Genomic DNA, 144,179 nt, shown 5'->3' on the forward strand with positions numbered 1-144,179 from the left:
ACACACAGTCCACACTTCGCCCTACCTCCTCCACCGCTCCGATAATCCCCTCCCGATTGCGCGTGGCGGAGTTGCCATTGGTCACCACCGCCAGATCCCAGTTCGGCTCCAACCTCTCCTTCCCGACCCCACCGAACACCTGATCCTTAGTCTCTTCTTCCCCGGCCTTACCGTTACCTGCGCCACCATCTATGTCCGCTCCAACGCTCCTATTCCCTTCGACTTCCTCTCCCACGTCGATCGTACCTTTTCCTCCTACGTGATCGCCGCCGATCTCAACATCCATAGTCGTTCCGCTGCCCAGTTACGGCGATGGCATCGGTTCCTCTCCATCCTTCAAGGTGACCTCGTCCCCATCCCCCGGCATACCCGTCCTGAATCCAACTCCACTCCTGATGTTATCCTCTCCTCCCCCAACCTCCTTGGCCGCATCACGGTGGATGTCCTGGAGCCTATTGGTAGCGACCATCTCCCTGTCCTCCTCACCGTTTCAGACGGTCGTCGCCCTCGCCCCGACCCTCGTACTGACCCTCCCCCTAAGTATGTCCACGACTATTCCCGAGCCGACTGGAATGCCTACCGGGATACCCTTTCCACCCAGGTCGATAGCCACCCTCTCACCTACCACCACCCTGACGATGTCACCCATGCCGCCTCCTTTCTCCAGCGGACCTTGTCTGAGGCCGTGGAGGCCCACGTTCCTACTGTCGCCATCCACCCCCACCGTCCTCCCTTACCCCCACAGGCCGTTCTCCTCCTCCGTGAATCCCGTCGTCTCTACCGTGCCTTCCTCCGCACGCGTGACCTGGACACACTACGACGCCACCGGCAACTCCAGCGACACGTTCGTAACTTGCTCGCGGCTAAGAAACGCCGGGACTGGCGACAGACATGCACCCGTTTAAATGCCACCCTACCAATCAACTCGTCCAAGTTCTGGTCGGCCTTCCGTCGCCTTACCGGAACTAAACCCTCCCCCTATTATCCTCTTCTCCATGATGATCACCCTTTCCCTGACTCCCTTAGTAAGGCCAATCACTTTGCCTCCTACCTCTCCGATGTATTTTCCGTCCCCGATGATCCCCAGTTCGATTACTCCCTCTTCCCAGATATCCGCGATCGAACTGACACCTCTTCCCCTCCCCTCGCTCCTGGTTTCCAGTACTTGGACAACATTACACACACGGAACTCAATGCCCCTATCACTACACAGGATCTCATTGATACACTCCGCACAAAACGCAACACCGCTCCTGGTCACGATCGTGCCACCTACCGTCACCTTCGTGAAGCTCCTGTCTCTTTCCTCTCCACCCTGGCCAGGCTCTACAATGTAGTCCTGTCCACCGGTTACTACCCCGACTTGTGGAAAACCTCCCGTATCCTCATGTTCCTTAAACCTGGCAAACCGCCGTCCGCCGTCTCCTCCTACCGTCCCATCAGCCTTACCTCGGTCTTCAGTAAGGTCCTAGAATCTATCCTCACCCGCCGCATCCACCAGCATCTCCGCCAGCACCGCCTCCTTCCCGTCACCCAGTGTGGCTTTCGGCCATCCTTCTCTTCCGACGATCTTCTCCTTCACCTCACTCATCTCCTTTCCGAACAGCTTAATTCCCGTCGCTCCGCCATCTTCCTCTCACTTGACCTCGAACGCGCTTATGACCGCGTCTGGCATTCCGGTCTCCTCTTCAAGCTCCAAACCTTTGCCCTTCCCATTAACTACGTCCGTCTGATCGGTTCCTTTCTCTCCCGCCGTCCTTCCTATGTCACCATCCATAACACCGATTCCTACACCTTTTTCCCCTCCGCCGGTGTGCCCCAAGGCTCCGTCCTCTCCCCCTTCTGTACCTTTTGTACACGGCGGACATGCCGCCGCCGTCGCCCCCCGTCCACCTCCTCCAGTTTGCCGATGACACCGCCTTCCTCGCCCTTGCCCCCACCCTGCAACGCTCCCAACGCCTTCTCCAATCCCATCTTGACCGGTTCACCGCTTGGTGCAACCAGTGGTTGCTCAAGGTCAATCCCTCCAAAACCCAGGCGATCATTGTAGGCAAAACCACCCCTTCCTTCCGCCTCCTTGATTTCTATCTCACCGTCTATGGCCGTCCTATCGCCCTCACTCCCACCCTTAAGTACCTTGGCGTCACCCTCGACCGTCGCCTCTCCTGGACTCCCCATCTCCAGACAATCCAAGCCAAGGCACGTTCCCGACTCCGTCTCCTCAAGCTCCTTTCCGGCCGCACGTGGGGTCTGGACCCGTCCACAATCCTCCACACCTATAAATCCCTCATCCGCCCTATCCTTTGTTACGCCCATCCAGCCTGGATCTCCGCCCCCCCTACCTTCTATAAATCCCTCCAAATCCTTGAACGCCATGCTCTCCGCCTTGCCTATCGCATCCGTCTCCCCTCCCCCACGCGGATCCTGTATGATCTCATCCCCTTCCCCCACCTCCTCCTTTTCCTTGAAAGGATTCGTATCCTGTACACCTCACGTAAACTTGATCCTCCTCACCCGCTCGTTTCCCCGCTCCTCTCCCACCCCCGCCCGCTGCCGCGCCTGTATTCGCACGTCCCACCCGGTCTCCATCTCTCCACCCTCCATACCCTCTCTCAAGGTGGCTTCCGCCAGCTCCCTCTCCCTGATGATGTCCTCGTCCCCTCCATCTACCCCTCCTATCAACTTTGACCCTGCCCCACTCCCCACTTCCCGTGTCCTTTCCTTTCGGCACACTCCCTCCCTTCTCTTCTCTTCCCTTCTTTTTCCATCTCCCTGTCCCCTCCCTTCCCCCTCTTCCCCCGGGCTTCCTCTCCCCCTTCCTCCCTCCCCCCTATCTCCCCTGCCCGTGGCATCTCTGCTCTCCCCTCTCGCTCTCCCACTCCCCTTCCTCCTCCACCTCTCTTGGCAGGTCCCCGGACTCGCACACGTATAGTGAACATTCGCGCGCCGGAGATCGTCGCCTTTTGTGCTTCGTGTGTGTGACGTCATATAGTGTTTTTGGTGTCCGCCGTCCCACTCCTACGTTCACTTGAGCCGTCGGACTCACCAGTGTTTTGTGCGCCGTGCCAACGTGTTTTCAGTGTTGTTATCGTCACATGTGAACGACTCCGTGTTTTTTATGTCTCTGTGACCTCTCTCTTTTGCCCGTCACTTTGTTCATTGTCATTCACCATGTTTTATACTCTTGTAAAACGCTATGGCTGAAGAGCGGCGTAGTGTGCCGCTGCCAGCCTACCTGAATTGTGCAGGTTTTCAAATAACAATAAAGTAAAAAAAAAAAAAAAAAAAAGACGGCTGAGGGATCGCCTGATCAATTCCGCTCTCCCGACTAGCCGCTGGGCTAGTAACGCACCACTTCAAGTTACATAATAATTTATAGCTTCTTTTGCTGATGGCCGGAGAAGCTCTTAATTTAAACGTGCATTCAGCACGCAGGTAAGTATTGATAATAAAATTTTGACGTGGCTAAGTTAAATATTTTGAGCGAGAGAATTAATTAAATTACCCTGCACGCAGCAGATGAGCTCTGAACTGTCCCTTTTGAGATCCGCTATCGCTATAATTTTATAGGTATTAAAAAGAAACTTTACACATTTTCATAATCATAGCGGACCTCCAACCTATTTAAATCTAAACATCCTAGCCTTATTTACTAGCCTACTTAATCTATCTTGCTTCCTTCAGTTTTGAGACGTGTAACCTCCCCACCGTAATTTTGAAAGAAAAAATAAATAATACTACTTAATACAAATGGGAGCCGAGTGTAACCTCCCCACAAAAATTTGAAAGAAAGAAATATGACAATATTTAATTATGAATGCTAATGGACACTGCTCTATGCCTAACCTGCCCACAATGAAATGTACTGACAATGGCAACAAAAATGTGAAATTCGCAATCTGACTCAAATATAAATCCTTCAAAAAAATTAAAGTCTATTCAGTGATAAGAAAATTCAATTAAACCGAAATATCGGTCTTTGGCCCTGTGTAAAACAATCAGAATTAGAGTCTTACCTCAGAATAACTGGATGTCAAATTTCTGCTCTTTTTTGTGCGCACGGCTTGGAGGAACTGCATTGCAAATAATAATATTTCTTTTTTTTTGGTGATTTTACTGAAATTTTTCTTTAAAAAAAAAAGTGGAGTGAAATGGGAAGTGCAACGAAATCTTTAGTTCAATAAAAAATAAAATTTTTTGAAAAAAATGCTTTTGAAATAAAAATTATTATTGGGGCGTTTGTTGGAAATTAATTACAATAAATAAATTTTTTACATTATCTAATGATTATATTAATTAACAGTATACCTCATTCAGCATCTTGACCAGTGTTGCCGACCGCCTACATCACACAACCGCACTGGGCTGCTACTACTGACCGACCGCTCTGCATGACGACTACAGACTCCGTACTGCTCTCAACTAGACAGAGCTACAGACTCGCAACGACTACTCGACAGACTGAGCAACGACCGACTACTGACTGAGAACCGCTCGCAACACTCGCGCGGTCAAGCGCATACTCTCTGGTCACAGATGCTACAATGCCTCGCCATCGCTGCTGCGTTACATACGTGTTTCATAACCCTCCACTGGGGGGGCAAAAATTTGGCAGCGATGGTGAGTCATTTGGACTTGCCAATCGCGGCAAAATTTTTCTTTAATTAACAAAATCCTACAACTTACAGAATATTTAAATGTTGTGCACACGCACTAAGTACAAAATATTATCAGACAAAGACAAAATGTGAATACTAAACATAGTAGCAAATCAGAAAAAAGTATATACAAATTTTTTGACAGATAAAGTGCACAGGCACTGAAAAAATTCTTTAGCATATTCAGAACAAATAAACAGACTGGCAAAAAAAATATTATGTTGACAAGTGACATGAGTGTACTTAATGAACATATCAGGAAATCATAAAAGTTATACAAATCATATTGAAAGATGAGAAAAGTGCACAGGCACTGAAGTTCAGTAAAAAAACATATTAACACCTAACAGAAGTGCTCATGCACTGTAGTTCAAAAAATAAAAAATGTATATACAATATAAAAGACAAGAGTGTACATATTCTGTACTTCAGAACAAATCAAAAAATGTCTTTAGCATTTTCGCAATAAATAAACATAATGGCAAAAAAATCATGTCCAAAGTGCACATGCACTGAAAAATGTCTTTAGCATTTTCACAACAAATAAACATAATGGCAAAAAAAATCATGTCCAAAGTGCACATGCACTGAAAAATGTCTTTAGTATTTTCACAACAAATAAACATAATGGCAAACATCATGTCGACCAGTGACATAAGTGTACTCACACTGGAGTTTAGCGAATCGAAAAATGTATAACCTATGAACATAAATGATGTTACCAAAAAATTTTTTTCTTTATGTGACAAGAATCAGGATAGGAAAGGGAAGGATTGCATCATGGTTGTAGCACTTTAGATTGCACACAGCTGCTCTGAAAGTCCATATCTTTCCACAGAAGTACAACACCAAGTGACACAACTTGAAGTTCTTTTCCCATCAGAATTTATCAGTGTAGCCAAGACACTGAACTGTCGTAGTAATGTTCCATGTTTTCATTTTGGCAGTACATTACGTACACCAAACAGTGGGACCATAATAATGTCTTCATCGCTCATGGTGGTGGACAGCATGTCGTGTCAACACCACACTCTTACAAGGCACACCAACGTAGAATTAGTGCAAAAACCAAATATAGTGCTCCATGATCACTAGGATAAACAGGACAAATGGACATTGCAGCAATTCAGGGTAGTCAGCTTATGAGGTGAAGGACATCAAGTCACATAATATTGACAGTTACAGACTTAATTAGCAGTTTGTGGCATTCATAGCCCAGTTATTGAACATTTCTGTACCAAGTATGTAGTATTACAGAAAAATGTTCATTAATTGTTTTACATAGAATCAGTAGTCTTCTTTTCCTAGTTACAAAGCATTATGAAATAATCGCATTCTTTTCAGTTACAGAATAATTAATAATCATTAACCTTCTCCTAATTACAGTTAATTAATCATTTGTCATTCCAATAATCATTAGCCTTTTCCTAATTACAGTTAATTAATCATTTGTCGTTAATTGATCATTTGTCTAATTACAGTTAATTAATCATTTGTCGTTAATTAATCATTTGTCATTCTAATATAGTAAGAATCATTAGTATTCTCCTAATTACAAAGCATTACTAAACAGTACCATAGCTAATTAATTGTGTCATTCCAATGTAGTAAGAATTATTACCCTTCTCCTAATTACAAAGCATTATTAAACAGTAATTAAGATTCATTAGCCTTCTAATTACAAAACATCCTAATGACAGTTAATTAATCATTTGTCATTCCAATCTATTAAGAATCATTAGCCTTCTTCTAATTACAAAGCATTATTAAACAGTCACATTCTTTTCTGGTTACAAAGTATCAACATTGGAAACAAGAGCTAATCAATGGCATAATTAATCACAATTCGTGGAGTGACATTAATTATTGGCACTCAGTGGCCAGCAAGTATTGAATAGAATCATCATTCAGTATTATTCAGATTATTACGAAGTCATTATTAAAAATCAGTTAATTACAGTCAAATCATTAATAATCACAGGCATTATAAGTGGTATCATTACAATAAACAGTGTTCCTCCTTCAGTAGTATTCAGACCATTACAAAGTCATTATTAAAATCAGTTAATTACAGTCAAATCATTAATAATCACAGGCATTATAAGTGGTATCATTACAATAAACAGTGTTCCTCCTTCAGTAGTATTCAGACCATTACAAAGTCATTATTAAAATCAGTTAATTACAGTCAAATCATTAATAATCACAGGCATTATAAGTGGTATCATTACAATAAACAGTGTTCCTCCTTCAGTAGTATTCAGACCATTACAAAGTCATTATTAAAATCAGTTAATTACAGTCAAATCATTAATAATCACAGGCATTATAAGTGGTATCATTACAATAAACAGTGTTCCTCCTTCAGTAGTATTCAGACCATTACAAAGTCATTATTAAAATCAGTTAATTACAGTCAAATCATTAATAATCACAGGCATTGTACGTAGTATCATTACAATAAACAGTGGCAGTTATTAGCTAGTGACAAAGCATTATTTTGAATATAGTCTCATTAAGAGGTCATTACTCAAGTGACATGCTATTCAGAGTTGATCAGTATTATTCAGAATTTTCTCAAACTGGTATCACTATTTGGGACTGTTAATACATTTTATATTTTTTTTTTTTTTGTTTTTTGTTAGCAATGCATTGCGTTGGGATCGATAATTAATTGCTGAAACATAACACTATTTGCTTTTGACCTATTGCAGCAAATGAGGATAGGTAACGTCATTCGTCATGAGTCAGCTGTAGCAAGATTATGTAACAAGGCAGTACATGTGATCACATTTAGAAGTGATAAACACAAATGGGTAAAAAATAAAATGCAAGTACTAGAACAGGTATAATAACTAACAGGTTTAGTAAGCGTCATGAAAAACTTCTCCTGGAAAAAATACAAAAACGGATTATTGACCTGAAAGAAGAAACGCACACTATGCTGAAAAGTAGTGAACTTCGAATTAACAGGCAGTGAAGTGTGTATAAAAATGTATTCCATAGCTGTCCTTTCCAAAACTTTCAGTCATCCTACTATGCAATGTAACACCTGCTGTCAAAGCAAACTGCAACAAATACTTAAATAACTACGTAGCATAAATACATTACTTCAACATTATCCTCATCTGTAAAGAAAAAAAAACTTCATTATCCATATCATCATAACTTCACCATTATCATCACCTGTAAAGAAAAACTTCATTATTCATAATACCATTTCCTTCATCATTATTCATCAGTATTCACTATCATCTGCAAAAAATCACTTCATTACTCATTACATAACTATTCCTTATCTCTAGCATATTTCATCACTAAAACTAAGATGTGTAGTTCTCTCTGACAGCCTGCATCAATCACCTTGTATTCTGAAAGAAAAAATTAGTTAAGACTGCTATTCTGTGATGAGTATAGTATATTCTTGTTAATGTTTGTTAATCCTGATCCATTTACTCTTCCTCATAAAGTTATTGCATCTCCTTTCGTTTATTCCGTAGGTGAAATTCCCATTTATGTTAAATTTATTTCTTAGAATCATCATTCCTTTCTGAAATTGATGAACAAAGATTAATGTTCTGCATTTAAATCATATACCCACTAGATAATGACTGGTTTATGGTAACATAATTAACCCTACAGCATAACATGACAGAAAACGTAATATGTCAAAAACATTGACAGTGTTCAAATGCAAAAATATACACAGAATAATACAATGCAGCAGCAAAAAAAATGTGAAACAGTCAAGATGTTGAGATGTCATAAGGCAAAAAAAATGTCAAAGTCGACTGGTGTGTGTTATATCTTAACTATTTCATAGTGCATACAAACAAAACTGGAGTACAGTCATATACACAAAAAAAAGTGGAAAATGTGCACGGTCTGATGTGTAACGACAAGAAAAGCGACCTGCTAACCTTACCTTGCCGGGCACTTGCTAAGAAAAAATACGATAATCATCAATAAGTAGTCACATAAATATAATTGCAGAAATAGTCGTAAATGTGTAAATTCATCTGGAAAAATATGCACGGTCTGATGTGTAACGACAAGAAGAGCGACCTGCTAACCTTACCTTGCCGGGCACTTGCCAAGAAAAAATACGATAATCATCAGTAATTAGTCACGTGAAATAATTGCATTAGTAAATGGCATCATAGTGTGTTGAATCATACAGTGGTTTCACTCAATAAACGGTTTAATGTTTGAGATATGGTGATTGCCTTTCGATTTTCTGGTTCTCAAAGTTTCGACGTGTACAACATTGGGGTGAGGGATGCTGCGAATCCGATACGGACCTGCGTATAGAAGTTCAAATTTACTGCACTTACCTTTTAATTTGCTGGATAAATAGTGTGTACGTACTAGTATCTTCTGTCCAACGTGAAAGACGCGGCGTGTACAAACCTGTTTTTGCTGTCTTCTCCGGCGCTCTGCGGCACGTTTGATGTTGTTCAGCGCAATGTCAATTATTTCGTGGTGTCGTAGGCGACGACTTTTGGGAAATTCTATTAATTCTTTAATTTTGTTCGGTGGTTCAACGTTTTTCAGTATAACAGTCGGAGATAGCATAGTGGATTCATTTGGAATGGAATTAATTACATCTTGGAATGAGAGTATGTGTGTATCCCAATCAATATGTCTTTTGTGGCAGTATATTCGGCACAGCTTACCAATTTCCTTCATTAATCTTTCACAAGGGTTCGAAGAAGCGTGGTACTTGGATATATAGATCGGAGAAATGTTTCTGGCTCGTAACATGCGTGTCCATACGCTACTACGAAATTGAGATCCATTGTCAGAAATTACTTTCATTACATGCCCTACCTGAGATAGAAAATGTTTTACAAATGCTTTCGAAACAGTTTTAGCAGTAGCTTTGCGTAATGGAGTGAAAGTAACAAATTTTGAAGTGAGCTCAACAGCGACAAAGATGTAGCAAAAACCTCTGTTAGTTCTCGGAATCGGACCAAAAATATCTACTGCGGCCATGTGTCTTAATTTAACAGGTATAATGGGATATAATGGAGGAATATGTGAAGTGGTGTCTGATTTAGCTTTCTGGCAAATTTTACAAGACGCTAAAACTCGTCGTATACGTTTTTCCATGTTAGTAAAATAACAATTCTGTCTCAGTATAAGAAAACATTTTCGTGCTCCGTAATGTGCGTAGCTTAAATGAGTGTACCAAATTAATTTGTTAACCAGTTCGTCAGGAATGCATAATAACCAATTGTTGCTGTCAGGATGAGAGCGGCGAAACAGAATGTCATTGCGCACTGTGTAGTGGTTCCTAATCGTAACATTATTCTTATCTTGCCAAAGGTGTTTAATTTCTTTCCACACATTGTCTTTATTTTGTTCTTGCGCTATGTCCTGTAATGACGATGAAATAAAGTTTTCAAATGCAACTTGCTGAATGTACATGACACTGAAATTTGTTTTGCAGAAGTTGGTTGCTACGTCTTGCTGATTGTTGCCGAGAGAACGCGATAGTGCGTCTGCTATAACATTTTGCGTGCCGGGAATGTGAACTATTGTAAAATTAAATTCCTGTAAATATAGTTTCCATCTGCTTAACCTGTCGTGAGTGAATTTAGCCGAAAGTAAAAATTGTATCGCTCTGTGATCCGTGTAAACGGTGGTATGTCTGCCATAAAGAAAGTGCCTAAATCTCGTAAAAGCCCATACAACACATAATGTTTCTAATTCTGTAACGGAATAATTTCGCTCAGCAGGTGACAGAATGCGGCTTGCAAATGCGATGTTTTTAATTACTATAGAGCCATCTTCTTCTGTTTCCTGGAAAATGTGTACGCCTAAAGCGGTGTTGGAACTGTCGGTGGCAATGGAAAAATTTCTGGTAAGATCTGGGTGCGATAAAAGTGGAGCATTCAACAAAGCATGTTTCAAATAACATTCTCGTGAGCAAAATTCTGCGTGTCAAAAGTAATGTTTGCGTTACTGTAATATGCAATCTGTGCTGTATCTGGTTAAAATCTATCGTACGTGTTATTATTTACGGGAGAATGTTGTGGCATATCCACTATATGAACTGTTCTGTTATTTCTTCCAGACGTGTTACGCTCTGGATGGTACCTACTGTCAGGTTCATTCATGAGAATATGTTCTTGCGTATGATTTTGCTGTTGGTGAGACCGACTGTTATTATATGTACGCTGATAATTGTGCTCGTCGTTTTTACGTCTGTCGTAATAGTCATTCCTATACGGTGTATTGCGATGGGAATTGAAATACTGTCTTCTTTGTACATAGTTGTTTCTCTGCTCCCGTGCGTTACTATTTGTTGGACCAGGGACTATACGTGCACGCGGCGAAACATTAAAGCCTGGTTGACCTTGTAGACTGCATTGTTGGTTAGGTATGCTAAGCGGTTGACTTTCATGCTATTGTGGTGGAAAACGTCTATTGTTACCAAAAATATGGTTCCGACTGCTCAAAATTTTGTACTTACTGATGATTACGATTTTATCTGTTAATAAAGTTACGGCGGTAGTTGTCATTACGGGAGTGCCTGCTGAAAATTGTCACATTCGGTAAAAGATTTGTCATATCCGGTTTTCATTACTCGTTTCTTAATACTAGGTAGAGCAATAGTTAAAGAGCAGTTTTGATAGATATAAAGGATAGTAGAAGAAAAGGCAGCAGTGCAGAAAACTAAAGATGAAACAGCACTACTACAGCTCGGGGCCCTATGCTCGCTACGGCACATATTCATTAAAGCGTAATGAATCCCCTGAGGTCTTTTACGCACTGCAAATAAATTTTGGCTTTTGCGTTACAGGCAATAGCGGTAAAATTTCAAAGGCAAATTGTTGTATCCGTGCAAATTCAAATTTCTTCATTACAGGCAATGCTGTTGTAAATACAAAAATAAATTGTCGCATCTGGTTCAAAGCTAGCTTCTGCATTACAGGCAATAGTGGTGAATGTACAGAGATAAATTGTCGTATACAGTGCAAATCGTGTATCTGTGTTCTGTCATTATTAAGTTCTTTACATTTTCTTGCGGATAAAAATTGCTCGAAATCTACGTACTCGTCATTGAATTTAAAAACACGTTCGGGTTTGTGTGTGAATCTGTTTGTCTGTGTCATTTCATACTTCAAGTTACGTAACTTTTCAGATTTTAAGTCGCGTAGCTTTTCAGATTTTAATTCGCGTAGTCTCTGTAAATTGTTCACATTATACACGCTGCATGACTCTGACAAATGCTCACAACGTGGCGAATTCTGTGACGTATTGGTGACTGAAATAATTGTTAATTCTGTTACTTTAATACTTTCGTCAATCTGGTTGTTGTGTCGTGCAAATTTCTCGTCATCTTCCGTGTTCCGAGTGTGTGAAACTTCCACTGACTCTAAATTAATTTTGTCGCGAATCTGTACTGCGTTTTTAGGGCATTCTTCAGTGACTGCATTAATTTCGTGTATCACTGTTGCGTTTGCTGAACATTGTTCAGTGACTGCTTTAACTTCGTCTTTATGTAATTCTGTTGTGCTTACACGTGTGCTACTTAATTCTTGTGCAACAGTGCCAACTTTTTCATTACTGTTATTAGCACAAGTCTTAGTATCCTCACGTAATTGACTTGTATTATCACAATTTTGCGTGGCAATGGCTTTAATCTGTTCACTAATCCGTTCATTTCGTTCACTAAGTTGTTTGATTTTTTTATCAATGTTGTCTTGTTCTTCATTCGATTGTTTATACCTTTCATTAATCAGTTTGCTTTGTTTGAGATTGTTATCCAGTTTTTCATTCATTAGACGTAACATTACCAAAATTTGACCCAAGCCATTAACTACTCTAATATCTGTGCTGTTTAATTGCGTACCGACAATTGTCACGTTTTGTGCGACCATTTGGTCATTCTGTAATTTACAGAAAGGTTTATCAGTCGGATGTACATTGTCAGACACTGTTCCGGAATTAAATAAATCCGTCCTACTCTGTGTGATCTGTTCATTTTCATTAGACAAATTTGTCTGTTCGTCACGTGAATTTAGTAAATCGGTTGTGTTAGGCTGGGCAGCGCTCATTACTATAGACCGCTCCGCGTCATCAATTGTCGTCAAGTTAACAGACGAGACAATTGAGTTCGTTTGTTCATCATTAAGGTGAAAGTCATCATTAGTGGTTGTAATGCATTGATTGTTAGTGAACGCAGGAATGTCATGATTACACTGCGTGTCACATGTCCTATCGGTAAAATTGTTTAAATCGGTAGTTTCGTTCGTAATTCCTCGCGATACACTATTCATAGTCTTTCGCGGCATTTTTGCAATGGTCACAATTATTCACAAAACAAATTAGCACAATGCAAAAGCAACACACAAATACAACAAAGCAACAAATTGCCGTTGACCTGTAGAGAGAAAGTCACAAGATTAATAAAAGCGTAGCGCCAAATCCTAATTATACTTAAGCAAACAAGAGCAGATATCTGACTGTCGCTCAAAAGATTCTCAACGAAATTCGATCCTGGACTGGGTGTCGCCAAGTGTAACCTCCCCACCGTAATTTTGAAAGAAAAAATAAATAATACTACTTAATACAAATGGGAGCCGAGTGTAACCTCCCCACAAAAATTTGAAAGAAAGAAATATGACAATATTTAATTATGAATGCTAATGGACACTGCTCTATGCCTAACCTGCCCACAATGAAATGTACTGACAATGGCAACAAAAATGTGAAATTCGCAATCTGACTCAAATATAAATCCTTCAAAAAAATTAAAGTCTATTCAGTGATAAGAAAATTCAATTAAACCGAAATATCGGTCTTTGGCCCTGTGTAAAACAATCAGAATTAGAGTCTTACCTCAGAATAACTGGATGTCAAATTTCTGCTCTTTTTTGTGCGCACGGCTTGGAGGAACTGCATTGCAAATAATAATATTTCTTTTTTTTTGGTGATTTTACTGAAATTTTTCTTTAAAAAAAAAAGTGGAGTGAAATGGGAAGTGCAACGAAATCTTTAGTTCAATAAAAAATAAAATTTTTTGAAAAAAATGCTTTTGAAATAAAAATTATTATTGGGGCGTTTGTTGGAAATTAATTACAATAAATAAATTTTTTACATTATCTAATGATTATATTAATTAACAGTATACCTCATTCAGCATCTTGACCAGTGTTGCCGACCGCCTACATCACACAACCGCACTGGGCTGCTACTACTGACCGACCGCTCTGCATGACGACTACAGACTCCGTACTGCTCTCAACTAGACAGAGCTACAGACTCGCAACGACTACTCGACAGACTGAGCAACGACCGACTACTGACTGAGAACCGCTCGCAACACTCGCGCGGTCAAGCGCATACTCTCTGGTCACAGATGCTACAATGCCTCGCCATCGCTGCTGCGTTACATACGTGTTTCAGACGAAAACCAGAAAATCATGAATTTCCACTAAAGTCTCAATTTGTGAAATCCAAAGTACTATTTTTATTAAATCATTATGAAAGATGAATTTAAATATAAATTTTGAAGTCTCTAGCTCTGTTCTGTTGCGCCAATGATTTTTCCAGAAAAACGTCCAAATCTCGGAAATGGCTGAAGTTATCGAACTGATATTTAACACACATTAATTTAGTATTATTTCTGACATGCTAGAAAAGTTTTAGTTCATTTGCTTAATTTTTAAGGTATTGCGCAACATTTATGACGTCAGAGCTAGTTACAGTAGACTGGCTGGCACACAACGGAAACTGATGTGAATTTATTACAGCGTGAGTAGGCTGCTTCCCTACAACAGGTTCAGCATGACTCAAAAATTTTTCGCTGTTCGCTGTTCATCGTATCAGCGTGTCTTGAGTTGTCTTGAGCCTTGCTTCCATTATCAAATGCAATGTCAGAGTTGTCTTTCTCGTGAATTCTGTTACCCCAGGCCAAAATTTTCGTTACAGCCTTTATTTGCGATTTTATATACCTGCAAATCTATTTCAATGTACCATGTAATCATTTTTCACCTCTAAACATTTCTCGTAACATGGCAGTGGCTTTTTCAGCCCCTCTGCACAGAGGTTCTACGTCTGGGTGTTTGAAACAACCAACAACGGCCGTCTTGAGTTCCCCGTCATCTTCAAGCCTTTGTCCACCAAACCCGGACAACAGTTTCAGCGATGCTAATTTTTGATGCCACCTCGAAGTTTTGTGTGTGTTTAGCAGTACACAGCAGCTGACTGTTGACTCACATTCCATGAAACCATCAAAAGAACGACACTTTAATCACGAAGAACGGTAGCCGTCATTTTACGACTCGACGTAACCTTTTCTTTTCGACTCTGGCACAGGTGAATTGTGTCACTGCGCAGATTGTTGCGCTGCTGTACAATATCCACATCTCACTGTCGGTAACAAGGTGAGAGAAACATTTTTCACAATGCTTATCCGCTCGGCATTCTTTGCTCTTTGTGTAAAACTTTTCGGCATCCATCTTGCATAACATTTGCTATAAGCAAGTCTTGGCTGTCATGTAAATACCGGAGCGTCCAAAATCAAATTCGTGAGGCAGAACACCACTGACACATCGATCAGATCGCAGTTTCTGGTTGATTTTGAAATGATTCCATCGTTCCGGATACTGGGCCAGCCACTCTCCCTTCGTCTCTCACCACTTTTACAGCAACTTTTTAAAATATCGACAACATTTCTAGCGTTCCATTATCTTACTGTCAACTCAACATCTAATGAACTTAAGCAGATGTTAGTCGTTTTACAAACAAAAACCAAATTACGCCATACACTTCGCAAGCGACGGAATGAATAGTTGCTTAGGTCATTGACGTTTGCTTTCCCATCATCATACGCCTTCTGAACCAAAACAATAGCTATGTGGCTTCATAGGTAATCAAAAAATTGACATTGCATTCGTGCGACTTTGTTCTGAGCCGCCAAAATTTACATATGAGTAAGCAGTCCTCTCTTCTCGAATATACTTCGTATAAATGAGTTGTGGAGCATCTCTACTGACCTCATTGTCATTGATACTTCCATCGCTCCTTAAAATACTGACTGTCGTGACTACTATGAAATGATATACTAGCGTATATGGAGGAAGCAACATAAAGAAGATGAGATGCTGCTAATAGTAATTACAGTAAGAATTTTCGCTTTTACGAGGCGGACAGTTATCAAAAAGCATATACTGAAATGGTCACCGACCAGTTCGTAACAAAGTGAAACAGTAGTTTAATGCTAGACACCATCTGCTCTAAAAGAGACACACATAGTTCTTGAAAGAAAGAAGATTATTCTGCGCGTAATTTCTCTGAAAGAAGTTACGCCGTTTTGGGTTGAGTTAAAAGGCGATCAGAGCAAGGCGCTGCAGAGAAACAGTTCAGCAGATAAGAATGATTTTACACTACCACATATTCCAGCCAGTAATAAAATGAAGGCGGACATCCCATTAATAAAGTAAATTTTACATGATGTGTTAAATTTTACGCAATGGCTGTTAAATTACACTACCGGTTTAGCATCAGTAGACATACATCTTCATTAGGTGATGTATACAAAGAAAGTACATTGTGTCTCTTCGTTACGTGAAGCTCACGTCCGGGAATTTACGATAATCCAGTTTATAGTGTATTCTAATGGATAAGAAGTAGGCTTTATTCATAGTATAACAAGAATCTGTCCCAAAATGTGAAAATAGGACGCAATAATGTGCTTCATCTAGTACATCAGCTACGCTCGTCTGAATTGTAACATGGTAACGTGTCTTGTAGTAGATATCATGGGATACCTTATTATGGTAGAAGTTCTAGTAAGGCTGGTAAGCGTCTGATCTCTCAGAATTAAGTTCCAACGTCATTCGTCCCAAAGAATAATGGCATAAAACTGAGGGATAGGGAGGAGACATAGCGGAAAACTTTAAGTCACCAACTGTGTATGCATCATGTGTCATGACAGTGGCTGCAGTTATATAGGTATGGTAGTATTTCTACTTAGGTTGGTGAGTGTCTGATCTCCCCAAAATTGCCGTTAATGAGCAGACGAAGTCCTGCAGAAGTCTGCTATCCAATATTGATTGTCTACGTACATAATATTTACGCTACTCACACACTTTACTGCTGCATCCCTACAGGACACTGTTACTCTTTGTCGTTGTTCCTGTTTTCGTTAGACTTTTTTATTTACTTCCGTTCTCAATTGACGTAACTGGACATTTTTAATAAATTTTCTTATGTGTTCTTCAGTACTATGGATGCGCTATACGCTTGTTGGTTCTAAAAATAGTGCAATACAGCATACAAAAAATTCATGTTATTAGGTAATTTTTTTGAGTGTTACATTATCTTGGTGTTTTAAAGTTTTTGTTTCGAACTATGTATGTCTTATCATAGTATGAAGGCTTTCACGACCGGATGACATATCTTCTGGTAAACCTTCCGGGATGTAAGGTCGTGGTCCATGAAACTCTTCAGCTCCTAACGTTTCGTCCAGAGCTGCGCTGGACATCTTCAGAGGGGTGTTTCTCCTCCGGTGAGTCTTGCCGACTGACGGGTCGGACGTCTGAGAGCGACTTATGTATCGTAGAAAGTGGGCGTGACCAGAGTTACACGTGATATGCAGAGATAACCTTTGTCAGAGATAAAACTTAACTATCGATCGTAATCTCGTCACGGATAAAACTGTCTAGCAATTCTGTAGTGCTACTGTCCAAATATCACTAAGTTTCATGGTCTCTTCTTTCCGATTAAAATTATCCCTATGTTTATATATTTCAATTGCTTCTCTACAAAGCCGTGGGTAATAGTTCGTCGTCGTAGATATCATCAAGTGAAGTTTTCCGAAACAAAAATTTTATCTACGACGACGAACTATTACCCACGGCTTTGTAGAGAAGCAATTGAAATATATAAACATAGGGATAATTTTAATCGGAAAGAAGAGACCATGAAACTTAGTGATATTTGGACAGTAGCACTACAGAATTGCTAGACAGTTTTATCCGTGACGAGATTACGATCGATAGTTAAGTTTTATCTCTGACAAAGGTTATCTCTGCATATCACGTGTAACTCTGGTCACGCCCACTTTCTACGATACATAAGTCGCTCTCAGACGTCCGACCCGTCAGTCGGCAAGACTCACCGGAGGAGAAACACCCCTCTGAAGATGTCCAGCGCAGCTCTGGACGAAACGTTAGGAGCTGAAGAGTTTCATGGACCACGGCCTTACATCCCGGAAGGTTTACCAGAAGATATGTATGTCTTAAAAATAAAAAATCCTAATGCCTATGTAACTCGTAGTAGTGCGTAAATTAGATGCACTGTAAAGCCAGTCCCTGCCTTTTTCGTCACAAGCAGTACCAGTTCGGTCCGAGACTCGCGCTAGCACCACCTTGCACACGTGGCTCGTAATACCGACCCATCAGTGCTGGTTTCGCTGGCGCTGAGCACACTTCTATGCTATGTAGGGTGGGGTAAGACATTCGAGGCTCTACTGTACCTACCTGTCGAAGTTAAGACATGTACATAGGTGCTCAAAATTAAAGTAACAAACCACTATTTCCCCATCCTGTGTCTAATTCACGATATAATTACACAAACTGTCAACAGATATCCGTACGATCGCGTTCTCCGTGGAAGGCGGCATTCCGCTCAACAGACAATCTTACTGACGATGACGTCACCTATCAAACAGGGTAGAGTTTGCCATGTAGTCCCACATTCACAGTCACTGTCTACACAGTCACAGACGGTGCAATCTGGTACAGCGAAGACGCCTACCAGATTCTGCAGTGGAGATCCATAGGAAGATTGGCAGCAGGACAGTCGTCAACTTATGTGGCCCGAAGGTTTAATGTGAATCGTTCTGTTGTTTCTCGGATGTGGCGACAATTTATAGAAACCGAAACAGTACATCGAAGAACAGGGCAGGGCCAATCATGTGATATCAGAAAAAGAGGACCATTTTTTGTCTGCAAGAGCACGACGGTACTACGGCCTTAATACCGTACGGCTACTAGCATCTGACCTAGCAGTATCCAATGGACGTGTTGTATCGAGGCGAACGGTGCACAGAAGGCTTCGGCAGAGTGACCTTTATTGCGAGAGACCTGCCATATGGGTACCTATGATTCGTCTTCACAGAAGGGAACGTCTAGCGTGGAGTCGTCAACATGTCACCTGGATGGTCGAACAGTGGACCACTGTTCTTTTCATGGATGAGTCCCGATTTGGTCTGGAGAGAGATTCTCGACACATCCGCATCTGGAGGGAACGTGGAACACGATTTCGGGACCCAAACGAATGTGGAAAGAGACCGATATCGAGGAGGATCCCTAATGGTGTGGACAGGAATCATGTTGACCACTCGAAATTGTACGTGTGACTCGGCTAGCTTTAACTGCTCTTAGGTATCTTGATGATGTCTTAGGACCTCATGTGCGGCTGTTGCGAGGTGGTGTGGGCCCAGACTTCGTACTGATGGATGATAATGCTCGACCTCATAGGGCACGGGCGGTTGACGTTTTGCTCACTCTCCCGATTTGAATCCCTTAGGGCTGCGCGGAGTGGCCTCACGGTTAGAGGCGCCATGTCATGGACTGCGCGGCCCTCCTGCCGGAGGTTCGAGTCCTCCCTCGGGCATGGGTGTGTGTGTTTGTTGTGTGTGTGTGTGTGTGTGTGTGTGTGTGTGTGTGTGTGTGTGTGTGTTGTTCTTAGCATAAGTTAGTTTAACTTAGTGTGTAAGTCTAGGGACCAATGTCCTCTGCAGTTTGGTCCCTTACGAATTCGCACACACACACACGCACACACACGAGCACAGTAACCAGTTGTCGGAATGTGTCTGAAAACACGTTAAGTTGAAAAAAATATTATTTTGCCTACCGTCATGCATATTGCAGTTGTTTACTTTCTGTAGTATTTACTTTACTATCGCCTGCAAATACTGATTTGTGGCAAAATAATTCAACCTTGCCGAATTTTCGTTTTTTGCTTTAGTATGAGACACCAGTGTAATAGAGAAACCTAACTCTGTTGCCTATTCAGCGGCAGAAAAACTACCCATTTTAAAATTGTGGGCATTTCTCTAGGTAATAAGATTTTACCCACAGCTCCTATTTTCTCAACAACTGTTTTATATACTTCAGAATAAAATTCAGTGTGCATCAGAATACGATGTTCACACACGCATAAGAAAGTAAAATTTGAGTATGCAGTAATACGAGTACTAAAATTATGGCATGCAAATGATATGAGCTTGTCCGAGCTGAGACACACTATGTGATCAAAAGTATCCGGACACGTGGCTGAAAATGACTTACAAGTTCGAGGTGCCCTCCATCGGTAATGCTGGAATGCAACCTTGATGACAGCTTCCACTCTCGCAGGCATACGTTCAGTCAGGTGCTGGAAGGTTTCTTGGGGAATGGCAGCCCATTCTTCACGGAGTGCTGCACTGAGGGGAGGTATCGATGTCGATCGGTGAGGCCTGGCACGAAGTCGGGGTTCCAAAACATCGCAGAGGTGTTCTATAGGATTCAGGTCAGGACTCCGTGCAGGCCAGTCCATTACGGGGATGTCATTGTCATGTAACCACTCCGCCACAGGCCGTGCATTACGAATAGTTGCTTGATCGTGTTGAAAGATGCAATCGCCATCCCCGAATTGCTCTTCAACAGTGGGAAGCAAGAACGTGGTTAAAACATCAATGTAGGCCTGTAGCCGGCTGGTGTGGCCGAGCGGTTCTAGGCGCATCAGTCTGAAACCGCGCGACCGCTACGGTCGCAGGCTCGAATCCTGCCTCGGGCATGGATGTGTGTAATGTCCTTAGGTTAGTTAGGTTTAAGTATTTCTAATTTCTAGGGGACTGATGACCTCAGCAAATAAGTCCCATAGTGCTCAGAGCCATTTGAACCATTTGGAGGCCTGTACTGTGATAGTGCCACGCAAAACAACAAGGGGTGCAAGCCCCCTCCATGAAAAGTACAACACCATAACACCACTGCCTCCAAATTTTACTGTTGGCACTGCACATGCTGGCAGATGACGTTCACTGGGCATTCGCCAAACCCACAGCCTGCCATCGGGTCGCCACATTGTGTACCATGATTCGTCAGTCCACACAACGTTATTCCACTGTTCAACTATGCAATTTTTGCGTTCTATACACCAAGCGAAGCGTCGTTTGGCATTTACCCGAGTGATGTGTGGATTATGAGCAGCCGATCGACCATGAAATCCAAGTTTTCTCACCTCCCGCCTAGCTGTCATAGAACTTGCAGTGGATCCTGATGCTGTTTGGAATTCCTGCGTGATGGTCTCGGTACATGTCTGCCTATTACACATTACTAGCCTCTTCAACTGCCGGCGGTCTCTGTCAATCAACAGACGAAGTTGGCCTGTACACTTTTGTGCTGTACGTGTCCCTTCGCGTTTCCACTTCACTATCACATCGGAAACAGTGGACGTAGGGACGTTTAGGAATGTGGAAACCTCGCATACAGACTTATAACACAAGTGACACCCAATCACCTGACCACGTTCGAAGTCCGTGAGTTCCACAGAACAGCCCACTCTGATCTCTCATGATGTCTCATGAATACTGAGGTCGTTGATATGGAGTACCTGGTAGCAGGTGGTAGCACAGGGCACCTAATATGAAAAACGTATGTTTTGGGTGTGTCCGGATACTTTTGATCACATAGTGTAGTTATCAGCGATGAGACACATGAATAAATCAACAAATTCTTAAATTCCGATTGCGGAAATATGATACATCCAAAAATGACATTATCACTAAGTACCATAAATTCCTTATGTGGACGATGTAACCAAGAGGAGATTTGGTAGCGTCACGTGGGTGAAAACAGTTAAATTCTATTAAGTGATACCAGTAGCAACAGTGTTATGCACCGGTAGATGTTAGGCCCCAACACCAAAATGGGATGCAAGAGCAGTTGAGTGAATGCAATGGTGCCACGAAGGACTCTTCTTTTGAACATTAAATTCACCTTACATCTAAAATATAAAGATACAAATAAATGACCGAAGTTCAGAATAATGTAAGTTAAATGTGAATCTGAAATGTTAAATATGATGTTGAGACTGAAAGCATAGGACGTGAAGAAAGCTACAACAGCACCCGCAAACCAGAAAAGAGGTCACAGAGAAACATGTTTAAGAAAGAGCGGGTATCATCGGAAACTGTTCTTATTTTATAAACACTTGCCAGAGATGAGGTAAAATGGGAGTCTTAAAAGAAAAAGTGGCAGCCAAAGTCAGTTTATTTTTGATCAGAAGTTTATTTTAATGATTCCTTCTGTTGAGATCATTTACTCCTTGTGATCATCACTCTCACACAGCATCGGTCAGCTGACTCCGTTGGATCGGGTACATTTTCACTTGCAACTTTTTTGTATAATCGCTTAAAAATAAATGCTTTTCCTTATTTTCGTATTAGCTTTTGGTACAAATATGGGTGTTTTGCAGCGCTGGCCCTCTCATTCCATATTACCCTAAAATTAATCCGTCCTGTTATTTGAACCTTTGATAAACGCAAACAAAGTATAGTCGTTCATTATCTGTACTCGCTCAACAATGAAGAGATCGAGTAACAACAGCTCTAATCGTTCAGCCAAGGTGTTTCGCCACATGTGATTACTGAAATTAAAACGACCGTGGTAACCAATAATCTTGCCTCCCTGTCGTTTGCGATAAAAACCCACGTAACGCCACGCCTCACATCGCTAGATATGTGTCAGTGGTGTAGTGAGCATTCGAGCGTGATCGGAAGATAAAATGAATTATCGAAATTTCATAAATGGCGTACTGTCAAAGAGCTGCTGTTGTGAGTAGTATGAGGACTGCCAAAATTTATCGGGGTTTGGTTCAACATAGACGAACAGATAGTCAAATTTGATATTCCAGTGCATACTGCACTGCAGAGCAATTGGGTAAATCCCACGACAGTAGCGGCCAGAATTAATGAATTATTGGGTATCATAATTTGCAATTTCAAAATCTCCAGAGATGAAGCAATTATCTACCCTATCAGAACTTAAATAAAATCTAATTAGACTTGACGTAATATCAGCCAGCAGTAAGTTGTTAATGTAGAGAAAAGGTTAAGCTTTGCAGTTCGCGAAACGTAAAAAAGTACACTACTGGCCATCAAAATTGCTACACCAAGAAGAAATGCAGATGATAAACGGGTATTCATTGGACAAATATATTATAATAGAACTGACATGTGATTACATTTTCACGCAATTTGGGTGCATAGATCCTGAGAAATCAGTACCCAGAACAACCACCTCTGGCCGTAATAACGGCCTTGATGCGCCTGGGCATTGAGTCAAACAGAGCTTGGATGGCGTGTACAGGTACAGCTGCCCATGCAGCTTCCACACGATACCACAGTTCATCAAGAGTAGTGACTTGCGTATTGTGACGAGCCAGTTGCTCGGCCACCATTGACCAGACGTTATCAATTGGTGAGAGATCTGTAGAATGTGCTGGCCAGGGCAGCAGTCGAACAGTTTCTGTGTCCAGAAAGGTCTGTACAGGACCTGCAACATGCGGTCGTGCATTATCCTGCTGAAATGTAGGGTTTCGCAGGGATCGAATGAAGGGTAGAGCCACGCGTCGTAACACATCTGAAATGTAACGTCCACCGTTCAAAGTGCCGTCAGTGCGAGCAAGAGGTGACCGAGACGTGTAACCAGTGGCACCCCATATCATCACGCTGGGTGATAACGCCAGTATGGCGATGACGAATACACGCTTCCAATGTGCGCCAAACACGGATGCGACCATCTTGATGCTGTAAACAGAACCAGGATTCATCCGAAAAAATGACTTTTTGCCATTCGTGCACCCAGGTTCGTCGTTGAGTACACCATCGCGGGCGCTCCTGTCTGTGATGCAGCGTCAAGAGCAACCGCAGCCATGGTCTCCGAGCTGATAGTCCATGCCGCTGCAAACGTCGTCGAACTGTTCGTGCAGATGGTTGTATCTTGCAAACGTCCCCATCTGTTGACTCAGGGATCGAGACGTGTCTGCACGATCCCTTACAGCCATGCGGATAAGATGCCTGTCATCTCGGCTGCTAGTGATACGAGGCCGTTGGGATCCAGCACGGCGTTCCGTATTACCCTCCTGAACCCACCGATTCCATATTCTGCTAACAGTCATTGCATCTCGACCAACGGGAGCAGCAATGTCGCGATACGATAAACCGCAATCGCGATAGGCTACAATCCGACCTTTATCAAAGTCGGAAACGTGATAGTACGCATTTCTCCTCTTTACACGAGGCATCACAACAACGTTTCACCAGGCAACGTCGGTCAACTGCTGTTTGTGTATGAGAAATCGGTTGTAAACTTTCCTCATGTCATCACGTTGTAGGTGTCGCCACCGGCGCCAACCTTGTGTGAATGCTCAGAAAAGCTAATCATTTGCATATCACAGCATCTTCTTCCTGTCGGTTAAATTTCGCGTCTGTAGCACGTCATCTTCGTGGTGTAGCAATTTTAATGGCCAGTAGTGTAATAACATGTTACCACACAGTTATTAGGCGTCGATCAATTGATAGGATACTTGAATCGTAATTTCTAAAATCATTGGCCGAAGAGGAACCAAAATATTGGCTATTTGGGTTTGTAGGATCTATGAGTCTGGAGACATACCATCAAACTATAAGAAAAATATCATCTGCACAATCTAAAATATAGCAAGTGTAGATAAGTATGAGAAATTTCGTAAAGCCAACTTAACACCTTTAACATCCAAGTTCATGACAAGAGTGACATAAGAAGAATAGAAAAGAAAATTGAGAATCTGTTATATGATTGGCTTTTGGAAACGTAAAAACACCCAGAGAGCCATTTCTGACGTTGCGCTATTAAGAGTACTGTGCTACAATCGTAATCTTTGGTTAGCAAGTTTTAGCCCAGAGCCAGCCACTGCACGCCAAACTGCACGCATGCTCAATGTACCGGCCGCGCTTCAGCCGAAACTTGATCTGTCTCGGAAGTACTCGATACGGAGCGACATTTCATGTGGTAGTGTGATGCGGCACTGTTGCTTTCGGCATTTGAACTCGGTCCGAACAAACCTCGGAAAGTTCAACTGTACCGACCGACCGCCTTGTCATTCTCAGCCGACAGTCATCACTAGTTGCGGATAATGGGTGGGGGGGGGGGGCGGGGGAGGGGGAGGGGAGGCGGCAGGTGGTCAGCACACCGTTCTCCCAACCGTTGTCAGTGTTCGTGATCGGAGCCGCTACTCCTCGGTCAACTAGCTCCTCAATTGGCCGTACAAGGTTTGGGTGCACCCCACTTGCCAACAGCGCTCGGCAGACCCGAATGGTCACCCACACAAGTGCCAGCTATAACGATACAGCCTTCCCCAAAATTCATATCAAATGTCTGATACCACCTTTTGCCATATGTATCCGGATAGTTATCGGACAATTCAGTGCTACCTAAGGCCTTGTATGTGTGTCTTTATATATATCATTCTTTCCTCTTTGATAAAAAAAACTTCATATTCATTGCGAAGGCGTGTGGAATGTTCTGGAAGGACGTGCGTTGTCGTTGTTATCGGTGGATTGTTGTCGTTGATAAAATTATGTGCATATACTAAATTAAGGAACTAATCAAAAATTGAAGAAATAAGTCCTTAGCTATAAATAACTAAAGACTGCAGAGATGTTAGCATGAAAAATCAATGCTTCTAATTAACAAAATGGTAATCTAAAAATGCAGTAACAAAAGACCTCACTATCTTGAGAAACAGCTTAAAAGTTGTTACCAAACGATGTATTTTCATTTGTTATTTATTTTTATATCTTCTTCTGTAATTAATATTCCTTGTACTCGTAATTACATTTCTAATTAACTCCAATTGTTTACATCTCATAGTTTTCCAATTTCCAGAATGTGAGACCTTATTTGTGCATTTTATGTATGTAATCGGATAAAGCACGAGCTCTGTGCTACCATTGAATATTAGTAACCAAATCCAAACTGTAATTAATTACTTAACTAAAATAATACAATAAGACACTATTGTAAATAAAGTTCAGAATGATTTTCTTACGGAAAACTAAAGATATTACTATAAAATATTGTCAGTGAATATTGTATTTTATACCTTATTCGGCTGTAACTTCAGCTCCTTTACGTTTTGTAAATTTTAATTGTGACATCAAAATTGTAAAAAATTAATAATGCTTTATTTTGGAAGCTATTGTTAAAATTCTATATAAAGCGATGCAACGATGCTGCGACAAGTCAGTTTTGAAGTTACTTTTGGAAGTCAAAGATATCAGTGAAGTATGTCCGTGTTTTGTTTACGTGATGAGTGTGCAGTTCGGATGTCAATTAATGTGAATAAATTTTGTGAAGCATGAAAATTTCGCATTCATTTATCAATGGTCCAGGCAGATGAAACTTAAGTAACATTCAACATGAATCGTTACACAGCCAAACCCGACATTGCTTAACTTCGATGATCTTACGGGAACCCGTGTTACCATTGTGAACAGGACGTTGGCTCTTCCGGCATATGGTTCGGTATTCTTCGAAGTACCATCGCTGTGAATTTCTCGTTATTTTCTTGTAGTTTAAAGTAAGTGTAAACGAATGGTGGTTATCGCAATGGCACATACACTCAGAATGAGACAGGATAGCGATGTAATGCCACGATCATTTAAATGTGAGAGGGAATTTCAAAGAGAAATATGAAAACTCTCAATGTCTACTGCGCAGCCGCGTCGACGCCAGGCACTTTGTTTATGTTATAGAATGGCATTAAACCTCAGTGCACAGGGAATTTAAGGATTTATGAAAGACAAAACAAGTTGGAGATCTAGAAAGCCGCAAGGCTACACAGCAAGCCGATCTCAACGTAAATGAAAATCATTGTGTTTGTATTCGTGCATGTTTCTTTGTGGAAACCAATGTGTTTACAGTCCGTTCTATTGTTTCTTAGTTTTAGTCGGCAATCAACTTACAGATGGAACTGATCGATTTGTAGTGTCATTCCCGATTAAAAGACAACTTCTATTACTTTAAAACTGTCCAAGAGTCCTACGAAGATCTTCCTCGGGAAGAGTTTCGACACATCCATAATGAAGTTGCAAAAGTGATACCCATGTTTGAACCAGTCTATATTTGTGAAAGGTTTTTGTCCATAATGAAACTATATGTCACGCTTACCTGGCAGTGAGTCGATATTTAGTACCAGTTATCAGTTTTTTTGGGTCTTCAGCGAACCAAAAGTAACTAAATAATGATGAAAATTTTGTTTTGTTTCTCATATATTTTGTTGGGAGTCGAAGCCATGACACTGTCGATAAAAAAGTGCTAGGTAATATTCTTTTTTCTTTTCACATGTCGTTATGATACCTTTTTCCATCTCTAAAGGCATTCGATCGAGACCATTTGTTTTTGCATCATTTTCTATATCTCAGCTGAAATGTTGCAAGGGTCTTACATGGAACTACGTGGTTCGCACAATATTACTGACGTACTGTGGCTGCAGACTCAACTTTTTTTTTTATTTTTATGGTTACATGCTCTTTTACCAATAGTCAGGGACAGTGCATGCCAAGGGACCGCCCGCATACCTAGTTTCTGGACAGCCCTGCGGTAGCAAGTGAGGTCGCGTTTGTGACACGCGCGCCTTCCTGGGGTGTGTCATCAAAATGACCCGTTACTCGACGTGATGATAGCGTTCGACAACTTAGGAGGCGCCGTATTGATTTTTTCGTATTTCGTGTTTTTTTTATTATTATAACTTGCGTTTCGCTGCAGTGCGCCATTTCAAGGCAATGACGCGTTGAAGATTTATCACTGACAACTCACCCTTGGTACAGGGTGGGACACATAAAAGTAGCACAGAGACATCAAATGGTTCAAATGGCTCTACGCACTATGGGACTCAACATCTGAGGTCAACAGTCCCCTAGACTTCGAACTATTTAAACTTAACCAACCTAAGGACATCACACACATCCATGCCCGAGGCAGGATTCGAACCTGCGACCGTAGCGGCAGCGCGGTTTCGGACTGAAGAGCCTATAACCGCTCGGCGACAGCGGTCTGCAGACCGTAGTTCCAGGGCACAAAAACACAGTAGAGAAAAGGAAATATAGTACTAACCTGACTATAAAGTACTAAAGCACTCTGTCTTCAGGCCACAAGTGGCCCACTGGGACCATCCGCCCGCTTGTCATCCTCAGTTGAGGATGCGGATAGAAGGGGAGTGTGGTCAGTACACAGCTCTCCCTGTCGTTATGGTTTTCATTGACCGGAGCGGCTTCTATTCGGTCGATTAGTTTGCATCACGAGACTGAGTGCACCCCGAAAAATGGCAACAGCGCATGGCAGCCTGGACGGTCACCCATCCTAGTGCCGGCCATGCCCAACAGCGCTTAACTTCGGTGATCCGTCGAGAACCGGTATATGCACTGCGGCAAGGCCGTTGCCAACCTGACTATAGCAGACACTGAAATCTCCTGGCAGTTTTTGGCCCTGATCAGCAAGTTACTGAAGGCGGCTCAACCTGGACTGCTGGAAGAGCTGCACTCTCATCCGAAATCTGCTGCAATTCTTGAAGATTATGAGAGCTGTTGCGATACATCTTAGATTTGAGGGTTCCCCACACAAAAAAGTCGCGCTCTTCACATCTGATCTCTGATCCTGGGGCGCCTTGAGATTTGGATGCCCACCAGACCACACCATTTTTAATCAAATCCTAAACAAGACCAAAATATGTTCAGTAAATAAAAGGCATTTGGAGTTCGAGTCACCATATGTACGCAAAATATAAACGTAGGTATCTTCTTACCTACTATCAGGCCATGGCAGTTGTCAATGGGTGTGCTCAGAGTCTCTAGCATTTTTGTAAGACGTTGCATGAAATTTTAAAACTGTAGAATGATAAACAGTTGTCTGCCAGACGCAATTATTCTATAGGAAACGTTTTTTGGTATATGTGCCATCTGCACAGTTGTACTAAAAGTCCAGCAAAGAGCTTACGAGTGAAACTTCCTGGCAGATTAAAACTGTGTGCCGACCGAGACTTGCGCACACTCCGCTGTAGAGTGAAAATTTCATTCTAGCTTACGAGTGATTTATTAATTTGTTAACAAAAGTATTACATGCTAAACTTCCTTTCACAGAGGTTAGATATAATTATTATATAGCTTATTTTATGAATATGAATATCCAACTAGAGTCATCTAGATTAAAGCAGTGGTTTTTACCAACTGCAGACATCAAGATCACTACTACAGTCATCTAGACTTTACACGCCGCAATTAACCCCAAAAAAAGTTTTACTACGTTTTTTTCTGCTGAACACACTCAGTATGACATCGGTCTTTATCTACCTATAGTCAGCGCCTTAAAGAGGTGCACCTCACTCTCTATATGGCGGCTGTGGCGCTGAACATAAATAATAGATCTGAACAACAAATAAAGTATGTGATGATTTATTTCATAAAAGGCGTAGCAACAAGGACAATCAGTGTTAACATTATTATTGTAAAATTATGTTGTTACGATTAACTTGTTAGGCTCCAATTGAAGATACTAGCCACTGCAGGACTTCCCTTCGACTTCCATCTGAAACTTTCGGGGAATAGACGTCAGAATGGAGAAAACGCAAACAGTCCTCTCATATATGACTAGAATACGTTTAGATTCTGTTAACTTCATTTCATTCTTCGTAAAGCTCGATTAAAAGTACTCTGTAATTCATGTAATTTTTCTTTGACTTTTGTTGTTGCACGTTGAGTGAATTTAAATAGTGATTGTATTATCGTCTCTCTAAGAAGAACCGAAACCTATTATTAGATTACTGCTATCTCGAAATTTACTAGTACATACTGACAGTATCATAAATTCATGGACACTTAAAGTTCTATAATTCTTTGCAAATATTAGATTCTTTCTTTACACTGTTTCACAGCAAATTACACTTTGTTGTTCTATCGAAATACATTACAAAATGTTTAACGAAGAAGTAATGGTTTATCAAATAGCAAAATAAATACAATCTTTTTATACACTGAAAATATTTGCTTTATTGTAAACCACAATACGGAAGCCATATACAATATTCACTTGAAAATGACCATGCATTGATGATCACGGGGTACCTATCCGTTCTCTACAGCGAACCTACAGGCTACCCCGAAGAGAAAAAATTACTGTTAATGGACGCGTAGGCCATGGTCTGTTATCAAATAATCTTGGGAAAATTTTTGTTAGTGAATAGAAGTTACCCATCTGCCTCTTAGAAAATAAACCGAAGAAAATCAAAGATAGAAGACACTAAATCTCTCGCTGCATTTTTACCCAAATACCTCTCTGCCAGCTGCTTGGACAACTTTGTATTGTCTGCTTGGATGTTATTTACTTCTCTTGCTACGGTTTTTAACACCTCCTTCATGGTAGCCACTTGTGGTGATAAAAATCCCAACTCCCAGTGGTACTTGTGACACAACTGGCCATAGTTAAGAATGGAAGTTTGGTTTGTTAGTCGCTAGCAGCATTTGAGTCGCACACGTTTCGTTGCGGACACCGAGACTGCACGGCCTCAGGACCATGCTAGGCTGTGGTGGATGTGACGGCTAGCAGTTAGCGGCAGCTCACTGCGCCACATAGATGTCCAGAGGAGGTCAGGCGATCAGGCCACGTGGAACTGTCAAAATTCAAACGAATGGACGTGATGTCAGGTCCATCATTAGTGCGCATTAAGAGTGAAGTGGACTGACAAGGCAGCCAGTCCACAGTGACGGGTAGCCGATAGAAAGGCACGCGTACACACTCACGCCGACGGGCGTCAATTCTGGAACAGGATAACTATTGAATGGTAGCAAGAAAAGTACGTAGCTGCTTTATACTTAACTTTATTATTTGATGACTACAGCATTCTTCTTGAGACATTTATACTATAACTCTCAAAGTAGGTAAGGCTAATGGCGCCTTGCTAGGTCGTAGCCATGGACTTAGCAGAAGGCTATTCTAACTGGCTCTCGGCAAAGGAGAGGAAGGCTTCGTCCGTATGGTCGCTAGCCATCTCCTCGTACAACTGGGGCGAGTGCTATATCGTCTCTCGAGACCTGCCTTGTGGTGGTGCTAGGTCTGCGATCACACAGTGGCGACACACGGGTCCGACATGTACTAAATGGACCGCGGCCGATTTAAGCTACCACCTAGCAAGTGTGGTGTCTGGGGGTGACACCACAAAGAGAATTCATACATTGTTCACATTTGTGCACCTACAGTGCAAACTGTAACAGGTATAATGAAGGAAGATACGTCAAATTGTAGATTCTGCCAGTACGTAGATACGGACTGTAATCAAAATATGTGAAAAGATTCAGCACCGTCAAAGTCTTTTATAACCACAATTCAGAAAATCTTTAGTAACCTTTATATTATTTAACGCACAAAGGAGACTGAGCACTTAAATTGTAGCTCTGGTGATGCACTTCGATTGAGACACTCACGTTTCCTGACACAATTAATTAAGCTGTGAGACGAATTTTAATTGAAAATCGATATAACATCTGATGTAAAATAAATACACAAAGAGCAAGGCAGTGTGCATTAAGGACGCTGTTGCACACCATATCCAACATTTTGTTCCGGTGTAACCACAAGCGCCAGAACGAAGAGGAAGAATGCAAGACCAGAGAAGGCGGTGCGGCGACGTCAGTCAATAGCCCGCTGAAAAGTACCACGCCGCCCTACGAACGACCTCTGCAAGAACTGAATATAAGCGCTGCTTCTGCCAGCCTCAGGGCTCAGATCGGCTCAGTGTACGGACATTAGTGGAACGTATTCGCGGAGCATAGCAGAGAACCTTGCAGAGAGTGCTACGATCCATATCCATTGCCTGTTTGGATTTTATCTATAGCGACGAACATAACTTGTTTGCATGTCGCCCATCGTGTGTTGTAACGTTCTTTGGCAGCACGCATCCAAAGTGAAAGTTAAAAGAACATTTCAATGTATAATGCTCACTGTAACAAATAATTAATATGAATTTCTGTTAATTGAATTTCAAAAGGACACTTAATTTTGTGAGGAAAAAGATAATTATGAATTTTGCTATTATAAATGATTATTCAAAGAGTGTGAAATACTATCTGTGGCGGAGGATGTGAAAACCGCCACAGGAGAAACGATATGTAGTCAAAACTGACAAAGACTGTACAAGAATTAGTTAAGATATAAACAGGCAATATATTGTAATAGAATTGATTGTATTCTGCACGGACTTAATGGGAGAGGAACCCGTGACGTTGCACTAGGCTCTTAAGTAGTCTTCATTTGTCATAAGTCGATGTCGACGCCATTTGTAGCTGGAATTGTAAAAGGTGTGTAAAGATTTTAATTGTTTCTGTTAAAATATATTTATCTAGTAAAATTTATTTTTCACAATTACTGCAAAGTTCGCACCGGACATTACCCATTTTATTTAGAAATTTCAGCATTTTATTGGATATCGCTGGTGGTGCGGAGCTGCGCCGCGAGCGAGCAGTCTGCAGCAGCGGCAGATTTAAATATACGATCGCAATAACGACCACATCCTAAAAAGGGTACAGGTAGAGGTGAACGAAAATAATAAAGTGTTTCTTTTCACAGCATTTCAGACGCAGAATAAAAAGAGATAGTAGATTTTATCTTGTGCATTCACAGGTGGATACAAGCTGCGGCTTTTGTAAATTTTCATTCAAACAAGTGATGAATTCTTAACATATCGTAAAGTGTATTTAAAAATGGATAATTTTCATGAGAGCTTAGCAATATAAAAAAGAAAACATTTTCATATGGTAAAGATAGTCATGCTTCAAAGCTAGTCGGGATATATCCAGTTAAACAAAAATCCACTGCAACGTGAAAATGTTTGCTGAGTTCGATGGACAATAATATTTCCATTCTTGCACAAACAGCTTTAGTACTTGAATAAAAGTATAACATGAATAATTATTTTGGAATATTCAAAGAAATTCATTTTTATTAATCTGCGACAGAATATTTCATATGTAAAGTAATAATGACAGATGAAAAATTTATTGCAACCTTTCATTTCTCATGTCCATCCATGTATAAGTTAAGTTCAATCTCAACGGTTTCCCAATCAAATTAAACGCAAAAAGCAAAGAAAGTTTAAAACCAGACGGTCAACTAACGAATAATTAAAACAGACAGAATCGCATTAAAGTGCGACTACTCCTTGTAAATCTCCAAGTTAAGTATTGTCAAATCTGCTTTATAGAAATAAAACTACTAATGTTACTTGCTTGAATTGTTTGGACGCTGTGCCTCTGCTGAGCCAGACAACGATGGCGCGGCATTTGTACTTGTGTCAGTGCAAATGCAAGGGCAGGAATCTGCTGCTACGCACTCGGCCACTCCGCCCACGTGACGTAATGGCTCCCCTCTCACCTCAGGCGGTGCGGCCGGCAGCAAATATCAGCACATCCAGAAACTCCGAACTTGCCCTCCAGAGCATTCTTCTCTTGCCCTTCTCATACTCACCACGTGGAGAGCCGAAGGGTAACAGTCAGCAGCAGTCGTCACAGTAGAGCCTCAGCAGCTCCAGTCGCCCACGTAGGGTGGCTCTGTCGGTGATGGAGGACTCAGACCTGGGAGGCCGAGGGATCGCGCCCCGTTGCGGACGACGTCACCCAGAGATCAGAGGTTGGCCGCCCCCCTGCTCTCTGCACACGTGCAGCGCCGAGTTCCGGAACCACCTCGCCACAGTTGTGGCGCGATCGTACAGCAGAGCTTGGGGGTTGATTCAGATGGCTAGTAGGCTCTTGAAATTCATCACTAAATTGGTCGTCGCGGTTGGCCCGCAACTTATACAACCGGCATTCTCTCTGGTTCAGGATTCAGACAAAATGACGACACGACTGCTTGTCTCGAACCTCTGGGCGCCATTACTTACACTCCTTTTCTTACCTCTCTGACGTAGTCCCTTTGGAGGGGACGAGTTTAGTGTTCTTTAATAATTATAAAGTCAGCTTTTCCTAGCCTGTTTCAGCCTCCACACCGAGGTTTCTAGGCGCAACGTAAAGGTTCTTCATAGCACATTAGTGGACTTTGTTGCGCCTGATTAATCCAAACCCGTCTACACATTGCCTGAGAACAGCGTCGTAAGCCTACCTCGCAGAACCGTTTGCTTAATAATAACATTGTCAGTACCCACTGTCCGATGTGTCCATGGTACCTTTAATTTCTACCTTGCAGCCATAGCTGCGCCAAATTTTTAAACATTCCCCAAATCTGAGTTTAAAATTACTCGCGGTGCAGCACAGCCAAGCTAGTTGTAACACTCAGAAATATTTCATGCAGGTTCACTGTGGTCTTACACTGAACCACCAAAGAAACTTATATAGGTATGCGTATTCAAATACAGAGATACGTAAACAGGCAGAATACAGCGCTGCGGTCGGCAACGCTTGTATAAGACAACAAGTGTCTGGCGTAGTTGTTAATTCGGTTAATGCTGCTACAATGGCAGGTTATCAAGATTTAAGTGAGTCTGAACGTGGTGTTATAGTCGGTGCACGAGCAATGAGACACACCATCTCCGAGGTAGCGATAAAGTGGTGCGGAAACACCCTACTGGCAACATTCAGAATTCCTCTAAGAACTTCAAAGTAAAAAACTGTAGTTACCGTTCTTATGTTGTAAATATTTCAGTATTAAAAAGAAAACGGAATTTTATCTATTATGCATTACAAGATAATAACATTATTGTTCGATTATATTGCCGCAAGATATAAACGTTACTGATCGTATACAAATATCGGTTAACATGCCGCGTGTTTGATTCCTAGGTAATTCCCAATAATGTTTGCCTATTGAAGCCGTGGGCTCCAAACGATAGATATCGAATGTGCGATTCTAAATCGAGCAGCCGACCCGAGCGGACCGCTGCTCTCTGCACCTGGCGTAGCTGCCCGCCGATATCTCTTCGGAGTGGTCACTAACAAGCTGCAAGAGGCATAGCTGCCGGTGACGCTCTTCTGAGTGCCGCGAACCAGCGCAAGCCGCTTATTTAACGCTTCGGAACGCTAAGTGGCAGGAGCTTCGGCTCAACACTCCGCAACTTCGGTTGCAAACCCCCCAGCGGGACTCTTCCGTTCCTTGGTCGGGTTTTTCAGTGTCAGGGGCCCGTTCACGTATAACCCTGCGCACTGTAGGCCGCTCTTTTCTACCCGCGCTCTCTTGCGCCGCGCATTGCACTTCGCGCAGATAAATCGTAGGGACTCCCACCTTCCGTAGGATCACAATATACTGCACTCTCGCCGAAAAAAAGCCAAAGTTGTCGTTTCGAAAAGAGCAAAACCGTCGTACACCCCTCCCTAACCAAATAAAACTTCCCTATGTAGGAAAGATGTCGGATCCTTCCTGCATATCCCCACCAGTAACCCGCAGCAAAGCTGCAGCACAAAAGGCGGTGATGGCTGTTCCCGCCAGCATTTCCGTCCCAGTCTCCACCTTCCAAGAGGCAGTTGCCTCGAAGGACCAGCAGACTGCAGATCAGCAACAGCTGATCGAGCTGCTGATGGCGAGTGAACACTCACAAACACAAGACACACAAGCGCCTGCCGCAAACACGAGAGATATGCCCTCGCTCTCACTTCTGGCGGCTCAGGCACCGACGGACTCGGAGCCAGAGATGACAGAAGACCCCAACAACTCCGAAGACGGACCGTGGCAGCAGGTCGGTCCACGACGCAAACAGCCAACAAACACACAAACAAGTGAGTCCACAAACTCACGAGTCAACGGCCGAGTGCTGCTGTCAACTCCGACAACATCGCAAATTAGCAACACAGGGAACAATACAAACTACCCTGCGACTGCATCACACACAAACAAACAAGCAGCTACGCAGAACCTAGTCATTATACACCAGTCATTATACACAACTACGGAGACCTTGGTTTTCTAAACAAAGAATTTAATACGAAACATGTTGTGTCGGTAGCTGGGCCGACACCGTGAAGTTGAGATGGCTGAAAAGGCAATCTAGACTAACGCAGACGGGCGTGATGTACTGGAACAGGATACGTAATTAATGTTAGGAAGAAAAGTACGGAGCAGGATTAATACTTATCTTTAATATCATTGTGGTACATCGATCTTGACGATACACAGGAGACTTTAAGTACAATCACTGTATGGCTAATGGCGCCTTGCTAGTTCGTAGCCATTAACTTAGCTGATGGCTATTCTGTCTCTCGGCTAATGAGAGAGAAAGGCTTCGTACATCTGGTCGGTAGCTAGGTTCTCGTACAACTGGGGCGAGTGCTCTCTCGTATCACGAGACCTGCCTTGGTGGTGGCGCTAGGTCTGCGATTACACAGTGGCGACACGCGGGTCCGACATGTACTAAATGGACCGCGGCCGATTTAAGCTACCACCTAGCAAGTGTGGTGTCTGGCGGTGACACCACATTCCTCCCCCGCAAATCGGCGAACGGTTGTGTGATAAGGCTTCCGCCCGCCGTGGGGAGGACCACATGTTGACGTATGCGATGAGGTGGGGAGCCTAACAACAGGCGAGGCTGTGCCACCCGCACCCGGCCATTCGGTCCGAGGGGAGCTAGGAAACGCCTGAAAAACTAGTCCAGGGTGCACGTCAACATGCGGTGTATGCGCCCGTAAAGAGACAGGAGGGACCGAAGGATCAACCTCCATTGCGTCGGGGTAGCCGACGCGCGATGACGTCATGTGGTCCGGAACGGGCGGGTGTTCCATGGCGGAGGACAGCTGGTCACGGGAAGCGATCGGCGGCGCGTGACCCTGGGAGGCGCTTGGCGGCTGCAACGAAGCGTCGAATGCGGGCGGCGCCGGCGGGAGAACAAGCGGCGGCGGCGGCGGCTGCTGCTGCTGCTGCGGCGGCGGCGGCGCGTCGCCATGGGGCAAAATGGAAGGCATCGTCGGTAACACCTGGGGATGAGGCGAGCCAGTAGATGGGTCCCCAGGGCGCTGACCGGACGGCACCGTCGCTGAAAGCAGACGGGGAGCGGCAGAACCCGAGCGACGACAGAGGCGCAGCTGATTGAGATGCCGACGCACCTCACCAGAGGCCCCCAAAACCAAATACATCGCGCGGCCAAGGCAGCGAAGAATGCGCCCTGCGAGCCAACGCCGTGAACCTCGATAGTTGCGATAAAATACAACGTCGCCTGGAGCAAAAGCAGGAGTCTGCCGCTGCACAGGAACCTGATGCGGCGGATGCAGCAAAGACATCAAGGTGCGATGAGGACGACCGTGGAGCAACTCAGCCGGCGAGCGACCATCTCGGGGCTGAGAGCGATACGAAGACAAAAAGAGCAACAATGCGTCCTCCCGAGAAGGCGACTCTTTCAATTTCAACATCTGTGACTTGAAAGTCCGGACCAATCGTTCAGCGGCACCGTTGGACTGAGGCGAAAACGGCGCGGATGTCAGATGTTGAATACCATTGGCCTGGCAGAATGACTGAAATTCTGCGGACATGAATTGTGGGCCATTGTCGGAAACAATAGTCTGCGGAAGGTCTTCAATGCAAAAGATAGCAGACAACGCTTGGATGGTGGCGGAGGACGTCGTGGAAGACATCCGGACAACAAAAGGAAAATTACTGAAGGCGTCGACCAGAACCAACCATCGAGCATTCCAGAATGGACCAGCAAAATCAATGTGCAAGCGTTGCCAAGGGGAAGTGGCTTTTGGCCACGCAAAGACTTGCCGCGGCGGTGCGGACTGTTGTTCGGCACACGCCGGGCACGAAGAACACATATTCGTAATCGCAGCATCGATTCCGAACCAAGTACAGTGCTGACGAGCAAGTTGTTTCGTTCGCACTATACCCCAATGTCCTTGGTGAAGAAGCCGTAAAACAGAGGACTGTAACGAACGTGGGACCACTACTCTGGACTGATCATTATCAGAACGCAACAACAAAACACCACGTCGAACAAAAAGTCTCTCCTTGTGAGCAAAAAATCGGCGAACCAACGGATCCTCGATCCGAGACTTTGACAAAGGCCATTGCGTAGCAACAAAACGTAAAACAGTAGCAAGGACAGGGTCAGCAGCTGTGGCTGTAGCGACACGACGAAAATCAATCGGAAACGATTCGACCACTTCATCGGTTTCCGAATCAATGAACATGCAAGCAAGTTCGGAAGAATCGAATGCTTTATCCTCAGCAACAGGCAAACGGGACAACGCATCGGCGTTTCCGTGCTTAGCAGTGGACCGCTACAAGATATCGTAGCGGTACTGCGAGAGGAAAATAGACCAGCGAATGAATTTCTGCGCTGTACGTGGAGGTACAGGCTTGGTCGGATGAAAAAGCGATGTCAAAGGTTTGTGGTCTGTGATGATGGTAAAGTGACGACCATACAAGAAATCATGGAACTTAGTAACACCAAACACGAGAGCCAAAGCTTCTTTCTCTATCTGTGAATAATTTCTTTGCGCAGACGAGAGCAATTTGGACGCAAAGGCAATAGGGCGATCATGGGAGCCAATTTTGTGCGCAAGCACAGCACCGATCCCGAAATCCGATGCATCTACCATCAACAAAAGGGGTTTCTGGGGATCGAATGGCGTAAGGCAAGTATTAGAAAGCAACGCCGATTTCAACTGGCGAAAGGCGCGTTCGCATTCCGTCGTCCAGAGAAACGGAATACCTGTACGGCGTAAGCGATGAAGCGGAGCTGAAATGAAAGAGGCATTGCGCACATTCACTCACACCTTGTGATTCTACATTGTTCAATGTTCTTGCGACCGCCTGACGCAATGCATGGGGAACATTGCGCGCTCTGAAAAATTTCGGTTGCGCGTTTCCTTCCAGTTCCAAATGTGCTTCATAGTGTTTAGCGCAACCTAAGCCCGGTGCAAAAATGTCTGCAAATTCTTCACATACACTAGAAACACTGTCTGAAGGCACAGTTTGATTCACTGATAGCACCTGATTTACAATAGAAATGTTAAACAACTGAAACAAATCTAGACCACACAAGTTCACTGCAGAAGAAGAACGAAGAACGTAAAATGACACAAGTTTTGTTTGTCCCTTGTATGTTGCAAGAAGGCTGCACTGTCCTAACACAGGAATTTTCTGTCCGGAATATGTAGTTAGCTTAACATTTGCGGAACGCAACGGAGGTTTGCCCAGTTGTTTGTACGTCTCGTGATTGAGCAATGAAACTGCAGCTCCTGTATCGAGCTGGAACGGTATCACTTTGCCGTCAAAGTCTAAGTCCACAAAAAGTTTATTGTCCTGCTGACGACAAGAGCGACTGTTTTGTGCAATTGGAACAGACACTGGTACAGAATCACTTGCTAATTGACGTGATTTCCGGCGACGTCGACGCACAGTTTTTGTGGGACGAACACAGTTACTGTTAGAGAAAGTGTCACTGGACGAAGTGGAATTAACGACATGAATGTCCATAGGCGAAGGTCCACGAGCCTGAGTGTCCTTGGTTCGATTCCGGCGCGAAGCAAAGGGCCTGGAATGATTGTGATTGTCTGATCTGAGCTTTTTCTGGCAAACACTTTGAACATGTCCTTTCTTATTGCAGAAAAAGCAAATAGCTTGGCGTGACGGGCAATGTTCACGCGAATGTCTAGTAGCACACCGCGGGCACGATTTCACGACATTTGTGGGCTGGCGCGGCACACGTGGCTTAGCGCGCGGCGGCAGCTGTGCGGACGTGCGCGAGGCCCGGTTACCGGGCCGCGCAGCGCGTCCAGCGGGCCGGTTAATGTTACACACGGCTGGCGAAGTTTCAAAAGATTCCTGAGCACAGTCAAGTGTGTCCTGTCTATCCAATATGTCTATCACTTGTTGAAGGGAGGGATTAACTAGTTTCAAAATTTGCTCCCGTATGCGAACATCAGAAACGTTCTGTGCAATTGCATCACGCACCATTGTATCTGAATAAGAAAGACCACAGTCACATTCAAAGGCACAGTCCCTAGTAAGTCCTTGCAATGTTGCTACCCACTCCCTATTAGTTTGACCGGCCGTACGTTTTGTACGAAAGAACGTATACCGTTTTGCAACCACATTAACTGTTTCTTTGAAATAGGCATCTAATGCAGACAAAATTTCCTCGTAGGACAGAGTTGCTACGTCGCGTCGGGGAAACAATTTCACTATCACACGGTATGTGGACACACCGACACAAGAAAGCAAAAATGGCTGCCGCTCATTACCTTGAATTCTGTAGGCTGCTAGATGAAAGTTGAACTGGCGAGACCACTCGTGCCAGGTCTCATCGGCTGCCACGTATGGTCGAAAGGGAGGTGCAACAGCGTTTATTGGCAGCGGTAGCGAAGAAGCGGCGGCGGCCGCATCGGTTTGAATGGTACGTTGACCCTGGACGAGCTGTCCAAGGGCATCCAGTAACGCCTGCGTCTGCTGATTCTGCAAGCGATAAAATTCGGACAGTACATCTGGAGAATGTGGCGAAGCCATGACACAATTAAATGTAAGCAATCAGAAAGAACTCTTTTCCCTCGTCGCCAATGTTGTGTCGGTAGCTGGGCCGACACCGTGAAGTTGAGATGGCTGAAAAGGCAATCTAGACTAACGCAGACGGGCGTGATGTACTGGAACAGGATACGTAATTAATGTTAGGAAGAAAAGTACGGAGCAGGATTAATACTTATCTTTAATATCATTGTGGTACATCGATCTTGACGATACACAGGAGACTTTAAGTACAATCACTGTATGGCTAATGGCGCCTTGCTAGTTCGTAGCCATTAACTTAGCTGATGGCTATTCTGTCTCTCGGCTAATGAGAGAGAAAGGCTTCGTACATCTGGTCGGTAGCTAGGTTCTCGTACAACTGGGGCGAGTGCTCTCTCGTATCACGAGACCTGCCTTGGTGGTGGCGCTAGGTCTGCGATTACACAGTGGCGACACGCGGGTCCGACATGTACTAAATGGACCGCGGCCGATTTAAGCTACCACCTAGCAAGTGTGGTGTCTGGCGGTGACACCACAAAACACTACCTCACAACATTCGACTCAAAACTCACCCGGGACCACGCCACACTGTACGTGGCAAACAAATCAGACTACTCGAATCTGCTGGACTTTCTGAAAGAAAGAAAGGTAGAACATTTGACGTACAGGACACTCCTAGAAAAAACGCAGCAGTACGTGATCAAGGGGATAGACTCACGAACCCCAATCGAAACGGTACACGAGGAACTCACCGCCCTCGGATGGGAGTGCATTCGTGTAAACCGAATGACAGAGTTCGGCACAGCGAGATCATCTCACAACTACATGGCGGAGGTGGCCGACACGGCCAAGTCCCGCGACCTGTTGAACTTAATATTATTTCTTCACATGGTCGTCAATGTAGAAATCTACAACAGCCGCCCCCCCCCCCCCTACAATGCCACAACTGCCAGCGCTTTGCGCACGCGGGTATCCAATGCGATCTCGCTCCTCGCTGCCGCAAATGCGCTGGTGGTCGCACGACACAACAGTGGAAACTCCCCAACACAGCACCACGCAAATGCATCAACTGTGGAGCGGCCCACCCGGCCAACTACAGGGGGTGCATTGCGTATAAAGAAGCTCTGAGGCGCAAATTAGAGAAGCACAACAAAACTACTGCCATCACAGCTCCGAAACAGCCCCCGCGTCCAGTAAGAAGTGGAATATTCGTCGCTGGAGTGGTTGCTGACTGCCCCAGCAGCGCAGGACGGTCAGAGGAGCCTCAGAGCTCAGGACACGCACAACACCACCAGCACCAGACACACAACACCCAACACCACATCGGATACACCACACAACACCAACAACAACACCACCCTACCCCCAGAGATCGCGAACTGCAGCCCACCACAGGCTACAGAAGACGCACTAATACAGGGCAAACCACAACGCCAGAGAAGGAGAAGGAGAAACAGTCGGAACTGGAGGAACGCCGGCCGCTGTGGCCGAGCGGCTCTAGGCGCTTTAGTCCGGAACCGCGCTGCTGCTACGGTCGCAGGTTCTTAAAATGGTTCAAATGGCTCGAAACACTATGGGACTTAACAGCTGTGGTCATCAGTCCCCTAGAACTTAGAACTACTTAAACCTAACTAACCTAATGACATCACACACATCCATGCCCAAGGCAGGATTCCAACCTGCGACCGTGGCAGTCGCTTGGTTCCGGACTGCGCGCCTAGAACCGCGAGACCACCGCGGCCGGCGGTCGCAGGTTCTAATCCTGCCTCGGGCATGGACGTGTGTGATGTCCTTAGGTTAGTTAGGTTTAAGTAGTTCTAAGTCTAGGGGACAAATGACCTCAGATGTTAAGTCCCATAGTGCTTAGAGCCATCTGAACCGTTTTTGAACAGGAGGAACACGACCTCACCACAACAAGCACACAGACAACAGGACACCAATCCTCACGAGCACAGTTCGGACACCAACACAACGACCCACACAACACATCCAATCGTCACTGGAACAGCTGAGACACAAGCCAGCCCTCACCAGACGCCAACACAAGCCCCAGTGGCCGCCAACACACCCAACAACTCACAGGCCGACACGCCAAACATTATGGAGACATTATTCACCGGACTCACGGCGACCGAAGTAGTCATGAAGATTATGGGGTGTGTCACACAACTCTTCACGCAGTTCATGTTGGGCTCGCTCAACTGGACTAGCATCCAAGCCACTGTCATGCCGCTACGAGGTTCATTCAAGTTCTAAGGCCTCCAATTTTTTTTCTCCGGACTGGAAAGAGATAGAAACATGCGCATTGTTTTAAAATGAGGCCGCGTTCATTGTCAATACGTCCCAGAGATGGCAGCACTGTACGGCAGATGGAATTTTACGCCAGTGGCGAGAATGAGAACTGTTTTAAATACTTAAAATGGCGACGTTTTCCTTAGTTGAACAGCGTGCAATCATTCGTTTTCTGAATTTACGTGGTGTGAAACCAATTGAAATTCATCGACAGTTGAAGGAGACATGTGGTGATGGAGTTATGGATGTGTTGAAAGTGCGTTCGTGGGTGCGACAGTTTAATGAAGGCAGAACATCGTGTGACAACAAACCGAAACAACCTCGGGCTCGCACAAGCCGGTCTGACGACATGATCGAGAAAGTGGAGAGAATTGTTTTGAACAGATCGCCTCCAGAGTTGGCATTTCTGTGGGTTCTGTGCACACAGTCCTGCATGACGACCTGAAAATGCGAAAAGTGTCATCCAGGTGGGTGCCACGAATGCTGACAGACGACCACATGGCTGCCCGTGTGGCATGTTGCCAAGCAATGTTGACGCACAACGACAGCATGAATGGGACTTTCTTTTCGTCGGTAGTGACAATGGATGAGACGTGGATGTCATTTTTCAACCCAGAAACAAAGCGCCAGTCAGCTCAATGGAAGCACACAGATTCACCGCCACCAAAAAAAATTTCGGGTAACCGCCAGTGCTCAAAAAATGATGGTGTCCATGTTCTGGGACAGCGAGGGCGTAATCCTTACCCATTGCGTTCCAAAGGGCACTACGGCAACAGGTGCATCCTACGAAAATGTTTGGAAGAACAAATTCCTTCCTGCACTGCAACAAAAACGTCCGGGAAGGGCTACGCGTGTGCTGTTTCACCAAGACAACACACCCGCACATCGAGCTAACGTTACGCAACAGTTTCTTCGTGATAACAACTTTGAAGTGATTCCTCATGCTCCCTACTCACCTGACCTGGCTCCTAGTGACTTTTGGCTTTTTCCAACAACGAAAGACACTCTCCATGGCCGCACATTCACCAGCTATGCTGCTATTGCCTCAGCGATTTTCCAGTGGTCAAAACAGACTCCTAAAGAAGCCTTCGCCGCTGCCATGGAATCATGGCGTCAGCGTTGTGAAAAATGTGTACGTCTGCAGAGCGATTACGTCGAGAAGTAACGCCAGTTTCATCGATTTCGGGTGAGTAGTTAATTAGAAAAAAAATCGGAGGCCTCAGAACTTGAATGCACGTCGTATTTACACCACTACATGGATAATCACCACACCAGCCCCGAAACGCAGACGCTAATACAAACTCACAGATCCTGTTTTGGAACGCCAACGGGATCGCAAACAAAAGAGCCGAAATGGTCGCGTTCATGGAGCGAAAGGGTATCCGAATCGCCCTAATCAACGAAACACTGCTTACGCCTCGCAAACAGCTAAACATCCTAGGCTATTGCGTTTATCGTACCGACCGAGCGGATGGTAGGAAGGGAGGCGGTACAGCAATCATCATACACAAAGACCTAGAACACACGAACATCGAGCTCACTGCGCTTGAAAGACTAGAGGCCACGGCCGTCAGGGTCAAGTTCAAAGGAGCCAACACCGAACTGGTATCGCTGTACAATCCTCCTACAGACATAGTAATACGCGATATCAGCACAGTTCTCAACAAAGCTGTTTCTCAAGGAGTTCCTTGCGGGTTGGGGGAGTGGCTATGTTCGTAAAAAAGTCCATAGACGTATCACGACACTGCACTGAACAGATATTTGAATGTTGTGCAGGGGCAGCTGAATTTAGTGAAACTAAACTTCTAATTTTTGTTGTTTATAGGTCCCCTAACTCCGACTTCAGAGCGTTTCTGCTCAAGCTAGAGAGGGTTCTTGATTCACTTTGTAGGAAGTGCCAGAAATGAGTTATATGTGGTGACTTCAATATTAATTTTGTATATGATGGTGCAAGAGGAAGGGTGTTGGTAGATCTAAATTCATATGATCTGATGCAGACTGTGTTTTTTTCCAGCTAGGGTGCAGAGGAACAGTAGTACAGCCATAGAAAATGTTTTTATTCATTCTTCATTACTAGATGGTCATTCTGTGAGTAGAAGCGTTAATGGCCTTTCAGACCATGATGCACAAATTTTAACACTAAAACGCTTTTGTACTCAAACCAATGTCATATTTAATTACAAACTATGTAGGAAAGTTAATCCAACAGCAATAGAGATTTTAAACCTTGTCAAGGAACAATAGTGGCAGGATATTTATAGAGCCTATAACATAGATGATAATTGCAATGCTTTCCTTAACACATTTCTCATGCTCTTTGAGAGTTGCTTTCCATTAGAACGTTCTAAATAGGGTACTAGCAGTAATAAGCAGCCCAGGTGGCTGACTAGTGGGATAAGGATATCTTGTAGAACAAAGTGGGAATTATATCAAAATGTTAGAAGTACTCACAATCAAGCTACAGTAGCCCATTACAAACAGTACTGTAAGGTGCTTAAAAATGTTATTAGGAAGGCAAAGAGTATGTGGTATGCAAATAGAATAGCTAATTCACGGGATAAAATTAAAACCATATGGTCAGTTGTGAAGGAAGTGTCTGGTCAGCAGCACAAGGTCGACGATATAAAGTCAGTTCACAGTAAAAATATTTCTGTTACTGATAAATCAGATATATGTACAGTATTTGACAATCATTTTCTGAACATTGTTGGTGAATTAAATAAAAATTTAGTTTCTACAAGAAATCATACAACTTTCTTGCAAGTGCCTTTCCGAGATTGATGTCTGAAATATTCCTCTGTGATACAGACAAGAGGTAGACTGAGTCAATAATTAAATCACTTAAGACTAAGGACTCTCATGGTTATGATGGAGTATCTAGCGGAATATTAAAGTACTGTGCTGCCAATGTTAGCCCTGTATTTAACCATATTTGTAATTTTTCCTTTAGGAATGGTTAGTTTCCTGAGCGATTAAAGTACTCAGTAGTAAAGCCGCTTTATAAAAAGGGAGAAAGGGCTAATGTAGATAATTTTAGACCTATTTCTATGCCATTTGTGTTTGCAAAAGTTGTTGAAAAGGCTGTGTATGTAAGGATAATTGATCATTTTATATCACACGATTTGCTATCAAATGTACAGTTCGGCTTTAGAAGTCGTCGTTTGACAAATGAAAATGCTATATTCTCTTTTCTCCATGAGGTACTGGATGGGCTAAACAAAAGGTTTCGAACGCTTGGCATATTTTTTGATTTAACTAAGGCATTTGATTGTGTTGATCATAAAATATTGCTCCAGAAGTTGGACGATTACGGAATACGGGGAGTAGCTCACAATTGGTTCTTCTCTTACTTTACCAACAGGCACCAAAGGTCATTATTCACAATGTTCATAACGGCTGTGATGTGGGTCTGAGTGGTGTACTGTCAAGGGGGGGGGGGGGGGGGGTGCCCCAGGAATCAGCGTTGGGGCTTCTCCTGTTCCTTATTTATATAAATTGTATGCCCCCTAGTTTTTACGGGTAACTCTAAAATATTTCTGTTTGCTGATGACACTAGCTTGGTAGTAAAGGATGTTGTGTGCAACATTGGCTCGGTTTCAAATAGTGCAGTACATGGCCCAAGTTCATGACTTGTAGAAAATAAACTAAAGCTAAATCACTGTAAGACTCAGTTTTTACTCTTTCTAACACACAATTCAACAAAACCTGACGTTTTAATTTCACAGAACGAGCATATGATTAGTGAAACTGAACAGTTCAAATTTCTAGGTGATCAGACAGACAGTAAGTTGTTGTGGAAATCTCACGTTCAGGATCTTGTTCAAAGACGTAATACTGCCATTTTTACTATTCGAACGGTATCAGAAGTGTGTGATCGTTCGATACGAAAATTAGTCTACTTTGCTAATTTTCATTCGTTTATGTCGTATGGTATTATATTTTGGGGTAACTCTTCCCATTCTAATAGGATATTTTTGGCTCAGAAACGGGGGTTTCGGGCAATAAGTGGTGCAAGTTCACGAATCTCTTGTCGACCCCTGTTCACGAGTATGGGTATTTCGGCATTGGCCTCTCAATATATATATATTCCTTACTGCAATTTCTTGTTAACAATATTTGCTTATCACCAAGAGTAAGCAGCTTTCACTCGGTTAATACTCGGGACAAATCAAACATGCATTTGGATCGGACTTCCTTAACTCTTGTGCAAAAAGGTGTCCAGTATACTGATCCATCCATTGTCAATAAGCTACCACGCGAATTCAAAAATCTTGGCAGTATTTCACGCGCTTTCAAATCCAAACTGAAGAGTTTCCTCATGGGTCACTCCTTCTATTCTGTCGAGGCGTTTCTTGAAAAATTAAGCTGATTCTTATTGTATTGTTGATGACGTTTACTTAAACTTATGGACTGACTTTTTTCGGGTTCATAAACATTTATTTTTATCTGTTATTACTTTTATGTTGTAATTTTATGTACTGACACGTTGCATGACGTTGGAGATTTGTTCCTCAATTTGGTCCTACGGAACTTGACGTGTAAATAAATAAATAAATAGCACCGCGGGTAATCGCCGCTGGAGATCTAACCGCCACTGGAACTCACGAATACGAACCTCCAACTGCAAGACACTACAAGGACACGCACTAGGACCAAATTACAATATACTTGGGCCGGATGTCCCCACGAACGTGCCTACATAGGCCCGATACAGGCCAGACGTGCTAGACATAGCCCTCATCAAGGGCATCACCTGCACATTCAACCTTATGGTTGAAAACGATCTGAACTCAGACCACATGCCTGTAATACTGCATACGGAAGAAACACTGCAGGACACAGAACCATGCAGGATACTGAACTACAAACGCGCGAATTGGACACTGTTCAAGGAAGCGCTTGATTGTCGTATTCCTGACACCCACGAAATTAACAACACTCAACAAATCGATGAGGCTGTGGAGGCTCTTACTACTGCCGTCCATGACGCAATGACTGACACCATTCCACGTACATCACCAACACAACACTCGACGGCCCTGCCCCAGGAGATCCTGGGCCTTATCTCAACGAGAAACCGCCTCCGGAGATACTGGCAGGGTACCAGGCGTCAGTTCTATAAACTGCACGTCAACAGACTCGAGGCTATAATACGGGACAAAATACAAACATTTAGAAACGAACAATGGGGACAGAAACTCACTGGGCTAGACACCACACATCTTGGCGTGTGTAGCTAGGCAGACACTTCAGCAGGGAGCAACATTACATTCCCACTCTACAAGGACCAGACGGCCCAGTTTACTCTGCGTCGGAGAATGCAGAGCTTATGGCCACAACACTTGCAGCGTCTTTAATGCCGAATCTGGCTCCTTCAGATCCAGTATTCGCACTTGAAACGGACCAGGAGGTTACACGTCTTGTAGCCCAGTCCACGCTAGACGAAATTAGACGCACTAGCACAAATGAAATTACATGGGCTATCAAGAATACCGACGTTAGGAAAGCCCCTGGGTCTGATGGCACTCAAAACCGTGTCCTCCAGGAGTTCGCGGATAGAGCCGTAGAATACCTTATACACATAACGAATGCCATCCTAAAACACAAACACTTCCCTGACTTTTGGAAGGCGGCCAAGGTCCCGATGTTCAGGAAGCCAGGGAAAGACCACTCCCTCCCATAAAATTACCGACCCATCAGTGTGCTGTGCTCGCTCAGCAAGATTGTTGAGTAGGTAATATTAAAACGCATCTCTACGCTCTGCATCGTCAATGACACCCTAAGATGGGAGCAATTCGGCTTTAGGAATCACCACTCAACAACACAACAACTCCTCCGCGTAGTCGAACATATAACACACGGCTACAACATGAACAAAGCCTCAGGGGCCATGTTCCTGGACATCGAAAAAGCTTTCGACCGTCTTTGGCACAACGGCCTTATACGCAAACTAAGCGAAGCTGGTTTCCCAGACGGACTCGTACGTCTCATACACTCATATCTCACGAACAGATGTTTCAACACTGACGTGCAGAGCAAACAATCAATACAGCACGGTATCCAAGCTGGAATACCCCAGGGAAGCATCCTAGGGCCCATCTCGTTCAACCTGTACATTAACGACTTCCCAGCAACACAAAAAATGACGTTAGCCATCTACGCGGATGACGCAGCCATCCTTGCGCAAGATTGGAAACCGTCGAACATTAATTCACGAATACAGACGGCACTCAGAACTGCCGAGCCTTGGTTGGAACGATGGCGTATTAAAGTAAACGTCGACAAGTGCGAAGCAGTTCTGCTTACATGCAGACCGAAACTAATGCGCAAACATCAACACAGTAGACAGATAACTGTACATACACGCCCAATACGTTTCCGAGAGAAAGTCAGATATCTCAGTGTCTGGCTGGACCGGAAACTTATATGGGGGGACCACATCGAATACGTTGCCAACAGAGCGCACGCGAGGCTAAAAAACTCTACCAAATGCTCAACAGGGAAAGCACACTGAATAGGAGGGAGTCGAGGTCCATATACATGACACAGATTAGACCTCTGATGACGTACGCAGCTCCCGTCTGGGGATAAGCAGCTCCTACACGCCTGCGCCGCCTGTAGATCATACAGAACAAAGTGCTACGAATCATTAGCAATGCTCCACGCTACACACGCACTGTGGATCTGTACAATGAATACCTCCTTGAAACCCTCAAGGAAGTATTCAAAAAACACGCCACACGACTGTACAGGAACTCGAGACACTCGAACAATCCTTTCATCCTTGCTCTGGGAAACTATGATCACAACCATAGGTGGAAGCCTAAGCGGCCAAAGACACTACTAGCTAGGGCATAACCACCTATGACAAGCTACCATACACCAACAAGCGACAAACGTCGGCAAGCCCCTGCATATCATCAACGTTGACTGGATATACCAGCTACTATTAAAGACGACCAACAGGCTACAGCAGGGAAACCGAGGAGCTCGCCACTGACGCACAAACAAATCACCAACGTCACCCCACAGTGTGCATCTGATATATGATCTATCGGACACAAAACGATGGTGAAACTGTTACAGTTTGCTGATGCTGACCAAGAGATCAACACCGGAATCCAGCAGCAGCCGCCGAGTAACAGCACCGCACAACATCAAAGGTATCGACATCCATAATACCCACTACTAACAAAACCTACCCTTGCATGACCTGTCGCAGGCAGCAAGAAATCTGCTGCTGCTCTTACTACCCGACCCAACTAACCCAGAGGTTTTTTCCCCATGGCACTTGCCTTGGCACTTTTTTCCCTCTGCTCTTCAAACCGCTACCATTTATTCCACTTTCGACCCAATCTATCTGCAGATGAGCGCGTATCGATGGTTAACCATAACCAGACGTACGCAAACATCGCAATACCCACATCCTGCGACACCTCACAAACTAACCCTTATGCAGACATGGCAGTAGACCTCTTGAGATGGCCATCATGCCGGTGTGGGCGTGGAGGGGCTCCACCTCTTGTTAAAATAAATTCTAAATCGGTCACGCGACTGTGGGGGCGGGCGCTATGAGCATGTTTATCGTGGCCACTACAGCAACAACAAAGGAAGAGCGTTACTAAAATAGCTGTAATTAAAAAGGAAACGACTTACTCGCCTTCAACGTTATCGTCATGAGAAAGTCCATTTGATGTGTATGCTACGGGAAGCATTCCCTTTTTGCCGTAACTCTGCCAATGTCACGCAAAAATATGGGTGTGTCACATTTCCGCCAAAAATTCAAACTATTTTCTACATTTCATAAGCATGGAATTAGATTCTTCGACTTGAGGTAATCGGCCGAAGAAACGGTAACAATACCATACATCCCACTCACTACCGTCATAAATCGTTTGGGCTTTCCTAGCATCTCACAAATAATTTGTCACAACGCCCGCCACCACAGTCACGTAATCGATTTAGAATCGCAAGTTCGATATCTATCGTTTGGAGCCCGCGGCTTCGATAGGCAAACATTCTTGGAAATTACCCATTCCTATGTATCGATATTTCGATATATCGCTGTGTGCTCTCCTACACAAGTTTGTTTTGGTTATGGAGTTGTGTTTATACGCGTTGGATGCAGTAGGATTATTTGTTGTGTAAACGAAGTCATACGAAGACTGAGGATGTGCGTTAGTTGTTGATATGGCGTAATCACACGTTTCACTATATAAATACGTGTTTTTGTCTGAGTGCTTTCCTCAAATTATTTAAATTATGCAAGCTATGGACTCGGCAGAAAGTTCGCAGCAGTGCTCATCTGCCGAAATCGACATGAAAGAGACTACGGAAGAAAATGCCGCAAAGAACATACAGCGGAAAACTCCAGTTTGCCTGATTATCCTAGGAATGGCAGGATCAGGAAAATCAACTCTTGTGCAGAGGCTTACATTGCATTTACATGCGAAGAAGAAGCCTCCCTATGTGATCAATCTCGATCCAGCTTGTCATGAGGTTTCCTATCCAGCAAATATTGGTAAGTTCATCTCTTTACTAGTGTAACGTTGAAATGATTTGTAGTGAAATAAAACATTGCATAATTTTTTCTTCAATACGTTTACAAAGAAAAAAAGCGTTTTGTGCGATACAGTGTAGTACTAGCTAAAGTGTTTAGTTTGAAGAAATATTGATTTTTTTTCCCCCTTCAACATGCGTGAACATTCTGTGTACTAATAGGTTCTAACAGAATAAATAAATTTAAAGGGTAATGTATATCGACATTAGTGGTAGGCCTGCTTAAGCAAATCAAGTTCCATGGAAACAATTTCTACTAGTCCAGAGTAATTGAACGATATTTTTCATAACTATACGTCAGTCTAGCACCGTAAGTGTTTAACAGTGTAAAAAGAAAAAAAATGAGATTTGTGAATTTTTCATGACACATTGTCTCCATTGTTTACTTGTAGATTAAATGGTAGGCTACAGCATCATCAGGATAAGTGTTACACTCATAAGTTTGTAATTTTTCTACACCTTAAGGAGATACAACTTTTTATTACTTGGGTCGTTAGCAATCCATACAGTTTTTTGCAGATACAACCTATAAGCAAAGATAGGCTAAATGAAATTTTTTAGTCGCGGGGATGATGTCTCTTGAAAACAGTGTAAAAGTGCACTGAAACTTGTAGTCAGTAACCCACTATGGGAACTATTACAAATTATTAAATTAAAGTACTAATCAGTTTTGATCTCAAGGATTTATGGGTCATTCCATGTTAAAGAGACTTTGTGACAAAAAAATTAAAATGACAATATTACAAATATAACTTTAAAAATGCCAAGTTAAAAGTACATTTGTTCATTGCAAAATAATCATGAATATGAAAAAAATAAATTTCTACCTTCACTAAGTGTTTAAAGTGCACTGTTCTATGGCACCAAAGAGAGGTATGTTTTATGCTATTTCCAGATGAATATTAGTTGTGTTATCCATAGCTGATTGTTCTATTGTTGCAAAGAATATTGAAGTCAACATTGTTATAGCTCATAATAATTCATTTTGCTGAGGTAAGCTAATTGCATTTCTTTATTTTGTTAGTTTTATAATATATATGCAGCTTGTAACACCCGTAACAAAAAAGATACAAAAGTTTAATTTGTAATCTAGTAAATTTGTTCTGTACAATACCTTTCTGTAAAAGTGAGGTTATACCCATGTTTTACAATATCATACCATTACATGGCATTTTGAAATCTTATTTAACACTCTTAGAGCTGTTACGGGTGTTACTAATTTTTGTTTCGGGTGTTACTTAACACATGCGTAACACCCGTAACTTGAATTGGATGGTTTAATGCCACCTCAATCTTTAGTAGGCCTAGGCCCTACATTTAAATTATAACCAAATGGTATTATTATTAATGAATAAAGTTTCTTAACTATGTTTATGACATATGAAAACAGTTTTGCCAGCCGGTGTGGCTGTGCGGTTCTAGGCGCTTCAGTCTGGAACCGCTACGGTCGCAGGTTCGAATCCTGCCTCTGGCATGGATGTGTGTGATGTCCTTAGGTTAGTTCGGTTTAAGTAGTTCTAAGTTCTAGGGGACTGATGACCACAGATGTTAAGTCCCATGGTGCTCAGAGTCATTTTTGAAAACAGTTTTAAGCATGAAAACTAAAATTTTTATTCCACTGCATACATTTGTTTAAGCACTACACCTACATTATAAAAGTTAATTAGGGCATTAACCTGACTCAACTGACATCCTCCTAAAACGTTAATTAAGCCCAAAATTAGATTACATATAGTTTGTTTTCCATTCTAACTTTTCCAAGAACAACAATATTGCTAACCTCAGTTTTAAATTTTATATAGGCCCAGTAAACAGCTCATTGAGGCAGATTCTAGTCATTCATAAGAGCCTATGCTTAACAATGTCTTTTACTTTTATCTCTCTGGACAGCGTTATGTTTATACATATATATGCCTACATTATCATGATTTCTGTCTTCGAAGACCGTGGCACCAGTACCAGCAAGGGAAAGAGTGAAGAAGTACCAAGAAAAGATTAAAGATAACCATGAAAACAGAGAAGCTTACTTGAAGAAAGAACAAGACGAATTAAGAAGATTGCAGGTTAAAAAAAAAAATTGAAAAATAATCAACGTCTTAGAGATAAGAATCGAAGAAAAATAAGAGAGAGAGAGAGAGAGAAGAAAAAACTAGAACTCGCAAGATCAAAAGTTCCAAATGAATCTTCTCCTATTGGGACTTACAAGTGTAAACAGACATTTGGTAAAGCTGTGAAGAAAGTGTTGAAGGTACTTCCAAAAAGCCCCAGTAAAAAATCTGGTGTTATTAAAAAGATAGTTTCCGATATAATTGGCTCTGAAACTTTGGATTGACAGTTGAATGGAATTTTTTTGCCAGTTCACATGGTAAAGGAGCCATGGATGGCATAGGAGGTGCACTGAAGAGGAGTGTGTGGACAGCTGTTAGATCTAGGAAAGTTATTATTAACAACGCAATTGACTTTTATGACTACACTCTGAAGAATTTTTCTAAAATTAAGGTACTATGGGTTGATAAGATAACAGTGGAGCATAACATTCCTATTTTGGATGAAAGATGGAAAAATTTACAAGCAATTCCTCAAATCCAGGGCTGCCATCACTTTCGGGCTTATAACACAACTGATTTGCTGGTTTCAAAAACAGCAGAGTCATTAATGAATGACAAGGATGTCAGTATTTATTACTGAGGATGCCAAAGTTAAAACATTACATGCAAAAAGATGCATAATCTTCTATGAAATGTGCAGTTCTAATGATTCTAATCAGGAGACTGATTCACCATCTGAATCGCAAGACAATATTGGAAGTGCTTGTGAGTTAAGCCTAACTAATAAAATTGAAAAGTCTGATTTAAAATTTGGGTTATTTGTCTTGGTTGACATTCCAAGTGACAAAAAGAAGCCAACCCTATCCAAAATTCAACACCGTTACTTGGGAATCTGCCAGAGTGAGGTTGATGAAGAGGAGGATGTGAAAATAATGTTTCTGAAGTCAGTAGGAAAAAGTAAAACACTTTTTAAACTAGATGAAACTGATGTTTGTTTTGTGAAATTCAGTCAAGTACTATCTAAGGCAACAGCACCAGAAATCAAACAAGGTAACCGTTTGTACTATGAGTTTAATTTTGAATTGGATGTTGCTGGAAAAGTTTTTTAAATGAAGTTTTTAAACCTATCAATAATAAGAAAACATTTTTGTCATAAATTTATTAGGCCTACAAAACGAGGTAAATGTTAAGTAAGTAACGATATCTTGGCCTAGTTGTACTATAAAATTGTAACAAAATTTTTTGTGTAATAAATAGCTTTATCCTTCAAATATGTTCTCTTAAGTACATACTTTTATTCCAAATAAACTACAATACTTCTTTTCTTTTTATGCAATTGTAAGAGGTAGATTTATTCCTTCAAGAATCAAATCTGATGCATCTATGTAACACCCGTAACATTTAATGTAACGCCCGTAACAGCAAAAAATATATATATACGGAGTTATGATGTCCAAAAAAATAAAAATTTATATTTCAAAATAAAATTTGGGGCAATACCTCTTGACAGTTGTTTTACAAGAATAAAAGCTTCATCAAGTTTGCAGAAATTAGAGAATTCCCTAACTCATAACAGGGACTAGGTCTACTTTTGGTAACACCCGTAACACTACTTTTTTGATTAATAACCAGGAGAACAATAAAACAATTCCAGTATCAACATTTCTAACATGAAATATAATGTAAGCCTTAAAAGTTTTCAATATTAATTTCAATAAATATTTTTCCTTACATTATTTTTCCTGATTTTAAGGTGTGTACATGTAACACCCGTAACTATGGAATTGCCCTTATTAAAAATTAATACTCACGTGTCAAAATGGTAACTGGTTTCGATTTTATCAAAAATCATCTTGTGAACAGTTACCAGTGGTGTCCTCCAGCACCTAGTAATGCTCAAGCTGTTGTCTCTGTTCACCATCTGATGAGACTGGTCTGTAGTTGATTTCTGATAAAATAGAAACCAGTTACCATTTTGATGTGTTATTAATTTTTAATAAGTCTTTGCATTCAAGAGTGATTAGTATTGTAATTATCTATCATATCACTATTATTTTCCAGCAATGTTTTCAAAAGTTACTGTTATAACTTATTTCAACAATCCCCCTCCCCCTTACATTCTGTACATTTTTTGTGTGTTTTGACTTTTTGGACATTAATTCAGAGAAATCCTAGCGCCTCAAGCCATTTTTCAATGTTGTATTTAGTTTCATTCTTCATTGTATAGATTTGTTATGTTACAATGCCTGACGAAGCAGTTTCGGGTTAACTGCAGCCACTAGCTACAACTCTACAATTGAAAATTAATACTTATTCAGACAAACGTTAATTGTACCTCCTAGTGTAGGATAACGTGACAAGGATATGAGGGATATTTGAATTAGAAGAGACTGGAAATTTTTAGTGTCCTAATTAATTAGAAAATGAAAACCAGTATGAGTTTGTAAAACAATTCTGGACTTGAGTAATACATATATTACTAATGCTGTATATGTTGGAAACAGCCCATTCAAATCCAAACACTTTGTACCTTACTGGGCATTACAGAAGCATCTGATTCCACCCATCTCCTTTGACCCATGACATCATCAGTGTGGCAGAAATGGCTACTTACAGCATACGCAAAGTGACGACAATGATATCACTACATACACATGCCAACAAATGCAAACACAAATAAGAATGGCACAATAACGTCTCACTTCAAAAATAAAATGAAACTAATGGAACAACCATGGAAAATTGGGGGTTTAGGGCGGGGACAAGCTAAATAAACAACAATAAAAGAACATCACTCGACCCCGAAACAAAAAATATAAAAAAATTAATTTATAGCAGTCTGCTACACCAACAAAACCACAGGAATCTGACACTTCTCTTGACCTATATAGGTCAGGCGCAGCTGCTGATACCAAAAATCAAGACCTACAAGCCCAAAAAGTGGAATCGGAGATTTCCCTTCATGTATATAGCGCAACCGCAGCTATCGATACCAAAAAACCAACACCTACAACTCCAAAAAATGGAACCAAAGCTCCAACAACTTAAAAACCCAAATACCTCGGATTCACTACACCAATTAAAACCCAAGTGACCAACTGTAAATATATTTCACACAAAACATCACAAGTACTATAGAATGAAACCTAAATAATAATTACTTACCAATAAAAGCCTCTGGCAATACACACACACACACACACACACACACACACACACACACACATGCCCACAATGCGACATGTACATATCCAGGACCTGAGCCTCCTGCACTCTCGTGAACCTCATGTTCTTGCCACAAACATGACACCTAATAACATATTCAGCAATAAGAACAAACATCTGCAGAAAGTGTGTGACAGTCATCGTATCATCACCCATCTCAGAACTTAATGGTATACTCAGGAACTTCACTGCCATATCCATACCTAACAAAAAAGCAGTTGGCATAGTCCATATCAATTCAGGCAGGCTAGAAAAAAATCTTACCTTCATAGTGTCGGATCTTACTGAATTTAGCATACGTTAAAATGAAGGACTAAGTAAGGAAGACGATTTTTTTTGTATTCTCCACAAAAATTTCTGCTCCGAGATACAGCCTTCCAAAGATGACATTGCACATACCATTTTGAAGATGTGAATTTTGGAAAAAAAATTAAAATGCTATATCTCTGGAACAGTTCTAGGTTTGCTGTTTTTTTTAATTTGAAAGTTAATTGCTTTATGATTGATTACAAAGAAATCCTGCATTTGGACTTATCTGTCAAAGTTCTTTTACTATAGCATTGTGAACTTTTTTTGTAATTTAGGGAAAAAAATTTTTTTTTTCAAAAATGCCATTCCATAAAATTTTTATTTTTTTCTGTTCATTACTACCATATAGTTTTACATTCCCTGAAAAGGAAATCTTCCACTTTTAGGTTTTATAAACAACTGAAATTTTTACGATACATAAAAACTGTTTTATTACCACATTATCACATAACACGCTCATAAAAATCCAAACCTAGCCTTATTTAAAATAATTTTTGTTTTGAAGGATGAGTAAGAGACTCATTTTTCAAGCATTTTAAATGTTTCCAAAATGTATGTGAAAGATCCAGTGACTTAAAGGTTTCAATTTATATAACTTCTGTGCACTCTGTTTTGTACTGAAATTAGGCATTCAGTGAACTAAAAATGTGTTCCACTGCTTCAGTATTGTCCTTTGATATAGAGTGATGCCTTGTTGTTGAACCAATAGCAACTAGAGCACATACAATCTTCGAAACATTGTGTACAGGAAGTCAGTACTGATGGCGTTGTGCTGTCCTTCAGCTGGAAACCAATATCCAGTAGCTGGTCCATGTGGTAGCATAAAGTTCACCACAATTTCGTTTAACTCATAACTGGTGTCAATAATCTCTGCAGTACACCAGTCACAGTCATACACACTCACCACAAACATCCCCCTTCTCAGATTGTGTATCTGAATATTATCCTGCTGTTCTGAGGTGTTGACTGAACAAACTAAGTTTCTTCTTTCTTGCTCTTTAAAGTGCATGCAATATGAGTTCACCCATCACTTTGAGTCCAAAAATGTGTCTTCTGAATTCATTTCACAGGAGTAGCTTGTTTGGACCCTTCTTCTTTTTTCTGCTCACGGATTTCTTCAATGTCCTCTTTGGAGAAAAGAATGAGGGCTGTGGATGTGTAAGATTTCATGACTCTCGTAAAATCTTCAGCAGTCTGAATTGCAGCTGTATTTGGTCTGGAAAGATTATGTTTTGCAACATGGTGCTTCAGCAGGCCTCCTATACCATCACAAGGCCCCTTCCCGGGACCAGTAGCACTGTATACCCAGTCAGTTGGCACAAGCAACTTACTCAGTCCAAACAGCAGGTAACGATTTTTAAAATGACTAGGAGCACCATCAGAAATAATGATGATCTTCTGTGCCCCTGTTTGCAGTTGAAGAATTTTGCGCATTGCTAGCAAAGCATGTGCTGAGTCATGTCCTGTGTCATCACTTATAACTGCAACACTTGTGGTCTTGTTTTGAAAATATGTCACTCCTGTAAAAATTGAACCTGTTCATTACTCCAATGACACCCTTGTACTTCTTGTGGGAGAATTACAGACCAGTTCTCAGCAAAATCACAGTGAAGCACTGAACATAATTCTTCAGCCTTACACACCCTTTCACTTCTGCAATGTGTTGTTGCAATTTCTTCAGATGCTGGTGTGTGACTGCTTTCACTGACCATTTACCAAGTTCATCAATGAAACTGTCAAAGGCAACAGTTTTCTTAATTGGTTTATTTCCCTCCCATGTCGCATATGTAATTTCCGAAGAGTTATCTGCTACGCCTTCCAGGCCAAGTTTCTGTAAAGACAGTCCTCCCTTTCCAGGGCATTCACCACATTCTTGAAATGAACAAGTCTCTTGCTTTACATCACAGACTACTAATGACTTCACACGCCCAACTAAGGTGTCATATGTCACATGTTTCAGCAAGTTCTTCAAAGTTACCACACAAAGTTCAAAATTTACATAGTACATACATAAACAGACATCTCTAGGAGGGGTGGAACCACCCATCTAGGTCGTACAGCATAAAATTTTGATCTTCCCATATGTGAAGTTTTATAGTTGCTCTTATAAATTGCAAAAAGTTTCTTTAATACTGTGAGTTATGTACCTCTTCATATTCAGAACTTTTTGACCTTCAGCTGTTACAACTATAGTGTTTTTTTTGTTGGCACTATGGCAAGAACAGCCCCATTTATCTTCCAGAGGAATTGACTCCACTATTTGAATTGAGCTGCATCTACAGGATGACTATAATAGGGATCTGTTCTTCCAAAGACTCCTTTTACAGACCTCACATTTCTTGATGTGTCTACCATGTACTTTGATACTGATGGAATGTGGTTCAAAATTGTTTTCTTTGAATATGTCTCTGGGATAATAATTAAAACTTGCACCTTTTCACTGTAGGATGCACTATATTCAACAGCTGAACTGATATTTGTGAAAAATTCCTGGCAACAGATGCAATAATGCTTTCATTCATTTTCTTCTGAAGATGGAATTTCTATATTGAAGAGTGTGGTCAGTTTTGCTGTAGTGTATTCATCCTTATCTTCAGTAATTTCTCTGCACTTTCTTGATGCATAGAGCTTATGACTCATCTTCACTGTCCACAGTTTCTTAACAGGACTAACACCTACCTCTGTGGTTGACTGATTCAGGGTAGCCTATTTAATTCTTCCTCTATTGATGCAAAATCTGCATCATCTGCACCATAGGAGGCTTCACCTTGTTCAGATACTATCACTGTTGTTATTCTGTCAAGACATTTAGAACACAAAAGTTATCACTGGAAACATCTTCACTTTAAAACAAAGTCTGTTGTTTTGTTTGTCTTATCCAGGGTGTCCCATTTATCTTGACCACCCTAAATAACTGTTTTTCCAGATGCAAATTACAAAATGTTTCAAGCAAAGGTTCTTTAGCCATCAGGGGGACATCAATCAGCATGATTGCCTTAGATGCAACTTTGTTTTTTACAAAGATGTGAACAGCAGTATGACTTTTTTTAAACGGCACCCTGTAGTTTTTATTTGGTAATTCATTTCCTCTCCTCAAGACCTATTCGAAAATGTTTTATCAAAGTGTACCATTCACTGAAACACAATGTTATTAATTACAAAACACAACATTGACATTGATGCTCCCAGCACTTAGTGCTTGTACTCGGGGTAATGGAACACATCCACATGCTGACATTGACAGAGGACAAATGTAAACGTAAGTAGAATGCACACCCATCATTCCGTCAACCATCGTCAGTTGAAGAGCTGTGTGAGTAGAATGTACCCCAACAAAGAGAAGGTAGAAAAGCTACTCGGCTATGGGGAATGTAAGTTAGCAGAACAGTAATTACAATACTGTTTTCTTACATACAGGTACATTTAGTACAGTAGTTTAGTCCTTTTAAATACTGTTGTGTAGAGTGGGCACACAGTAAAGCCTGCCCTTCATACAAACAGCATCGACATAACGTTTCTTTTATTGTTGTTGTTGAAGGTAGGCAAAATGCTATGCAGGTAGCGGAACTGTACAGAGAGCGATATCCTGACGAGAACCCACCTTCCCGATAGATATTTTCTCGTCTTCTTGCGACGCTTCAGGAAACGGGAATTTCAACCCACGACAACGCAATCATCATGGCACTCGCACAGACGAAGCTGCCAAAGTTATTGTACTCACTTCCGTTGCTATGAATCCACATGTGAGCACGCGACAGCTTGAACATGAGATTGGCATTCCTAAAATCAGTGTATAACGTATTCTTACACGTCACCGATTCCATCCTTACCATGTACACCTACATCAAGAATTGCATCGGAATGATTTCCAGAATCGTGTACAGTTCTGTCAGTGGGCACAGCAGCAAATCCTCACCAACCCAAACTTCTTCTCCAATGTTCTATTTACCGATGAATGTTCCTTCTCAAACAAAGGACAGGTAAATACAGGGAACACGCATTATTGTTCCAGCGACAACCCACGATGACTTAGATAGGTGGAGCATCAGTGTCAATAGAGAGTTAACGTCTGGTGTGGGATGCTTGATACTACAATTGTTGGTCCTTATTTAATCAATGGTAGTCTAAATGGCACAGTGTATGCCAACTTCCTCAGACGAATTCTTCCACCTCTTTTGGATGAAGTGCCTCTAAGAACCAGATGCTTATGTGGTATCAACATGGGTGTCCAGCACATAATGCCTTGTGTGCACATCATGTTTTGAACCATAGGTATCCTGCCAGATGGATTGGTCGTGGAGGAACAGTTACTTGGCCTGCTAGGTCTCCTGATTTAAATCCTCCGGATCTTATTCTTTGCAGATGCATTAAATATGTTGTCTGTCACAATATTCCAACAACACCAGAGGACATGCAGGAACATATCGTGCTTGCTTGTAATTCTCTTCAGCAGGCGACACTGGTTGTTGTTGTTGTGGTCTTCAGTCTTGAGACTGGTTTGATGCAGCTCTCCATGCCACTCTATCCTGTGCAAGCTTTTTCATCCCCCAGTACCTACTGCAACCCACATCCTTCTGAATCTGCTTAGTGTATTCATCTCTTGGTCTCCCTCTACAATTTTTACCCTCCACGCTGCCCTCCGATACTAAATTGGTGATCCCTTGATGCCTCAGAACATGTCCTACCAACCGATCCCTTCTTCTGGTCAAGTTGCGCCACAAACTTCTCTTCTCCCCAATCCTATTCAATACTTCCTCATTAGTTATGTGATCTACCCATCTAATCTTCAGCATTCTTCTGTAGCACCACATTTCGAAAGCTTCTATTCTCTTCTTGTCCAAACTATTTATCGTCCATGTTTCACTTCCATACATGGCTACACTCCATACAAATACTTTCAGAAATGACTTCCTGACACTTAAATCAATACTGGATGTTAACAAATTTCTCTTCTTCAGAAACGCTTTCCTTGCCATTGCCAGCCTACATTTTATAGCCTCTCCACTTCGACCATCATCAGTTATTTTGCTCCCCAAATAGCAAAACTCCTTTACTACTTTAAGTGCCTCATTTCCTAAGCTAATTCCCTCAGCATCACCCGATTTAATTAGACTACATTCCATTATCCTTGTTTTGCTTTTGTTGATGTTCATCTTATATCCTCCTTTCAAGACACTGTCCATTCCATTCAACTGCTCTTCCAAGTCCTTTGCTGTCTCTGACAGAATTACAATGTCATCGGCAAACCTCAAAGTTTTTATTTCTTCTCCATGAATTTTAATACCTACTCCGAATTTTTCTTTTGTTTCCTTTACTGCTTGCTCAATATACAGATTGAACAACATCGGGGAGAGGCTACAACCCTGTCTTACTCCCTTCCCTTACACTGGTAGCAGTAAATAATTCTTTCATTCAACGAGCTCACCAGTGTATCTTTGTCCATGGTCACCACGTTGAGCACCTTTGAATGTTCTACTCCTGGGCAATGGTACAGGAGAGTCAAAGTCAATTTTTTGTTATGTTTTTACTTGGTTTTCATATGTTTTCTGACAACTCTAGCAAGTGAACAAGTTTGTGATTCCAGGCTCAAAGTCAGTGTTGCGTTATATAATTAATAACATTGTGTTTCAATGAATAGTTCATTGTGATACATTTTTGAATAGGTCTTTAGGAGAGGAAATGAATTACTGAATAAAAAATACAGGGAAAGCAAAGCTACAACGAAGGCAGTCATGCTGATTGGTGTCCCCCTGACGGCTAAAGAAAATTTGCTTGAAACATTTTGTAATTTGCATCTGGACAAACAGTTATTTAGGGTGGTGAAGATAAATGGGACACCCTGTACATCACTCTTTTATGGATATGCAAATAGTGAGCACACTTCACTCTCCAGTGGCCCCAGTCAGAAGTCATTTCAAACAGTCCTTTTCACAAAACACGCTGCTACTGTGTCAACTGGCAAATTTCTCACGAAAACACAGAACTCACTGGATGGTCTCAGATTTCTTAGAAGCCTCTTCAGTAAACAAATTAGCACTGAACAAATACAATACAGAAACCTGCAATCAACAACCACGACAAAGAAACTGACAAGAAACTACAACAAAGTTTAAGAAATATCTGCAACAATGAAAGTGAAAAGAAATAACTGCAATAAAGAAGTTGTTAAGAAATAACTGCAACAAAGACAATAAAAATAAACACTGTAACAAAGAAATTAGTAAGAAACAACTTCAGTGAAAACATACATTACCCTTGAAAGTTAAAAAAATGATTTTTTTAAAATAAAACTCTTTAACTTAAAAGTGGAAGCTCTCCTTTACAAAGAATATAGTACTACATGGTACTAATCTACTAATCAACATAAAAATATATAACTTTTCAGGATTGGTATTTTTGGGAAAAAAAAAACATTTTTTCTGTAAATTATAAAAAAAATTCGAAAGGCGACAGGAAAAGAACTTTGACAGTTATGTCAAAATGGAGGATACCATTGTAATCATAAAGAAATTATCTTTCAAATATAAATAACTCTAATAAAATATCTAGAACTGTTTTAAACAATTTTCCGAAATTCACATCTTCGAAATGGTGTTCACAGTGTCATCTTTGGCAGCCTGTATCTTGAGTCAGGAATTTTTTTGGAGAAAACAAAAAATACATGTTTCTTACGTACTCCTGAATTTTAACATATGCTAAATTCAATAACATCCGAGACTATCAATGTAAACCCCTCCCCCCACCTGCCTGAAGTAATACGGATTATGCCAGTTAAAAAAATTAGACTTCTTTCTGCACAACAAACACCAAACTAATCAGATATAACAAAAATGCCAAACACATAAACAGAAAAAACCTTATTAACTCACTGAAAACACTTCTATAACCCACTTTACCGCACCAGCTACGTATTTCAAAACCATGTTAGCATGATGACAACCAAACCCAGTACTGCACATTAAACTCAGCATGTTCACATCCACTGCCAAGGGGCACCAGCAGATACAACACAACATCTACAGGCACAACCAACTCAAAAACTTCATGCTGTAGTGATGTTGTCACACACCACAACACCGTTACCTCACAGATCTAACCAGACGGGTGGAATTGGATGCTTCTGTTGACCTCCTTACTGTACTAGGTAGTGCAGTGTTTAGGTCAGTGGGCTCTCGGTTTGATGAAATGGGAGTCAAATCCTTTGTCCAATCTTCCAGACTGCACAACATAAGCCTCCAGAAACTGTTAACAGCCTTTGAACTCCACACCTCGACTAAGGTCAGAAGGAGCAGCTTATATACTCCTTGCAGGAATATTTGAATGATGAGTATTTGACTATCCTTCTGTACATGGACATTATGGTTTAATAATATATTTCTTGCATCATTATTGTCTTCCAGATAGGCAAAAACTAATAGTCATTTCATTTGGCGGCGTCAGACATTTGGGTTCGTGGGAAAAACTTGGCCTGATAAGAATTCATAGAGTGATCTATAGTCACAATTAAGAGATTGTGTAGGCTGCTGTTTAGCATAACCCTCTCTCTTGCACATGGGTATTTGCACAAAAGACCAACATCAGCATGGTATTGTTATGTGGCAACTGCCCCCTCAAACCACCTGTGACTACACCAGGAGATCCAAGTCCATGATTTCAGTGCACCAGCAATTTTTTGTCAGATTTTCTTAGAAAATGACACTGTCTTCTAAAATGTGTCTTATTTTCAAATGAATCATGGTTCTGTAACAACAGACGTATTAGTTGCCACAATAGTAGTTATTACATTGTGTATAAGTCCTATTGAGTGTGATGAACAGATTTTCAAAAAAAGAGGGGTGTGGAATTATGGAGAATCATCCAATTTATGCTGATTTCTTTTACTGTCATCTAATTGAAACATGCAGTTTCTCCAAGAAGATCTCTCTGTTGTTGGAACATAATGCAACTCTTGGACTGATGCAGGGTGTGGTTTAATTGGGGCCTTCAGTACTGTGTATCACCCTTGACTAATTACATCATCAAAGTAGCAGACATAAACGACTCATCAGAAAGTACAGCATCTGTCATTACTCATCCACTTTACTGTGAGTTGCATGTTAATGATAGATATAGGCATCTTGTACCAGGTGGATGGGGACCAGAGAGGACTCAGGGTATTGTGCCAATCTCTCTAACCAACAAGTTTGAGGTGCTCTCTCTCAGCGAAACTGAGCCAGTGGGATTCAGTTCCCCTGTTTTGGGGAAACCTATTCCATCCAGTGTCAAGAGGAGGGAAACAAAAAAGGGTAAGGCCTATTAATCATCAGCAGTGCAAAAGTACGGCGAATGGTGGTACCTCTTAGGGAAATGGCAGCAAGGGACACGAAAGGACACCAGGTGCACTCAGAGCGTATGCCTTCAGGTCTCATTCAACATGTTGAAGAGGCTATTCCAGCAGCCATTGAGGGGACAGGGTGCAACAAAATGCAGATTGTGGCACACATTGGAACAAGTGATGCTTGTCATTTCGGCTCCAAGGTCATGCTTGGGTCATTCCGGCGACTGACAGAGGAGGTTGAGAAGACCAGCCTTGTGCATGGAGTTTCAACAATGCTCACAATTTGCTGCATTGTCCTCAGAACTGATCGTGGCCCTTGGTTCTGAGTCAAGTGCAAGGACTGAACCAGAGACTTCTAAGGTTCTGTGACAAGCTAGGCTGTGGCTTCCTGGACGTGCACATAGGGTTGAGAACTGTAAGTTCCCTCTAAATGAGTGAGGTGTGCTCTACACACCTCAGGTAGTTGACTTTGTTTGGGTTGCACACAAAGATGATTTTAGACTAGGTGACACTCCATCCAATGTGTGAGATCGAAAGAAATGCCTCCCAAGTGAGAGTATAAAAATCCTAATGGTAAACTGCCGATGTATTTGCAACAAAGTGCCAAAGTTTAAAGAGCTTGTGAAAAGCAGTGAAGCTCAAATTATACCAGGTAAAAAAATCTGGTTGAAACCTGAAATTGGTAACAGTGAGATTCATGGGAAAAATTTAAGTGTCTATCGAAAGGACAGGCAAATGGGAAATGGGGGTGGCGTATTTTCCGCAGTTGACAAGAAACTCAAATCCACCAAGATAGAAATTGTAGCTGCATGTTAGATGGTAGAAATTGAAGCTGCATGTGAGATTGTTTGGCGTGACGCATTATCAGGGATGGGCATAAAATGCTAACTGGATCCTTCTGTCGCCCACCAGACTTGTCTCCTGATGTTACCGAAAACTTTAGAGAAAATATGAACTAGTATGTAAGTTCTCCAGTCATACTGTAATCATCAGTGGTAGACTTTTATCATCCAACAATTAATTGGGAAAATTACAGTTTTGTTAGTGGTGGACATGATAAGATATTATGTGAAACTTTACAAAATGCATTCTCTGAAAACTACCGAGCACAGTTAGTTAGGAATCCCACTCACGATGGACATGTATTGGCTCAAATAGCAACAAATAGACCTGACTCTTTGAGAATGTCCATGTTGAAACTTTCATCAGTGATCATGACACGGTCGTGGCAATAATGATTACCGAAGTACAAAGGGCAACTAAACAAAGCAGAAAGGTATATGTTTTCAGTAAAGTAGATAAAAAAAATCAGTATTGTCATGTCACGGTGAGGAACTTGAAACTTTCAGCACAGGACAGGAGCACATAGAGGAACTGTGGCTCAAGTTTAAAATAATTATTGACCTCGCACTGGATAGATATGTGCCCAGTAGAAAAGTCCATAATGGGTGGGAACCTCCATGGTATACAGTCACAGTAAACAAACTTCTTAAGGAACAGAGATTGTTGCAAAATAGGTGCAAAACAAATCGTAGGGCTATAGATAGAGACTAGCTGAATGAAATGCATTTACCTGCCAAGAGAGCAATGTGTGATGTGTTCAGTGACTACTGTAGCAGGATACTATCAAATGATCTTTCACAGAAACCAAAAAAATTCTGGTCATATGTAAAGGCTGTTAGTGGCACTGAAGTTAGTGTCCAGTCCCTAGCGAATGAAACTGGAGCTGAAATTGAGGGTGTTGTTGTTGTGGCCTTCAGTCCAGAGACTGGTTTGATGCGGCCCTCCATGCTTCTCAACGCGCAAGCTTCTTCTTCTCCAAGTAACTATTGCAACCTACATCCTTCTGAATCTGCTTAGTTTATTCATCTCTTGGTCTCACTGTATGATTTTTACCCTCCACACTGCCCTCCAGTACTAAATTTGTGATCCCTTGATGCCTCAGAACATGTCCTACCAACCGATCCCTTCTTCTAGTCAAGTTATGTCACAAATTCCTCTTCTGCCCAATTCTATTCAGTACCTCCTCATTAGTTACTCGATCTACCCATCTAATCTTCAGGATTCTTCTGTAGCACCTTAGAGATTCGAGCGCGCACGGAGGCTTTCCAGCAGTTGTTCTTCCCACAAACCATACACAAGTGGAACAGGAAAGGGAGGTAATGAGAGTGGCACGTAAAGTGCCCTCGGCCACACACCGTTGGGTAGCTTGCGGAGTATAAATGTAGATGTAGATTCCAAAAGCTTCTATTCTCTTCTTGTCTGAACTAGTTATCATCCATGTTTCACTTCCATACATGGCTACACTCCATACAAATACTTTCAGAAAAGATTTTCTGATACTTGAATCTGTACTTGATGTTAACAAATTTCCCTTTTTCAAAAAGGCTTTCCTTGCCATTGCCAGTCTACATTTTATATCCTCTCTACTTCGACCATCATCAGTTATTTTGCTCCCCAAATAGCAGAACTCATCTATTACTTTAAGTGTCTCATTTTCTAATCTAATTCCCTCAGCATCACCTAATTTAATGTGACTACATTCCATCATCCTCGTTTTGCTTTTGTGGATGTTCATTTTATATCCTCCTTTCAAGACACTGTCCATTCTGTTCAACTGCTCTTCCAGGTCCTTTGCTGTCTCTGACAGAAGTACAGTGCCATCAGCAAACCTCAAGGTTTTTGTTTCTCCTCCATGGATTTTAATTCCTACTCCAGTTTTTTCTTTCGTTATCTTTACTGCTTGCTCAGTATACATACTGAATAACATTGGGGATTGGCTACAATCCTGTCTCACTCCCTTCCCAACCACTGCTTCCCTTTCATGCCCCTAGACTCTTATAAGTGCCATCTGGTTTCTGTACAAATCGTAAATAGCCTTTCGCTCCCTGTATTTGACCCTTGTCACCTTCAGAATTTGAAAGAGAGTATTCCAACCAACATTGTCGAAAGCCTTCTTTGAGTCTTCAGATGCTAGAAACATAGGTTTGTCTTTCCTTAATCTAAGATAAGTTGTAGCGTCAGTATTGCCTCACATGTTCCAACATTTCTACAGAATCCAAATTGATCTTCACTGAGTTCGGCTTCTACCAGTTTTTCCTTTCATCTGTAAAGAGTTCATGTTAGTATTTTGCAGCAGTGACATATTAAACTGATAGTTCAGTAATTTTCACATCTGTGAACACCTGCTTTCTTTGGGATTGGAATTACTATATTCTTCTTGAAGTCTGCGGGTATTTCACCTGTCTCACACATCTTGCTCACCAGGTGGTGGAGTTTTGTCAGGGCTGGCTCTCCCAAGGCTATCAGTAGCTCTGATGGAATGTTGTCTACTCCCGGGGCCTTGTTTCGACTTAGGTCTTTCAGTGCTCTGTCAAATGCTTCACACAGTTTCATATCTCCCATTTCATCTACATCCTCTTCCATTTCCATAATAGTGTCCCCAAGTACATCACCCTTATATAGACACTCTATATACTACTAACACCTTTCTGCCTTCCCTCCTTTGCTTAGAACTGGGTTTCCATCTGAGCTCTTGATATTCATACAAGTGGTTCTCTTTTCTCCAAAGGTCTCTTTAATTTTCCCGTAGGCAGTATCTATCATAGCCCTACTAATATATACCTCTACATCCTTACATTTTCCCCCTCGCCATCACTGCTTAGCCATTTTGCACTTCCTGTTGATCTCATTTTTGAGATGTTTGTATTCCTTTCTGTCTACTTCATTTACTGCATCTTTATATTTTCTCCTTTCATCAATTAAATTCAATATCTCTTCTGTTACCCAAGGATTCCTACTAAGCCGGCCGGAGTGGCCGAGCGGTTAAAGGCGCTACAGTCTGGAACCGCACGACCGCTACAGTCTCAGGTTCGAATCCTGCCTCGGGCATGGATGTGTGTGATGTCCTTAGGTTAGTTAGGTTTAAGTAGTTCTAAGTTCTAGGGGACTTACGACCACAGCAGTTGAGTCCCATAGTGCTCAGTGCCATTTGAACCATTTTTGATTCCTACTAGCCCTCATCTTTTTACCTGCTTGATCCTCTGCTGCCATCAATATTTCATCTCTCAAAGTTACCCATCCTTCTTCTACTGTATTTCTTTCCCCTGTTCCTGTCAGTCGTTCCCTAATTACTCTCTTTGAAACTCTCTACAACTTCTGGTTCTTTCAGTTTATCCAGATCCCATCTCCTTAAATTCCCATCTTTTCGCAGTTTCTTCAGTTTTAATCTACAGTTCATAACCAAGAGATTGTGGTCAGAGTCCACATCTGCCCCTGGAAATATCTTACAATTTAAAATCTGGTTCCTAAATCTCTGGCTTACAATTATATAATCCATCTGAAATCTTCCAGCGTCTCCAGGCCTCGTCGGTGTAGACAACCTTCTTTCATGATTTTTAAACAAAGTGTTAGCTACGATTAAGTTATTTCCTGTGCAAAATTCTACCAGGCGGCTTCCTCTTTCATTCGTTATCCCCATTCCACATTCGCCTACAACTTTTCCTTCTCTTCCTTATCCTACTATCAAATTCAAGTCCCCATGACTATTAAATTTTAGTCTCCCTTCACTATCTGAATAATTTCTTTTCTCTCATCATACATTTCTTCAATCTCTTTGTTGTGTGCAGAGCTACTTGGTATATAAACTTGTACTACTGTGGTAGGCGTGGGCGTCATTTCTATCTTGGCTACAATAATGCGTTCACTAAGCTGTTTGTAGTAGCTTACCCGTGCTCCATTTTTTTATTCATTACTAAACCTGCTCCTGCATTACCCCTATTTGCTTTTGTCTTGATCCTCCTGCAACCAAACTTCACTAATTCCCACTATATCTAACTTCAATCTATCCATTCCTCTTTTTAAATTTTCTAACCTACCTACCCGATTAAGGGATCTGACATTCCACATTCTGATCCATAGAATGCCAGTTTTGTTTCTCCTGATAACGATGTCCTCCTGAATGGTCCCTGCCTGGAGATTCGAATGGGAGACTATTTTACCTCAGGAATATTTTAGCCAAGAGGATGCCATTATCAACCAACCACACAGTAAAGATATATGCCCTCGGGAAAAATTACAGTTGTAGTTTCCCCTTCCTTTCAGCAGTTCGCAGCACCAGCACAGCAAGGCTGGTGGTTAATGTTACAAGGCCAGATCAGTCACTCATCCAGACTGTTGCCCCTGCAACTACTGAAAATGTTGCTGCCCCTCCTCAGGTACCGCATGTTTGTCTGGCCTCTCAACAGATACCCCTCCCTTGTGGTTGCACCTATGGTACAGCTATCTGTATCGCTGAGGCACGCAAGCCTCCCCACTAGCGGCTAGGTCCATGGTTCATTGGGGTGGGGGGATTTAGGGTATCAAAGCAAAAGCTGGAATTATTAACTCCATTTCAAAATGTTCCTTTATAAAAGAAAACTCATGAAAATTGCCTCAATTTAATCCTCATACCAGTGGAAAGATGAGTGAAATAATTATAAGTGCCAGTGGCTTTGAGAAACAGCTGAAATCATTGAAATTGAACAAAGCTCCAGGGCCTGATGGAATCCCTGTCAGATTCTTTACTGAATTTGTGGTTGAGTTAGCTCCTCTTCAAACTATAATCTATTGTAGATCCCATGAACAAAAAATAGCGCCAAATTCTTTGAAAAAAGCATAGGGCACACCCACCTACAGGAAGGGTAGTTTAAGTGATCCACAAAGCTACTGTCCAACATTCTTGACGTCATTTTGCTGTAGAATATATTCTGAACTCAAATGTAATGAGGTATATTGAACACAATGACCTTCTCAGTGCCAACCAGCATGGATTCCAAAAACACCGATGATGTGAGACCCAACTTGCACTTTTCTCACATGACATACAGAAAGCTTTGGATCAAGGCAGTCAGGTACATGGAGTATTTCTTGATTTCTGAAAAGGATTTGACTCAGTATATCATCTACACTAACTGTCAAAAGTTTGATCACGTGGGGTGTAAAGTGAAATTTGTAACAGGATTGATGACATTTTGGTAGGGAGGACAGAGCATGTTATCTTGGATGGAGAGTCATCATCAGATGTAGAAATAACTTCAGGTGTACCCCTGGGAAGTGTGTTGGTACTCCTGCTGTTCATATTGTACATTAATGACCTTGCAGACAATATTAATAGCAACATCAGTGTTTTTGCAGATGATGCAGTTTCTGTAATGAAGTACTACCTGAAAGAACCTGCATCAGTATTCAGTCAGATCTTGATAAGATTTCAAAGTGGCACGGAGATTTGGAACTTACTTTAAATGTTCAGAAATGTAAAACTCTGCACTTCACAAAATAAAAAAAACACAGTATCCTATTACTATAACATCAGTGAGTCACTGTTGGAATCAGTCAGCTCATCCAGACACCTGAGTGTAACACTCTGTAGGTATATGAAATGGAATGATCACATAGGCTCAGCCACAGGTAAAGCAGGTGGTTGACTTTGGTTTATTGGCAGAATACTAGAGAAGTAAAATCAGTCTACAAAAGAGACTTCGTACAAATCACTCGTGCAACCAGTTATAGAATATTGCTCAAGTGTGTGGGACCAGTACCAAATAGAGCTAACAGGGGATGTTGAAAGTATATAGAGAAGGGCAACACGAATGGTCACAGGTTTGTTTAATCCACGGGAGAGTGTTACAGAGGTAATGAAAGGACTGAACTGGAAGACTCTTGAAGATAGGTGTAAACTATCCTGACAAAGTGTTAACAAAGTTTCAAGAATTAGCGTTAAATGGTGACTCTAGGAATACACTAAAATCCCCTATTTATCACTCACATAGAAATAGTGAGAATAAGGTTAAAATAATTACGGCACACACAGAGACATTCAAAGAATTATTCTTCCCACACTTCATACGCGAATGGAATAGGAAGAAGGCTTAATAATTGGTATAATGGGATGTACCCTCTGCCATGCACTTCATAGTGGTTTGCAGAGAATGGATGTAGATGTGGAAATCTAATTTGTGTAACGTACATACCGAAGCAAGCATTACAGATCACATTTGTTAGCTTCACCTGCTCGTAAGAAAGTGTCACCTTTTAACCTAATGTTGACGTCAGACTACCCTAAAGATCAGTTTGTCACCACAGCCTACATGCAAAATAATAATATTAATAATATATAAGCAAAAATATTATTGTCAGTGTTTCGTTAACTTTTTGTTTGTGCACATATGACATCACACACAGAACCATCATGTTGTGGATAAAGCAAAGTATGGTATCTGTGTCTTTCATCTGTTGGTTTGTAATAATCTAAGGTAGCCATGTTTGTAGAAAAGAATGCAAACATTCATAGTATGTACATAATCACTGTATATCACATTTCTACCCAATTTTGTTTCACTGTAACCAGTGGTGATGCTAGATTCCAGCCTTATGGCTTGGCCAATGGCCAGAATGATTCATTGAGTATGGGACTATGACTCCCTCTAAAATAGCCACAGAAAATGAAAGATAAATAAAAATAAATAAAACAAAATGTAACAGTGGAATGTCAATTTCCAAAACAAATGTAAAAGGTAGTGAACAAGTATTCTGTAAGCAAATGACATTCCATTTTGCTGCCAGAAGTGTTTCCACAAAAAGAACAGCATTGTGATAAAGAAAACAAGAAAAACAAATTAATGTACAAGCCAAACATGATTGTAACCAAGTTGTTTAATAAAAATGAAAAGAGCCATATTACGGTAAATGTCACACTGCAACATCAGTAAACCATATATGGCTTGCAGTGATGCCAAATAGCAAGTGTCTTAGTCAGTGAACTTGACATTGTTGCTGGATACAGGTTTGACAGATCTCTGGTTTCCAAGTGACTGGGAACTGCCACCCGCCATCTGTGGGTGTGAACTCAGTGCATGCTTGAGCAACCACTGTGCAGTGCTAAAATGTTGGCTCTCCCAGGGAATGGGGCTATTGTCTTCAGTGCGCAGGTCATGAGAATGGTACAAAACTAAAAGAAAAAGGGAAAAAAGCTTAGAGAGAGTCTGAAAAATTGGATCTCCAACATCTGTAACTTTACTCACTGTCAGTGTTCAAAATTAAAATGAAAAAATGTCATGTAACTGCTTTTAGCTGCTGATAAAATAGTTTGTTTATACAACCAGTTTTGAGTCATCTGACTATCATCAGGTTCATAAAAGCATTCACAGCATCATGTTACATGAAATATAAAATCATTAAGTGACGAAGCCATGAACAATACACTGTCATCATATCTTAGTACAAACTACATCCAGTGTGTAAAAACTGTGCTATGGAATGTACACATTCATGTTAAATAGATTCACAATGTAACTTATATTACAGTGTGATGGCATTGTATTGTTATTACTTGATGATAACAATTTTATGTTTCACCTAACATGATGCTGTGAATACTTTTAAGAACCTGATGATGAGCAGATGACTGAAACTGGTCATATAAATAAAGCATTATATCAGCAGCTTTTATAAAGAACTATGGGGCACCATCTGCTCGAAATGAAAATGTAACATTTTCCTGCTCATTGTTTCTGTTTAGTGATTTGGATGTCTCTTAACACTTCCCAAGCAAATTGCAGATTATTTCAGACACCACCACCCCCCCCCCCCTCCTCCCCCCTCCCCCTCCCCTGCCCCCGCCTCCTCCCCCTTGCCTGCTCCACAAGAATATTTTAGGCCAATTCTCCATCATGATACCATCACTTTATTTAGGAAGCTCTTTTCACTGTAAATAGTTGATATTTAGGCAGTTGTAGAGGGATCAGGTAAGTGCTTTATGAAGGTATCATGATTACAGAAATGAAATAAAACTACAAATAGAAGATAAATAGCATAATTTAGTTAGTTTGTAAGTCATGCTTGGGGCATGACATAAGATTATTCACATTTCTTGATAAAGCATGCTGAACTACTCCTGCAACGTGAAAACACATCACTGGGTGTGAGGCAATAATGTTTTCCCACTCTTGTAGCTTTTATTGTTGTACCTTGTAGTTTTTCCTGTTCAATGATACATGTTGGTAGGATTTTTATGTGGTTGTGGCAATCAGCTTCCTGGAGTAAATGTCCTGTAAAGGCATACAAAAGCTGTTGCTGTGGTGGAAAATGGTTGCAGCATGCAGTATATTGTGGAAGTGTTAAGAACTAAACCTTCCACAATTTCCAAAACCCTACGAAGGTACAGGGAAACTGGAGGCTATGCAAGGAGTCCAAGTTCAGACCCGAGAAGGACCACATCAGCAAGAGATAACTACTTCTTTCAACTTCAAGTTATCCACAACCATCGCACCACCTTGTTGGGGCATGAAACTGGCTCCACCAAGTTCGAGGAGTGAGTGTTAGTGAAAGAACCATTCGGAGAAGACTGTAGTAAGCAAATCTTCAATCTAAAAGATGTTCTACAAGCCCAGAACCCAGCAGAGAGCATCACACAGCTCAACTACATTTCGCAAGGGAATATCAACGCTGGAGAGCAGAACAGTGAGAGCGAGTATTGTTCACTGATGAGTTGCAATTTGGCTTGCAATCAGCTGACAATAGAAAGAGGGTCTGGAGGAGGCATGAGGAAAGGCATTCTCTTGCATTTCTGCATCCAGTGCACCTTTTCAAAATGGTTCTCTAATGGTGTGGGCAGGAATTAGTATGACTGCAAGGACAGATTTGGTCTTCATGGAGCATGGGAGCCTTAGAGCACATCAGTATGTGGGGAAAATCCTTTAGAAGCATGTTGTGCCTCTCACTCCATTTATTGGTGATATTTTCACGCTAATCCATGACAGTAAACAGCCTATGTTGGGAGAATTGTGCAAGAGTTCTTGTATGAAGGAGAGATTCATACTATGACTTGGCCTGCTTGTTGCCCTAATCTGGATACTGTTGAGCATGCATGGATAGCAGTTGGGGAGAAGGACCCATCAGCACTATTAAGAGACCTTGCAGGAGTCCTCCCGAAAGCTAGATGATTTCTCTAGAGAACATTGAAGAATTAATCACGAGCATGCCAGAAAGAGTGGATGCTGTTATTGGTACAAGAGTAGGGGATAATACAAGGTTTTGAAGATGCCAAGAGAGGTCTGTGATGTGTAGAAAACTGAAACAGAGGTACATTACCTTCATGAGCTTCATCAAAATTTGCTTCAGATGTGAAGCCAGTCATGTTACTTCTGCATCTGTGGCGTAATTGTTTATAATCATCTGTTTTCATTGTTAAACTTGTAGATGGGACTGAACCACAATATTTTATTATAAAATAGTAGTAGACTAGTGTCATTAAAAGTGTTTGGAATTTAAAATAAAAAGTTTTTAAGAAATTGTATTTTTTGTGCCTGTCGGTGTAGTTACCAATTTTTTTATTAACACTTTAGAAGCTAAATATATCTAATGCAGGCTGATTGTTTACACTGAAATTATGAACAGGAACATTTGTTTGACACAAAACATAAGGCAAGTTAGTTACATATGAGAAAACTGTGTGGCATTTTGTAGAAGACAGCACAGGTCCTAATAAGTTTTGAGAAGACTTGCAGTTTGATTCTGGAATCATATGACAGTGCCACCAGCAGTAAAAAGCTAAACTTGCTGACAATTAACTGTAGCTGCAGTTGTGATTTTGTATCCCAAAATTATCAGCTGTATGTATTCTGCATATTATTTTACTTATGGAATTATCATCTACTGGAGTTAATACTTACTTGTAAAAATAACTGAATATGCTTAAAATGAAAATATATGTTTCATTCTACATATTTTACCATGGTTTCTTTGTTCTTACAGATATAAGAGATACAGTGAACTACAAGGAGGTCATGAAGCAATACGGCCTTGGCCCCAATGGTGGCATAGTAACATCACTGAACCTGTTTGCTACAAAATTTAGCCAAGTTGTGTCGCTGCTTGAAAAAGCAGGATCACAGTATGATTTGGCAATACTTGACACTCCTGGGCAGATTGAAGTATTTACATGGTCAGCATCAGGAAACATAGTCACTGAAGCTTTGGCTTCATCGTTTCCTACTGTTGTTGTTTATGTGATGGACACAGTTCGAAGTGTTAATCCTGTCACTTTTATGTCGAATATGCTGTATGCATGTTCTATACTGTACAAAACAAAACTACCTTTCATTGTTGCAATGAACAAGGTAAGATTTATTTTTCTAATTGCAGAGTTATTCATTGTCTTGTTAGTTAGTAACATATTTTATGTAACTACATCTGATGCTTTCAAGGTTGACATTGTGGAGCACAGTTATGCTGTGGAATGGATGAAAGACTTTGAGGTTTTCCAGGAAGCTCTGGAATCTGAAACGACATATATATCAAATTTAACAAGGTCGATGTCTTTAGCTTTAGATGAATTCTATAGCACACTGAAGAGTGTTGGAGTGTCAGCTGTTAGTGGTGCTGGTATGGATGAATTTTTTCATTTGGTAGAAAAGGCAGCTGAAGAATTTGAACAGTGAGTCAAAAGTTTTCTTTTTATTTATCACACGTAATCCATAATATGTAATTAATAGGATAATGGGGAATTTTTGGAAGTAAGAAAAATGAAATGAGTTAAAAAAAAAGTACTCAACATTCAGAGGAGGTGCTGAGCTGTTGAAAGGCACATAAACAAGAATTTGGACATTGTAACACAGCCCAGACTTTTTTTTTTTTTTAGCGTAATAGAAAGGGATGTATGCAGACTATGTCTCATAAGATGAGTTATGATTTTCTTGTTCTTGTGCATGTATACAGTGCAGTACAATATGTACTAGTCAAAGTGTCCTATGTGCAATGGATGGTTGTCTTTACTTATTCATTGTTAAGATGTGGGTTAATTTTGTTATGGATTATTTCATGGCACCCTAAGTCATCAGTTGAAATACTTATGTACAAGAGTTGAAATGTCACCTCAAAAGCAGCATTGTACGAAAGTGAGTCATGGACTGAAGAGAAATCAGAATAAAAAGAAAAAGAATACCATCACTCTCATTTGTTGCTTGATTTTTCAAATAAAATCTGTATTCTGCTGGAAAATATGTACATTAAAAAATTCTCATCACTCTAAAGAATATGACCATTTTGTTTTCACTATCAGTGATTTGTTCATGTTCAGTATTACCACATTTCAGCTGTGTGATGTATCAACAGTGAAAGATTTCAAAGTGTTCCACTTGTGTTTATACTTTGCAAACCACTTGTGGACTGTGGCATGGCATAGTAGAGGCTAGTCCTGTCTGGTTATTCCTTTCAAAAAACAGTATGTTGTTCTGTTTCACAATTCCTTTGATTTCACTTATGTAATTGTTTATCACATGTATGCTAGAGGAAGTGGTACATTCTTAGGACCAAATTTAAGATCACAATGTTTTGAGTTGTGTTGTTACCATAAGATGTAAAATGCTTTTACTCCATTCTCTCTTATCTGGGCTAGATAAGAGTAACAAAATGTACAAGATTGAGAGAAAGTAACTTGACACATTTTTACTTCATTGTATATTTACCAGGTGTTTCATGGACAGTAGAGCTGTCTTGCTACTACTGTTTGTTCTGGTTTGATTAAATGCATCTTCTGGGTGTTGGGGTGTCTCCACCATTTTTGTTCATCCACATTATGCTGATATGCAGACTTAATCACTGTGCACAGAGTTGCTGTCTGTACATGCCTGTACCACCTTGCACATTTTCTCAATAACTAACATAACGCTGACCTGCTGTCTGATGGGGCTGCTTATACAGTTAGTCAAAGTTGCTCCTGTTATCTGACAGCATCCACATTTTCACCACCTGGAGGGATTGTGCAACAATTTTTGGTTTAGCAGACACTGTCGTATACAGTGACAGGTTTTACCAATATTCAATATAATTAGGCTTTAAGTTGGAGTAGAATTTTCAAATCACATAGAACTCCAGTGACTTTGGACCTTTGCATTCCAACTATATTGACTCTGGCTTGTGCACCATTTATGTTCTTGTTGTTTTGTATGCAGATCTCAGGTTACAGAATTTTGTTTACTGTTTCTAGCGTGCTGTTGCTTAATTTAATGGAATCAGGTGTTTGCATGGTTTCCAAGTATTTGGTTTTGAGGGTGTTTGTATATTGGCCATATGGTCGGAGTCAATCATAACAATTGTCAGTTTGTTACTGTAGGTTTTCTCTGCTTTTGGCTGCAAGCACAACATTATTTGTGGCATCTTACTTCTTATTTCATGATAAAATACCTGTGACTTACTTCTTTTTCACTGTGTACACTACCCTATTTTTTGTAATAGTAATTAATTTTAAGCTCCATCTGAGGTAGGTTCATGTTAATACGGGTTCTGAGTATCTGTTGTAGCACTGATTTCACATCAAGGAGAAGTGTGCTTCAAATCCTCGTTCTGTCACCCACATTTAGATTTTGTAGGGTTTTCTTCAGCAAGTAATTGAGGACGTTGGGTCAGACTACTGCTCGTAGATACAGGGGTTAGCACAGGATAGGAATCCATGGCAGGCCACATCAAAACATTCAGAGGACCAATGCAAAATAAATAAAAAATAGAAAAGATTGATATACTACATCACCCTTGTCCTATCTGAGCTCAGCTTCTATCAGTAATAATCTTATCGCTGATGTGATCTTAAACTTCAATTCTTCCCAAATGGCCCAGCCATTCATCTGCAACATTCTCAGATATGTTGTGTTTTGTCACCGGAAGAAGTAATTCATGGTTCCAAAAGCTAAGAGTTTTGTGAGTATTATGTTGTGATGTGAATTGTGTCATTTGCTTCAAGGACTTGCAGATCAGTTACAGAGGCATCTTTTCATCATAAACTCCAAGTCAACAATTACATTTTTTAATAAAATGTAAAACCATTGAAATATAAACTATTGAGGACCAAGTCATTTAGGTTGACCTGGCACAGCTGCAATATTTCTGCTGGTGCCTAAAACAAACTACCACTTAGTACTCAGTGGGGTGTTCCAATTTTATTTGGTTCCTCTAGTAGCAGCAGTGGCATTCTATGGTTCAGTTGCACTGGGACATTAATGTGTAACAGGGCTGCAGACTTGCACCTGTACACAAATGTAATATTAATTATATATATTTATATAATTTTTTTTCTTTTTTTTTGAGGGGGGGGGGGTGGTAAACATGGTCAGGGTCTATTTTTGTGTCCAGTTGTGTTTATTTCTACACAGAGAAACCTGCAGTATCAAGACAATAGATACTTTATTAGTTGTGTTTGTCCTTTGAAGCAGTTGATTGTAAAATATTGAGACCTTTGTAAAGTCTATTGCTAAAGAGTGACCTCTAGTCTCAGCTTGATAGCCCATATTCCCATGGAGAGTGGCATGTAATTCCGAGCAGTCACTAATTAAATGGTTGTAACAGCAGCACCAAAATCCTCTTACCCATTGTATTTTTTTTCTCCATCATTTCTTTTCAGACAATACAGATCTGCTATTCTGCTACAAATATACCATCGTTCGTATACAGAATGAGTTGCATAAGGCATAACATTCCTTTTATTTCATAAACTGTTCAAGCTACTGAAATGGGCTTTTCAGCAAATGGTGGTATGCAGAGCGGCATGTAGTTTTGTTGTATGGGTAACACTCTCATGCATTTTAATTATAAATTTCTGGCGTTTAAGCATATAGAAATTACAGATCACTTTCTTTGACACCTCATCCTCAGCACTGTAATGCAGTATAGTGATAATTATTCAGGATAATTTGGGAGAGAAGATGCATGAATAATTGAGATATTTTCAAATGTGTATTCTTTGTTCAAAAGTTTATCCAACTTCTGGTCATAGGTACTGCAGGACTGTTTACTTCTTACAACAGTTGTAATGTTGGTCTGCTTCGAAGACAAGTTGGCATTTTTCCCCCGTGCATTTCAAATTTTTCTTGCAGAATAATGTCATTGTACTACTGAAACCCGCTCTGGTCCATATAATCTAGAAGATTATCAATACATTGTAATGCAGTACAATGACGACAATGCCACGCCTTTATCCCCATTTCCACATTCACTGTTCTCCTCTTTGTTTTGTTGTGAAGGAGCGGTCACAATTTCGGTGACATATAATAGAAGCTGGGTTCACATGTGTCAATCTTCAGCAACTCATTCAGGGTTTCTTCATTGATATCTTCAATATCATTTGATCCCATTTCCAGTTTCATTATTTGTTCAGTTTTTATTTCTTCATCAGGGAAATGTTGAAAAAAATCACTTGCTTCCATATCTGGAAGAATTTTCGTACATGTTCAAATTGGTGTATGTGATCTGACTTCCTGACAGGCATCTACAATTATCTTCTTCTTCCAGAACGCCACCAAATCATCCTCATCATGTAGCATTCTCAGTAGACCACCTTGGTAGAACTGTTTTACTGATGCAGTTATGCTTTGGTCCATTGGCTGTATAATGGCAGTGATGTTTCGAGGTAAAAACAGAATTCTGATGAGACCATCATCAGATACAACAAGCCTGATGTTGGGATGTGAAGGGGCATTATCATACAAGAGAACAGCCTTTTATGACAATCCTTTCTCTTCTAGAAATTGCCAAACTTGTGGTACAAAATGTGTGTGGAGCCAGTTTTTGAAAAATTCACGGTGCATCGGTGCTCCTTTTTGATTGTAATAATGCACAGTCCTTTTTGTTTGTAATAATGCACAGGGAGATCCTTAGCTCTGGTATCCTGGAACGCTCAGGATTTTCTTGATATTCCAATCACTGGTAGTTTCACTTTGTGGTTCCCAGAAGTGTTAGTGATGCACAAGATTGTAACGCATTCTTTGGACAGCTTATACCCGGAAGCATGAACTTTACTCTCAAAAGCAAGGATTCCAGATGGTAAGACATTTCCAGTACAGATAGCTTTCGTCTGCATTATAAATTTGGTCTGGTGTGAAATTCTCTTCTTCCACAAATTTGTGGAACTCTTCCCGGAAGGAATCAGCTGCTGCAACATTTCACTAAGTTGCTCTCCTTGCACAGTAAGTTTGTTTACCCCGTGACATTGTTTGATTCTGGTTAGCCATCCATATGATGCATTAAATTCTCTCTCTAGCTGTAGAGCTCCATGAATAAAATTAGCTTTTCCAACACACATTGCACACTGAAACAGTGATACCTTCTTCTCATTTTTGGATAAACCATTGCAAAAGAGGTAGCCTCTAATTCATCAAATGTAGATATCGTCAAGCATTTTCATGCAGATGGTCCAGAAATAGAATCACAGTTATAGACAAAATCCTGTATTTTCTGCTGCATTCCAGTACCACAATCAGCACTTTGTTTTGTAGTAGTTTCCCCCTTTTCAGATCTCAGTTAAATCTGATTTTTGTTTTAATGTCAACGTGTTTCTTTGGTTTCTCAGTCATATCTCTTACGAATTTCTTTTAATTTGGTTTGTTGGCACTTACAAGCTGATTAACATCAGAAAAACAAGCTTGTTTTCGATTTATGTGGAACTGGCCAGCCAATAACAATGGAAACTGTACTCTGTTGTCAGTGGCAGTCATTTAAACAGTGAAAATGGCACTCATTTCTACACAGCGGGTTGTTATTACTATTTGCTAGAGTATTGCATTTTTTGTGTGCACAAATAATCCACACACAAATAATTAGAAGTACACAGTATTTGTTAATATTTCTTATAAAATATTTTTCACAATTACAAATATTTTCTTTCTATTAAAAAATTTGTTCTTGGTATTGGATACATTCTGGCAAAAAAGAAAGGTTGTAAGAACACTCCCAACAGTTTACTATGAAAAATAAGAATGAATCTGTATGTATTATCAAATACAAACGTCAACAGTAAGCAAGGGTTTTTATTTAAAATAGTCTCATGGAGCTACATATGGTGCTAGAAAACACAAAAGTGTTTCCCTTCATTCAGCCAATGTGGAACAGAGGTGTCATAATACCAAGATGGGCACCTGTGGTTTGTTATTTCTTTGGAGTAATTTCTAGAAACATCTAGTAATAAAATACATTTTAGTGTGGTACCTCTTGGTGTGTTTTATTCATTAATTTTTCAAATTCAACTTTGTGAAACATGTCCACAAATATAACGACCAACATTGCATTGGATACACTGTTCCATTCATTTCTGGTGCTGATTTTGAGCAACTTGTTTAATTTACGCTTGCTTTGACAATATTTTTACAAAACTTTGCACATCTGAAACACACACTTTTCTACAAGCATTGCAAATTCTGAATGGGGAATCCATGATAATTAGCTAAAGTGCACTCATGAGGCAAGCCAATTGGGAGATAGTATGCAGTAGCCAGTAAGAATGGCTGAATATAAATGATTTCTTTTGGCAGATGACACAAATTGATTACATTTGTTTTTTACCTGTATAATTCCACAATAACATTTATTCATCTCAGTTATTATGAATTTTTTAAGTTGGTTACTGATTTTCATATTTGTATGATTGGAAAAAAACTAGATGTGCTGACAGACTGACCTGTAGCAAAGCCAGTGGCCTAAGTTAGAATGGAACGTGGCAGTTTGATTGTGAACTGGCAATGCCAACAAATCCCAGCACAAAAATACACACAAAAATCTCTGCATCATTTCTAGGATTTCAGACATGGAAAAAGCACTTGATGTCATGGAGTCAAATACCTGAACATAACAGCAATTAAATAGTGAATTCATTGTTCAGTGGCACAGTCAGCAGACTGTTAAGCAACTGTATAGTGACACTATTTGGATCAGATCCCACTTTCAGCATCATTTTTTTTTTTAATCAATAAGAGAAACAAAATTGATGGAACAAACAGTTTATGGTTCTTAATATGATTTTTTGACCCTCAAAAGGAACAGCATGTGTATTCTTTACCACTTACTATTCCATCCAAAGGCTGTCCACTTCAGTGACCATATGTATTGTGTGAGGAAGGGGGTCTATGATGTGTGTCTTTTTGTATCATTTTCCCACAGGCAGCTAGGACATTTGAAGGTCATGGCATTACTTGGAACATGGCCCGACCGGTTTTGTCGCATGGTCCCTTTTCTCTCTGCCCATACAGTTTTGCTGGAACTGGACTCTGGTGCAGAAGGAAGCCATTCGAAAACAAAAATGTCATGGTGTTCTTCCAAGTTACTCTTGCACCATAACTGACACGTGTATTAGTAACTGAACCTTCTGGAAACCGATTAATCCATAAGTATATAGCTGTCATACTGATGGGATAACATTATCCATAATATGATTATAGTGGGCAACATGAAGTCAGCCATCTATCCTGTTGGTGTCCCAAGTCTGTGGAAACACATCCATTTTCAGACTGCCACCTCCATGTAGCCACTGCAATATGGCTTGTGAATATATTTGGGGTCAAACCAGGCACCATGTAGTCTGTATACTAGAGATCAAACACAGAGCAAGTACGAGTCTACGAGGCAGTGGAGCACAGTCGTTAGCAGACTGGACTTGCATTCAGGGGGGCATGTTTAGCTGTTCTAATTTAGGTTTTCCATTATTTCCCTAAATCACTTAAGGCAAATGCCAGGATGGTTCCTCTGAAAAGGACATGGCCACTTTCCTTCTCCGTCCTTCCTTCATCTGAGCTTGTGCTCCATTTCTAATTACTTTGTTGTCAACAGGACATTAAATGTTAATCTCCTCCTCCAAGTACAAGTCTAATGTTGAGGGTTGCATACCTTAGAAATCGAGGTTCCACTGTTACCTCAATACTGTATTAATGTTCTGTGTTCCATGATATCACTTCCTACTCATCGACTAGTTCTCTCTTAGTAAAGCTAAGTCATGACTTAGTACAAAAGTTGAATGTGCGATCTTGCTCTTGTGATGTTGCACTGATAGGGTGAAATGACAGATTGTCAGGATCAGATGACTTCTAACAAAGCTGTGTTTTGTGAGGATGTGGAGGGTCCAAGACGAAAATTAAGTGATGCAGTGTATAAAAGTGCAAATGTGCACAGTTACAGGAAGAGTGATGTTTGGGAAATGTTTGATGTTGTAGGTCACCCTTCAGATGAAAAACATACAAAGTTCGTCCAGTGCAAATAAAGTGGTTGTATTCTTGTTTATTCTACATTTACCATGAAAAATGAATGTGCTCCATCAAAAGAAATAGGGTATAGAGTGGTGTCATTGTTATGTCCCTGTGGCCTAAAAGTGCACTGTTTTTGTATTCTTTTAGCCATGGCAACTTGCATCTATGGGCTGCTAGCGAGTTGTGTAGCTTATCATTCACTTCTGAAATTTTTTTGAAGACTGCTGTAAATGTTTTTAATAGTTAATCACCATGTAAAGAATAAACTTAGTCCTTATGTCCTATTTTCTTTGTATTGTCATCACAGGCTCAAAACTGTGTGTATGTCAGTGTATTTGTAGATGTACTCTGAACAGAGAGTGAATGAGTAGGCCTGTGGAAGGGTAGGTGAATGATCAGCTTTGGTTTATTGGGAGAATTGTAGGAAAGAGTGGTTTACCTGTAAAGGAGATCACATATAGGATGCTGGTGTGACCTTGTTATAACTTCAAGTTGAACAAATATATTTCAAGGAAGACGCAATACATGAAAGTCACAGATCAAGTAAACAGAGTAAGACATGTGTACACTTTAATAGTCAAATCATAACTGAGTCCGAGTCTAGGGGCCGCTGGCTGGCTGGCCGCTTAGGTGGCGCTGCTGCTGCATGGTTGGCAGACAGCGCCACATGTAGAGGACGCGTGTAAATGCGCGGCGGGTCTTTGAAAGATCGGCGAGTCACAATACTTTTCCCCCCCCTTTGAAGTTTTTGCACAGGTCTTGATGGAGGTGACCTGTAGATTGCTAACGTCCATAGGTGTTGTTTGACTGGCTGTAAAGTCTCGAGGAGTAGGCTTCCCGTACGGACGGAAGTGTCCCTGATGATAACGGTTCGAGATGACAGGAGACATGGGGGTCGAATCTGCTGGGGCCCCGTGCACCAATCTGCCCCTTGTGGCAAGTCCGGTTGTTATAATAGGAGACATGGGCGATGTGTCCGCGTCCGTAGGAGAAGGAGGCGAGTAGAGTTGCTCTGACAGATGATGGTCATCTGGTTCCTGCATGGGCACGTCTCCTGGTGGCGGCAGTTCTTGTGCTGGCACCGATATGATGGTGAGAGGACTGCATTGTGAGTAATGAGAGATTCCAGTATCCCGAGTGTCAGGTAGAGCTGAAGGTGGTGCAGTGGCATCCGGAACAGGCGTTGCCGGCACACAAGGTCGAAGCTGGTCCGAATGACGCACTGCAACACCCGTGTCCATCTGGATTTCATACCGGTGTTGGCCACGGTGTCGTAAGATGTAGCCAGGACTCCATTTTAGCCGCCTGCCATATCCCTGTACCCATACAAGGTCATCAGCAGTGAACCGGCTTAGCGAAGGGACCCGCAGCCGTGAGGTGGAAGGCCGCAGAAGATGAAGTAGCGTGCGGGGCTGTCGGCCATGTAAGAGCTCAGCCACGCTGTGGTTGCCCATGGGGGTGAAACGGTAAGAAGCCAGAAATTGGAGAAGCGTGTCATCAGCAGCAGAAGAAGTCGGGAGTTTCCTCATCTGAGCCTTAAATGTGCGGACCAGTCGTTCAGCCTCACCGTTTGATTGTGGGTGGAACGGAGGGGCCGTGACATGCATGACGCCATGACGGGCACAAAAATCCGCAAAATCGGAAGAGGCAAATTGCGGACCATTATCAGTAACAAGAAGGAAGGCCTTCCAAAGAGAAAATGAGAGCTAGAGCATTGGTGGTTGCCGCGGTGGTAGGCGACGTGCAACTGACAATGAAAGGAAAGTTGGAGTAGGTGTCAATAATGAGAAGCCAATAAGTACCTAAAAAAAGTCCCGCAAAGTCAGCATGAATACGCTCCCAGGGCTTCTCAGGCGAAGGCCACGGTGACAAAGGTGACTTAGGGGCGGCGGCCTGTGACGCACAAGGGCCGCAGGCAGCGACCATATGTGCAATTTCAGGGTCGATGCCAGGCCAGTACACATGATGACACACCAGAGATTTTGTGCGAGAGAAACCCCAGTGCCCTTGGTGAAGGAAGCGCAAGACCGAAGCACGCAAAGCCCGCAGGTACCACAACACGTGGCGAAGCATTTTCGGTGGAAAGGAGGATAACACCATCCCTAGCCGTGAGGGGGTAACGCAAAGCGTAGTAGTTCCGCAACGGATCAGAAGTCTTAGCGGACGAACGATCTGGCCAACCCTTCTGAATACAGCGTAAAACCCGGGAGAGGGTAGGGTCAGAACCCATAGCAGCCACCAGCCAGTTCCCGGTGATGGGGAACCTGCCCACAACTTGCTGCTCGGCAACATCCAGGTGGAAACACAAAAGTTCGTCCCTATCAAATGCCAGATCAGGACCCATGGAAGGCGAGACAGTGCATCAGCATTTGCATGTTGAGCCGTCGGCCGGAAGTGAATCTCATAATTGAAACGAGACAAGTAAAAAGCCCAATACTGGAGGCGGTGTGCAGCCTTGTCGGGAAGTGATGTTGATGGATGAAACAAGGAAACAAGTGGTTTGTGATCCGTAACAAGATGAAATTTGGATCCATAGGGAAAAACACCAAACTTATGAAGAGCATAAATAACGGCCAAAGCGTCTTTTTCAATTTGAGACTACTTTGTTGGGCATCCGTGAGCGTTTTGGAGGCATAAGCATGGGTTGTTCAGAACCGTCAGAAAAACAGTGCGCAAGGACTGCACCGACCCCGTATTGAGAGGCGTCCGTGGCAAGAACGAGATGTCCAGGTCGATAAGTAGCCAGGCACGGGGCCTGTTTCAGCATAGTCTTCAATTTCTGGATAGCCGCATCGCATGACGTGGACCAGTGAAAAGGCATGTTTTTATGCAACAGGCGATGCAACGGTTGAGCCACCGAAGCAGCAGACGGTAAAAACTTGTGATAGTATGCTATTTTCCCCAAGAAGGCCTGCAGTTCCTTAACAGATGTAGGACCAGGAAGGGCATCGATCGCAGCGACAGTTTGCTTAAGTGGACGAATGCCATCCAGAGAGAGTTGAAGCCCCAAGTACGTGATAGATGCCTGAAAAAATTTTGATTTCTGAAGATTAGAGCCGGCCGGAGTGGCCGAGCGGTTAAAGGCGCTACAGTCTGGAACCGCGCGACCATTACGGTCGCAGGTTCGAATCCTGCCTCGGGCATGGATGTGTGTGATGTCCTTAGGTTAGTTAGGTTTAAGTAGTTCTAAGTTCTAGGGGACTTATGAACACAGCAGTTGAGTCCCATAGTGCTCAGAGCCATTTTTTTGAAGATTAGACTTAAGACCGGAAGTCTGTAAGACATGAAAAAGTGTGTGGAGATTTTGAAGATGTTCATCAGTGGTGGAGCCAGTGACAACAATGTCGCCCTGGTAATTTATACACCCAGGGACAGTGAGCAATAATTGTTCCAAGAATCACTGAAAGAGAGCAGGGACGCTGGCAACCCCGAATGGCAATCATTGGTATTGATAGAGGCCGAAAGGCATGTTAAGGACCAGAAACTGCCGGGAAGCAGTGTTGAGAGAAAGTTGATGATAAGCTTCTGACAGGTCAAGTTTAGAAAAATATTGGCCTCCAGCAAGCTTAGTGAACAATTCTTCAGGTCGAGGCATAGAGTAAGTGTCGATAAGGCAGTGAGCATTTACAGTGGCTTTGAAATCGCCACAGAGACGAATATCACCATTTGGCTTAGCAACGACAACAACAGGAGAGGACCACTCACTGGAAGTGACAGGAAGCAAGACCCCTGAAGCAGTGAGACGATCCAGCTCCCGTTTGACCTGATCATGAAGGGCCACAGGAATGGGCCGAGCCCGAAAAAAATTAGGCCGAGCAGTGGGTTTGAACGTAATATGAGCTTCAAAGTCGTTGGCACACCCTAACCCAGGGACAAAAATGTCATCGACAAGGAATCCAATTGAGCATAAGGAATAGCATCAGAGACGATATTGACAGAGTCATCTATGGAGAACCCAAAAACGCGAAAGGCATTGAAACCAAAAAGATTCTCCACGTTACTATGGTCGACCACAAATATGGGAACAGTGCGAACAACAGATTTGTAAGATACCTCAGCATCAAATTGTCCCAAGAGAGAAATCTTCTGTTTATTGTAAGTCCGTAATTGCATAGTGACAGGTGACAGGATTGGAGAACCCAACTGAAGATACGTCTGAGAATTGGTGATAGTGGCAGCAGAACCAGTATCCACCTGCATGCGAACATCTCGACCAAGTATTTGGACAGTGAGGAATAACTTCCCTGAAGGGATAGAAGTACAATTGACAGACAACAAAGAATCAGAATCAGCATCATGTTCACGAACATCATGTATGCGGTCGGATTTGCAAACGGATGACACATGACCCTTGTTTTTGCATTTGTGACACACGATCCAATGTTGTGGACAATCTTCTCGTGAATGTTTCGTAAAACACCGCGGACATGAAGGAAGTTGCCATGGGTTTTGCTGCAGTTTCTTAGAGGTTTGTTTACGGTTAGGGCGAGGCTGCACTTGGGAGGGTACTGCGGCCACGTCGGTCAGCGGGGACACGCCACATGCCTTGTCAACATCGCACAGAGGTTGTATTTCCCCGACGTCACCCCATACCTCTATTTGTGCTCCAGCAGCGCGAGAAATTTCAAAAGACTGAGCGATGGGTAGGACTTCATCTAGAGTCAGATTTGCCAACTGAAGGGCATGTTGCCTAACTTCTTTGTCGGACGCTGATCGGATAATAGCATCCCGTACCATGTAATCAGCGTAGGATTCTTTATGAACTTCAGTAACAAATTGACGCTTTCTACTGAGGCCGTGAAGTTCAGCAGCCCAAGCCGGATAGGATTGATTCGGTTGTTTTTGACAATGATAAAAGGCAACATGAGAGGCTACCACATGCGTTTGCTTTTGAAAATAGACGGACAGAAGTGAGCACATTTCAGCAAAGGACAAAGACGCAGGATCTTTCAAAGGAGCCAATTTTGACAACAACCAATACATTTGAGCTGAAATCCATGAAAGAAACAGAACTTACATATTTGTTCGTCCGCGACATGAAATGCCAAGAAGTGCTGTCGAAGACGTTTTTCGTAATTAGACCAGTCTTCTGCCATCTCATTGTAAGGAGGAAAAGGAGTTAGAGACAACAATGAGAGACGCCTCGCATTTGATGCCGCAACGAAATCACGAATCGCATTTGTGAGAAGCGTTTGCTGTTCTATGAGACCTTGCAATAGTTGCTCTGAAGTAGCCATGGAAACATGTGGGTCAACAATGGAAAAGAAAAATCACTACCTCATCGCCAATTGTTATAACTTCAAGTTGAACAAATATATTTCAAGGAAGACGCAATACATGAAAGTCACAGATCAAGTAAACAGAGTAAGACGTGTGTACACTTTAACAGTCAAATCATAAGTGAGTCCGAGTCTGGTGGCCACTGGCTGGCTGGCCACTTAGGTGGTGCTGCTGCTGCATGGCTGGCAGACAGCACCGCATGTAGAGGACGCGCGTAACTGCGCAGCGGCACTTTGAAAGATCGGCGAGTCACAACAGACCTATTCTTGAGTAGGGCCTACTGCTTGAGTGTTTGAGATCTGTACCAGATTGGATTGAAGGAAAACATCGAAGCAATTTAGAGGCAGGCTGCTAAATTTGTTACCAGTAGATTTGAGCAACACATAAATGTTATGGAGATGCTTCAGGAACTCAAATGGGAATCCCTGGAGAGAAGGCGACGTTCTTTTCAAGAAACACTGTTGAGAAAATTTAGAGAACCAGCATTTAAAGCTGACTGCTGAACAGTTCTACTGCTGCCAACATACATTGCGCATAAGGACCACAAAGATCAGATATGGGAAATTAAGGCTCATATGAAGGCATGTAGAAAGACATATTTCCCTCATTCTATTTGCGAGTGGAACAGGAAAGGAATTGATTAGTAGTGGTACAGGGTGCCCTCTACCATGCAACATACAGTGGCTTGTAAAGTATCGATGTAGATGTAGAAATACTAAAATAAATTTACAGCATTTTTTGAAAAAGTTCTGTACGTATATAAAAATAAATTAAATAGACTCAGGCTGCAGTTATGAAGTTACACATTTTTGTTTCAACCTTGATGACAGATTATGGTTATTACTGTATGTAGCAGTGTTCCTACCAACGACAGTGATGTATAACTACACACACACACACACACACACACACACACACGAGACGGGAGAGAGGGGGAGGGAGAGAGATGTATGTATATAACAATTCAAAACCATACCCTGGATCCATTAGACCAGAAAGGATTTAGAAAAGGCTGATATAAGTCCATCAGACATTTTCAACTTAAACTCATAAAGACAAAAAATTAACAAAGGGATAGCATTGTCAGAGAATGAAGTCAACACCAAACCAGCGACAAAGTGGACTGAAGAAAGAAAAAGTATCCATAATAATAATAATAATAATAATGTTGGTTATATACACTTCTATATAAATGCATCTATAAACAGAGTAATATTCACTGCCCAACAGTTGCTAATGTAGTGACGGTGCCGCAAGTCCTCAGTTATACTTGCAAACTCAAGTACTTACTCTCCGTTCCGCACTGGTAGTGTCCACTTATTCCCAAGACAATACTCAAGCGATGAGTTTATGGGTGTAACTGGGCAGTGGTGGAGGCTCACAAGTCATATCTCCGATCTTACAGAGACGATGAATTCGGATATGACATCACAGGGCATAGGGCCCGCTTGTGAGTTTAAAGCGAGTATATAGAACTCATTTTTTATCTCTAGTATACTCGTACTGGAACATCATGCACTGTGGAAAATATTTTTTCATGGGAATATATTACATTCTGCAAGTCATGATGGATTTTCCTCATCAAGTACTAACTGGTAGAGTTGATTATCATCATGAGCATTCCCTTGACAGCTACACACTCACTTTGTCATCCAATCTCCCAAAATTGACACCAAACTATGTCATCTTATTGGGGAAATGCAATATTATGTTTCAGTTGCACCATGTATATATAAGAATTTTTCCATGATGTCTTACAAGTTCGTTCTATTGGACTGGAGTTGTTACGTACCAATGTCCTGTTTCCAGACACATACTTGTTTCTCCAGTATCACTATGTCATTTTATCCATCATTGCATAGTGTGCCTTGATACTCCATACTGTGCCTTGTGAGCAGCTCATCTGGAGGTTGGGTAGCACTGGTCGCAAGAAAGATAGGAAGGAGGTTATTTGTGATGGAATCGTCAATGTTAGCCTCTGACACCTTCATCCACAAGAGCAATTATGTGGTCACAGATAGCTTATTGACAATGAGGTATGGCTTGTGAAAAAAAGTGACTGGACTCAGATCAAGGTGGTTCAGGTAGCTGAACTTCAAACATGTACCGTCATTGGTATTGTAGAATGAATAGTGAAATGATAAATGCAATTCACTTCTTTACTTTGTCAGTCACTGTACCAGAATAGTTTTACCACATGCAGGGCAATGTATAGTTTCCTAAATTACTCCAGATTGTGTTGTCCTTTGGTTAAGACAATCCTACAAGGAAGCGAAGCAGTTTAGTCCCTCTAAATGCATCCATATAAGGTTTAGATGATTAGGCCTTGGTTTTTGAAAAAAATCCAAGTCCGCTGTAATCATGTTTGAGCACTTTACTTCATACAGCTGGTGAGTTGGCACAGTGATTACTTGCCAACCAGGATATCACGGGTTCAAATCTCCAGACTCACATTTTTTTTCCCCATATGTGTAATTAATGGTCTCAACTATTAGTCAAAAGAAATGTACATGTGCCAAAATGTCTTCTGTTCAGTGTGCAAAAGTGCAGAAGGTTTGTGAACCTGACACATTTTGAGACTAAGTTCAGGAAGCAACTGTCTAAACGATGATACAAAATTATATGAGGTGTGATTATTTATCTGTGCTAAATCTGAGATCTAGTGACCTGCACCCTTTTATTAGCATTACTATTGAGTGCCCCCCATCAGTGTGGTAAAGCATATGGAATCATCTGCTCAACAGATGAATCCTTCCCTTGCCATAATTGGGTAATATAATCTTCAAAATACAGCAGAGTTTTTGCTGCTTCTGATGTTGTGCAGCCTGAATAAAAAATCTGTGATGATCTTCACTTAAAACTTCTGGGCAGATACGCTATGGTCGATGTATTAAAACTCTCCACTGATGTTTCGTCTCCAGTTGCAGGAGACATCCTCCAAGGTAAAGCTGCGAACTGCAAAGATAACTCGAGGAAGCACTGATTCTATAGGCATTGGAGAGGGCACCACTGTCCATCATGTGGCGTCAGCTATGAGACTGTCTCTGTAATGTCAACATTCTCAATTGAAAGTAATTGATTGTCACGCTTCTGGTGCAACGCTGACATCCAGATTTTATCCAGTTTAACGTGTTCCTCTTTCCTGTTAAAATTATTGTGGTGTTTGGTAATCTCAATAGTGTCTCTATATATGCGCACATAATAATGCAAGGTTTTAAATATAACGCTTGTCTCGCTGAATTTTATTTCATGATTACCTTCCTGGTAAACATGTTCCGATACTGCCGATTTATCCATGTGACCCAGGTGGGAATTCCTCTTATGTTCAACAAGATGGGTGTTAACACTTCTCTTTGTGGTACCGATACAAACCTGTCCACAGCGACAAGGGATTTTATATACCCCCGGTGTAGCCAAAGGATGTCGTGCATCTTTTTCCGATATTAAATATTCTTTTATTTTCCTGGTGAGTCTGAAAACAGTTTCCATCCCATATTTGCTTAATACTTTCCTAATGCAATCTGAGACCTTACTAATGAACGGAGTAAAAACCTTGCCATTGGGCAGCTGCTGTTCGTCGTTGCTCCTGATTCTGTGCCTAGAGTGAAGTGCTCGATCTATCTCCTTACTAGAATAGCCATTCTTCACGAAAGTCGACCATAGATGTTCAGTCTCATCATTTTAATAAACAGGTTCACAAATTTTGTACACCCTGTCGACCAAGGTTTTTATTACACCTCTTTTTTGTCTAATGTGATGGTTTGAATCTTCACGCAGATATCAGTATGTGTGGCCTTTCTATACACCTTATGGCCCAACATTTTGTCCTGTCATTTAATCACAGACATATCCAGAAAATTCAGTTGCCCATTACTCTCCGGCTCCATAGTAAATTGGATTCTATGATTAATGCTGTGTCAGGGCATCCAACACCTGTGCAGCATTTGTCCATACTGCAAAAGTGTCATCGACACAGCGATACCATCTGGTTGGTCTCTTACTGGCAGTCTGCAATGCCCGTTGTTCAAAAGTCTCCATAAACAAGTTAGCCACAGCAGCACTAAGAGGACTGCCCATAGCCACCCCATCAATCTGTTCATAAAAATTACTATTTATTGAAAGTAGGTTGTGGTGAGGCAGTGTCGGAATAATGTCACAATATCAGTAGGAAAAATATGTGCTATGCATGAGATAGCTTCTTTTACCAGAATCATGGTAAATAGCAACACAATATCAAAACTAACGAGGATATCATCTGGGCCCATGCTCGTTTCCTTTAACTTGTCAGTGAAATGAGCTGAATTTTTAATATGACTGACAGTTCTACCAACACAAGATTGCAGCATTGAGGCAAGGTGTCTCAGTGGGTGAGACTGCCTGCAGCTCTGAGAGTTGGCCTCAAAGGAACCTCACGTTTATGCATGTTAGGTAATCCATATAGTCTAGGTGGATATGCTTCTGTTTTACAAAGCAGCTTCCTATCATCGGAGGAGAAAGAAGATACTTTCATCTGGAAGGGTCATTTTTAAAATCTTCATAGTCAGATCCTTTTGAAGTTTTTTTGTAATTGAAAGGAACCAAAATATCATTGATCTTTCCATGATAGTCCTCACTCTTCAATATGGTGGTGGCTTCATTCTTATCTGCAGTAAGATCAATAATGTTTTACTCTGCGTTGATATCCCTCAGCACCTTCCTTTCTGCCTGCGACAAGTTACTGTTAGGTGGCTTACATGTACATAAAATCCTAGCTGTTTCCATCTCAATTACATCAGCGGACTGCTGTGGAAGCTAACAGATACCTGCCTCAGTACTTGTTACAATATGCTCAGTGGGTATGTTTTGGGGCATCACAGCAAAATTGCATCCTTTGGCTAGTACAGAAATTTCAACTTCTGACAAATCTTTATCAGACAGGTTGATAACAGTTCGAGAATTGTCTGCAACTGAACCCCCTGAAATGTTCTCGTGTAAGTTAACAAACTTCTTCTTCTGTCTATTTACTGATATTTCTGCATTAACTTTCATAGTTTTCAATGTTAGACCGTCAATCTTATTCCAATCATCACACTGAATAGCATTACCAATAACCTAGTGGAGATCAATAAACTTACTGCTGATTCTGCCAGTAAGATGGGAATGTTGGGCCGTAAGATGTTTAGAAAGCCACACATACTGATCATTATCTGCATAAAGATTGAAACCACCACCTTAGACAAAAAAAGAGGTGTAATAAAAACCTTGGTAGATAGGGCATACAAATGTGTGAACCAGTTTCTTAAAAAGATGAGATTGAACATCTATGGTCGTCTTTCATGAAGAATGGCTATTCTAGTAAGCAGATAGATCAAGCACTTTGCTCTAGGCAGAGAATCAGGAGCAACGACGAACAACTGCTGCCAATGGCAAGGTTTTTCTTCCATTCATTAGTGAGGTCACAGATCACATTAGGAAAGTATTAAGCAAATATGGGGTGGAAACTGTTTTCAGACCCACCAGGAAAATAAAAGATATTTAACATCAGAAAAAGATGCACGACATCCTTTGGCTACACTGGGGGTATATAAAATTCCTTGTAGTTGTGGACAGGTTTGTATCGGTACCACAAAGAGAAGTGTTAGCACCCATCTGGTTGAACGTAAGAGGAATTCCCACCTGGGTCACATGGATAAATCGGCAATAGCAGAAAATGTTTACCAGGTAGGTAATCATGAAATAAAATTTGGCGAGACAAGCATTATATCTAATACCTCACATTATTATGCACGCATGTATAGAGAGGCTATCGAGCTCAATAAACACGATAATAATTTTGACAGGAAAGAGGAACGCATTAAACTGGATAAAATCTGGATGTCAGCATTGCTGCAGAAGCATGACAATCAGTTACTTTCAATCGAGAATGTTGGCATTACAGAGACATTACAGAGACAGTCTCATAGCTGACACCCCATGATGGGCAGTGATGCCCTCTGCACTGCCTGTATAATCAGTGTTTCCTCAAGTTCTCTCTGCAGTTTGTAGCTTTAACTTGAAGGATTTCTCCTGCAGCTTGAGACGAAATGTCAGTGGAGAGTTTTATATATTGACCATAGTCTGTAAGCCCGAAAGTTTTAAGTGAAGACAGTATCGGCCGTGAAAGCCTACATAGTTTGATGATTTTCATCCATTTGCTAGACTTTGATGGAATTAATTTATTAACATTAGATTATTACGATCACTCCTTTTTTGTGCAGAAGTCAGAGGCATCCCATGTGGATGAGCCAACAGAAAATTTTGACACCCATTTTTTCATATTTCCTACCATCTTTTCCAATTCACAGTGTGACTCACATCTACTGTGAAAAATTAACTGCACAACATCAGAATAGAAGGATGTTTTCCATATAGTAAATCTCTCTTGGCAAAGAAGAAGAAGAAAAATACTTTGGAACTTAAAACAAAGTGGAACATCTGTCCATTTACATAGAATGCCTAGAGGTTGACATTTCACTGACAGTGACAATCATAAATTTGCTGTTAAGGTCGTATGTAGTGTATCAGTAGCTAATAATAGCATATTTTATTTGTAGGAACACTTACGTGTTAGAATAGGTCTTGACCATTTTTTTCACAACATTTCAAATAATAATTCCTCTTCTGCATATTCACAAAATAATCTGGAAAAATGGCCTGTTGCCCTTCATTCACATCAGTACTATACCATACTGTGACTCTAGTATTGATTTTATGCTGGTACTTTTGTGCTATCAAATGTGTATTAGTGCATTTTGTGTATCAAGATAACAAAAAAATTGGTGATAACATTCCAGCCACAGAGATCTTTATCCTCGCACTAATGCTTCTAATGTCAAGTTTTGTCTTAGCTTCATTTATCTCCAATCTGTATTCTTTGAAAAGTATGCTAACCATTACATTCTGCAGTTGTTCAAAGTCTCCTTAGTTTAAGTCCAAAGGGTTATGTCACCTGAAAATCTTAGTTTTGTATCTCCTTCCCTTACACTTTTATACCTCCTCTGAATGTGTATAATGTAAGAAAAAAATAGATTGTTCCTTACTGTAAATATGACACATTAAATTGCAAACAGGCACAGCTAAAAGACACTGACACGTAAGCTTTTCGCCACAGCTTTCATCTGAAAAAGATTCATTCACACAGGCAAGCACACCTGACATACACATGACCATCATTTTAGGCAGCTCGGGCCAGAATGCAGCTGTCATTTAGAATGGAAGCAGCAGTCTGGAGGGGGTGGGGAAGGGGAATGGTAAGGGATAGCACTGTATGGGTGTTGGGGGAGGGGGGGGGGGGGGGAGAAGAGCACTATCTGGTGGAGGGTGCAGGTCTAGACACAGCAGGCACTGAGACGGGAGGCTATGGGACAGGGAGGGTGGAGGGATGGATCAAAAAAGTAGAGGCATGGGGAAAGATTGGCGAGTGCATTGGAAGAGAGCAGCACACAGAGAGGGTGGAAGATAAGAATAGGGAGGAGGTGAAAGGATGGAGGGGATGAAAACAGTGGGTGGAGGTTATGGGGAGAGACTTTTACTGAAGGTTAAGCCAGGATAATATCAGAAGTCTTGAATGTATTTTAAGGGAACTCAAGGGTAACTGCCATCTCCACAGTTCAGAAACGCTGGTGGTGTAGGGTAGGATCCATGTAAAGAAACAGCCGTTGAAATCAAGCATGTTATGTTCAGCTGCATGTTGTGCCACAGAGTGGTCTACTTTGCTCTTGACCACAATTTGGTGGCAGCCATTCATCCTATAAGATAGGTGGTTAGTAGTCAGACCAATATGAAAACCTGGGCAATGATAGCAGCGAGCAAGTGTATTGCATGGTTACTTTCACAGTGGCCTGGCCTCTGATGGGGTAGGATAAGCCTGTAACAGGACTGGAATGAGAAGTTCTAGGTAGGTGATTTTGGCAGGCCTTCCACAGGAATATGATCTATGCGGCAAGTGGTTGGCATGATAGTAGCATATGGATGGACAAGGATGTTGTGGAGGGTGGGTGGGTGACAGAAAACCACTTTAATAGGGGCAGGAAGAACTTTGGGTAGGATGTTCCTCATCTCAGGGCATAATGAAAAGTAATCAAAGCCCTGGAAAGGGATGTGGTTCATTTGTTCCAGTGAGGGGTGGTACTGGGTGATGAAGGGGGCCTCCTTTGCGGCTGGTTCTAGAGGATGGTGTGAGAATAGGGGATGTGAGGGGAAATGGCATGAGATATGTGTGTGTAGATTAAGTCTGGGGAATAGTGCCTGTCTGTGAATATGTTGGTTAGACCTTGGCATACTGGGTAAAGGAATTCCTATCATGGCAGATATGCCACCCCTTTGTGACCAGGCTGTATGTGAGGGATTTTTTGGTATGGAAGGCATTACAATTGTTGAAATGCAGATACTGTTGATGGTTTGTGGGTTTAATGTCGACAGAAGTGTACATGGAGCCACCAGAGAGGAGGAGAAGGACAACATCCAGGAAGGTGGCATGCTAGGTTGAGGAGAACCAGGTGAAGCGGGTGGGAGAGAATATGAAGAGGTTGAAAAGCAATGAAGGTAGAGTGTTTTGGCACTGAGTCCAGATCATGAATGAATTGGAACAAGACCAGGATTTTGGCATTTTGGGATGCAATTAAGATCTCCTCCAGATGGTGCATAACGAGGCTGGCATAGGAGGGTGCCATGCATGTGCAAATGGCTGTGCCACAGTTTTATTTGTATATCATGCCTTGAAAGGAATTATGATGAAGTTGCTAAGGTATTTGAGGAATGAGATGGTGAGTTTGAAGACTGAACAACATTGGGAAAGGTAGTGTTCAGCAGTGGTAAGACCATTGGCATCAACAATGACTAGTTGGGATCCAGGAGGTAAATAGGTGGGGATTGTGGAGAGTCGGTGAAGGGAGTGGTTGGTATGTTTCGTGTAGTGGAAGGTGACCAGTGGCTAGGGGTCACCTGCCAGGAATTCCTTACCTCCAACCTAGCCTCACCATCCTTCCCAAGGTCCCTTCCTCAAAACACCAACCTTTCAGCAGAAAAAAGGACAGCCATATGCAACCTCAAAACAAATCCTGACCTAATCATCCTACCTGCAGACTAAGGTTCTACTATTGTTGTTATGAATCACAGTGACTACCTGGCAGAAGGCCTCTGCCAATTGTTTGACTCCCCCATCTATAAACTCTGCCAGAGTGATCCCATCCCTGAAGTCCAACATAAAATCCTATCCCTACTTAAGCCTTTAGGCCCTTTCCAGAACCTCTCCCCTCAATCTTTTTCCTTCTTCACCCCACATGACACCCTGCAAACCCAACTTCTACATGCTCCCCAAAAACAACAAACCCAACAATCCTGGACACCCCATTGTGGCTGGTTATTATGCCACCACTGAAAGAATTTCAGCCCTCACTGACCCACACCTCGAATCATTTGTCCATAATATAATCTCGCATATCGAAAATACCAACCACTTATTTCACTGACTCTCCACCATCCCAATCCCTTTACCTCCTGGGTTCCTACTTATCACTGTTGACACTACCTCTGTGTACATCAGTATTCCTCATGTGCATGGTCTTACCTTTTCCAACGTCCTTCAGACTTAAAACCCACCACGTCATGCCTCATACCACTTACTAACTTTATCATAACTCACAACTACTTTTCCTCTGAAGGGAAAGTATACAAACAAATCTGCAGCATTGCCATGGGCACTTGCATGGCACCCATGTATGCCAATCTGGTTATGGGCCATCTAGAGGAGACCTTCATAGTCTCCCAAAATGCCAAACTTCTAGTCTGCTGGCCGTGCAGTTAAAGGCGCTGCAGTCTGGAACCGCAAGACCGCTACGGTCGCAGGTTCGAATCCTGCCTCGGGCATGGATGTTTGTGATGTCCTTAGGTTAGTTAGGTTTAACTAGTTCTAAGTTCTAGGGGACTAATGACCTCAGCAGTTGAGTCCCATAGTGCTCAGAGCCATTTGAACCATTTTTTCTAGTCTGCATCAGATTTATTGATGATATCTCCACAATCTCAACTCAGTGGCAAGACACCCTGTCTTCATTCCGTTTCAATCTCAACACCTTCCTCCAAACTGCTACACCTGGTCCTCCTCAACTCAGTGTGCCACCTTCCTGGACATTGACCTCCTCCTCTCTGATGGCTCCATCCACTCCTCTGTACATATTAAACCCACCAACCACCAATGGTACCTGCATTTTGACAGCTGTCATCCCTTCCACACCAAAAAATCCCTCCCATACTGCCTGGCCAACCAAGGACAGCATATCTGCAGTGACGGGAACTCCCATACACAGTATACTGAAGATCTCACCAAGGCCATCACAGACAGGCACTATTCCCCAGATGTAGTCCATAAACAGATCGCTCACCCCATTTCTCCTCATACCCCCAATCCTCCCACCACTCCCTAAGAACCAGCCACAATGGAGAGCCCATTTTGTCACCCGATACCACCATACACTGGAATATCTGAACCATATCCTTCCCTAGGGCATTGACTACCTATCATCATGCCTTTAGGTGAGGGAATGCTAACCAAGATCCTTCCCACCCCTACTAAAGTGGTGTTCTGTCAACCAGCCAACCTTCACAACATCTTAGTCCATTGCTATGTCACTCACAAGCCCAACCCCTGGCCTTAAGGATCATAGGCCTGTGGAAGACCTAGGTGCAAGACCTGTCTGACCCACCCAACCAGCATTTCCTATTCCAGTTCTGCGCAAGATTATCCTACGCCATCATAGGCTGAGCCACCTGTGAAAGCAGCCCTGCAATGTACCAGCTCTGCTCCAATCATTGCACAACTTTTTATGTTCGTGTGACTACCATCCAACTGTCCAGCAGGATGAATGGCCAAAGACAAATTGTGGCTCGGAGCAAAGTTGACCACCCTGTGGTTCTACATGCAGTTGAACATAACATGCTTGTTCAATGGCTGATTCACTACCCAAGCCATCTACATCTTCCTCTCCATCACCAGTGGTTACCCTGACAACACATTCTCCACTCCTGAAATTATCCTAGCATCAACATATAGTAACAATCTGTCCCCACACCCTCTACCCAACCAGACAGGGCTTTTCTAACCCACCCCCCCTCCCCCCGCCCCCCATACAGTGCTATCCCTTACCATTCCCGTTCCCCGACCCCTCCAGACGGCTACTCTCATTCTACATGACAGCTGCATTCTGGCCCAAGCTATCGGAGATGACGGTCATGTGTGCATGAGGTGTGCTTGCTTGTGTAAATGTATGTGTGTTTTCTTTTTCTAACAAGGACTTTGCCGAAAGCTTATGTGTAAGTGTCTTTTAGTTATACTTGTCTGCAATTTAGTGTGTCATCTTTACAGTAAGTAGCAATCTATCTTTCCTTTACATTTCTCTAGACCCCTGAGTGTTACAAAGGATCATGTCTTTTTTCAGTTAATTCTTCCGTAACTAAAAAAATGTGTCTAGTCAAAAATCGGTTAGAAGAGTCACCTAATTGTAATACCCTTGATCAGTTAAGGTGAAACAGAATGGGTCAAGTGGGAAATCAGCAGTAATCCTCACTTAATTTTATTCCCTTCAGTCATTTCCTCACATTTACTGAATGAAACCATGTTTGAATTTGAAAACCGTTTTTTTGCTCCTGTCATGTTCCAGTGCTAGAACAGTAAATTGTTTTTCTTTTTGTATTTTATTGTAGGTGAGCTTTGTTATCATGATGCAGATATGTCAAAAAAAGTGAAGTTCTTTTCCTTTTATTTCAGAGATTATCGTGTTGAATGGGAAAAACTGAAGAAAGAGAAACAAGAAGAACAAAGAAAGCAACAAGAAGAGAAATTAGAAACCTTAGCAAAGGACAGTGAGCAGGGAAAGGGAGAACCTGTTCCACTAATAACCCAGATTAGTGCCGGAAGGGAACTATCTGAAATTTACCTGAAACATCCAGCAAATGAGAGCAGTGAGGATGAAGAAGGCGAGGAAGATATAGTACAGAAGAATGACGAAGGTATTGTCAATATTAAAACTGTTGTTGCTCCAATTCTTACTACTGTTACTACTACTACTACTACTCTTGTTGCTGCTGCTAATGCCACAACTCTCTTGCTGTTACTCTTAGTAGTGGGTAATTTCCCAATTTAAAGTCGTTAATAAGTTCCATAACAAAAGTTAAAAGTTACCAAAAATATCCACTCTTAATGTAATAAATGGTATTTTGTGGTCTTCAGTCTGAAGACTGGTTTAATCCATGTCTCCACACTACTCTTTCATGTCTACGTGTCTTCATCTCTGAACAGCTGTGGCAACCCACTTCCATTTGAACCTGCTTACTGTATTTATCTCTTGATCTTCCTCTATTATTTTTACTCCCCACAACTCACTCATTACCAAATTGAACATATCTTCATGCCTCCTTTCTTTTAGTCAGATTGTGCCATAATTGCCCCCCCCCCCTCCCCCAATTTGATTCAGTACCTCCTCATTTGTTACTCAGTCTACCCATTTGATCTTCAGTATTTTTCTGTAGCATGACATTTCAAAAGGTTCTATTTTCCTCTTGTAGTAACTGCTAGCTGTCCATGTTTCAGTTATGCACAACGCTACACTCCTTACAAATATCTTCAGAAAAAACTTCCTAGTAATTAAATTTATATTCGTCTGGCTCTAGTTGCAAGACTCTGTGGTTATGTGTGTGTGAGAGTTGTTTTTGCGTGAGTATGTGCACTTGTGTATGTTGTCTACTTTTGACAAAGGCCTAGTTGGGCGAAAGCTAACTATCAGACAGTCTTTTTGGAGTGCCTTTCTGCAACTCAGCATCTCCACTATATGGTGAGTAGCAACTATCCTTTCCATTATATTGTTACAGTCCATCCTGGATTTTCCATGGCTAAATTTATACTCAGTATTAACAAACTTCTCATAGTCATAAATGCTTTTCATTCTATAGCCAATCTGCATTTTAAATTCACTGTACTTTGACCATCATCAGAGGTTTTTGCTGCCCAAACAGCAAAACTCATCTACTACTTTTAGTGTCTCGTTGCCTTCAACGTCACTTGATTTAGTTCAACTATATTCCATTATCCTTGTTTTACTCTAGGTGACATTCATCTTATAACCTCTTTTCAAGACACTATCTGTTCCATTCAACTGTTCTTCCAAGTCATTTGTTTTCTCTAAGAGAATTACAGTATCATCAGCAATCTTCAGAGTTTTTTTTATTTTCTCTCCCTGAATTTTAATTCATTTTCAGAATTTCTTCTTGTTTTCCCCTACAACATGCCTAGTGCACAGATTGAATAACAGTGAGAATAGGCTACAACTCTGTCTCATTTTATTGAAAATCATTTTGTAGTGTTCATCTGAAAGAGCATGTGATTCGTATCACATGTAATGCCCTCTTGCAAGGCCAAAATAGATTGTGATTTTCAGTAAAAAAAATTAAGGAGCAGCTATTTCACACTTTTATTAGTGATGCACTGCCACCAACACCCAATCAATTAGTTTTTTACTTGCCAAGACACTAGGTTTAACTACACTACTGGCCATTAAAATTGCTACACCAAGAAGAAATGCAGATGATAAAAGGGTATGCATTGTGCAGATATATTATACTAGAACTGACATGTGATTACATGTTCATGCAATTTGGGTGCATAGATCCTGAGAAATCAGTACCCAGAACAACCACCTCTGGTCATAATTATGGCCTTGAGATGCCTGAGTCAAGCAGCACTTGGATGGCGAGTACAGGTACAGCTGCCCATGCAGATTCATCACGATACCACAGTTCATCAAGAGTAGTGACTGGCATGTTGTGACGAGCCAGTTGCTCAGCCACCATTGACCAGACGTTTTCAGTTGGTGAGAGATCTGGAGAATGTGCTGGCCAGGGCAACAGTCAAACATTTTTTGTATCCAGAGAGGCCCGTACAGGACCTGCAACATGCAGTCATGCATTATCCTGCTGAAATGTAGAGTTTTGCAGGGATCGAATGAAGGGTAGAGCCACTGGTCATAACACATCTGAAATGTAACGTCCACTGTTCAAAGTGCCGTCAATGTGAACAAGAGGTGACCGAGACGTGCAACCAATGGCACCCCATACCATCACGCCGGTTGGTACTCCAGTATGGCGATGATGAATACACGCTTCCAATGTCCGTTCACTGCGATGTCGCCAAACACGGATGCGTCCATCATGATACTGTAAACAGAACCTGGATTCATCCGAAAAAATGACGTTTTGCCATTCATGCACCCAGGTTCGTCGTTGAGTACACCATTGCAGCGCTCCTCTTGTGATGCAGCGTCAAGGGTGACTGCAGCCATGGTCTCCGAGCTGATAGTCCATGCTGCTGCAAATGTCGTCTTCGTGCAGATGGTTGTTGCCTGCATTTCTTCTTGGTGTAGCAATTTTAATGGCCAGTAGTGTAAAAGTTAAGTAATGGTAAAGTTCACTTGGTCACAAAATAATCACTCACTGCATGCGACTTGAATATTCAAAGTACCAACTGACTTCAAAGCCCTGAATTATTTCCAAGTGTTGAGCTCGCGTCAGCAAAATGTTTTAAGTCCTGTAAATGCTCTGTGGTACTCTGGTCACCCAAGTACATGGCCAGCCTATAATCCTGATTGCTCACTGATAAAGGTTCTCCAGCTCTGGTATGCAAGCTTATTTAAAGACTCGGTCACATGACCACTGCTCTACTCAATACATTCACTTACGACGTGATTGCCATTCAGGATACTTCAAAATAAATTCCACATACTGTATATACAGTGAGAACATATAATAAATACTCTTGGGCAGTTATCAAACTTGTTACAAAACATTAGTATCTTACTTTTTTTAATAATAATTAACTTAAATGAAAGTCATGCTACATCTGGCATTACAGCATGATGATATTCAATCCATGAATTTTAAATATATTATAAACATTGAATTATGGTTAAATAAACATCATTAGATAATAAGCTGGGATGTTCGCACTAACTTTATATAATGTCCTCATGTGGAGTAATGCATAGTTAAGGCAGTGTTTGCATATAACTAAATAAATTGTTTATAATTACTATCAAATTTGTTCAAAAGTAAAGGTAACTTATCATAATTACTGGTATCATCAGCTTGCATTTGATGTATAGCACCTGTAAGTTGCATAATAGGTTCAGTTATAATTTTTATAAATTATAATAATTGTAAATTTTGTTGTGTTTAGAAAGAAGGCTTGACTTGCACTCAGCTTGCCTCATTACTGTGATTCACAAGCTGTATTTAGATTCCTCTCAGCATGCCTATAAGTCATTTTATGTATCTTCAGTAAATATTATACTTCTGACTCTATATTCAAACTTTCTGGGGCCACCATCTTAGATCACACAGCACACTTGCTGTCTGCTGTTCCCACACTACCCCATCCACCTGGAAAATTCCCACTGAATGCTGCTTCCTACCTGAGCCCATCTCTTCCTGGGCCTTGTGTTCCTCCCAGCAAGCTATGGCCATCTCACTGTGCAATGGCAGCAAGCATCTCGCCTTACAAAACTTAGTCCTACTAGACCTTAAGCGAGCCAGACACTTGAAATGTGACAGCAGAACCACTTACATAATCTCATTATTAATACTCAAATTTTCACAACATTCTGTTTTTCATGACGAATTCCTACTTTAAGATGTCTAGGACATTTGTATTGGTTTGCCATTCTCCTATTACATAATTTTCTTTATTTTATTAAATGAAAAGCATAATAAATTTGCAATTTATTGTTATCTTATCACTTTAAAATTTTAATCAAGATGTCATTGTCAAAATGAAAATGCAATGTTAAGATGTCAACTTACATTGTCATTCTGGGCAATATGTCAACACTCATGTACTTTTCAAAGTGCTGCATTTACAATTTGTGGCTATTCATCTTGCTTATGGCATTTAGTTTTCCTAGAGACAATAATATTAGTTACTAACAAGGAGATAGAGGGGCTGGCCAGTACTTACCTCAGCTCGGTACAGCTGATAGATACACAAAACAGAACAGAAAATTTACGTTCTTAGCTTTCAGAATTTTGTTTCTTCATCAGGGAGGAGAGAGGGGAAGAAAGGGAAGAAGGGAAAGTGGATTCAGTTACTCACAACCCAGGTTATAAAGCAACATGGAAAGGTAAACAGGGAGTGTAGCAAGGATGGAGGCTTGGTTGTCAGAGGGAAGCCAAAGATATTCTAATATATAATATTTCTATATACTAATATATAATAATTCTAATATATAATATTAGTTACTGTTGACTTAGTCTATGTTACCTGTTGAATTTCTCTTTCAGATAGGAACTCTGTAAGCCATGTCTTGTAATGCAAGTCACGTTCACTTAGCTTAACTTGAAATCTTAGTTGTTAAAATGTGCATGCATCTTTCCCTCTTTCAGATTTAGAAGAAGAAAAGGAAAGAGAATCATTCATGAACTTTCTCAAACAACAAAAGAAGATACAGGAGCAAAGAGTTGAAGCTGCAATGGAACAGAATAAGAATTAAGGAGTGTTTACAATTTTGTAATTGTTATCATTTGTGAATAATGGACCCTGTAAAACTTTTCAAATTTATACGATTTTAATAAACCACTTATTTTTTGTAGAATTTACTAGAATGCCATACCTATCTTGCCATTTATGAAACACTAATGAATATATAATAGAGGGAAACATTCCACGTGGGAAAAATTATATATAAAAACAAAGATGAGGTGACTTACCGAACGAAAGCGCTGGCAGGTCGATAGACACACAAACAAACACAAACATACACACAAAATTCAAGCTTTCGCAACAAACTGTTGCCTCATCAGGAAAGAGAGAAGGAGAGGGAAAGACGAAAGGATGTGGGTTTTAAGGGAGAGAGTAAGGAGTCATTCCAATCCTGGGAGCGGAAAGACTTACCTTAGGGGGAAAAAAGGACGGGTATACAGTCGCACACACACACACACACACACACACACACACACACACACACACATATCCATCCACACATATACAGACACAAGCAGACATATTTAAAGACAAAGAGTTTGGGCAGAGATGTCAGTCGAGGCAGAAGTGCAGAGGCAAAGATGTTGTTGAATGACAGGTGAGGTATGAGTGGCGGCAACTTGAAATTAGCGGAGATTGAGGCCTGGTGGATAACGGGAAGAGAGGATATACTGAAGAGCAAGTTCCCATCTCCGGAGTTCAGATACGTTGGTGTTAGTGGGAAGTATCCAGATAACCCGGGCGGTGTAACACTGTGCCAAGATGTGCTGGCCGTGCACCAAGGCATGTTTAGCCACAGGGTGATCTTCATAACCAACAAACACTGTCTGCCTGTGTCCATTCATGCGAATGGACAGTTTGTTGCTGGTCATGAAAGCACCCACGTGATCTACCAACTGACCTGCGTACACTGTGACGCATTCTATGTGGGAATGACCAGCAACAAACTGTCCATTCGCATGAATGGACACAGGCAGACAGTGTTTGTTGGTTATGAGGATCACCCTGTGGCTAAACATGCCTTGGTGCACGGCCAGCACATCTTGGCACAGTGTTACACCGTCCGGGTTATCTGGATACTTCCCACTAACACCAACGTATCCGAACTCCGGAGATGGGAACTTGCTCTTCAGTATATCCTCTCTTCCCGTTATCCACCAGGCCTCAATCTCCGCTAATTTCAAGTTGCCGCCACTCATACCTCACCTGTCATTCAACAACATCTTTGCCTCTGCACTTCTGCCTCGACTGACATCTCTGCCCAAACTCTTTGTCTTTAAATATGTCTGCTTGTGTCTGTATATGTGTGGATGGATATGTGTGTGTGTGTGTGTGTGTGTGTGTGTGTGTGTGTGTGTGTGTGTGTTGTGCGAGTGTATACCCTTAAGGTAAGTCTTTCCGCTCCCGGGATTGGAATGACTCCTTACTCTCTCCCTTAAAACCCACATCCTTTCGTCTTTCCCTCTCCTTCTCTCTTTCCTGATGAGGCAACAGTTTGTTGCAAAAGCTTGAATTTTGTGTGTATGTTTGTGTTTGTTTGTGTGTCTATCGACCTGCCAGCGCTTTAGTTCGGTAAGTCACCTCATCTTTGTTTTTATATATAACACTAATGAATATTGTAGATATAAAAAAAGTGCAAATGATAACATGCCATACATAGATTTATAACTTGAAAGAAGAAACACCATTGAACATGTATGAGCATAAACACTACCATTGAAAAACTTGTGTAGCATACACCATTATTTCGTGTGTGAAATGGCTGTTGAAAGCTACGAAGTAATTCTCACATAATGATTAAATTATCAGTGAAGATATACTGCTGACATTCTTGAGATACATGGGAGAGCTGACCAGGACATAACTATTCCACCTGATATGCAAAATGTGAAAAACAGGCAAAATACCATCAGACGTAAGGAAGAATGTAATGATTCCAATTCCAAAGAATACAATTGCTAGCAGATGTGAATATTATGGAACCATTGGCTTAATAAGACATGGCTACAAATTACAAACGGAAATTATTTCATTAAGAATGCAAAGAATGATAAAAACTGACCTTGGTGAAAATCAGTTTGGTTTCTGGAGAAATGTAGTAAACGTGAGGCAGCACTCAATCTACAAATTAAAAGATAGATGGAAAAAAGGCAACCAACCCTACATTTATAGCATTTGTAAATTTATATAAATCTTTTGACCTGAATACACTTTTTAAAATTCTGAAAACACCAGGGATAAAATACAAGGAGCAAAAGTTATCTGGAACTTGTATGGAAACTTATGTGTGTGTTTTTTTGGAAGCCAACTGTTATAAGAATTAAAGGACATAAAAGGGAATCAGTAGTTTAAAAGGAAATGAGACATGGTTGTTGTGTTCGCCCAATGTTATTCCATTTGAACATTGCGCAAGCAGTAAAGGAAACCAAGGAAAAATTTGGAAAAGGAATTAAAGACCAGAGAGAAGAGATTTTCTTTAAGGTTTGCTGACACCGTTGCAATTCATTAGAGCTGGCAAGGGCTCGGCTAAAAGAAATGGATACTGGACTGAAAAGTGATTAAAGTATTGAACTGCAGTTGAAGGAAATCAGATGATTCTGAGAGAATTGGATTAAGAAATTAAGACAGTAAAAGTCATATATGAGTCTTGAAATTTGTTAACATAAAATTGTCAGAAATCTTTCCTGACATTATTTATTCTATGGAAGTGAAAAGTGGACAGTTAACAGTCCAGATAAGAAGAGAACATAAGATTTGAAATATGGTACTACAACAGAATTTTGCATCCTGCCTGGATAGGTGGCATGTGGTTCTGCTCCTGTGAACTGCTTCTGTAATATAGGCCAAGAGTGAAGGAAGCGAGTAGGAGCAGGAGAGGTGAAGCAGTTTGGTACTGCATGTAACTTTAACACTTTTTACTAGAGTCTGAAACACAAATAAATATCAAAGGCATACATAACTTTGGCTAGGATGAGCACATAGGTGTGAAGCTGTAGTCCATGTCTAACCTAATACAAAGTCTCGATAGCAAGCTAGCCCACTCAGTAGTCGAAGCGATATTTCCAGGTCATCTGCTCTTGATGAAATGTAACCGAAATCAAGGCAGCACTCGCTGAGCTCCACAGCGTCAGCCAGAGGGCGCTGTTGTGCTGTGGTCAGTGTGAGTCTTCTCTCATAGTGCCAACTTACGAGAACATGCACCTACGTTGTGGCATCGTAACTATTGACACCACACCCCCTCCCCCTGAAACAGTGCACCATTGTGGAATAGGGCTTCTGACAGCAGGAAGACGGACCCAGGGGCAACGCAATTAAGGGGGCAGACAGCTGAACTGCCGGAACATACTGCCCACCCACATCCCCGAACTGCTCACGAGGGGGCAAGGAAAACGCCCCTTGCTAAAAGTGCCCAGTATGCGCACCTCCACTGGGTATGCTCAGATGAAGAGGCAGAGCAACAATGTCCATGGGCGATGGCAGTGGCGCCGTGACGTCAGCCTCAGTGTCCATCAGCTCTGGTACCGCGGAGGAACCCAACGGTGATGGCAGCCGGAGGTGGGACTGTGGCAGGGACGAGAGGCACCCGCACAGCGTAGCAGACCGGACCAGCGGCGCAGGCAGGGGTGCCCGCAACATAGGCGCAAGCAGCAGAGGCGCTATCAGTGAAGGTGTGGGCTGTGGTGGTGGAAGCCACGAGGCATCCAAGTCTGGCGGAAAAGAACCAGCAGCAGAAAACTGAGGACGGCACAAACGGATCTGGTTCCAGTGTTGCTTGACAGTGCCGAAGGTACCAGAAATTACAAACAAGGTGCAGCCAAGCTGGCGACGAATGCACTCCTGCTCCCAGCGCTACCTGCCAGAGAAAACAGAATAGAAAACCAAATCATGCGGCACCAAGCCAGAACGCGGCGAAGCAGTGGGAGCATGCAGCGGCAGGTGCAACAGCTGCAATAGTGACCGATGTGTGCAGCCATGTAGCAGTTCTGCTGGGGAATGGGCGCCGCGCGGCGGGGAGCGATGTGAAGCAAGGAAAGTCCATAGCGCACGCTCACAAGAGTGCGTGGCATGCAACTTGTTCAGCTGCGACTTAAACGTACGCACAAAGCGTTCAGTCTCGCCCTTCAACTGGGGATGAAACAGGGCTGAGGTCAGATGATAAATGCCATTAGCAGCACAGAACGCTTCAAACTCGGAGGACACAAATTGGGGGCCATTGTTAGAGATAATAACTTCAGGAAGGCCCTCAATGCAAAAAATAACCATCAAGGTGCGAATAGTACTGGCAGATGTGGTAGAAGACATAGGTACAACAAAAGGAAAGTTGCTGTAAGCATCAGTGACTATCAAGCAGCGGGTGTCCCAGAAAGGACCTGCAAAATCAATATGAACGTGCTGCCAAAGTGCAGTACGAGTCAGCCATGCAAAGCAGCACTGGCGGGGTGCAGATTGGTGCTCCGCGCAAGAGCAACAATTAGCAAGCAAATTCTCAATTTGGTTATCAATACCAACCCAGGTGCAGTGACAACATGCTAATTGCTTCGTCCGCACTATACCCCAATGACCAGCGTGCAGTAAGCAGAGGATTTCCGACTGCAATGAACGAGGTACAACCACATGAGACTGATCATTGTCAGTTCGTAACAAAATAACACTGTGGTGTACAGACAAGTTGTGACGTTGTGCAAAGTAACGTCAAACAAGGGGATCACTAATTTACGTAGCAGCTGGAGGCCATTAAGTACGAATATACTGCAAAACAATGTGAAAAGAAATGTCGGCGGCTGTCGCAGAAGCAATCCACCAGAAAACCATCAGCGAAATTTTTATCTTGTGTACCAATGAACATGCATGGCAATTTGGAAGAGTCAAACAATTTGTCAGGACTGATAGGTAGACGAAGCAAAGCACCAGCATTGCCACGCTGGGCCGTAGGTCGAAACAAAATTTCATAATTGTAGTTAGCGTATACAAAGTTATACAAAAACAAAGACCAACATTGCGACTTTTGTGCAGTAGGGGCTGGAACTGGCTTGGATGGGTAAAACGACAATGTGTAAGGGTATGATCGGTGACTAAATAGAAGTTGCGACTGTACAAAAAAATCATGAAACTTAGTCACTCCATATACAATAGCTAAAGCCTTTCTCAATTTGAGAATAGTTTTGCTGGGCAGAATTGAACAATTTAGACGCAAAAGCAATCGGGCATTGACAAGTAAAGCGGTGCGAGAGAATCGCTCCGATGCCATGAGAAGATGCATTGACAGCCAATACAACTGGTTTGGAGGGATCGTATGGAATCAAACAGTGATCACCCAAAAAAGCAGATTTGAGCTTGCGCAAAGCAGCATCACATTCTGAAGACCAAACAAAAGGAAAGGCACTGCAAAGTGCACTGCGTTTGATATAAACCGAACATAATACGTAATTCTGCCTAACACAGACTGAAGTTCTTTCAAGTTCCTGGGTGCTGGCAAGTCCCTAATCGCATGGAGATGGGACGGTGACAGGTGGATACCCTGTCCATTAATCATGTGTCCTAAATACTGAATCTCAGTTTGAAAAAATTTGCACTTGTCTCTGTTACGCTTGAGTCCTGCCTGCAAAAGTACAGTAAATTCTGCAGATGTTCGTCAGGGGTGCGACCTGATACCACAATATTGTCCAGATAATTGGAACAACCAGGAACAGTGGCACACAACTGCTGCAAGTAAGTCTGAAAAATAACAGGAGCTGAAGCACAACCGAATGGAAGGCAGCAAAACTTAAACAATCCAAGGTGGGTGTTGACCACAAAACATCGCTGTGTCTGTTCATCAAGCGGAATTTGAAAGTATGCGTCCTACAAGTCAATCGTGGAAAAGAATTTACCCGCACCAAGCTTATCAAAAATGTCTTCAGGACGCGGTAAGGGAAACATAGCTACCACCGTCTTAGGATTGACTGTAGACTTAAAGTCAGCACAAGTACAGAGCCGACCATTTGGTTTTTGTCACACACACTGTAGGCGAAGCCCATTGCGAAGCAGAAAGAGGTTCAGTGACACCACTGCCTTGCAAACGCTGAATTTCAGCAGCTAAGACATCGTGCTGTGCGTGCAGGACTGCGCGTGCGTGCCAGAAAATAGGCATAGCATTGTCTCTAACTACAACATGTGCTGCAAAGTCTGTGGCACAACCAAGGCCATCAGAAAAGAGTTCAGCAAAATCATCGCATAGTGCGACCACACTGACTGCATGGTGACAAGCATTGACGCAAAGTACATTGTGCTGAATTGCGAGGCCAAAAAGTTCAAATGCGTCCATGCCAAAAATGTTCAGAGCATTAGTAGAGTGGAGCACATGAAAAGATACTGTTTTCGTCGTTGCACCGTATCTGGCTTGCAAAGTACACAGGCCTAGCACCAAGATTTCCTGTCCAGTAAATGCAGTCAGCGTGGAATGCGAATGACGAAGTGGGGGTGAACCAAGCAAGTTATACGTCAATCTGTTGTGAAAAGAAACAGACGCACCAGTGTACAGCTGCATGTGAACAGAATGTCCACAAATGTTCAAAATCACAAAAAGTTTATTCGAATCACTCTGAATTCGAAAGGAAGCACCTGGAAAAACTTGTTCATGCACACTACGAGCTGTAAAAGCACGTGAAGCAGAAGGCTTTGAAAAAATGGCATTAATGTCCATAGGCTGATGATTGGAACTATGACCACGTCAGTTTCCATTGCGGTGTCGTCCCTGCAATTCACGCGAACTTGCAACAGTCTGAGAATTAGTGAGTCTCTTACTTCACACAGCTTGCACATGTCCTTTCTTATTGCAAAAATAACGCTGTGCATGGCGGGATGGGCAAATGTCACGTGGGTGGGCACGAAAGGAGTTCGGATAAGATTTCAGTTTCTTAGTGGGTGCCCGGGTGGAAGTTTGTTTACTTGCGTGCGAGCAGCACGGCGTGACTCCCTTTGCTGGGGCAGTGCGGGAGGGCATGTGTTGTGCCTCGCTAACAGTACACACACCCAAAGTCACGTCAAATGTGGAAGTAGCCAAATCTAATGTATCTTGTCTGTCAGCAAGTCTACTACTTCCTGCAAAGACAGGATTTTAAATCTTAGGAGTTGTTTGCGGATGCAGTGATCTGCCACAATCTGCGCTATATGTCCCAAATCATGATATCCGCGTAGGAGAGTCCACTGGAGCAATTAAAGTCACAATCAAATGTTAGTCCCTGAAGGTCAGCTAACCATGATTTATTTCACTGAGTAGGACCACGCCGGAGACTGAAAAATTTGTTGCAAGCAGTTATCACATGTACACTGTCACAGAAGTGTGAGTTTAAAGCTTCTATCACTTTGGCATATGTTTTAGTTTCAGGATGGGCGGTGGGAAACAATTTTAGGAGCACACAGTATAACACATCACCAGCGTTGGCAATGAAAAAGGCAAGCCGCTCTGTACCTGGTATGTTATATGTGGCAAGGTGGGCCTCGAGCTGAGCAATGTACTCTGACCAGTGTTCAGAATCTGGATTGAAGAAACGGAATGGCGGCGCTGTAGGCATCATCTGTGGCACAGGCGGGGGCGTCGGAGGCACCGAGGCAGCTGCAGTTTGTAGTGTGACAAGTCCATTCACAGCAGCGAGCAGCTGAGTCATTTACTGAGCCTGAAACCGTACAATATCGGACAGCAAAGTCTGTTCCTGTTGCGAAGCCATCGTTGACACAAAATGATTTCTTAGAGTGAAGGGTGGGAGCGCACATTCACTCAGTTACATGGAGATCGAACAAAAAAGATAAAGCAGTACCAAGCAAGAAACATCAGTAAGGGGAGAAAAAGACGGCACTCTTTGAGCTCCACAGCATCGGCCAGAGGGTGCTGTGGTCAGCATAGTTAGTCTTCTCTCGTAGTGTCAACTTATGAGAGCGTGCACCTGTGTTGTGGCATCATAACTATATTGACACCACAGAGAATACAGAAGATGGGGTAACTAATGAGGAGATAATGAATCGAAATGGGGAGGAAAGAAATTTATGGTACAACATGACTAAAAGAATGGTTTGGTCAATAGCACACAGCCTGAGGTTGTGAGGAAAAGTCATTTTCATAATGGAGAGAAGTGTGAGGGTTAAAGATTTTAGAGTGAGATGAAAACTTGACTACAGTAAGTATGTCCAAATGGATGTAGGTTGCAGTAATTGTGCAGAATTGAAGAGGCTTGCACAAGATTACTAGTGCAGAGAGCTACAGACTGTAACCACAACAACAACAACAACCAATTTGAATGAGAACACTCCATTGGTAAAGGATGGTGGTTTTCACTTATTTATCCCACCCCTTGACCCATGAGACAGCATTTCACACATACCTCTGGTGACACTGTTTTTAAATTCTGGAAGTACACAGTGAAGACACAGCTTGGAAGCTGTTTGCTGATTCTTCATCTGGTGTCATTAGAGCCTCAGGTGGGAAGCCAAGACCCTCCTATTTTTGACAAGTCATGGGGAGGTCACTGATCAGTCTTATGGAGTTGCTTCTTAGATCCATTTTGGGATCCTCAGTACAGGTCAGAAGCGGAGTGAGTGCAGTCTAATGTTGGGTATGCATACTTCATAAATCAAAGCATTGCTGCTAAATCAGTGCTAAAGGACCTCCGTCATTCATGCTGTAGTTCCACATGTATGGCAAGTGTGAGAACTGTGGCACTGCAGTCACTTCATACAATTGCAGTCGATGTGCAAATGAGGCAAGGTTATTTTATAGAGAGGAGAATAAGGCACGGAAACCTTTCAGGGGCAAAAAAAGTTTTGAAGAGAAGGAGACATGGGGGAGGCAGTGTCGCAACTTTGACAAACTCTTTAATCCGAGACCAGTTGTGCCAAGGAACCCAACAGAAAAACAGGAGGAAGAGGACCCAAATAATAGTGTGGACCCACCTAACCTAGAAGAGGTGAGAACTGCAATGAGGAAACTAAATAACAACAAGGCAGCAGAAATGAACGGCATTCCAGCAGAACTTTCCAAGCAAGGAGGCTCTGAATTGGAAATGAACATTCTGAAACTGGTTAATCTAATATGGGAAGAAGAGGAAGTGCATCAGACATGGAAAGAGGGAATTATGTGCCTTATTTATAAGAAGGGAGACCAGATGGTATGCGGTAACTGTAGAGGGATCACACTGCTTAATTTGGGATATAAAATCCTCTCTAACACACTGTACGACCAACTTCCAATAATACAGAGGGAAATGGGATCGTACCAACGCAACGTGGATTTATGCCCAGTCAGTCAATTATTGACTAGATATTTGCCCCTGGAAAAAAAAAAAAAAAAAAAAAAAAAAAAAAAAGGAATATGGGGTCAGAACATATCATCTTTTTTATTGATTTTAAAGCAGCATACGATAGTACAGTCAGAGGGAAACTATATCAAGCTCTAGGTGACTTGGGTATTCCAAAAAAACTGACAAGTATAGTGAAAATGACAATGTGAGGAACACGAAATAACATAAAAACTGGAGAAATGTTGTCCAATACTGTGGAAATTAAAACCGAAGCATGGCAAGGTGACGCACTGGTATGCCTCCCTGTGTGCTTTCCCAACAGCTAGGTATTTGTTTTCTGCTCATTGATATTTAGTCCTGTATTCCTGCCTGCCTGTTCAAATGCAGTGAATGCCTCTTTCATTGCCGTCAGAGTTCTTGCTAATATGTCGATGCTGTACGCCTAGGCCAGTATCTGCACAGATTTATGAAAAATCGCTCCCATATTCAAGATATTTGCTTCTCTCATCACCTCCTCCAAGACAATGTAACCAGCCTAATTGATCAGTTGTTATTTCTTGCTTCTGTCATATAGGCGGGTCGGACATTTTGCGACAGCCGAAATAATGATGGGTTGTTATACCTTTGAAAGAGCCTATCATTTCAAGTACCTGGATTCAACTGTTACAGGGACATGGTGATGGTGAGTTCAGAGAAGACATCACAGGGCTCACAGGTGAGTTTAAATTGAGTATACAGAACTCATTTCTCTAATCCTGAGCAGTGGCTCCTCTACTGTGGGCTGAGAAGGTGTTGATGTGATATTTGTAGATGACAGGGTAAATTCTGAGATATGGAAGCTGCTCTCATGCATTCCTTTAGTTCCTGTAGTTTTTCTGTTATCGGGCTGCATGCAAGTTTAAAGTCTGCTCTAGCAAATGGATCTCAGTGGACAATAGAGGTCAGTGTTGCCGCATTGATGCACTCAGCTAGTGAGTGTACCACAGTCTCGCCATATGAATACACTGGCCAATAGTGCCCCCCTTATCTGGCATAAATATTGCTGCACCTTGACTGTTCAGTCTGTTGTGTACTTCATCTGATAGTGTTTATTACTTTCTCCACTGTACTACTGCTTATGCATCAACAACTTTGCTTTGGTATTGCTTTTCTTCTTCAGTCTCAATTTGGTTTGTGGCTCTTACTTGACCTGTTGACAATGTTGTGTTGAAGGCTCATTGTACTTTGTTGTTGCATAGGTTGCTATAATTTGCTCTTGTTGTGTCAGGTCCGCTATTTGCTTAGCCTGCTTGCTTGACTCTGGCATGGGTTTGAGTCCCGTCTGCAGGCGGTTTTACTGCCTGGCATCATCACTGTTTCTCTCCTATTTTCTGAGGTGTGCACCAGCATCCAGCCACTCACTTCAGCCCTTGGCAGACAAACTTCGTGTGCAAGAGGCTGCTGCGCCCGAGGGACCAGCTTCCTCCACTGTTTCCACCTTTCAGTGATGCAGCAGAGGATGGGGACGCATATTTGCATCAACTGAAACAGCATTTCAGCCATTTCAAGTCACAGACAATTCATAGCAGTGATCAGTCTTTCTGTCTTGGGCTTCGCTGAACACATTTTTTCTCCTCCAAAAATTTCCGCCTCTGTTTGACCCCGTCGCCTTCTCCTTTCAGGAGATATGCAATCTGCTGACTAATTATTATGGCCAGTGGTACCATGTGGTTGCCTTCAGGTTCAAATTGTTCGGAGCACTATGGGACTTAACATCTGAGGTCATCAGTCTCCTGCACTTAGAACTACTTAAACCTAACTAACCTAAGGACATCACACATCCATGCCCAAGGCAGGACTCGAACCTGTGACCGTAGCAGCAATACAGTTCCAGACTGAAGCACCTAGAACCGCTCGGCCACAGTGGCCGGTGGTTGCCTCCTGGCTACAATTTTGTCAGTGCCATATACAGCCAGAATGGTCATACCGCATGTGGTTCGCTGATTTTCAAGGACTCAGCGAAAAATGTGATTTTATGTGTGCCAGTCACGGCTGTGAAGCTTCCTATGCTGACTCCTTGATTCATGATGTGGTGGTTCAACTGGCGCCTGACTCAGAGTTTTGCATGGCAGCATTTAAGCTGATAGCCTGTCATTAGAGGACATCTTGCAAATCACTCATTCATTCAAAATTACACAGATGGCAGCAGTTCACACACCACCCCGTGCACCAACGCAGTCTCATAAACATAAGATGGCTGCCAGATTTCAGCAGTGTTGTGATTCGTCTTGGTCCAATGTCTCTATGACTTGTAACTCTCCAGCCACCCCACGATGATGGCTATACGGGCTAATCGCTTCATGCCTGCAGTGATTTTCCTCTCACTCCCGAGCAGACTGTCCAGATTGTTGGGGGTTCTGTACACGCAGTGGCATGGAGGGACACCTCTGCTCAGTATGTCGCAGTTGTATGACCCGGCTCTACCCAGCACTGTGATCACACCTGGACACAGTACACGTGCAGCAGACAGTGGTCCCCCAGGGCAACCCCTTCACACAGAAGTTGTTTTGCATGCTTCACATGTCTCACCAGGACATCCATTTTCGGGTGGACACTGGGGCCATCATCTCTTTGATCAATCAGACGACTTAGGTTTGAATGTGTTCACCTGACTTGTCCCCACCCTATGGAGACAGTGCAATTCCTCTTTATGGGTAGTTCTCTATTGTGGCAACTTACATATGCATTACTTGGCATTAACGTTCTTTGTCGTCAACATTCCATCTGCTACCAACATTTTTTACCTCAATGCTTTCATGGCAGTTGGATTTTCTATCTTGACACTTTCATGGCATTTGGATTTTCTATCTCAGATGAATTGAAAGTGGCTCCCACTGCAACCCCTTTCCAGGAACTGGAACTCTCTTTCAACTGGATTTGGACTGTGCTTCAGTCTTTCAGGCGCACATCACTTTTCAGCTGGATGCCATGCCTCATTTCTACCATGCCTGACCATTCTGGTGGCCTTGGGGGCTGCCGTGAAGCAAGAATTCAATCATCTGCATGCAGCTGGGGTTGTTGAACATGTCAAATTCACCGCAAGGGGCACGCTTCTAATCGTTATCCAGAAACAGAATGGGTCTCTTTGTATGAGTGGGGATTTCAAGATGACCACCAATGTTCAGTTGCAGGTAGAAACAAATCCTATTCCCTGGCAAGATCTTAACAAACTGACTGGGAAAGGAAGATTTTTCCCAGCTCAACCTTACTGATGCGTGCACCCAGCTGCCCGTAGATGAGGCATCTCAGAACATTGTTGTCCTTAACTAACCGTTTGGGTTGTATTAGTACAGGAAACTCCCCTTTGGCATTTCCTCAGTCCCTGCAGTATTTCAGTGATTTCCTGAATAGTTGATACAGCATATTTGGCTTATGTCAATTACTTGGATGACCTTATTGTCATAGGATTCTCCTGTCAGGAGCATTTGGAAAATCTCCGCACCCTGTTCACCACCCTACAGGACACAGGCCCGCATTGTCATTCAGAAAAGTGGAGATTTTTTGAGTCGGGAGTGGCGTACTTGCAGCATTGGCTCTCTAAGGAGGGAATCTGGCCTACCAATCAGTATGTTGTCGCCATCACTTCCTTAATCGGCCTGACGAACTTCCCTGAATTGCAAATGTTTTGGGGCAAGCTCAACTACACTCCTGGAAATTGAAATAAGAACACCGTGAATTCATTGTCCCAGGAAGGGGAAACTTTATTGACACATTCCTGGGGTCAGATACATCACATGATCACACTGACAGAACCACAGGCACATAGACACAGGCAACAGAGCATGCACAATGTCGGCACTAGTACAGTGTATATCCACCTTTCGCAGCAATGCAGGCTGCTATTCTCCCATGGAGACGATCGTAGAGATGCTGGATGTAGTCCTGTGGAACGGCTTGCCATGCCATTTCCACCTGGCGCCTCAGTTGGACCAGCGTTCGTGCTGGACGTGCAGACCGCGTGAGACGACGCTTCATCCAGTCCCAAACATGCTCAATGGGGGACAGATCCGGAGATCTTGCTGGCCAGGGTAGTTGACTTACACCTTCTAGAGCACATTGGGTGGCACGGGATACATGCGGACGTGCATTGTCCTGTTGGAACAGCAAGTTCCCTTGCCGGTCTAGGTATGGTAGAACGATGGGTTCGATGACGGTTTGGATGTACCGCGCACTATTCAGTGTCCCCTCGACGATCACCAGTGGTGTACGGCCAGTGTAGGAGATCGCTCCCCACACCATGATGCCGGATGTTGGCCCTGTGTGCCTCGGTCGTATGCAGTCCTGATTGTGGCGCTCAACTGCACGGCGCCAAACACGCATACGACCATCATTGGCACCAAGGCAGAACCGACTCTCATCGCTGAAGACGACACGTCTCCATTCGTCCCTCCATTCACGCCTGTCGCGACACCACTGGAGGCGGGCTGCACGATGTTGGGGCGTGAGCGGAAGACGGCCTAACGGTGTGCGGGACCGTAGCCCAGCTTCATGGAGACAGTTGCGAATGGTCCTCGCCGATACCCCAGGAGCAACAGTGTCCCTAATTTGCTGGGAAGTGGCGGTGCGGTCCCCTACGGCACTGCGTAGGATCCTACGGTCTTGGCGTGCATCCGTGCATCGCTGCGGTCCGGTCCCAGGTCGGCGGGCACGTGCACCTTCCGCCGACCACTGGCGACAACATCGATGTACTGTGGAGACCTCACGCCCCACGTGTTGAGCAATTCGGCGGTACGTCCACCCGGCCTCCCGCATGCCCACTATACGCCCTCGCTCAAAGTCCGTCAACTGCACATACGGTTCACGTCCACGCTGTCGCGGCATGCTACCAGTGTTAAAGACTGCGATGGAGCTCCGTATGCCACGGCAAACTGGCTGACACTGACGGCGGCGGTGCACAAATGCTGCGCAGCTAGCGCCATTCGACGGCCAACACCGCGGTTCCTGGTGTGTCCGCTGTGCCGTGCGTGTGATCATTGCTTGTACAGCCCTCTCGCAGTGTCCGGAGCAAGTATGGTGGGTCTGACACACCGGTGTCAATGTGTTCTTTTTTCCATTTCCAGGAGTGTATTATACTGAATTTTTAACCCTGGTGTCCCACATTGCACAACCTGTCAATCAGTTGCATTAAAATGGAATCAGTTATACCTGAATCCCTGCTTGCAAGCAGGCTTTTGTCAAATTGAAAAGCATGCTGACAGCCACACCCTGCCTCACTTCCTTTTCTCCCAAGAGTCTGACCCTGGCACAGCACAACTTTTCCCAGATCAGAAAGGAGACCTTGGCAATAGTTTTCACAGCCAAGACACTTCATGTCCACCATTTTGGGACACAGTTCTCTCTTATTATGGATCACAAGCCATTAGTGGCACTATTCAGGTCACTTTCCAATCTCCCAGAACTAACAGTGAAATGCCTCCAGTACTGGACGTTGTTCCTCAGTGCCTACAATTATGCTATCCTGTACAAGCCAACAGCCCAGCATTCTAATGCTGATGCATTGTCCCATCTACCAGCTGGCCAAGATACTGATTTTGACCAACAGGAAGTCCTCTGCTTCCACACCGATGCTGAACGCCGACATACACTGGATGGTTTTCCCCTTACAGTTACATGTCACCACTGCAATACTCTGGGACCCCACCCTGTGACAGGTCCTTTGCTGTGTATTGCATGGCTGCCTCATTGTCTCACTCATCGGCTGATGACAGAGCTCTGCCCTTGGAAATAGCTTTCTCACCACCCCTCGGTTGTGGATGGTGTCATCCTTTTGGGTCTACATCTACATTTATACTCCACAAGCCACCCAACAGTGTGTGGCAGAGGGCGCTGAGATGGATGTGGTTATTCCAGCAGAACTGCTTTGTCGCGCATTGAATGTGCTCCAGGGGGCCATTGGGGCATGTCCCACATGAAGACACTGGCATGCCACCAAGTGTACTGGCCCAGGATCAATGGTGACATCAAATACATGGTCCGTAGTTGCACAATATACGCCTGGCATCAGGCGGCAACACCTCGGCCTTTTGCCTCCAGGCCTACTCCTCACCTCCCTTGGAACTGCATCCATTTTGATTTTGCGGGCCCATTCTTGGGTTCCATGTTGTTGCTCATTGTGGATGCTTATTCCAGTACCCCTATGTCGTGAGCATGGCATCCACCATGATCGAGACCATCCTTACTGCCTTAACCCAAGTTTCGGCCATTGAAAGATAGCCTTGCACATGGGTCTCTGACAGTGGCTCACAATTCCTGGCCTCTGTCTTTGACGACTTCTGTGCTGCTAATGGCATCAAACGCGTCTGTAGCCCTCTGTTTCCCCTTCCTGCAATGGTGAAGCTGAATGCCTGGTCCGGACTTTAAGGCACCAGATGAAAAAGGCTACTGTATCCTCCATCACTACAGCAGCCCTTACTTTGTTTTTGAACACTTATTGCATCACACCAGTTAACAGTCATAGCCCTGCGGGGCTCCTCCGTGGTCACCAGCCTTGGAACTTGCTTCATCTGCTGACACCGTCACCATTGGAACCTCGCTTGCATCCCTCCAAGTGTTGCACCCCTTGCAAAGCAGTGTGGGCATGCTCCTATGGGAGTGCTTAGGCTTGGATACCAGCTACAGTTGATGATTTACATCAGTTCTAACTCAGAAGGGGCTTGAACGCCATCACCAGAACCAACTTCAGCCCCAGACACCAGCATCCCCTGCGCAGTGCGCCTCGCCCACCACCTTCTAGTGCCGATATGATGCAGAGCAGCTAATGTGGACATCCCATTGTTGCCCCTGTGGCTCCCTGTGGATCAGTGGTTCTCCCTGACACGGCCATCTCCACAGCCTACAGTCGACGAGACTGCACCTTTGTTCATATCTTTGTTTCATCTTCCATGGCACTCTCTGGAGTGTTTCTGCTCTTATGCACTGGTTTCAGGAAGAGGGGTCTTGTATCGGGCTGCAAGTAAGTTAAATGCCTGCCAGAGCAAATGGGTCTCAATGGACGATAGGGCAGTGTCGCACAGCGTAGTGAGCGCACCACTGTCTCACCACATGAATACACCAGCCAGTAGTGCTCCCCATGCCAACATAAATACCACCACATGTCAGCCACTTAGTCAGTCGTGTACTTAATTTGATAGTGTTCATTACTATCTCCACAGTACAACTGTCTACTCGTCGACGAATTCGCTTTGATATAGATTTCCTCTTTGGCCGTGGTTTGGAGTGTGGCTCATATTTGACCTGTTGACAGGAGTGTGTTGAAGGTTTGTTACATGTAGGTTGTTGCATAGGTTGCTATGACTTGCTTTTGTTGTGTTTGGTCCGCCCTTCAGTCAGCCTGGTTGCTCCACTCTGGTGTAGGTTCGAGTCCCATCCGCAGGCATCTTCTCGCCTTGTGTTGTCACCATTTCTCTTCTGTTTTCTGACATGTGCATCAGTATCCAGCCACTCATGGATATAGCAGTTTTGGCACAAGCTGTTGTTCAAGCTTGTTTCAGCTGAGTTTCTTTAAGAAAGAAATAAGTTTGTAGAGTGTTATTTGTAATAGTGCACTGGAGATATGAATAGCAATGGCAGAGGTGAAACCAAAAGGCTTAGAATATTTAGAAACATGTTGTAAAGAAAGTTTTAATTGGGATTCATGGAAAGAGCACTCATCTGAAGGGGAAGATGTCAATAATAGCTTATGAAACGTGTTGGAAACTGTGTCCATGTAAACATGGTTCCACAAGGAGGTTAGGTGCATCAGTTCATCTGTACCAAACATTGCAATCAAAACTAGTTCTTTTGCATATGGATCAGCAATGACATCCCAATTCCTGGATTCTCAAAGACAACTTACCAAATCTTAAATTTTTTTGCACAGTTTCTGAAAAATAAAAGTGCAAGAAAATATGGAATGCAGTGTGTTCACTCTGTTTCAAACTTAATAGTAGCAGAATGAGATTTTTCCCTCTGCAGCGGAGTGTGTGCTGATATGAAACTTCCTGACAGATTAAAACTGTGTGCCCGACCGAGACTCGAACTCAGGACCTATGCCGCGAAAGGTCCCGAGTTCGAATCTTGGTCGGGCACACAGTTTTAATCTGCCAGAAAGTTTTAATAGTAGCAGTTGGCCAAGATTATCTTTTTGAATAAAAAACTTTATGCTTGACCACAGAGAGAAGAGGGAATAGAACTGGTTCTTTCAGGAATGAAATTGAAGTAGCATGCACTTGATGTTTTTCTTCTCACTGAAATGACATGAAGGATAATCTTGGAACAGAAATGAATAATCTTCAGCAAAGTCATAGATTACAAAAACTTGTGCCTCTTTTAAGTTATTTTATATAACCAGAAAACTGGTTTGTCCCACTTTATTCACCAAACATAAGCTAACAACAGAAGCAGAGATTCATTATTTTCAAAGTCAATTCCAGTGATAAGCAATTTTATGCTGCAAGTAAGTACATCAACGAATTAATTCAATCTGATAGAGTATCTCTCATACAGGGAGCATGCAATAATATATGCAAAAGCTACAGTGAAAAAACTATGATCTAACAGTAGAATAAAGGCTACTCAGTGTTTCCATACTTGTTAACTGTTGATCATTTCTTGTGATATGAACTGCTAAGAAGATAAAATGGCCATTATCCAAACCACAGTGAATCATTTCGCTGTGAGGATAGCACTGAACTCAAACATCTGCTTCATTTCTGACTGCTTAGAACATGATACAATGGCTTTTAATGATTTCCAGTTGACAATGATTTCACTGTCAAGGGAAAAATGCCTAACCTAAAAAGAGATGGTCTGCTTTTCTGATGGTAGTGCTGTACAATACAAAAACATAAAAAAATTCTCAGGACACACCTTCAGAAGATTGATTACAAAATTAATACAGAATATCGTTATTTTTTCACAAACTGTAATAAAAATGCTTGCATGGACTTGCGGTCATTGTCAAAACACTTGCTGCTAAAGCAAGATTACACAGCCCATTTGAAAATCTCTCTCAGTCTGTGGTCATGTGTGTGTGAGTTGCGTGACAGAGAGAGTGAGTGTGTATGTGTGTTGTCTGTTCTGATGAAGGCCTGTTTGAAAATGAAATCATGATCCACTAAGCAGTGGTAAGCTTTTGCTCAAGAAACCATTCTTGGTATCCACTTTGTATTAAGTATAACAGATGAATACTAATAAACTGAAATAAGTTTATTGTGCCAGTTCAGCAACTGAGAAATCATCTAGAAGACACCGTCCAGTGTCTGAATTTCAACCTTCAATTAAGCTGTGGCAGTTATCGACTGCAAGAGGCAACCGCCTCATCTTTGAGAAGGAACTTCTTTGAAAACTGTTGAACTCAGTGTGATCCAAACTCTGTATTCAAGTGGATGTGTTTGTACCAACATGATCAAAATAAAGTTAATTCATTATTAACGAGTGAATACTTAATGTTGGGTTCGATATTACTGTATGTAACATCTCAATCGCCATAATGGTGACCCCAACGCTCACGAATGCCACTTACGATGCCAGAAATGTGTACTGGAACATCGCCATGGACAAACAATGCAGCAACTCTTTGTCGGATTTATACGTCCATTGACTTCGCATCGCACTGCATCTGGATGCAGTGTACAGGAAGTGTAATTAGTGTGTAAATTTCCGACTCTTGTGTGAATTGTGCTTTTTGGTAACTTTCGTCACCTTCTCACACATCGACAATGCGACCAAGGCGCACACGTCATCTGTCAAAACCTGCTCAATGCATCGGTGATTTCGCTTCCGGACAGTGCAGTGCTCCTTCGCCAATTAATTTGGATGATTTTGACTTGCTTTTGTGTAATGCATTAACTTTGTGCAGTGCTTTGACACCGGACAATCATGCCAAACAATGGACTACAATAAACGGGGACTATGTTGCAAATCCCAGTTTGCACAAACTAGGGCTAAATGGCATGTCTGGTCGAATTCACAAACGCCCGTCATGGCTACCGCATGTTCCGCACTGCGTGCAAATTCGTTCGACCCGGTTTCCACACAGCCCATCTTCCAGAGTTCGAATGTTCATGCCAACTTTTCCACCCCTTCTCTGCACTTATCCCTCAGTTGCAGCATTCAACTACCAACATTTCTCTCATACCAACTTCCAGTGTGGTTCACGGCCACGGAGTATATAATCTCCTCTTATGGCATCACCGACAAAAGTGAAAAATACCTTGTACTCTTCAGGCACCTAAAGGACTATCATTATATAATTACGGACATTATCTGTGACAATTTGAGTGACAAGTACACCAGAGCAAAAGCCGCTTTAATTCAGTGCCTGTCACCAACATCACAGGAACAATTTCATCAAGGCCACCCTACCGATCAACGACAATGCACCAATTACACTGACAAAAATGCTGGCTGTTTCTCAGTGCAACACTGGACGTGCCATGCCTCCCTCTACGCAGCACCCGAGCCGCACCGACTCTGCTCGACCGCTACCGACAGTGACGTCATAGCCACCGCCTGCTGGCTCACTGACCTTGACCCAGTCAAAACAAACAGCTGCGTGACATATGATCCCGCCACGGCTACCGCACTCGCATCTTGTCAATGACTTGACGGCACTACGCACCCTTACCGCCAGGCCGTTCACTACTTGATCACGCCCGCAACTTGTTCACCCACCCTAGAAGACAGTTTCAGCCATATCAATGCTTCATACAGCAGTGAACGTGTTCTCACTCTGCCGCCACCAAGTACTGAGTTTCACATTCACGATTGCACACACGATCTCTTCTACTCGAACTGTTACATCTATACTGTGCTGCCGACCTTGTCTTGCACACCAGGTTACCCTTTGGTAGAGACAGATTCTGATTTCAACCCCATCTTACTCAGTGATACACAGCAGACTGCTTCACGACATATATTTTCGCCTGAACAACTGGAACAGTTACATGAGCAAATTGCAACATGCAACTTGTTGGTACAAGATCAGTTACACATGCTGCAGCCGACACCGACCGAGCATGACATGCAATGAGATGCTCCTGTCATTGTTCCACCTTCAACTGCTGACGATCTTTTGCCGTTACTACCAGCTGCAACTAATACCCTGACGATCACGCTACATGGATCTATGTCACAACTGTCATCATCACGCCGCCTCAAGTGGGAATTCTTTCCTTTGTAGTTCCAGACACTTAGTTTCTGTACCACGGCATAATCAGCCACATTCCAGTGCCACTTACTTTGCCGCCCTCTTCACTACCTCTGCAATGTACGACCAACACATCTGCCATTTCTGCTTCGACGAGTGAGCATCTTTCCGCTCCGCGTGAGCAACTTGCAGCCTTATGACTCGACTGCAGTGCCGACAGCGACAGCACACACGCAGCTCCAGTTCCATCGAACTGTATCACTTCTCCACCACGGACCAGTAGTTCATCTGCTGATTCGACCTCTTCATGTTCACATTATGTCTCATCACCTTCCTGCTCCGACCATGGTTTCGCCGACCGCGTCCGCCTTCCACCACCTCTCGCCGTCGCCATGCCTCATGCACAGGGCTCATGACCACCGCCCCCTACCCCCCAACCTTCAATCATGGCTGTTTCGCAAATCAAAACACCAACACTGTCAACTCCACTCAGAACATCCTGCCATCTACCGCTGTAACACACTGTTCATCCACAGACTCTGAGGTGACGCTTCCATCTACACCGAAGTCATCTGCCGCCAAGGTCAGTCATGTGCAGCTTGCTGTTTTCTCCCCTGCTGCGACATCAAGCATCTCTATAACTCCGTCATTACCGCGAGTGTTGCTCATCCAGCATCTCTTACGCAACCTGTTAAGCCACAGCATGCTTGCTCCTGTATGTCATATGGCCAATAACAAACTATTACCGGACACATTGCACTTACCGCGGCAGTCACCAGCAAATACTTTGGCAGTACATCGCATCGCATCTTCGACGCACTCCGCACCTTTGATTGGATCAAAACCCTACTGCACCACACGGCCTCGGCACGACGATGTTCTCCCCACCGACACGTCACCGCCTTCTGCTTCCACCCTGCTATCAGCAGCATGGCAAGGTCAACCTGTGGACGCCTTCCGCACCTCCTTCCCTCCGCTGGTCGCGCCTACCAAGACATCAAGAAACGGTTTGATCACGCCTCGCACTGACGCCCACCACGACACGATCGGTCATGCCCACCCACACGATCAGCCGGCCGGGTGCACACACGCCTCTCATCATCCTTACACATCTTAGATGAGCTATCTGATCATATTCCAAGGAAGTTTGAGCCCAGTACGCCTGCGGGAACAGTCTTTACGTCCAACCTGAATGAGATATCATAATCATCAGTAAATTAAAAAAGAGTTTAAGTGAAATGTATCATACAAGGAAGATGTCAAGTAACGTACTGAAAGAGATTACTTTGTGCAGCTCATTTATTATATTTCTTTTTATCCTGTGTGTCAGGAAAGCTTGCATAATACTTTTTTCTAAAAAACACAGATGATGATAATTTAACTTATTGCCATGAAGTTGATCTATTTCAGGTAATTTTTATTTCTTAAATATTTCATCACTTTGTTATAGGATTAATGAATGTATAATTCAAATCTTGGTGCACCTGATACTTTGTCTTGACTTTTGAGGGAAAGTTTTGAATTCACAGTTTGTTCACACATGTGAAAAACACAGGTTTTTTTTGAAGAAAGGGAAATTTTTGAGATTTTCCAACTCTCTCCCTCCCTCCCTCCCTCTCTCTCTCTCTCTCTCTCTCTCTCTCTCTCACACACACACACACACACACACACACACACACAAAATCAAGCAAATGATACAGCATTATTCTGTTGCACATCAAATTAAAGCTTGTGGTGGATGCTCGAGTGAAATACACCAAACAACACCGTATAATCAGGAGTTCATTTATTCACCTCTTCACACAAGTAAGGCTTACAGAGAACTGGATGGTGGAACTACAAAAAGATAATGTTTTTCTAGGTTCAAAGATGATGCTCAGATCGATACTGGTGTCGATCTCATTGGCGCCACATAGCACCCCCCTCCACCCCCCCCCAACCCCCCCACTGTATGGTGTACTCCTGAGAGGCCGGCGGGGGGGTGGGGTGACTATGGCGTTGGCAGGGGTGGTCCGTGGGAGCCGAACCACAGTCAGCTCGACAGCATCGTCGGGGAGCTTTGAAGGAAGGTCCGGCCACCGAACCTGGAAGTCATTGAAGCGCTTGGCGTCGTACTGGGCGTGCTTGTCGTGCAGCAACAGGTAGGCCGGCGGTTTGCGGGAGGAACGGAGCGACGACGACGATGTCTCCATTGGGTGTGGCGAACACACGAAGCATGTCCAGGTCGACGTCGGGCGAGAGGGGAACACACTTCACCAGGTGGCAGGGAATGGCGGAGGTTGGGTCATGAGCACCGGATGAAGGGAAACACATGACGAACAGTGTTTCATCGCATAGTATTATAGAGATGTCATGGAATATGTCCGGGGGGACAGGCACAAACACCTCGAGCGTGGGCACGTTCAAGATGAGGGGGCCATGAGAAATCTCGACACGGCGAGGCAGGCGACGGGGGAGACGTCAAAGGGACCGGAGAAGGGCCCAGTGGCAAGGGCATGATCGAAGGTAAGCTCGACATGGGGAGCATGTGATTACTCGATGGAGTAGAGGGCGAGGTCAGAGAAGAGCTCGAAGACAGGAGCTGGAAGTCACTCAACTGAGTGAGTACGTCCGATGTGGAGGGAATGGTCGGAGCATCATGAGCCATGACAGTGAGTGGCGTGGTTGTGGCCTGAAGGGGGGTAGAAGCGGGCTCGACATGAGCAGGCTTAAGTCTATTGAGCTGTAACAGCTGAATCTTTTATCTGGATGTCATAGGTGTTGGCTGAGCGCCGGAGGACTCGGTACGGGCTGGTATATGGGGATTGGAGGGGAGCACGGACAGTGTCATCTTGGAGCATGACGTACTCACAATTGTTCAGAGATTTCTGGACGTGATCCTTAGGGCGATAATGGCTGGCAGACAGAGGGATGTGGAGGATGATGTGACGTCTGACGAGGTCCACGAAGGAAGGTAAGTGAGACTGAGGGAGAGAAGCAGAAGGGCTCACAAGTTCGCCATGGAGAACGATGTTCTGGCCGTATACAAACTCGGCTATTGTGCCTTTGAGGTCTTCCTTATAGATCGCACAAATGCCGAGTAGCACAAGGGGAAGGGCCTCCGTCCAAAGAGAGTCGTGGCATCGAAGAGCTGCCTTGAAAGTGCGGTGCCAGCACTCAACTAGCCCGTTACTTTGTGGGTGATATGCTGTGGTATGGATGCGCCGGATGCCGCAAATGTTACAAATCTTGTTGAACAGTGCCGATTCAAATTGTCTGCCCTGGTCAGTCATGATGATAGCTGGACATCCGAAACGCGATACCCATGACTTGACGAAAGCTCGAGCAACAGTTTCTGCCGTGATATTGGGGAGGGGGACAACCTCGACCCAGCGAGTTGTTCCATCAATAGACGAGAGAACACATAACGAAAGCCGTTAGAGGGGGGAGGGGGAGAGGGCCGACAATGTCAATATGAATATGCTGGAAATGCCCAGGAGGGATCGAAAAGGCGCCAAGGGGGAGTGAAGTGTGCTTGTGTACTTTGCAGCGTTGGCAAGCGATGCAGGGGCATGCCCATTGCTGGCAGTCCTTGTTGACATTTCTCCACACAAAGCGCTCCGCTACGAGGTGGGCGGACGTACGAACATCGGGGTGGGCTAAATTATGCAATGCATTGAAGACAGCTCGATGGAATGTGGTTGGGATGAGGGGGCATAATGTGCCCGTACTGTCGTCGCACCAGATCTCACCAGAAACGAAAGGGAAGGTGGTGCGGACGAAGTGTAGTGAAGAGGTAGAGTCTGAAATCAGGTTTTGCGTGTCCTCATTGGTGGGTTGGAGGTTAGGCAGTTCAGAGAGGTCTAACAGCGAATGAACGGCGTCGACTCGTGAAAGGGAATCAGCAACTATATTGTCAGCACCCTTTATGTGTCTGACATTGGTGATGAACTGAGATCTGAAGTGGCGAGGAGGCGGGTCAGCTGGCGGGTTTGAAATGGCCGCAACCAGGGGTTTGTAGTCTGTTAAAACATCAGTCTTAAAATACTTGATCGCTTTGTAGACCGCAAGCAACTCCCTGTCAAACGCGGAATATTTCCATTGTGCATTGGTGAGCTTGCGGGAGAAAAACTACAGAGGTGAAGTTTGGCCGTCGACTGTCTGGCTAAGGACAGCGACGATGGCAGTATCGCTCCCGTCTGTGGTGATGAAACGCTGTGCATTGGGATGAGGATGCGCGATGGTGCAGGCCTTGGCAAGAAGATTTTTGAGGGCAGTGAAAGAGTCAGTCATAGCAGCGGTCTATGGAACGGGCCAAGATCCAGAAGCTTTGGTGCCTGCCAAGGCATCCGTCAGTGGAGCCTGAATCTTCGCAGACCGAGGTAGTTGTCGGCGATAATAATTAACTGTCCCCAGATAGCGCCAGAGCTCTTTGAATGATTAAGGTCTGGGTAGGTTTAGTATTGTTTGTACTTTGTCAGGGGGCGGTGAAATGCCGTCGGCAGAGATCCAAAAACCAAGCAAAGTGACAGCGGATTGATGTAGCTGCAATTTGTCCTGGTTGGTCTCGATGCCTGCTGCCGTGAGAGTGTCCGTAGCAGTTTGCACATGTCGAATGTTGGCCTCAATGGAAGAGTTGAACACAAGAATGTCATCAAGATATACAAAGCAGAATTTTAGTCCGAATAGCACTTCGTTGATGAAGCATTGCCAGGTCTGGGTTGCGTTTTTCAGACTGAAGGGCATGAATTGAAACTGAAATAACCCGATGGGGGTGGTGATTGCTGTCTTCTCGATGTCCTCAGGAGCCATGGGGATCTGATGGTAGGCACATTTGCAATCAATGACAGAGAATGTGGTCGCACCTGCGAGGGAACTGTTAAAGTCAGCAATGTTGGATATGGGGTAGGTGTCCATAATTGTTCGTGTGTTTAGTCGACGGTAGTCTCCGCACATGCGCCAGGACCCGTCTTTCTTGGGTGTCATATGAATGGGCGTATACCAGCTGCTGGCAGAGGGTTCGATGACGCCAGAGCTTAGGAGTTCAGAAATCTGCTTTTTAAGGTCGGAGAGGCACTCGGGACAAAGTTGTGGTTTACTGGAGATCAGGGGGCCTGGCGTGAGGTGAAGCTTGTGAACCGTGCCGTTGGTGATGACGGAAATGTTGCCGGCGGCACAGGAGGCGGTTTGTTTACAATGTGTGGCGGGCGGGGTAGGTGAGGCAAGGTCATGGTGTTCGGAGCCTCTCGGCGGATCCGATGGGAGCCGAGGTGGCAAAGTGTCCCAGGAATCAACGTGACAAGATGGCCGCCAGCCCGAAGCAGTGGCACCGTGGTCAGGTGAGCTGGGTAGAGCTCGTGAAGCGTTAGTGAGTCCATTGTCCAAGGGTGCAGACTGTGGCAGCACGGTCACGGGCAAAGCGCTAGGTGCGAGTGCACTGTTTGCGTTGTCAGTGGTGGTCGCACAGCGGCGCGCAGGAGCCAAAGTTGTATAGTTTGAGGTGCTGTCCGCGAGGGGAAGGGTAGGAGCTGTCAGTTCAGGAACACGTGAAGCTCGTCGCGCATGCGCACTCGTGTATGGCCGAGTGTCAAATGCTGCCGTGTTAGGGAGGTGTGGTCCTGTGGAACTGTCAGTACACATTATGGTAGACTTGATAGCACAGTTGCGAGGGGTAGCAGAAGGTAAGCACACAGAGGCTCGATTGCTGGGACTACAAGCAGATTTGGTGCACTTACTGAACTTGCTTTGTCCTTGCTGCAGTGTCTGTAATTCCTTTGCTGTGTTGGAGAGCTGGAGCTGAATTTCGTGGAGCCGGAGGGAGAGCTCGAAGTTTTCCTTGCATAGGCAAGCGACGTTTTCAAGATCGACAAGGCACTTGTGCGTTGTTTCTTGTAACGTCTTCGACAGAGGCGAGCATGTACAGATAAGATGAGCCCGGACCAACGTGTCACAGGGGGGGTTTGCTCGACAGAGCACAGGGGAAGTGAGTTTTGGATGGGTGATGAAACACGGTGTTTCGCACTAGGTCCAGTGAAAGTTTGTGGTGTCGCAAGAAGCCAATGCCTAGTATAGGTTCGTCAATTTCGCACACTAAAGAAGTCCAATCGAGTTTGCAGTTTGTGGAGAGTGAGACGACGTGTGAAGTTGAACCAGAGCACTGTAGTTTAGTTGAATTCATGGCTTGCAGTGAAGTATGATGAGGGCGGATATTCGATGACGCTAAGGACATGAGCAGCAGTGAAACATCGGCGCCTGTGTCCACTAGGAAAAGGTATCCCAATGAAATGTCTTTAATGTAAAGTCGTCCACAATTATCCATTCGTTCCCAGACAGAATGTAGCACTGGGGGGTGCCTGTCATGTTGTGCGCAGGAGGTGTTTGGGAAGTAGCAGGTGCAGTTCCATGCCGCCTCACCAAACCGTGTGTGGAAGTAACAGTACGGGTGGTGCGGTTGCATTTTCTGCAGAACGTTTGTTGCCAGTGGCGGTGGCTGAGTTTCGGTGGTCGCAGCAGGCTCAGTTGCAGGAGGGGGCGTGACCGTGGGCAGAGCCGGTGACATCCCAGTAGCTTGTTTACTGCTTTCTGGAGAGAGCGGAACGGTCGGCACAGTGCGGCCCTGGCCACGTCCGGCCACAGGACGATGAGCCTGAACCTGAGACTTGTCAGGTAGGCAGTGGCTGGCGAAATAGAGCAGTGATGCATTGTGTAGCTTGTTAGCAATTGTCACTGTTTGCTCGACAGGTTCGGAAGACCTCTGAGCCAGAGCGAAGCAGATGTGAGGAGATAGTTTACCTGACCAGATGGCAAGGAGAGCTGTGTTAGAGAGTAGATCAGCGCTGAACAGGGCGCATAGCTGTCTCCAGAGTTGGGAAGGTTTGTCGTTGCCTAGTTGCTCGACGTGGAGCACTTGCCGTATTGCCACCTCAGTTGAGCGTGCAAGCCGACGTAGAACTGTCTCTTTGGCTAGAGTGAACCGGGTAGATGATGCTGAGGCATTGACCAGGTCAGCAATCAAGTCCTCCTGGTCGTACAGGTGGGTGATGAGGCACAGAAACCTGGCTGACTCGTTGAGTTTGTAATGGTTGAACACTTCATCCACAATTTTGAACCAGGTTGTTGCTCTGTCGGGATTAAACGGCAGCAGCGTCGGTAAGCATTGTAGAATATTTGGAAGAACAGGTTGAGTTGAATTCGTCGGTACACTGCCTGAAACAAGCTGTTGTTGCTGTAGTATTCCAGGAGAGTGTGCCTCCCGGGGATGTGGCGATGATGGCTGGTCATGTGGCAGCGTGAAGGTGACGCGTTGTGGTTGAGCACAATCCATCGCAACACAGGAGGCCAATGCAGGTGAGACACCGTAATGTGTCGATTGCGGTTTTGGAAGCTCAACACGTTGTGGTTGTGTTCGGATTGATGTGTAGCGGAAGACCGGCGCGGATGAGTCACCGGGATGTGCTGAGAACAGTAGCGGAAGCTCGACTGGTGCCGGCTGTCCAGAAGCACAGTGTGGAAAACGATGTCAAATGTCGGACGGAATGTGTGAATATTCACTGTTCGTAGTCACTCCACTCAAAACGGTGTGCGTATAAGGTGAATGTCGTGGCACAAAACACTGAGATGTAGCCGTGAGACGGAGATGGAGGTCAGGCACAGATAACAAGTTATTGTTCCTGTTGCAGGACGAGATTTCGAAGCAGGAAGGCAGCTTAACTGAGGCAGGCGCAGGCATGGATGCTGAGGAGGTTGCCCCGTGAACAAAGCAGTTCTGGCCATGTAGCAGGAATCCACATGGTACTGCACGAATTGCGGCGTGGCAAATCGTTGTCCTGGCGGTGGTAGGTTGTCCAACGAAGCATTTGCAGAAATCGGCATTGGTCCCGCACTGCAAGGAGATCCGTAAGACATAAGTGCACCGTCGATGAGGGAGGGCACATGTGGTGGGAACAAAGGCATCAGGTAGCTGAAGTCATGCACACTCCTAACCTCACTTATTGTTGCAGGCTCGAAAACGTCAGCAAAATCATCGAGTGAGAGGCATCGTGTTGCATTCCTGGGAGGTGTACATCGCCCGCAACACGATGCATGTTGATCACAAAATCCGGCGTTAGGCATTGGGGCGAAGTCATTGTTCGTATGCTGTGTCAAAATAACACATGCGAACATAACTGATGTGGAGGCTGCGGACACAGTAAAATGGCAAAAACGGAAGACGTTACAACTCGGGGTCACAAGTGTGGGGATTGAGATGTTACGCACGGTAATATCGAATCCAACGTTAAGTATTCGCTCGTTTATAATGAATTAATTATAACAAATGGCAGATGTGTTGGTCATGCATTGCGGATGCAGTGAAGAGGGCGGTAAGGCAAGCGGCACTGGAATGCGGCTGGTTATGCCGTGGCACAGAAACGAAGTGTCTGGAACTACCAAGGAAAGGTAGCAGCGGCGTAAATAAGTTGCTTGTATCACATCAGTAACGTAGAATTTCCACTTGAGGTGGCGTGATGATGACAGTTGTGACACCTTGGACACAGATACGTGCAGCGTGATCGTCAGGGTATTAGTTGTAGCTGGTAGTAACGGCAAAGGATCGTCAGCAGTCGGAGGTGGAATAATGACAGGAGCATCTCGTTGCATGTCGTACTCGGTCGGTGTCGGTTGCAGCATGTTGTACGTCGCAATTTGCTCAGTTGTTCAGGCGAAAATGTATGTCATGAAGCAGTCTGCTGTGTAACACTGAGTAAGATGGGGTCGAAACCAGAATCTGTCTCTATCAAAGGGTGACCTGGTGTACAAGACAAGGTCAGCAACACAGTATTCACATAACAGTTTGAGTAGAAGAGATCGTGTGTGCGATCGTGAATGTGAAACTCAGTACTCGTGGCGGCGGAGTGAGAACATGTTCACTGCTGTATGAAGCATTAATATGGCTGAAATCGTCTTCTAGGGTGAGTGAACAAGTTGCGGGCGCGATCGAGTAGTGAACAGCCGGGCGGTAAGCGTGCATAGTGTCGTCGAGTTGTTGACAAGATGCGGATGCGGTAGTCGTGGCGGGATCGTATGTCACGCAGCTGTTTGTTTTGACTGGGTCAAGGTCAGTGAGCCAGCAGGTGGTGGCCATGATATCGCTGTCGGTAGGGGTTGGGCAGAGTCAGTCCAGCTCGGGTGCTGCATAGAGGGAGGCGTGACACGTCCAGTGATGCACTGAGAAACAGCCGGCATTGTCATTGGTGTACTTGGTGCATTGTCGTTGATTGGTAGGATGTCCTATACGAAATTGTTCCTGTGAATTCGACCAGGTATGCAATTAGCCATAGTTCGGAGTTCGTGTGAACTGGGATTTGCAACATAGTCCCCGTTTGTTGCAGTCCATTGTTTGGCATGATTGTCTGGTGTCAAAGCACTGCGCAAAGTTAATGCATTACACAAAAGCAAGTCAAAATCATCCAAATTAATCAGCAAAGGAACACTGCACTGCCTGGAAGTGAAATTACCGACGCGTTGAGCGGGTTTCGACAGATGACGTGTGTGCCTCAGTCGCATTGTCGAAGTGTGAGAAGGTGACGAAAGTTACCAAAAAGCACAATTCACACAAGAGTCGGGAATTTACCCACTAATTACACTTCCTGTACACTGCATCCAGATCCAGCACGATGTGAAGTCGATGGACGTAGAAATCTGACAAAGGGTTGCTGCATTGTTTGTCCATGGCAATGTTCCAGTACACATTTCTGGCGTCATAAACGGTGTTCGTGAGCATTGGGGTCACCAGTATGGGGTCGAGATGTTACGTACAGTAATATCAAACCCAACATTAAGTATTCACTCATTAATAATGAATTAACTTTATTTTGATCATTTGGTACAAACACATCCACTCAAATACAGAGTTCGGAACATACTGAGATCAACAGTTCTCAAAGAAGTTCGTTCTCAAAGATGAAGCGGTTACCTCTTGCAGTCGATAACTGCCACAAGCTTAAACCTAGACCATTACAGTGACATAACTTTCAACTTTGTAGCACCAATACCTTTGAAGTTACAGACGCTTTGGCTGCATGTTAGTCTCAGAAGAATTAGTTGTTGTTTCTTGAAATCAGAAAAACAAATTATCTGTGCATTGAAAGGGTATAACTTTTGTATCTCTCAGTTACTCCATTGGTACCAAGTGGTTATAATTAAAGTGAAGCTGTTCACAGAGGTTCAGTGTGGACTGGAAAAGCTTGGTAGATATGCTAATGCGTTAATGTGGAACCAATTTACACTAGAAAAATGATAGTTCCAATTTTGGCCACCAAGTGCAAATCTGGTGCTGTACAGCATCTCATCAACATCACCAGTGCTCGTATTGAAGACACTGTGTAAGCAGTGGTTAATAATAAAATCAACATTACGCCTTTGTCTGGAGTTTGCAAGCATTTTTTCATGGCTACAATACCTGCTCTTTGAAATAGTAATCATGGAGTGTGTAACATATATTCAGCAGGGCCACATAAGTAGTTTTTAGCTTTGTCATTTGCTGATGCATTTGTGTAGTAACCCAAAGTCCATACAGGCACTAGTATTCCTGAGGGAGACATAATGTTGGGGCTAAGGCAGAGCACACCATTGCTAAATTCATTCATTCATTATGTTATGTAGATCCCGTCAGGAGGGAAAACTGCCAGGGATGTGGAATGAGTCAAGGCACATATTTAAAAAAAATAAAACAAGTAAATCATTAAAAAAAATGTTTCACAACATGGTAGTATTATGAAAAGAGTAGTTGCTACTCACCATATAGTGGATACGCTAATTTGCAAATAGGCACAACAAAGCTTTTGGCCATATAGTCCTGCATCAGAATAGACAACATAAATATAAACACTCACACAAACACAACTCACACACATGACCACAGTCTCTCAGTCTGCCATCATATATATATATATATATATATATATATATATATATATATATATATATATATATATATATATATATATATATATATATATATATATATATATATATATATATATATGGGTCTGTGTATGTGCAGATGGATATGTGTGTGTGTGTGTGTGTATGTGTGTGTGTGTGTGTGTGTGTGTGTGCAAGTGTATACCTGTTCTTTTTTCCCCCTAAGGTAAGTCTTTCCGCTCCCGGGATTGGAATGACTCCTTACCCTCACCCTTAAAACCATTCATCTTTCCCTCTCCTTCCCTCTTTCCTGATGAAGCAACCGTTGGTTGTGAAAGCTTGAGTTTTGTGTGTGTGTGTGTGTGTGTGTGTGTGTGTGTGTGTGTGTTGCAACTCAGCATCTCTACTATATGGTGAGTTGCAACTCTCCTTTTCATAATACTGTCATTATTCGACCCTGGATTTTCCATTTATATCATAACATGCTGCTTTATTATGTACACTGTTACTTGTCATACATTTGAGGGAATATTGAATAGTTGTAGGTAAACAACTAGAACTCTCTCAAATACAGATTTATTCACACTTAGCTTCTACACAGATACACGTCCGGAGGCTAACTGCCATTAGCGTCCAACATCCTGCCCAAAGCTCTCTCCTCAAAGATAGCACACTTATGCACAGAACATGGCACTCTACGCCACATAGCCCCCCCCCCCCCCCCTGCACAGTATGGAGTACGTCCCTGTGAATGGGGGGGGGGGGGGGGGGGGGGTTGAGAAGTTAGGAAGGTAACGTACAGTTCTTCTGCATCAGGCGGAAGCAGTCGACTGGTAGGAGACCGAGGGGGAAACCCGGTACGTCGACGGTGAAGTCAGCAAGTGACGCCCGTCCTGGAGTGGAGGTGTAGCACTTCGTCAGCCGGCAGGCGGAGAATCACCTTGCCAGAAGGCCTAACAAAGGCATGCAAATTGCCACACGCAGCAATTCTGCTCAATTTAAAGCGGCGCACCACACGAGATTCTTCACTTCCTCCCTCAGTATTGTCACACGCGAGTACCACACACACCGTATCGCCATCTACGACAACAGATAATTTATGTATGTCATCAGGGTGCACATGTGTTGTGAATTCTTGGATGGCACCTGTACGAGCAATGGTAGGGAGGCAGGGAGGTGTGGGAAAGCCATGGCAGGGGGAAGCATCTGCTAAGAGGGGGGTGGCAGGTGCACTGGACTGCGCAGGAGACAACCTCGGGTGATCAGCTGACAGACGAGGGAGCGTGACCGAAGGCAACGAGGAGCCAGTGTGGATTGAACGGCGTGACAAAGAGCTGTCACACGAAGATGGTAACACAGTGGTAAAATCCGAGTGGTTGGCAGTTTGACTGCGAGGGCTGTGAGGAGTGAAGCCCCAAAAAGATTGGCCACTCGAATTAGATGAACGGAGAAGGAGCAGTGCTCGGCAGAGAAGCACGCTGTGGAGAATCAATACCCGAATGCATGGTGTGGGAACATGGATGGCCGCTCGAAGCAGGAGTGGGAGAAATAGGGACAGAATCAGGGAGGTTCACCTGAGGCTCAATGAAAGCTGGTTTCACTCGGTTGAGTGAGACCGTGGTTACAGAGTCTTTTATGAGGAGATCCATGTTATTCTCAGAGCGTTTAAGAACCTTGTAAGGACCTGTGTAGGGCGACTGAAGCGGGGCTTTGACTGAGTCGTCTCTGAGAAACACGTACTCACAAGAGTCTAGCGTGCGCGGTACGTGCACGCACGGAGGTGTATGAGCAGTGAATTTTGCTGCAGTGCAAGCGCACCTGCTCGAGAAGTGAGGGGAGTTCAGAGGGCCATGAAAGTGTGGTCGGAGTGACTAATTCTCCAGGCAAAACCAGAGGTTGGCCATACACAAACTCAGCTACGGAACCCTTGAGGTCTTCCTTGAAAGTCACACAAAGGCCAAGAAGCACGAAGGGCAGTGCCTCTGTCCATGGTGAGTCATGGCAATGCAGGGCAGACTTTAAGGTGCGATGCCATCGCTCGACAAGCCCATTGCTTTGGGCGTGGTATGCAGAAGTATGAATTTTGACAATACCACACATTTTACATAACTCAGAGAAAACTGAAGACTCAAATTGTCGCCCCTGGTCAGTGGTGAGGTAAACAGGTGAGCCAAATCTAGAGATCCACGAATCTAAGAATGCTCGACTTACTGTCTCAGAGATAATGTTCAGAATAGGCACAGCCTCAGCCCACCGAGTCATCCTGTTAATAGCTGTAAACAAGTAACGGAAACCCTCGGAGGGGGGCAAAGGGCCTACGAGGTCGACATGAATATGGTGAAGCCAGCCTGGCGGTTGGGCAAAACAGCCAAGGGGTGGAAAAGTGTGCCTGGAAACTTTGTTCTGTTGACACACCATGCATGCCCTTGCCCAAGACTGACAGTCATGGCGCATGTCTCTCCATACAAACCGTTCAGCTACCAGACGGGTGGAAGCTTTGACACCGGAGTGTGCTAATGTGTGTAGTTTGTCAAAGACCTGGCATTGAAGGGGCTTAGGAATGAATGGCCGCAACGTACCAGTCGATTCATCACACCACACTAAGTCAGATATGCCAGGGAAAGTAGAGCGTACCGGTTGGAGAGAGGAGCTGTAGTCTGAAATTAACTGCATGGTTTCGGGGTCTGCCGATTGCAACCGAGGTTGTGACAGCACCAACACGCGAGAGAAAATCAGCGACCACATTGTCCACTCCTTGGATGTAGCGAATGTCATTTGTAAATTGCAAGATGTAATCAATGTGACGAAAGCGTCGTGGGGGCGGATCAGCCGCAGGATTTTTTATGGCTGGAACCAACGGCTTGTGATCAGTGAGCACATAGAAATCTCGTCCCTCAACATCAGTTCTGAAGTGTCTTATGGCCTCGTAAACTGCAAGTAATTCTCTGCCGAATGCTGAGTATTTCTTCTGCGCGTTGTTTAGCTATTTTGAGAAAAACTGCAGGGGGGTCATAACATCGTTGTATGTCTGACTCAGTACTGCGCCGATAGCATTGTCACTAGTGTCAGTAGTGATAAACATTGTGGCTTCCGCACGTGGGTGAGCAAGAGTGACAGCGAAGGCCAACAGCTGTTTGAGTTCGTTAAATGCCTTGTCCATGACTGGTGTCCATGATACCCGGCGGGTGCCAGAAGTTTGTGGGCCAGCGAGAGCATCTGTGAGAGGAGCTGCACCGCGGAAGCAGCTGGCAAATGTTTCCGGTAATAATTAAGTGTTCCAATGAACCTGCATAATTCCCTACAGGTCTGAGGGCGTAGCATCTCGAGAACAGGCTTGATCTTGTCCTGTGGTGGTGTCAGACCGTCCGATGACACAACATAACTTAGGAATGTGACGGATGACTGGTGCAATTGAGTCTTTTTATTGTTCAGTTCAATACCAGCGGCTGCTAAAATAGCTGTCATGACTTGAACACACTCCTCACTCTGTTCCAAAGTAGAAGCAAAAACCAATATGTTGTCCATGTATACGAAACAAAAGTCTAGATGGGATAAAGTTTGTAGATGAAACGCTGCCACGTTTGGGGGGCGTTTTTCAACCCAAACGGCATAAATTGGTATTGAAACAGCCCGAAGGGAGTGCTTATGGCAGTCTTTTCAATATCCTCCGGAGCCATAGGAATCTGATGAAATGCGTGCTTACAGTCCAAAACAGATAAGTACTTTGCACCTGCGAGCGCATAATTGAAGTCTGCAATGTGTGGGACCGGATATTTATCAATGATGGTGTAGGCATTTAAACGCCTATAGTCTCCGACCATACGCCAAGTACCATCTTTCTTTTGGTCAAACAGGATAGAACTAGCCCAGCAACTGGAAGAAGGTTCAATTATTCCCTTTTGTAACAGATCAGCCAATCGTTCTTTTGCAATTTTCATAAATTCCGGCTTGAGGCAGCTTGGGCGTTGCGATATGGGCGGCCCATCGGTTAGAGGTAACCGATGAACTGTGCCATTAGTGACTACTGCAATACGTGGCGCGGCACGACAGTCAGATGTCTGTGAAGTGGAGTAGGCTGTGGCGGATAGGCCAAGCTGTGGCGCTGAGGGCACGGAAGTAAGTACAGGTGTGCCACCCGCTTGTAGGCTGCGTAAAGGCCGCACACGTGTTAACATGGACGAGGTTGGTACACTGGTTCTTGGTAGCGGGCTGTGCCGCTATGAGCGCTGTAGGCATGAGTGGGCGTGGCCGAACAGCAGATGGCCGTAATTCATTGCCACAAGCTTGGCAAGTTAATTGTCCATTCGGAACGCAAGGAGCATGAGCACTCGGGCATACACTATCATTACGAAAGGGGGTGCTGACACAGTTTACAGAGTTCACAACATTGTCGTTAACGTGCGCGGGCATGGGAACACCAGATTGGCATGGACTGACCTTGTCTGTAGCTGACGAGTCGTCTGCTTGTAGTGCCGTAAGGCGTTGTTGTGTGGACGCCAACTCGTGGTGTATGTCGCGGAGATGCAGCAGCATTTCCGTACATTCTATCCGCAACTTCAAAGACTTGGCGCACTCCACTAGCCATTTGTTTGTCCAAGATTGCAGCTCCAAGGATAGGTTTACACACTTCTTAGCACAGCACACATGTTTGGTGTTAGCCGAACTGTCACTCGGCGAAGCGAAAGGAATATGTTTGTTAAGGGGGGAGGGGGGGGGGGGTAAAACACAGTATTTTGCACAAAATCTAGTGACAACTGACAACTGATAGTGCTTGAGGAAATCAATTCCGAGAATAGGTTCTTCAATTGTTGACACTAGAAACGTCCACTCCAGCTTGCACTCGGGCGAAAGTTTCACTGTATACTAAGTGGAACCCAAACACTGTAGGGTAGACAAGTTCACTGCATGAAGTACTGTTTTGTGTGGTTGCACTTTATTGGTTGCCGCAAAGAGATGTCTGTGCCAGTTTCTACCAGAAAACATACACCTGATCGTAAATCGCGAACATAGACTCGACCACACTTACTGTTATTGTCCGAAACGAAGTGCAACGTGGGATGGTGACCATTATTTACATCGCAGGAGGTGGCACCGTAGCCTACCTGCGGTTGGAGTTTGGGTAAGAACATGGTGACTGGCATTTGCGGGCTTGCTCCCCGAATCTCGCGTGGAAGAAACAGTAAGGTTGGGCGGGCCTGTGCTCCTATGGGTAGTTGCTAGGTGACAGAGTATGTACCTCAGAGTCTTCCACAGAGGCCGATGCACTGTCGTTGCGGGGAGTTGAAGGTGCAGGCAGGGCAGCTAGTTTAACAAACTTGTTATTAGCAGCACCAGACAAGGGCGTGGCATCAGAAAGCGTCTTAGTGTGGTCACGTCCAGAATGCAGTGCACAGAGCTCACGTTGCCTGGCGGAGTATGCTCTGTCGGCGGCGCGTAAACGTTCATTTACTGGCCTATCTTCATACGCAGAGATTGCAGTCTGGACAGGCAAAGGCAGCTTTTCAGTCCAGATTTCTGCGAGCGTGTCATCAGGCATAACTTGCTCATCGACGAGAAGACGGATGCACCGCCACAGCTGGTATGGAGACCTGTCGCCGAGACGCTCTTTGTAGATGAGCTGTCGCACATTTTCTCTCCTGGTTTTAGAGACGCGCTCCAGTATTGTCTGTTTTGCCACAGCATACTTCCCTGCTAGGGGGGTGCTTTGACCAGATCGTAAATTAAATCGACGTGGTCGTGAAGATGGTTCATGAGGCAGGCGAAGCGTGCGTCGTCAGACATTGAATGTTTGCTCAACCAGGTTAAACCAGAACTCCGGGTGAGTGGGTTTGAAGTCTGGTAATTTCGGCAGATTTGGCACTGCAGTCACTGCGGAGGTGCGCCTATTATTTCGGACGGAAGTAGAGCATGCAGAAGATAGAGAGTCCGAATTATTGGCGTCCCGTAATGCGGGAATCGCAAAATTCACTTGACGCCGGGCGGGGGGGGGGGGGGGGGGGGGGGGGGGGCGGCTGAGAAGCAACGGACGCTCGAACGGTGTGAGGATCATAGTCAAAATGTGCATTCTCATTGACGTGGTAGCTCGGAGAGAAGCCACAAGTGCTTGAGTACGCCGGTGAATGTCCGTTATGCACACAGTATTCACTCGACCGTGAGTGGTGGGGCTGGTTGTAGACGTCAGAGTAATTACTGTCCAGCACAGAATTGTTGACTTGATTAGAAGCAACACAAGGATCCCACACACGTCCACTAGGATGCACACTCGGTGTGATATTTGCTGTTTGGCGAGCATTGAACACCTGTTGACTAGCCGGCGCGGAAGGATACACACGTGGCGGGAACTGATTCGAGTTTGAAGCTACTACTGGATTTTCCAAAGTAGCAAAACCTCGCTCGACGCCATGAACTATATTGAATTGTGCGTTTGACACAGGAGTAGGAATGTTCCGACCAACACTCTGTGGAGAACACGTGGGAAGGTCTAGGCTAACAAAGCCGGAGTCCACGACCGTTGGTGGTTGGAAGAAACTGGCGGCACTCGATGAATTCCACTGCATGTTCTGGCTGAAGGATTCCGAAGATTCTTGCGGCAGGTCCACTATGATGGCAGGAGTGCTGGAGAGATGTTGCTGCAATCTGTGTGGCGGTAAATGCTGAAAGGCCATTGACTGGAGCTGAACAAAGGCCCTCACGATCGCGGAGAAACCCGACGCGGTAGGCGTGTAAATAACCTTCGGGCGGTAACTCGGATGCGTATTACACAAAAACGGGGTCACCAGTGAGGGAATATTGAATAGTTGTAGGTAAACAACTAGAACTCTCTCAAATACAGATTTATTCACACCTAGCTTTTACACAGATACACGTCCAGAGGCTAACTGCCATTAGCGTCCAAAATCCTGCCCAAAGCCCTCTCCTCAAAGATAGCACACTTACGCACAGAACAAATGTCGATATTTATGGTGCTCTACACCACACATTTTTAATTTTCTTTTGACTTAGCAGTATCTATGTTTAATGTAAGTAGACAATGACCAACATTCACAAGCCCAAACTGTGGACTGTTCAAAATTATTTTCATATGCTT

The 144,179-nt window shown here is 43.1% G+C and overlaps 1 protein-coding gene and 1 pseudogene across 1 annotated transcript; one reads left to right on the forward strand and one right to left on the reverse strand.

Moving 5' to 3' along the window:
• Positions 1–28,026: 28,026 nt before the first annotated feature.
• On the reverse strand, positions 28,027–28,144 carry LOC126424978 (5S ribosomal RNA; annotated as a pseudogene).
• A 22,381-nt stretch (positions 28,145–50,525) lies between these two features.
• Positions 50,526–105,884, forward strand: LOC126458874 (GPN-loop GTPase 1). Its single transcript, XM_050095823.1, has 5 exons — positions 50,526–50,981; positions 75,710–76,074; positions 76,162–76,391; positions 101,015–101,256; positions 105,676–105,884. Exons 1-5 carry the CDS (start codon positions 50,723–50,725, stop codon positions 105,780–105,782), a joined length of 1,203 nt encoding a protein of 400 aa, XP_049951780.1. The 5' UTR covers positions 50,526–50,722; the 3' UTR covers positions 105,783–105,884.
• Positions 105,885–144,179: the final 38,295 nt, after the last annotated feature.

Source organism: Schistocerca serialis, chromosome 1 (genome assembly GCF_023864345.2).
Source record: "Schistocerca serialis cubense isolate TAMUIC-IGC-003099 chromosome 1, iqSchSeri2.2, whole genome shotgun sequence".
Lineage (NCBI taxonomy): Eukaryota > Metazoa > Arthropoda > Insecta > Orthoptera > Acrididae > Schistocerca > Schistocerca serialis.

Excerpts from the sequence above, each read along its gene's own strand:
- LOC126458874 (XM_050095823.1), top strand. The coding sequence starts at position 50,723 with ATGCAAGCTATGGACTCGGCAGAAAGTTCGCAGCAGTGCTCATCTGCC. Across the intron at positions 76,075-76,161 it reads TCATTGTTGCAATGAACAAG|GTTGACATTGTGGAGCACAG; the intron begins GTAAGATTTATT and ends GATGCTTTCAAG. Across the intron at positions 76,392-101,014 it reads GCAGCTGAAGAATTTGAACA|AGATTATCGTGTTGAATGGG; the intron begins GTGAGTCAAAAG and ends CTTTTATTTCAG.